Raw genomic sequence first — 144,179 nt, forward strand, 5'->3', positions numbered from 1 at the left:
ACTTCGGGCATTCTCGACCCGGATGAGATCATGCACCCTCGGTCGGCTGCTTGGGCGCCTGGGGACAAGGTGGCGCACTTTGTGGCGGGCCGCCTCCGCAAGCCCTTGGAGAAGGAGGCGCGCAGTTGCTTAAGGGGCGAATGCCCCCGCCCGACTTTGGATGGGAAGGTGGCTATGACGCCGGAACTAGATGGGAAGATGGCCACCTTCATGGCGAAGTTTGTGAAGGACCCCCGTAAAGGGATCGACCGTTCTTGGCGTTCCTGTCAGGACAAGCTATTGGACACCATTGGCCCCCTCACCAAGATCCTGGATATGGCCGAGGAAGCCAAGGTGTCGGGCAGCGCCTTATGCCCGGAGGTCTTGTCCAATTGGGCGCAGCGGGCCGTTATATTCCTGGGGAATGCTAACTGCGCCCTTTCGACCGAACGACGTCGGTCGCTGCTGATCAAACTGGACCCCAAGTTAGGTGATTTGGCTTCCTCGGAAGCTGGCGCTGTTGCTCAAGGTGGTCTCTTTGGGGAGCCGTTCATAAAGGAGCTGGGAAAGTTTGTTTCCACCTTCACTTCCCTGGACAAGGCCCAGTCAACCATCAAGCGGGTCTTCCACCAGCGTTTTTCCCGAGGGGCTGGTCGTGGTAGGGGCCTCACGACCGGCCGTGGTGGTCAGCAGCAGCCCGGTAAAGGGCATGGCTCCGGCAGAGGAGGCTATAACTCCTCGGCGAACTACAACAGCTTTTACCCAACCAGAGGTCAGCGTTTCCGAGGACGCGGAAACTTCCGGAACGACTCCGGCGGCAACAATTCACACGGTGAGTGTAATCCCTGCGGATCAGGTTGTTATTGGGGGGAGGTTGGCATGTTTCCCCCAGGCATGGGCGGCTATTACGACGGACGCATGGGTCCTTCAGACCGTGCAGGGGTACCGCATAGAGTTTTACGACCAGCCGTCCCAGTTACAGCCTCCTCGGCCCATAACTTTTTCTCAGCCGGACGTGCTGTTGATCTACGAAGAAGTCTCGGCGCTGCTGCGCAAAGGGGCTATTTGTCGAACAACGCGTCACCCCGGGGGTTTCCTGAGCAATATTTTTCTTGTGGAAAAGGTGGACGGAGGCAGACGGCCAGTCATCAACGTCAGGGAGTTCAATGGCTGGGTAGTGTACAACCACTTCAAGATGGAGGGCATCCATCTGTTGAGAGACGTTTTGCTCCCGAACGATTGGATGGTCCGTCTGGACCTCAAAGATGCGTATTTGGTGGTTCCCATTTACCCCCGCATCGCCATTTCCTCCAGTTTTGCTGGAAAGGCATGGTGTTCGAGTTCAAGGCCCTTCCGTTCGGTCTTTCCTCGGCCCCTTGGTGCTTTACAAAAATTCTGCACCCGGCCATAGAAGCCCTGCGGAGTAAGGGGATTCGGCTGATCGTCTACCTCGACTATTAACACGATACGTTCTGCCATATCAGCAGCTCATGTGCAGTTGGATGGAGTGGCGGTCGGGGAACATCCCCTCGTGTGTCGGCTCTTCAGAGGAGTGCGTCTGGCTTTACCGCCGGAGCCACGATATTCCGTCCTGTGGGATGTTAACGTGGTGTTGAACCTTTTTCTTTCATGGCAGCCTAACAAGTATCTCTCCTTAAAGGAACTGTCAGCTAAACTGGCGATGCTCCTCTGTTTAGTGTCTTGTCGCAGAGTGTCTGATGTGCGTGCCCTAGATGTCACGGCGAGAGCGTTCTCCCCGGATGGGGTTACCTTTACCGTGGGCCGCCGTACGAAATCGGCTACGAGGTCTATTTCTTATCCGGCATTTGCAAATGCCCCTAAGTTGTGTGTGGTACAGTGTTTGAAATCCTATGAGGAGGTCACGACGGAACTTCGCCCTCCGGGCGAACGGCAATTACTCATTGCGCTGCGCAAACCTCACAAGGCTGTCTCTTCCCCCACTATAGCCAGGTGGGTGCGTTGGGTAATGCAGGAAGCTGGTATTGATACGAGGCAGTTCGGAGCTCACTCAGCAAGAGGGGCCATGGCCTCCAAAGTGTTCGCCCTTGGGGCACGTTTGGAAGACCTCATGCGCGCTGCGGACTGGTCTTCGGATTCCACCTTCAAAAGGTTCTATTTTAAGCCGGTGGTGGATATTGCTAGTTTGGTGGTGGACAAGCTTTGAACAAGCATAATCCGAAGCCTCCGGTCCTGACATAGAATCGAAATTTGCCTAGCGTAGTAACGGTAAGTTTCAATTCTATTAAGGACACGGAGGTGAGGATTATCCCACCCATACCTCCTGCGGAGATCCCACCCGTACTGGTGTAAGTAATCTTTTTCCAAATTTCAATGTGGATTCTTGTTCTGGATTGCATGTCGTTGACTTGTGGCATTGTCTTGTTCTCTTGCCTTCGAACCCAGCGGGTATGGCTTAGCTCACGTTGTTCTTTTTTCCGCCAGGGAATGATGGTGCGAAACGAGATGCTTGAGACTTTGGCCTGACTCGCGACGAAGAAAGAGGAGGAGTTCACAGGATGGACGCCTTATATTGGGATTTATGGACACTAAGGAAGGACTGCCTAATGTTGATCTCATGGGACTTGTAGTTATTAAAAATGTTATTACGATGTTTTCTGGTATTCCTGTGTTTGGAATACGAAAATTTTTCAAAGTTTTGATGCTTTTCTGGCTGCTGTGTGGTGTAATGTGAATAAACAGCGAAGAGAGAAAAGCATAATCCTCGCCTCCGTGTCCTTAATAGAATTGAAACTTACCGTTACTACGCTAGGCAAATTTCGATTCTACCAATGAAGGTTCTTGTTTCATTGCTTCAGTGGTCAGTGACAGGAGCCTAGCAGTGACACCTCTCCACTAGGTCCTTCAAATGGGTTTTAGTCAGGGTCAGGCAAGCCCTGGCTGTGATGGGTGTGGAGTGTGCTTGTTGCACTCAAGTTGTAATCCATGGTGAGGCACATGAGCAGCAGATGACTTTCGAGCCTGAGCCCAACACACACATAGCTAACACATCATGGACAACAACAGTGAAAGCTTCCCTCTTGGCACATTCACCTGATACAGCACAATACTTGCAGTGCAAACCTCTCCTTCCACACACTAGAGGTAAAGTATGGAGAGCCTGATCACCTGGGGCAGAGAAATGAAGGTTAAAATATTTTGTCCAGCAGTCACCAGGGAAGCTATATATAGGACAAATGCTCAATCCGAGAGTAGGCATGAGAGGGTAGTGAACTCTACTAGAGGTACATGGCCATGAACATTGCAAAACAGAGGCACTCCTACAGTCCTGTGAGAGACAGGAAGCAGCCTTGCAAGTGGCTCAATACAGACAACCCCTTAAACGCGTTATAACACAGTTGAGAGGCAACAAAGCAGAGTACCCATTCAAAATTGTGTACAAAGGACACCAAGAGTCAATGAAATGAATACATCTTTTGATTATTTCTGTGAGTCTTTAATTAATTTCTTCTTCACTGAATACAGTGTAGCCGACGCCTTTCACCTAGTTACAAGCTTCCTCTAGGTAAAATCATGTGTCAGGTCAAATGCACAGTTCTAAACAGACATGGCAATTCAATTGGCATACAAATATTCCAAGAAGGCTCTTATGGCAGCAGTAAGCTCGTAAATTCTGTAGGCTGCGGGTAGACTTAGGAACAGGCTTCTTTTGAGTGGGTAATGACATCCATCCATGTAGGGCCATATTTAGCAAGGAGTGTTCCAACAGCAAGCATTTTGCATATGTAATACTCGACCATAAAACCATTAGGGCCAGGTGGGAGGAGAGGCAGTGTTGCGTAAAGAGTGGGCAATCCTACACATCACACTCTCCAACTTCGTTGCTGTCTGACGTGGGCAGCAGGAGCATTAAAGGAACTGCTGGTGTGAGGCCTCAGTTCACTTGAGGCATTGGGGCTAGAGGTTAGTGCAATGTAGCATGGAAAGGAGACAGCCTCGGAAGGTGATAAGCTTGTAAAGTGGGTGCATGCTGTGCTGCTCTCTTGTGAATGGCATCACAAAAGTGGCTGCTACAGGGCAAAGGAGTAGCACATTCAGACTTAGTGAAGCGCCAACGCAATAGCACCTATCTCCCATCTGCTTCAGGCACAGGTGCAGGTTCCTAGCCAGGACTGGCAATATCACCCAAGTGTTTTGAAGGCAATAATGTGCTCTCTCCAAAAGAACTCAGCTAAAAAACAGCTAGTAAGCATTTCTATGAAAGCACCATGCTTCAGTACACCACTCTTTGAAGTCCAACAGCCAAAAATGGTGGAAATAGGTGAGCAGAGGGGCCGACTGGACATGAGACATTGTTTTCTTCCTCATCTTGTTTTTCTATGTTTATTGAATGCACCAGCAACGGATCTAACTGTAATGTAACTGCAATTGATTTAACACTGTAACACACCTTAATCCTCATGTAAAGCGCTCTGATACCTCCGGGTCTAGCCTAGACTTCCTTGTCTCCTCGCTGTGTCTCCTACCCCCTCCCCCATCTCTCCCCACATTCATTCTTTGCCTGCCTCACCTATTCCTTCCCTCTCGCCCCTGAATCTCTTTCACCCTACCTGCTTTGTTTATCCCCGTGCCTATGCTCCGCTCAGTCTCCCTCCCTGTCACCCTTTTACATTATCCCATTTCCCTTCTACACACCTTGAACAAATGGATGTAATTCGTTGTTGACGTACCTTCTGTAATAATGTGTAATTTGTAACCTATGCAGCCCTACCAGCCTCACTCCCTATTATGGCCGCCTCTAGTATGCCCTCGTCCAAAGCATTCCTACTCCCCTTGTTGGGGATGGATCCAGCATTTTTACCCTGGAGTCTCAGAGACCCTTCTGAGAGAGTTCACAGTGACAAGGGAGTCTCACATAGTGGGTTTCTGGGATTGATCCACTTACCACTGGAAACGTCTCCTACCCTGCCGGAAGTCGGACACTGTGTTCATGCCGGGTTTACTACCCCATCCTCCTCCTCCCTCCTTCATTCTCTTAGTGTGCCCATGACTACAGCACTCCTCTCCCCTTGTTGGGGAGGTATCCAGCATTTATGCCCTGGAGTCTCAGTGACCCCGCTGAGAGAGTCCACTGTGACAAGGAAATCACACAAAATGGAAGACTAGAAATGATCCATTTACCGCAGGGAGCCGTGTCCCACCCAGCCTGACATCAGACACAGTTACTTCCTCGTCTCCTCGCTGTGTCTCCTACCCTTCCATCCCACCCCTTCCCTCCTTCCTTCTTTGCTTGCCTCCCCCATTCTTTTCCTCTCTCCCCTGAATCTCTCTCCCCCTACTTGCTCTGTTTTTCCTTGTGCCAATTCTCTGCTTAATCTCCCTCCCCGTCACCCTTTTACATGACCCCCTTACCCTCTACTCGTCTTGAACCAACTGATGTAACTTGTAATTGACGTACCTTCTGTAACAATGTGTAACTTGTAACCTATGTAACTCTCCTCGTGTAAAGTGCTCTGATACCTCTGGGTCTAGCCAGCGCTATATAAAACTCAAGTAAATAAATAAGCAAAGAGATCTCCCCCAGCCAATCTATTTGCAAGCACACAACAAAACAAGCAACGGTCCATACATTATCCCATGTCTTTTAGAAAATATTTTTCCCTGAGTATTAATGCCATGAAGATGAAAGTGTTAAAACAGAAATAGAAAAGACTCAATACGCATATTTATTAGTAACAAAAATAACATGTTAAGTTGATTGACTTGGAATAATAGCAGTATTTGGGTAGTTGTCCCTGAATATGTTGCAAGACAATTAGCTGACCAGACAAACTAGAAGTACAGGGAAGAATGATTCCAGCTTTATCTTGTGCAAATACCTCATAATAAACAATTGAAAGGAAGAAGAACAGGATATGTTTTATGAAACCATATGTCTTTCATGATCACTGTAGTAGGAACAGGCGTGTAGGATCTTCTGGCTTCATGATATGTAAAAGAAATCTGAAAGAGATTTTTCCTCTAGCCTAACTGAGGGTCTACTAGATGCTCTTTTGTCCTAGAATTTGGATTCAAATCAGATAAACTTCATGATTCATATCCTTTTAGATTCTACAGGTGACCACACACTTTGATCCACCACTCACACAAGTGATGCAGAGGTTCTCAGATGGAGTTGAGAAGAGGAATCTTGTTGCTGAATGTATTATGAGACACATGGACAGATTGAGGCCTAGGACTGATACATGGTAGTCTTCACAAAGGAAAGGACTTAACATAGCCTCTCATGGCAAAGGTCTATCAATTCAATAGTACAGTCTAGTGGTGTATCTCATTATTAATATCTCTCCAGCAACTAAGACTGATCCTAAAAACTCAGGGTTGACATTTCTAACTAGAGTAGACTTGAGTATCGAATAGCTTGTTTCAGTAGCCATGACTCCATGTCGGCCCATAGGATGAAAGTCTCTATATACACTTCAATGGTGTGCAGTATTTAAGGATGAATGTCACCCAAACACTAGGATTGAGTGCAGTATTTCATAAAGAAGGTCTCTCCACCCTTTAGGATTTGGTGTAGGATCTCAGGGTGAAGTTCTTTCCAAGCACTAGGATTAGGTGTAGGATTTCAGGATGAAGCACTCACTATGCACTATCATTAGATGTACGGTCTCAGAAAGAAGGTGTCACCTCTCTCCAGGATTTGGGTTTAGCATTTTAGAATGGAGGGCTTTCCAAACACTAGTATTAGGTGTTGGATCTGAGGATGAAGGGCTCTCCATGTACTCGGATCTCAGTACAAAGGCCCCTCCAAGCACTGGAAAAGCTGTGTGATTTGAGGAAGAAGGTCTCTCCATGTACTAGGGTTAAGTGTAGAATCTCAAGCAGAAGGTTTCTCCATCCACTTCGATGATGGCATGAACATATGATAAAGGCGTAAGTATATACTGGGACTGGGGGTAGAATTTCAGTAGTAACAATCTCTCCATACATTTTTGGGATCTTGGTGAAGGCCTCACCATACTTGAGAGTAAGTGTGGCTCTCAAGAAAAAATCTCTCCAGATACTGGAGTTAAGTGTAGGATCTCAGGATGATGGTCTCTCCAAGGAACATTATAAATGGTGGGAAGATTGTAAGGTTGAAGTTTACTCCAATGTAATTAAGAGCACTGTCAACCAACAGAGGTAGAGAACCAATGACAGGAACATGTAGGAACAAAGGTAAGATTTCCTTGATCACAATAAAAAACATATTTCTTGTGGGCTTCGTTCTGGATATCGCGGGCTCCTACAGAGCGGAATCTTCATCCTCTGCGAAGAAAAAAATGTGCTACTGGAAAAATGAGGGTACATGCCTCTAACGCTAAATAAATGGGAAGAGGTGTGTGTGAGTGGAAGGTAAGCGTGATCGACAGACTATAGGTGTGAGTAGGACAGGAGTCTGGTGTGGGAAGGAAGGCAATCAAAAGTAGGATACACCATATGCCTGAATGTAAAAGTGGGGATGTATGAGGAAGATAGCATGTGTGGTAGTAGTAATAGTAGTTTATTGTTGATTAATTACAATCTTACAATATTAAAAAAAGAATAAAAATATCATGAGGGAAATCAATTTAGCCATAAATATAAAATCACTGAATGTTATTAAAATAATTATTACATATTTACATTGATCAGAAACCGACCTTACTTATTTCTACATTATATTAATTAAGGAAACATTTGTTGCTATGGATGAAAGTGTGATCACGTAGAATATGCCATTTTCATTTCCAATGCCCTCGTGAATTTTACAAATATACATTTCAGTGCTGTATCAGATGATTTAAAGTATGTTATCACAGCTTGCCTGCATGAAAGAATGGCCCGCTGATTAATCAGTATCCTAAATAACCTCTGTCTTAGTTCCAATAAGGCTGGGCATATACAGATTAAATGAGTGATGTTCTCTTCACCAAGTTTGCACAGCCTACAAGAGGTTGGTTTTGTTTGTTGCAACCAGGGCATTGCGTGCGCAAGGGCTGGAAGTATTCTAAATCGTGCTCTTGTGAACCTTCTTTTTTGTAGCGGGGAGCTTCCAGACTCTAAATAGTACTGTGATTTAAGCATTTTAAATTCATTTATAACCATCCAGGTATGCTACCTAGGTGCAAATAAATCCTTTTCCTTTAGCATTGAAATGTATTTGATTAAACAATTGATGTTTTTTTTCAACATTTCTTGAGTCAGATGTTTTTCCTATAAAGAATGAATAGACAAATCTTCTAGTGCCTCAATTAAATACTTCCATATTGGTGAATTTGGACTTGCTTGAACGTCATGCCAAAGAGTTTGGTCAAACTGATTTGAAATATTTGATTTTATTCTTTTCCAGATTTTGACAAACTATGCTTTTTATGCAATAATTTGGTTAGCGGACCGAATGCTAATCTGCTTCGAGCCAGCAAGAATTTGCATTGAAGGTTTAAAAGAGATCTAAATATTTTACCAACAGTTGTATTTAATGTTGTGGCAATAATCTCTACCCTGCATTGTCTCACTTCAATAAAAAATAGTTGATAAATGTTTTGCAGATATTATTTTTTAGTAGTGGTTGCTGGCTAAGGCCTCCTAGTGACCTCTGTAATGAACAGAATGCCAAGAGTAAGGTGTTTCCTTTCCTCTGTAATTCCATCTTATGTTGCTTCAAAGAGCCCTCCTCATCAAATATTACTCATATTTTCAACTTGTTCTAGTTGCTGTGTTTGTAGGAACCACTTACGTTCTTTAACATGTGTGAAACTGAATACAGATAAGAGACGGGTTGGATGTGAACAGAAATGTGAGTGGTAGAAAACAATAATGTCTAGAGTACTTATTGGTAGTGGAAAATACGACTGTGTCTGTGAATTCCAAAACCGATGGGACGAATATTTTATAGCAATAGGCCAAAGTACCAAAAGGTAAGTTCATAGATAAAGGTAAGTATTTACTAATCTTAACTACACATCTATGTACCGTGAAGACATATAGCACCAAGGTACGTATATGTGGAATTAGGTTTCGAAAATGTATAGAAACTTAACTTTCTGACCTTCATAGCTGCAAACAAAAGAACAATTGCCCTAGCAGAAGTGGTTCTTTTTAAATGGGTTTCTAGGTATCGACTCTCATCATGCAAAATGAGAAAATGGAACAAAAAAACCTTGTGCTAGCCTTTCCCGACACCACCAAGAGATGGGACTGCTGACCCCAGTGGCTTCCAAGCAGCACATTCGGAGACAAGAACTAGCTCCCTTCCCTTGCCCAGCACATGAGCGGGAACAGTATCTGGGAGCACTGCACTGAAAATGTATCAGCAGAGTGAGATGAAATGTAAGCACATACATTAAAACAGAAAAAGCGTCTAACCTTGAACTGGAAGTCTTGGAAGGGAGGGGGGTATTTATACCCTATAGCAATGTAAATTAGAGAAAAGATCATGCTGTGCTTACTATGTTTTTTCAGACTTTGGGCAAACTGTCTGGGATGGGACTTCTACACTAGTAGGGAGGCCTGGGATCGGAGGACAGGCAAAGAGGTAATGGATTACTCAACTGTAAAAGGTAGGGCCGATTTCGACCGATAACCTTTAAGAATTGCCCGGCGTTAGCCGCCTCTCATACCACTCGAGATTATCAAACAAAGAGGCAGGCGCTGGAGACTGGAAGGCAGGAAACAGAAGTTTATTCCGACGGAGCAGAACACATCAAATCAGACAGCAGGGTATCTTCTTGAGGTGCTCTAACCGCATCTCTGAGGCCTGGCCTCTTATACACAGGTTTATGGCTTTATTACATGAAACACGTCTTTGTCAACACTTAGATGTACGGAAAGACATCCTTAGAATCCCCGCTTCAAGCCCGTTCCCACACACATTTACAGTAGAAGTCCCCACCCCGATCTCAGTAGGTGATGACTGTCGCGCAGATGGACATTCCGCCGGTTCCCGGAATGTGTGCGGCTGATCGGATCTCATGGGGTAGGGGCTTTGATCAGTTGTAGATCCTTTGAAGAGGGCAGCTTCCTACTGTTTGGGGGCAATAAACTGCATCCGCAGGGCCAGGTGGTGGCCTGGGATCGAGCCGGACAATCAGGCACAGAGGAAAGGGGGTTCATCAAAGGATGTGTGATCATGAAAGGGATGGAGGGAGGTGTTAGCTGGGTACGGGATGTGGCTCCGAGGCAGGGTCGCGCTGAAGGGGAGGTTTATGGCCCAAGCATGTGAGAGCGGGGGCTGTCAGCGTGCGGGGAATGCTTGCGAGGTCAGAGGGAGAGAGAGAGAGACGCGCTGGCTATCGGCAGTGGGCAGAGAGGCCATGGCATTCAAAATGGCTGCTACTTACATGCACATATGAGCCTGAAAAGGGACAAGATGGCGCCGATAATGTTGATGTCGCAAACTAGATTTTAACAGTCCTCCCTTTTCAACATATCTAGCCAGCTTGTCAATCTATATCTATCCCCATTATATTTTGAATTTCAACTTCATACAAAGCTTTCATGCATTCAGCTTCAAAGTCCAGAGTCTTGGGGGAGATACAGTTAGCACAAAGTGAGCACAGGGGTGGCAAGCATTGAACACCCAGGCAGAATCCACATATTACTACAATCGGTATCAATACGATCATAAACAACCTCCACCCCCAGTCCTTTACAGCACTCCAGAACCAACTCCCAAGGGACCATTCTTCTTGTTCCTGATGAACTTCTGAGGAAAGTCTGTGGAGGTGTTCAATGGCTTTGTAAACTGAGGGTGAATTGTCCGGTATGTAGGTGCAGCAGCTGGACCCAATGATACGGCATGCTCCTCCACGATCCGCTAGAACAACATCTAGAACAAGGCGGTTCTGAAGAGCCACCAGGCGGACCTCCTGAAGCTCGGCTGTATTGTTTGTGAGGATGCCAGCTGTAATGTTCATTGTCGTTTCAACTGCCTGGATTAAATTTCGGATGGCACGGCTGTTCGCCATCGGACCCCAGAGTGGAACAAGTCCCTTCAATGCGTCCAGGAACTGTGCTCCGGTGGAGTCGGCTTGCTCAATGTCTTTTGCTCGCTTTTGTCGGTGATGGTTTGCTGGAGCCACATAGGTCGGAGGAAGGATGAAGGCAATGTAACAGGTACCCCCCCAGCCTTTGGGGAGCCAGGTGTAGGCTTTTGTACCACAAAGTACATGTTCGGAGAGGTGACAAAGGAGGGTGGATCAGTTGAGTACAAAGTTCTGGTGATGCGACAAGCACTGTGGCCTACCAGCTGTGTCCCAAGGCCTTCAATGCATACAAGGCCCAAGACATTGACGACAGATAGGGCCACAGTCAGGGTGGCAGCTGTTTGCTTCCGGAGGTAGGAAAAAGTGGGTCTGGCTGGGTTGTTGAACACCTGCATTTCAATCCGTTCTTTGGCAGGGATGTCCATATGAATAAAGGCGTTGGATGTCAGAGGGCAAAAGGGAGCAGCAGTTCTTCCTGTTTTGTTCTGCCAGACCCCATAATAAAAGTGTGCCATAGTTCTGCTGGAAATGGCATTGTCCCTTTAACTCTCTTGCAGGGGGATCAGCCAAGCAAGGAAGGAACCATGAACGGAGAAAGGTGAAGGGATGAAGGGCATGGAATGTCCAGTGGCATTTGGTAACAGCCCACAGATCCAGCAATTTGTGGCATTGGCGGCAAGGTTGTGTTGGTGCAGCAACTGCACGAAGGAGTTGTTCCAGAACTCCTTACGTCTTTCTGGGAGTTGTGGTGAAAGAGAGACCAGGTAGTGTTCTTTCATGGTAGTAGACTGTGCAGTAGTTAGAAATGTCTTATGAGCTAGTGCGCTCTCTTCCACGATCTAGAGGGTGGTCATGAGGAGGAGGCAAAAGAGAAGGGCGATAAAGAGGGCAATAGTCTTTGAGCTGTGTATTTTGTCAGTCTTTGGGTTTCTTTAGTGGGTCTTCGGATGTCCGGTTGCTTCCATCATCTTCGTGTCGGGTGCTTCCATCATCTTCGTATCGGGCGCTTCCATCATCTTCAAGGGGCTCGGTAGCGGGCAGAACCACAAACTTCGTTTGGCTTCTCTCCTGGCAGCCTTAGTAGTGTTAGGCCACCGCTCTGAGAATTGTAACTCAGTCAGTGGTCTGCTTAGCCGAAGCTCCCTCCTTTCGTCGCAGGTTATACCCTTCTCTGGATGGCACAGTGGGATCGGGGAATTCTGCCAGTTCAAGTGTCTCTTTATCAGGGTAACAGCTCAGGGATGGTCGATCTTTGTTCAGGAGCTCTTCTTGGGTGGCCACATCCTCGGTCGTCGTCAGGGTTGGGGAGATCTTCTTGCAGTGGTGTGCATGCAGCCAATTCTTCTTCCCTTCCACTTGAACAGCTGTTCGGGTGGTGATCAAGACTTGGCAGGGGCCCGCCCACTGGGGTTCCAGACTCTTTGCACGCTGGAAGTTCCGGATCAGTATATAATCCCCGGGTTGGATGTCTTATCCGGGACCCCTGGAAGCATCAGGGATGGCCTGCAGCACCTGTTGATGGATAACAGACAGTGTCTTAGTCAGATTGTACAAATAGTCAGACATTAGGACGTCCAGGACGTCATGAATGGATGTCGGTTTTGGTGCGGACCAAATGCTCATAGGTCGGCCGAAAACGACCTCGTAAGGGGTCAAATGGTGTTTGGTGGGGGTGGACCGCATTGATGGCAATGCCAGTGGGAGAGCGTCTGGCCATTTCAGTCCTTTGGTAGCCACTATCTCAGCTAGTTTGAGCTTCAGTGTGACATTATGTCGCTCAACTAGTCCAGCAGATTGGGGGTGAAAGACTGCGTGGAATTTGTTTTACACCCAACCCCTTCAAGATGAGTTGGATAACCTCGGCTACGAAGTGGGGGCCATTGTCGCTCCACAAAATTCGACAAAGGCCGTAGCGAGGGAAGAATTCTTTCAGTAACACCTTTGCAGTGGCAAAGGCAGTGTTGTCGCGAGTTGGACAGGCTTCCACCCACTTGCTAAATGCGCACACGACAACAAGTACATATTTCAGACCTTGGCATCTTTCTAGTTGGATGTAGTCCATCTGTAGGACTTCAAATGGATGATTGAGGACCCCAAACCCTCCCCGGGGTACTACAGTTCCTTTCCCAGGGTTGTGTTGCAGGCATATCAGACATTGTTGGACCAGGCGTTTGGCTGAGTCTGTAATCTTGTCATTGTGCCAGACTTTGGAGACAAGTTCGGCCATAGGGGCAGATCCTATGTGTGCAGGGGAGTGTGCCATGGTCAGTATGGGGATCAGGTATGAATTGGCTAGCAACCATTTGTTCGTGTCTTTTATCCGCCAGCAGCCTTCATCGTCTTTCAATCCCACCCGTGCCCATTCAGTCAATTCGTGTGGTGAGCTGGCCATCTGGATGTCCCTGATAGTTTCCCTAGCGTCCGTCCATTTTTCTGCTTGTGACCTGGTCACATACATGCGTGTCGTTGTCCTATTCTCGGCTGTGGTTCGGGCAGTGATGTCTCCCAGTGCATTCCCCTGCCCAATGATGTCTGTCACCTTTTTGTGTAATTGGCATTTGATTACTGCAGGTTGCTTGGGAAGGAGGACCGCTTCAGTCAGGGCGAAGACTAGATCTCCGTGTAGGATGGGGGTGCCGTGTGAGGTCAGGAATCCCCTCTCCTTCCACAAGAGCCCGAAATGATGAACCACCCCGAAGGAGTACTGGCTGTCGGTGTAAATATTTGCTGTGGTTCCTGCTGCTAGGATACACGCTCGTGTAAGGGCAATCAGTTCTGCTGCCTGTGCAGATCGTTGTGTGATGCGGGCTGTCTCTACTATAGTTCGGGCTGTGGTAACTGCATAAGCAGCTGAGGTGGTGCCGTCGAGGAGTTTGATGCAAGAGCCGTCCACCCACAGCTCTCTGTCAGGGTCTGGGAAGGCAGTGTCTTGGAGGTCAACCCTACTCCTAGTCTGTTCGTCCGTGAGGGTCACACAGTCATGTATAGGGGAAGTATTTGGGTCGTTTTCAGGTAGAGGCAACAGAGTGGCTGGATTCAGTGTGGTTCATCTTTTCAGTGTGATATGAGGTGCAAGCAGAATCAGGTGGTACCCAGTCAGTTGTGCACTAGTCAGGTGTTGTGTCTTAGTCTGGTTCAGGAGAGTGTCAACCGCATGGGGTACTAACACTGTGAGAGCTTCGAGAGCACGATTCCCTCACTTTGTCGGATAGAGATAGCAGCGGCAGCTACAGCTCGAAGGCAGAACAGTCTAAAACAGCAGGTGGTGAGGTATTACCAGCGTATAGCCAATGCAGCATAAAGTATAAGAAGAATTATTTTAAAGTGGCATCAAGGGAACCAAAGACAGCTACCACCCACCGCTGTCAAAAGACAACAATTGCAAAGTAATTGTTACACAAAGGATTCCCTGAGCACAAAATACGCGTATCTGTGAGTATTACAGATAATATCTATTCAAAAAATAATTGTCCATATACGTGCATCCAAAGTATGAGAAGTCCTTATTTTTATTTTCTTAGTCCATAGATGTTCATGAAGTCTTGTGGATACAGCAGTACAGTCTTGAAGCAGTACACAACAGCCAAACGCCAACACGTGTTTCGTCAAGGGACATCACCCAATGACTTCCTCAGGGCTGTAACAATAAATTTGTACCCAATTATAATCCCCATACAGTGGGGAGCCAAGTCTTGACACAAAATACCTTCACCAAAAGGTCATAAAGTGTATCAAGCAAAAGAGAGATCACACCAAGAAGAAAATGAAAAATGAATGGTAAAAGGATACCCACAGTTGCCAAAAATATATGTGAGCCCAAAGCGTGCCAATATATAGGACACATCGTGACAAGGGAAAAAAGAGACCCAAGAAACAGGAGAGAAGAAACCATCCCAAGATCAGCAATTACAATCCGATCTTTAGATGTAACTAGTGAAATAACTAAAAATTAACTGTGTGTTAAAAAACCCAAGTGCAAAATACCTATACCTCTCTTAAATAACTTCAACTCACCCTAAACTGTTCTTACTCTTAGTGTCATGCAATCAGGCTCATATCAAGGACCTTTGTTATATAATTCTCTATAAAAAAGATGAAAACAATCCAGGTTATTCATACTTGTATATCATCTTATGAAAATAGTAATAAGACAACCTAAACATACAGTTTACTAGTCAAACTCTCTTACCCTTCGATTGGTTTTTCAACTATCCCAATAGTCACTGTCTTCCTTAATTTAATTTTCTTGGTAAGAAACACCAGGCAATATCAGCCTTCGCTCTATGGAACCATCATTATTATCTGAAACTAAAACCGAGCAAAGAAGTCTTTATCTATACCCGACATCAAATCACACCGTATATTTGTAAAGAAATATTTTCCTTTTACAATGAACACTATTCACATGCCATGTCCAACTGACGAAATTTACCATTAACGCATTATCGCCGCAACGACTAATGGGGACAGTACCCCCAAGTATACGGATATCAGTTAAGTCATTAGCACTTGACAAACCCTCTATTTGCACTCACCTCGGGTTCTCCAAGCAAAGCGTGTGTTCGATCCTATTTCCAATACGGCGTGTAACACCAGCGCCATCTTGGATAGGTTATTTATGTCAAAGTTTCGGCAACAGCGAAGACGGACCTCACAAGCAAATGTAGTCGATACACAAAAGCATCGTATAAAAACAACCGATTCCAATTGTTTAAAACTACGGTAATACCCGCAAATATATCATTATAAAGAAATATTGCAATTAACTGATGATGCACTTAAAAATAAAACCGAAGTCAAATTTGTATCAAAGCCTATTAACAACAATAACGGATTTAACAGGCCAACTGCTCGGTACCACGGGCACCATATTGTAATGGTCTGATTTCTATTATATAGCTATGTGGTAATGTTTGTCACTCTATTTTTAGAACAATTTTGTTAGATAACTGTTAACTGAATACAAAATTTGAAAGACTCAGTCCATGCACCACTGAGTACCCCTGGGCAAAAGGCCCCAACACCACCCCAAAAAATCGAACAACACTCAAAAATCACCACAATCCAATGTTATCCATGCCCTCAATCATGTTCAAATTCAAGACACCCCACAGAAAGACTAGGCCCATGCACCACCGACAGAGTACCCCTGGGCATAATGGATGAAAGCATGGCAGACTGGGTGCAGGCCTATGGCACAACAAAGCACACTGCCTGGCTTCAAAATGGCCCATAGACCCAAACCACATGGCCAGGCCCTGCCTGTACCAGTCCTCAAAATGGCCCCCACCCCCATGGACAAGCCCCATCAACAACCCAAAAAAACGAAAAACACACAAAAAATCACCACAATCCAATGCCTTCCATGCCCTCCATGATGTTTACATTAAAGAGACCCCACAGAAAGACTCAGTCCATGCACCACTGAGTACCCCTGGGCAAAAGGCCCCAATACCACACCAAAAAACCGAAAAACACACAAACATCACCACAATCCAATGTCATCCATGCCCTCAATCATGTTCAAATTCAAGACACCCCACAGAAAGACTAGGCCCATGCACCACTGAGTACCCCTGGGCATAATGGATGAAAGCATTGCAGACTGGGTGCAGGCCTATGGCACACCAAAGCACACTGCCTGGCTTCAAAATGGCCCCTAGACCCCCACCACATGGCCATGCCCTGCCAGTACCAGTCCTCAAAATGGCCCCCACCCACATGGACAGGCCCCATCAACACCCCACAAAATCGAAAAAACACACAAAAATCACCACAATCCAATGCCATCCATGCCCTCCATGATATTTACATTAAAGAGACCCCACAGAAAGACTCAGTCCATGCCTCACTGAGTACCCCTGGGCAAAAGGCCCCAACACCACCCCAAAAAATCGAAAAACACTCAAAAATCACCACAATCCAATGTCATCAATGCCCTCAATCATGTTCAAATTCAAGACACCCCACCGAAAAACTAGGCCCATGCACCACTGAGTACCCCTGGGCATAATGGATGAAAGCATGGTAGACTGGGTGCAGGCCTATGGCACAACAAAGCACACTGCCTGGCTTCAAAATGGCCCCTAGACCCCCACCACATGGCCAGGTCCTGCCTGTACCAGTCCTCAAAATGGCCCCCACCCACATGGACAGGCCCCATCAACACCCCAAAAAAGTAGAAAAACACACAAAAAATCACCACAATCAAATGCCATCCGTGCCCTTCATAATGTTTGCATTAAAGAGACCCACAGAAAGACTCAGTCCATGCACCACTGAGTACCCCTGGGCAAAAGGCCCCAATACCACCCCAAAAAATTGAAAAACACAAAAAAAAACACCACAATCCAATGTCATCCATGCCCTCAATCATGTTCAAATTCAAGACACCCCACAGAAAGACTAGGCCCATGCACCACTGAGTACCCCTGGGCATAATGGATGAAAGCATTACAGACTGGGTGCAGGCCTATGGCACAACAAAGCACACTGCCTGGCTTCAAAATGGCCCCTAGACCCCCACCACATGGCCATGCCCTGCCAGTACCAGTCCTCAAAATGGCCCCAACCCACATGGACAGGCCCCATCAACACCTCAAAAAATTGAAAAAACACACAAAAATCACCACAATCCAATGCCATCCATGCCCTCCATGATATTTACATTAAAGAGACCCCACAGAAAGACTCAGTCCATGCCTCACTGAGTACCCCTGGCCAAAAGGCCCCAACACCACCACAAAAAATCGAAAAACACTCAAAAATCACCACAATCCAATGTCATCAATGCCCTCAATCATGTTCAAATTCAAGACACCCCACCGAAAGACTAGGCCCATGCACCACTGAGTACCCCTGGGCATAATGGATGAAAGCATGGTAGACTGGGTGCAGGCCTATGGCACAACAAAGCACACTGCCTGGCTTCAAAATGGCCCCTAGACCCCCACCACATGGCCAGGTCCTGCCTGTACCAGTCCTCAAAATGGCCCCCACCCACATGGACAGGCCCCATCAACACCCCAAAAAAGTAGAAAAACACACAAAAAATCACCACAATCAAATGCCATCCGTGCCCTTCATAATGTTTACATTAAAGAGACCCACAGAAAGACTCAGTCCATGCACGACTGAGTACCCCTGGGCAAAAGGCCCCAACACCACCCCAGAAAATCGAAAAACACACAAAAATCACCACAATCCAATGCCATCCATGCCCTCAATCATGTTCAAATTCAAGACACCCCACAGAAAGACTAGTCCCATGCACCACTGAGAGAGTACCCCTGGGCATAATGGATGAAAGCATGGCAGACTGGGTGCAGGCCTATGGCACAACAAAGCACACTGACTGGTTTCAAAATGGCCCCTAGACCCCCACCACATGGCCAGGCCCTGCCTGTACCAGTCCTCAAAATAGTCCCCACCCACATGGAATGGCCCCTTCAACACACCAAAAAATCAAAAACACACACAAAAATCACCACAATCCTATGCTATCCATGCCCTCCATGATGTTTACATTAAAGAGACCCCACAGAAAGACTCGGTCCATGCACCACTGAGTACCCCTGGGCAAAAAGCCCTAACACCACCCCGAAAAATCGAAAAACACTCAAAAATCACCACAATGCAATGTCATCCATGCCCTCAATCATGTTCAAATTCAAGACACCCCACAGAAAGACTAGGCCCATGCACCACTGAGTACCCCTGGACATAATGGATGAAAGCATGGCAGACTGGGTGCAGGCCTATGGCACAACAAAGCACACTGCCTGGCTTCAAAATGGCCCCTAGACCCCCACCACATGGCCAGGCCCTGCCTGTACCAGTCCTCAAAATGGCCCCCACCCACATGGACAGGCCCCATCAACACCCCAAAAAAAAAAAAAACACACAAAAATCACCACAATCCAATGCCATCCGTGCCCTCCATGATGTTTACATTAAATAGACCCCTTAGAAAAACTCAGTCCATGCACCACTAAGTACCCCTGGGCAAAAGGCCCCAACACCACCCCAAAAAATCGAAAAACACACAAAAATCACCACAATCCAATGTCATCCATGCCCTCAATTATGTTCAAATTCAAGACACCCCACAGAAAAACTAGGCCCAAGCACCACCGACAGAGTACCCCTGGACATAATGGATGAAAGCATGGCAGACTGGGTGCAGGCCTATGGCACAACAAAGAACACTGCCTGGCTTCAAAATGGCCCCTAGACCCCCACCACATGGCCAGGCCCTGCCTGTACCAGTCCTCAAAATAGTCCCCACCCACATGGAATGGCCCCATCAACACACCAAAAAATCGAAAACACACACAAAAATCACCACAATCCAATGCTATCCATGCCTTCCATGATGTTTACATTAAAGAGACCCCACAGAAAGACTCAGTCCATGCACCACTGAGTACCCCTGGGCAAAAGGCCCTAACACCACCCCGAAAAATCGAAAAACACTCAAAAATCACCACAATGCAATGTCATCCATGCCCTCAATCATGTTCAAATTCAAGACACCCCACAGGAAGACTAGGCCCATGCACCACTGAGTACCCCAGGACGTAATGGATGAAAGCATGGCAGACTGGGTGCAGGCCTATGGCACAGCAAAGCAAACTGCCTGCCTTTAAAATGGCCCCTAGACCCCCACCACATGGCCAGGCCCTAACTGTACCAGTCCTCAAAATGCCCCCCCCCACATGGACAGGCCCCATCAACACCCCAAAAAATCGAAAAACACACAGAAATCACCACAATCCAATGCCATCCATGCCCTCCCTGATGTTTACATTAAAGAGATCCCACAGAAAGACTCAGTCCATGCACCACTGAGTACCCCTGGGCAAAAGGCCATAACACCACCACAAAAAATCGAAAAACACACAACAATCACCACAATCCAATGCCATCCATGCCCTCAATCATGTTCAAATTCAAGACACCCCACGTAAAGACTAGGCCCATGCACCACTGACAGAGTACCCCTGGGCATAATGGATGAAAGCATGGTAGACTGGGTTCAGGCCTATGGCACAACAAAGCACACTGCCTGGCTTCATAATGGCCCCTAGACCCCCACCACATGACCAGGCCCTGCCTGCACCAGTCCTCAAGATGGCCCCCACCCACATGGACAGGCCTCATCAACACCCCAAAAAATAAAAAAAAACACACAAAAATCACCACAATCCAATGCCTTCCGTGCCCTCCATGATGTTTACATTAAATAGACCCCATAGAAAAACTCAGTCCATGCACCACTAAGTACCCCTGGGCAAAAGGCCCCAACACCACCCCAAGAAATCGAAAAACACACAAAAATCACCACAATCCAATGTCATCCATGCCCTCAATCATGTTCAAATTCAAGACACCCCACAGAAAGACTAGGCCCAAGCACCACCGACAGAGTACCCCTGGGCATAATGGATGAAAACATGGCAGACTGGGTGCAGGCCTATGGCACAACAAAGCACACTGCCTGGCTTCAAAATGCCCCCTAGACTCCAACCACATGGCCAGGCCTTGCCTGTACCAGTCCTCAAAATGGCCCCCACCCCCATGGACAGGCCCCATCAACAACCCAAAAAAACGAAAAACACACAAAAAATCACCACAATCCAATGCCATCCATGCCCTCCATGATGTTTACATTAAAGAGACCCCACAGAAAGACTCAGTCCATACACCACTGTGTAGCCCTGGGCAAAAGGTCCCAACACCACCCCAAAAAATCGAAAAACACTCAAAAAATTACCACAATCCAATGTCATTCATGCCCTCAATCATGTTCAAATTCAAGACACTCCGCAGAAAGACTAGGCCCATGCACCACTGAGTACTGCTGGGCATAATGGATGAAAGCATGGCAGAATGGGTGCAGGCCTATGACACAACAAAGCACACTGCCTGGTTTCAAAATGGCTCCTAGACCTCGACCACATGGCCAGGCCCTGCCAGTACCAGTCCTCAAAATGACCCTCACCCCCATGATCAGGCCCCATCAACTACCCAAAAAACCGAAAAACACACAAAAAATCACCACAATCCAATGCCATCCATGCCCTCCATGATGTTTACATTAAAGAGACCCCACAGAAAGACTCAGTCCATGCAACACTGAGTACCACTGGGCAAAAGGCCCAAAAACCACCCCAAAAAATCGAAAAACACTCAAAAATCACCACAATCCAATGTCATCCATGCCCCCAATCATGTTCAAATTCAAGACACCCCACAGAAAGACTAGGCCCATGCACCACTAAGTACCCCTGGGCATAATGGATGAAAGCATGGCAGACTGGGTGCAGGCCTATGGCACAACAAAGCACACTGCCTGGCTTCATAATGGCCCCTAGACCCCCACCACATGACCAGGCCCTGCCTGCACCAGTCCTCAAGATGGCCCCCACCCACATGGACAGGCCTCATCAACACCCCAAAAAATAAAAAAAACACACAAAAATCACCACAATCCAATGCCTTCCGTGCCCTCCATGATGTTTACATTAAATAGACCCCATAGAAAAACTCAGTCCATGCACCACTAAGTACCCCTGGGCAAAAGGCCCCAACACCACCCCAAGAAATCGAAAAACACACAAAAATCACCACAATCCAATGTCATCCATGCCCTCAATCATGTTCAAATTCAAGACACCCCACAGAAAGACTAGGCCTAAGCACCACCGACAGAGTACCCCTGGGCATAATGGATGAAAACATGGCAGACTGGGTGCAGGCCTATGGCACAACAAAGCACACTGCCTGGCTTCAAAATGCCCCCTAGACTCCAACCACATGGCCAGGCCTTGCCTGTACCAGTCCTCAAAATGGCCCCCACCCCCATGGACAGGCCCCACCAACAACCCAAAAAAACGAAAAACACACAAAAAATCACCACAATCCAATGCCATCCATGCCCTCCATGATGTTTACATTAAAGAGACCCCACAGAAAGACTCAGTCCATACACCACTGTGTAGCCCTGGGCAAAAGGTCCCAACACCACCCCAAAAAATCGAAAAACACTCAAAAATCACCACAATCCAATGTCATCCATGCCCTCAATCATGTTCAAATTCAAGACACTCCGCAGAAAGACTAGGCCCATGCACCACTGAGTACTGCTGGGCATAATGGATGAAAGCATGGCAGAATGGGTGCAGGCCTATGACACAACAAAGCACACTGCCTGGTTTCAAAATGGCTCCTAGACCTCGACCACATGGCCAGGCCCTGCCAGTACCAGTCCTCAAAATGACCCCCACCCCCATGATCAGGCCCCATCAACTACCCAAAAAACCGAAAAACACACAAAAAATCACCACAATCCAATGCCATCCATGCCCTCCATGATGTTTACATTAAAGAGACCCCACAGAAAGACTCAGTCCATGCAACACTGAGTACCACTGGGCAAAAGGCCCAAAAACCAACCCAAAAAATCGAAAACACTCAAAAATCACCACAATCCAATGTCATCCATGCCCCCAATCATGTTCAAATTCAAGACACCCCACAGAAAGACTAGGCCCATGCACCATTAAGTACCCCTGGGCATAATGGATGAAAGCATGGCAGACTGGGTGCAGGCCTATGGCACAACAAAGCACACTGCCTGGCTTCAAAATGGCCCCTAGACCCCCACCACATGGCCAGGCCCTGCCTGTACCAGTCCTCAAAATGGCCCCCACCCACATGGACAGGCCCCATCAACACCCCAAAAAATCGAAAAACTCACAAAAATCACCACAATCCAATGCCATCCATGCCCTCCAAATGTTCAAATTCAAGACACCCCACAGAAAGACTAGGCCCATGCACCACCGACAGAGTACCCCTGGGCATAATGGATGAAAGCATGGCAGACTGGGTGCAGGCCTATGGCACAACAAAGCACACTGCCTGGCTTCAAAATGGCCCCTAGACCCCCAACACATGGCCAGGCCCTGCCTGTACCAGTCCTCAAAATGGCCCCCACCCCCATGATCAGGCCCCATCAACAACCCAAAAAACCCAAAAAACTCACAAAAATCACCACAATCCAATGCCATCCATGCCCTCCAAATGTTCAAATTCAAGACACCCCACAGAAAGACTAGGCCCATGCACCACCGACAGAGTACCCCTGGGCATAATGGATGAAAGCATGGCAGACTGGGTGCAGGCCTATGGCACAACAAAGCACACTGCCTGGCTTCAAAATGGCCCCTAGACCCCCAACACATGGCCAGGCCCTGCCTGTACCAGTCCTCAAAATGGCCCCCACCCCCATGATCAGGCCCCATCAACAACCCAAAAAACCCAAAAAACTCACAAAAATCACCACAATCCAATGCCATCCATGCCCTCCAAATGTTCAAATTCAAGACACCCCACAGAAAGACTAGGCCCATGCACCACCGACAGAGTACCCCTGGGCATAATGGATGAAAGCATGGCAGACTGGGTGCAGGCCTATGGCACAACAAAGCACACTGCCTGGCTTCAAAATGGCCCCTAGACCCCCAACACATGGCCAGGCCCTGCCTGTACCAGTCCTCAAAATGGCCGCCACCCACATGGACAGTCCCCATCAACACCCCAAAAAAATCGAAAAAAAACACACAAAAATCACCACAATCCAATGCCATCCATGCCCTCCATGATGTTTACATTAAAGAGAACGCACAGAAAGACTCAGTCCATGCACCACTGAGTACCCCTGGGCAAAAGGCCCCAATACCACTCCAAAAAATCGAAAAACACTCACAAATCACCACAATCCAATGTCATCCATGCCCTCACTCATGTTCAAATTCAAGACACCCCACAGAAAGACTAGGCCCATGCACGACTGAGTACCCCTGGGCATAATGGATGAAAGCATTGCAGACTGGGTGCAGGCCTATGGCACAACAAAGCACACCTCCTGCCTTTAAAATGGCCCCTAGACCCCCACCACATGGCCATGCCCTGCCAGAACCAGTCCTCAAAATGGCCCCCACCCACATGGACAGGCCCCATCAACACCCCAAAAAATCGAAAAAACACACAAAAATCACCACAATCCAATGCCATCCATGCCATCCATGATATTTACATTAAAGAGACCCCCAGAAAGACTCAGTCCATGCACCACTGAGTACCCCTGGGCAAAAGGCCCCAATACCACACCAAAAAACCGAAAAACACACAAACATCACCACAATCCAATGTCATCCATGCCCTCAATCAAATGGCCCCCACCCACATGGACAGGCCCCATCAACACCCCAAAAAAGTAGAAAAACACACAAAAAATCACCACAATCAAATGCCATCCGTGCCCTTCATAATGTTTACATTAAAGAGACCCACAGAAAGACTCAGTCCATGCATCGCTGAGTACCCCTGGGCAAAAGGCCCCAACACCACCCCAAAAAAATCGAAAAACACTCAAAAATCACCGCAATCCAATGTCATCCATGCCCTCAATCATGTTCAAATTCAAGACACCCCACCGAATAACTAGGCCCATGCACCACTGAGTACCCCTAGGCATAATGGATGAAAGCATGGTAGACTGGGTGCAGGCCTATGGCACAACAAAGCACACTGCCTGGCTTCAAAATGGCCTCTAGAACCCCACCACATGGCCAGGTCCTGCCTGTACCAGTCCCCAAAATGGCCCCCACCCACATGGACAGGCCCCATCAACACCCCAAAAAATAGAAAAACACACAAAAAATCACTACAATCAAATGCCAACCCTGCCCTTCATAATGTTTACATTAAAGAGACCCACAGAAAGACTCAGTCCATGCACCACTGAGTACCCCTGCGCAAAAGGCCCCAACACCACCCCAGAAAATCGAAAAACACACAAAAATCACCACAATCCAATGCCATCCATGCCCTCAATCATGTTCAAATTCAAGACACCCCACAGAAAGACTAGGCCCATGCACCACTGAGAGAGTACCCCTGGGCATAATGGATGAAAGCATGGCAGACTGGGTGCAGGCCTATGGCAAAACAAAGCACACTGACTGGCTTCAAAATGGCCCCTAGACCCCCACCACATGGCCAGGCCCTGCCTGTACCAGTCCTCAAAATAGTCCCCACCCACATGGAATGGCCCCATCAACACCCCAAAAAATCAAAAACACACACAAAAATCAACACAATCCAATGCTATCCATGCCCTCCATGATGTTTACATTAAAGAGACCCCACAGAAAGACTCAGTCCATGCACCACTGAGTACCCCTGGGCAAAAGGCCCTAACACCACCCCAAAAAATCGAAAAACACTCAAAAATCACCACAATGCAATGTCATCCATGCCCTCAATCATGTTCAAATTCAAGACACCCCACAGAAAGACTAGGCCCATGCACCACTGAGTACCCCTAGACATAATGGATGAAAGCATGGCAGACTGGGTGCAGGCCTATGGCACAGCAAAGCACACTGCCTGCCTTTAAAATGGCCCCTAGACCCCAACCACATGGCCAGGCCCTAACTGTACCAGTCCTCAAAATGGCCCCCACCCACATGGACAGGCCCCATCAACACCCCAAAAAATCGAAAAACACACAAAAATCACCACAATCCAATGCCATCCATGCCCTCCATGATGTTTACATTAAAGAGACCCCACAGAAAGACTCAGTCCATGCACCACCGAGTACCCCTGGGCAAAAGGCCCCAACACCTCCCCACAAAATTGAAAAACACTTAAAAATCACCACAATCCAATGTCATCCATGCCCTCAATCATGTTCAAATTCAAGACACCCCACAGAAAGACTAGGCCCATGCACCACTGACAGAGTACCCTGGGCATAATGGATGACAGCATGGCAGACTGGTTGCAGGCCTATGGCACAACAAAGCACACTGCCTGGCTACAAAATGGCGCCTAGACCCCCACCCTATGGCCAGGCCCTGCCTGTACCAGTCCTCAAAATAGTCCCACCCACATGGACAGGCCCCATCAACACCCCAAAAAATCGAAAAAACACACAAAAATCACCATAATCCAATGCCATTCATGCCCTCCATGATGTTTACATTAAAGAGACCCCACCGAAAGACTCAGTCCATGCACAACTGAGTACCCCTGGGCAAAAGGCCCCAACACCACCCCAATAAATTGAAAGAAAACTCAAAAATCACCACAATCCAATGTCATCCATGCCCTCAATCATGTTCAAATTCAAGACACCCCACAGAAAGACTAGGCCCATGCACCACTGAGTACCCCTGGGCATGATGGATGAAAGCATGGCAGACTGGGTGCAGGCCTATGGCACAACAAAGCATACTGCCTAGCTTCAAAATGGCCCCTAGACCCCCACCACATGGCCAGGCCCTGCCTGTACCAGTCCTCAAAATGGCCCCCACCCACATGGACAGGCCCTAACACCACCCCAAAAAATCGAAAAAGACACAAAAATCACCACAATCCAATGTCGTCCATGCCCTCAATCATGTTCAAATTCAAGACACCCCACAGAAAGACTAGGCCCATGCACCACTGAGTACCCCTAGACATAATGGATAAAAGCATGGCAGACTGGGTGCAGGCCTATGGCACAGCAAAGCACACTGCCTGCCTTTAAAATGGCCCCTAGACCCCCACCACATGGCCTGGCCCTAACTGTACCAGTCCTCAAAATGGTCCCCACCCACATGGACAGGCCCCATCAACACCCCAAAAAATCGAAAAACACACAAAAATCACCACAATCCAATGCCATCCATGCCCTCCATGATGTTTACATTAAAGAGACCCCACAGAAAGACTCAGTCCATGCACCACTGAGTACCCCTGGGCAAAAGGCCCCAACACCACCCCACAAAATCGAAAAACACTTAAAAATCACCACAATCCAATGTCATCCATGCCCTCAATCATATTCAAATTCAAGACACCCCACAGAAAGACTAGGCCCATGCACCACTGACAGAGTACCCTGGGCATAATGGATGAAAGCATGGTAGACTGGGTTCAGGCCTATGGCACAACAAAGCACACTGCCTGGCTTCATAATGGCCCCTAGACCCCCACCACATGACCAGGCCCTGCCTGCACCAGTCCTCAAGATGGCCCCCACCCACATGGACAGGCCTCATCAACACCCCAAAAAATAAAAAAAAACACACAAAAATCACCACAATCCAATGCCTTCCGTGCCCTCCATGATGTTTACATTAAATAGACCCCATAGAAAAACTCAGTCCATGCACCACTAAGTACCCCTGGGCAAAAGGCCCCAACACCACCCCAAGAAATCGAAAAACACACAAAAATCACCACAATCCAATGTCATCCATGCCCTCAATCATGTTCAAATTCAAGACACCCCACAGAAAGACTAGGCCCAAGCACCACCGACAGAGTACCCCTGGGCATAATGGATGAAAACATGGCAGACTGGGTGCAGGCCTATGGCACAACAAAGCACACTGCCTGGCTTCAAAATGCCCCCTAGACTCCAACCACATGGCCAGGCCTTGCCTGTACCAGTCCTCAAAATGGCCCCCACCCCCATGGACAGGCCCCATCAACAACCCAAAAAAACGAAAAACACACAAAAAATCACCACAATCCAATGCCATCCATGCCCTCCATGATGTTTACATTAAAGAGACCCCACAGAAAGACTCAGTCCATACACCACTGTGTAGCCCTGGGCAAAAGGTCCCAACACCACCCCAAAAAATCGAAAAACACTCAAAAAATTACCACAATCCAATGTCATTCATGCCCTCAATCATGTTCAAATTCAAGACACTCCGCAGAAAGACTAGGCCCATGCACCACTGAGTACTGCTGGGCATAATGGATGAAAGCATGGCAGAATGGGTGCAGGCCTATGACACAACAAAGCACACTGCCTGGTTTCAAAATGGCTCCTAGACCTCGACCACATGGCCAGGCCCTGCCAGTACCAGTCCTCAAAATGACCCTCACCCCCATGATCAGGCCCCATCAACTACCCAAAAAACCGAAAAACACACAAAAAATCACCACAATCCAATGCCATCCATGCCCTCCATGATGTTTACATTAAAGAGACCCCACAGAAAGACTCAGTCCATGCAACACTGAGTACCACTGGGCAAAAGGCCCAAAAACCACCCCAAAAAATCGAAAAACACTCAAAAATCACCACAATCCAATGTCATCCATGCCCCCAATCATGTTCAAATTCAAGACACCCCACAGAAAGACTAGGCCCATGCACCACTAAGTACCCCTGGGCATAATGGATGAAAGCATGGCAGACTGGGTGCAGGCCTATGGCACAACAAAGCACACTGCCTGGCTTCATAATGGCCCCTAGACCCCCACCACATGACCAGGCCCTGCCTGCACCAGTCCTCAAGATGGCCCCCACCCACATGGACAGGCCTCATCAACACCCCAAAAAATAAAAAAAACACACAAAAATCACCACAATCCAATGCCTTCCGTGCCCTCCATGATGTTTACATTAAATAGACCCCATAGAAAAACTCAGTCCATGCACCACTAAGTACCCCTGGGCAAAAGGCCCCAACACCACCCCAAGAAATCGAAAAACACACAAAAATCACCACAATCCAATGTCATCCATGCCCTCAATCATGTTCAAATTCAAGACACCCCACAGAAAGACTAGGCCTAAGCACCACCGACAGAGTACCCCTGGGCATAATGGATGAAAACATGGCAGACTGGGTGCAGGCCTATGGCACAACAAAGCACACTGCCTGGCTTCAAAATGCCCCCTAGACTCCAACCACATGGCCAGGCCTTGCCTGTACCAGTCCTCAAAATGGCCCCCACCCCCATGGACAGGCCCCACCAACAACCCAAAAAAACGAAAAACACACAAAAAATCACCACAATCCAATGCCATCCATGCCCTCCATGATGTTTACATTAAAGAGACCCCACAGAAAGACTCAGTCCATACACCACTGTGTAGCCCTGGGCAAAAGGTCCCAACACCACCCCAAAAAATCGAAAAACACTCAAAAATCACCACAATCCAATGTCATCCATGCCCTCAATCATGTTCAAATTCAAGACACTCCGCAGAAAGACTAGGCCCATGCACCACTGAGTACTGCTGGGCATAATGGATGAAAGCATGGCAGAATGGGTGCAGGCCTATGACACAACAAAGCACACTGCCTGGTTTCAAAATGGCTCCTAGACCTCGACCACATGGCCAGGCCCTGCCAGTACCAGTCCTCAAAATGACCCCCACCCCCATGATCAGGCCCCATCAACTACCCAAAAAACCGAAAAACACACAAAAAATCACCACAATCCAATGCCATCCATGCCCTCCATGATGTTTACATTAAAGAGACCCCACAGAAAGACTCAGTCCATGCAACACTGAGTACCACTGGGCAAAAGGCCCAAAAACCAACCCAAAAAATCGAAAACACTCAAAAATCACCACAATCCAATGTCATCCATGCCCCCAATCATGTTCAAATTCAAGACACCCCACAGAAAGACTAGGCCCATGCACCATTAAGTACCCCTGGGCATAATGGATGAAAGCATGGCAGACTGGGTGCAGGCCTATGGCACAACAAAGCACACTGCCTGGCTTCAAAATGGCCCCTAGACCCCCACCACATGGCCAGGCCCTGCCTGTACCAGTCCTCAAAATGGCCCCCACCCACATGGACAGGCCCCATCAACACCCCAAAAAATCGAAAAACTCACAAAAATCACCACAATCCAATGCCATCCATGCCCTCCAAATGTTCAAATTCAAGACACCCCACAGAAAGACTAGGCCCATGCACCACCGACAGAGTACCCCTGGGCATAATGGATGAAAGCATGGCAGACTGGGTGCAGGCCTATGGCACAACAAAGCACACTGCCTGGCTTCAAAATGGCCCCTAGACCCCCAACACATGGCCAGGCCCTGCCTGTACCAGTCCTCAAAATGGCCCCCACCCCCATGATCAGGCCCCATCAACAACCCAAAAAACCCAAAAAACTCACAAAAATCACCACAATCCAATGCCATCCATGCCCTCCAAATGTTCAAATTCAAGACACCCCACAGAAAGACTAGGCCCATGCACCACCGACAGAGTACCCCTGGGCATAATGGATGAAAGCATGGCAGACTGGGTGCAGGCCTATGGCACAACAAAGCACACTGCCTGGCTTCAAAATGGCCCCTAGACCCCCAACACATGGCCAGGCCCTGCCTGTACCAGTCCTCAAAATGGCCCCCACCCCCATGATCAGGCCCCATCAACAACCCAAAAAACCCAAAAAACTCACAAAAATCACCACAATCCAATGCCATCCATGCCCTCCAAATGTTCAAATTCAAGACACCCCACAGAAAGACTAGGCCCATGCACCACCGACAGAGTACCCCTGGGCATAATGGATGAAAGCATGGCAGACTGGGTGCAGGCCTATGGCACAACAAAGCACACTGCCTGGCTTCAAAATGGCCCCTAGACCCCCAACACATGGCCAGGCCCTGCCTGTACCAGTCCTCAAAATGGCCGCCACCCACATGGACAGTCCCCATCAACACCCCAAAAAAATCGAAAAAAAACACACAAAAATCACCACAATCCAATGCCATCCATGCCCTCCATGATGTTTACATTAAAGAGAACGCACAGAAAGACTCAGTCCATGCACCACTGAGTACCCCTGGGCAAAAGGCCCCAATACCACTCCAAAAAATCGAAAAACACTCACAAATCACCACAATCCAATGTCATCCATGCCCTCACTCATGTTCAAATTCAAGACACCCCACAGAAAGACTAGGCCCATGCACGACTGAGTACCCCTGGGCATAATGGATGAAAGCATTGCAGACTGGGTGCAGGCCTATGGCACAACAAAGCACACCTCCTGCCTTTAAAATGGCCCCTAGACCCCCACCACATGGCCATGCCCTGCCAGAACCAGTCCTCAAAATGGCCCCCACCCACATGGACAGGCCCCATCAACACCCCAAAAAATCGAAAAAACACACAAAAATCACCACAATCCAATGCCATCCATGCCATCCATGATATTTACATTAAAGAGACCCCCAGAAAGACTCAGTCCATGCACCACTGAGTACCCCTGGGCAAAAGGCCCCAATACCACACCAAAAAACCGAAAAACACACAAACATCACCACAATCCAATGTCATCCATGCCCTCAATCAAATGGCCCCCACCCACATGGACAGGCCCCATCAACACCCCAAAAAAGTAGAAAAACACACAAAAAATCACCACAATCAAATGCCATCCGTGCCCTTCATAATGTTTACATTAAAGAGACCCACAGAAAGACTCAGTCCATGCATCGCTGAGTACCCCTGGGCAAAAGGCCCCAACACCACCCCAAAAAAATCGAAAAACACTCAAAAATCACCGCAATCCAATGTCATCCATGCCCTCAATCATGTTCAAATTCAAGACACCCCACCGAATAACTAGGCCCATGCACCACTGAGTACCCCTAGGCATAATGGATGAAAGCATGGTAGACTGGGTGCAGGCCTATGGCACAACAAAGCACACTGCCTGGCTTCAAAATGGCCTCTAGAACCCCACCACATGGCCAGGTCCTGCCTGTACCAGTCCCCAAAATGGCCCCCACCCACATGGACAGGCCCCATCAACACCCCAAAAAATAGAAAAACACACAAAAAATCACTACAATCAAATGCCAACCCTGCCCTTCATAATGTTTACATTAAAGAGACCCACAGAAAGACTCAGTCCATGCACCACTGAGTACCCCTGCGCAAAAGGCCCCAACACCACCCCAGAAAATCGAAAAACACACAAAAATCACCACAATCCAATGCCATCCATGCCCTCAATCATGTTCAAATTCAAGACACCCCACAGAAAGACTAGGCCCATGCACCACTGAGAGAGTACCCCTGGGCATAATGGATGAAAGCATGGCAGACTGGGTGCAGGCCTATGGCAAAACAAAGCACACTGACTGGCTTCAAAATGGCCCCTAGACCCCCACCACATGGCCAGGCCCTGCCTGTACCAGTCCTCAAAATAGTCCCCACCCACATGGAATGGCCCCATCAACACCCCAAAAAATCAAAAACACACACAAAAATCAACACAATCCAATGCTATCCATGCCCTCCATGATGTTTACATTAAAGAGACCCCACAGAAAGACTCAGTCCATGCACCACTGAGTACCCCTGGGCAAAAGGCCCTAACACCACCCCAAAAAATCGAAAAACACTCAAAAATCACCACAATGCAATGTCATCCATGCCCTCAATCATGTTCAAATTCAAGACACCCCACAGAAAGACTAGGCCCATGCACCACTGAGTACCCCTAGACATAATGGATGAAAGCATGGCAGACTGGGTGCAGGCCTATGGCACAGCAAAGCACACTGCCTGCCTTTAAAATGGCCCCTAGACCCCAACCACATGGCCAGGCCCTAACTGTACCAGTCCTCAAAATGGCCCCCACCCACATGGACAGGCCCCATCAACACCCCAAAAAATCGAAAAACACACAAAAATCACCACAATCCAATGCCATCCATGCCCTCCATGATGTTTACATTAAAGAGACCCCACAGAAAGACTCAGTCCATGCACCACCGAGTACCCCTGGGCAAAAGGCCCCAACACCTCCCCACAAAATTGAAAAACACTTAAAAATCACCACAATCCAATGTCATCCATGCCCTCAATCATGTTCAAATTCAAGACACCCCACAGAAAGACTAGGCCCATGCACCACTGACAGAGTACCCTGGGCATAATGGATGACAGCATGGCAGACTGGTTGCAGGCCTATGGCACAACAAAGCACACTGCCTGGCTACAAAATGGCGCCTAGACCCCCACCCTATGGCCAGGCCCTGCCTGTACCAGTCCTCAAAATAGTCCCACCCACATGGACAGGCCCCATCAACACCCCAAAAAATCGAAAAAACACACAAAAATCACCATAATCCAATGCCATTCATGCCCTCCATGATGTTTACATTAAAGAGACCCCACCGAAAGACTCAGTCCATGCACAACTGAGTACCCCTGGGCAAAAGGCCCCAACACCACCCCAATAAATTGAAAGAAAACTCAAAAATCACCACAATCCAATGTCATCCATGCCCTCAATCATGTTCAAATTCAAGACACCCCACAGAAAGACTAGGCCCATGCACCACTGAGTACCCCTGGGCATGATGGATGAAAGCATGGCAGACTGGGTGCAGGCCTATGGCACAACAAAGCATACTGCCTAGCTTCAAAATGGCCCCTAGACCCCCACCACATGGCCAGGCCCTGCCTGTACCAGTCCTCAAAATGGCCCCCACCCACATGGACAGGCCCTAACACCACCCCAAAAAATCGAAAAAGACACAAAAATCACCACAATCCAATGTCGTCCATGCCCTCAATCATGTTCAAATTCAAGACACCCCACAGAAAGACTAGGCCCATGCACCACTGAGTACCCCTAGACATAATGGATAAAAGCATGGCAGACTGGGTGCAGGCCTATGGCACAGCAAAGCACACTGCCTGCCTTTAAAATGGCCCCTAGACCCCCACCACATGGCCTGGCCCTAACTGTACCAGTCCTCAAAATGGTCCCCACCCACATGGACAGGCCCCATCAACACCCCAAAAAATCGAAAAACACACAAAAATCACCACAATCCAATGCCATCCATGCCCTCCATGATGTTTACATTAAAGAGACCCCACAGAAAGACTCAGTCCATGCACCACTGAGTACCCCTGGGCAAAAGGCCCCAACACCACCCCACAAAATCGAAAAACACTTAAAAATCACCACAATCCAATGTCATCCATGCCCTCAATCATATTCAAATTCAAGACACCCCACAGAAAGACTAGGCCCATGCACCACTGACAGAGTACCCTGGGCATAATGGATGAAAGCATGGCAGCCTGGCTGCAGGCCTATGGCACAACAAAGCATACTGCCTGGCTACAAAATGGCCCCTAGACCCCCACCACATGGCCAGGCCCTGCCTGTACCAGTCCTCAAAATAGTCCCACCCACATGGACAGGCCCCATCAACACCCCAAAAAATCGAAAAAACACACAAAAATCACCATAATCCAATGCCATTCATGCCCTCCATGATGTTTACATTAAAGAGACCCCACCGAAAGACTCAGTCCATGCACAACTGAGTATCCCTGGGCAAAAGGCCCCAACACCACCCCAATAAATTGAAAGAAAACTCAAAAATCACTACAATCCAATGTCATCCATGCCCTCAATCATGTTCAAATTCAAGACACCCCACAGAAAGACTAGGCCCATGCACCACTAACAGAGTACCCCTGGGCATAATGGATGAAAGCATGGCAGACTGGGTGCAGGCCTATGGTAAAACAAAGCACTCTGCCTAGCTTCAAAATGGCCCCTAGACCCCCACCACATGGCCAGGCCCTGCCTGCACCAGTCCTCAAAATGGCCCCCACCCACATGGACAGGCCCCATCAACACCCCAAAAAATTAAAAAAAACACACAAAAATCACCACAATCCAATGCCATCCGTGCCCTCCAGGATGTTTACATCAAAGAGACCCCACAGAAAGACTCAGTCCATGCACCACTGAGTACCCCTGGGCAAAAGGCCCCAACACCACCCCAAAAAATCGAAAAACACTCAAAATTCACCACAATCCAATGTCATCTATGCCCTCAATCATGTTCAAATTCAAGACACCCCACAGAAAGACTAGGTCATGCACCACTGACAGAGTACCCCTGGGCATTATGGATGAAAGCATGGAAGACTGGGTGCAGGCCTATGGCACAACAAAGCACACTGCCTGGCTTCAAAATGCCCCCTAGATCCCCACCTCAGTCAGTTTGGGCCCCTTCAGCGCTTCCAGTGCACCTTCATCTTTCGGGGTCCCTCAGGGTTCTCTCCCCCCTCCTTTTTAATTTGTACCTTCAGCCTCTTATCTATTCCCTAGGCAGCTGGGACGTCACCGTATTCAATTACGCGGACGATTTACAAATTATTTTTCCCCTCTCCTCCCCTGACGCCGTCACCAACTTCAAGGCGGTCATGATACACATCCAACATTGGATGAACCAAAATCAACTAAAGCTCAACCCTGGGAAAACTGAGCTCCTCCTCCCTGGGAGAAGCGCTTCCCATTGGGGCCCACAATTTTGGCCATCTGAGCTTGGTCCATCTCCTCCCCCTGCTGGCTGCGTAAAGAGTCTCGGCGTCAATATTGACTCTGAGCTCACTCTTAAGGCCCAGGTGAGCGCCGTAACATCCTCCTGCATGTTCCAACTATACAGGATACGGAAAGCCGCCCACCTCCTGACCCCTGAAGTTCTGCTACAAGTCTTAATAGCACTGGTGATGTCCCGTCTGGACTTTTCTAACTCTTTGTATCTCGGCCTTTCTAAATCCCTGCTGTCTAGGCTACAGATCATTCAAAACCAGGCTGTCAGACTGGCATTTAAAATCCCCAGATGGCAGTCGGCCAAACCCTTACTACATCAGTTACATTGGCTACCAGTCAGCGATAGAATAGCCTTTAAGGTCGGCTGCCTGGTCTTCAAAGCCTTGACTGGTCCCTCTCCCATTTTCCTGAAGTCTCTGGTTACCCCCTACTGTCCCCCCCGAACTCTGAGGTCTACTCACCTCCAGCTTCTAGTCACTCCCCGGTTCAAACTTACCAAATTAGGTGGTCGTAGTTTCTCTCACCTGGCCCCCAAATTATGGAACTCTTTCCCACTCTCACTTAAATCCTCACACTCTTTGGTATCATTCAGGAAGTTCTTAAAAACTCTTCTTTTTTCACATCCCCACTAAAATCCCTCCTGTTTAGTCTCAGTGTCCTATCAGCGCCAGGAAACTCACGGTGACAATGCGCTCAACAAATGACCATTAACATAACATAACATAACATAACATAACACATGGCCAGGCCTTGCCTGTACCAGTCCTCAAAATGGCCCCCACCCACATGGACAGGCCCCAGCAACACCCCAAAAAACGAAAAACACACAAAAATTGCGACAATCCAATGCCATCCGTGCCCTCCATGATGTTTACATTAAAGAGACCCCACAGAAAGACTCAGTCCATATACCACTGAGTACCCCTGGGCAAAAGGCCCCAACACCACCCCAAAAAATCGAAAAACACACAAAAATCACCACAATCCAATGCCATCCATGCCCTCAATCATGTTTAAATTCAAGACACCCCACAGAAAGACTCAGTCCATGCACCACTGAGTACCCCTGGGCAAAAGGCCCCAACAACAGCCAAAAAATCAAAAAACACACAAAAATCACCCCAATCCAATGCCATCCATGCCCCCAAACAAACAACATCAACTTACTTGTGAAATTTCTAATCCAAAATGGATCCAAAGAAAGTCAAAAAGGCCTCAAATCCAAAGATTCAGCAGCATCCACAAAAAGTAATCCTTCCAGGTCAAGATCCAAATCAAAGCGACCAGGACATGAACAAATCACTGGGAGGAGCCTGCTGGACAGGAACAGGAAGTTGGAGACTGTGGGGCACTTCCTTCCATCCAACCCCCCCACCCCCAAAATGGACTCCTTGCAAAAAAAGTGCAGGCAAATGTCAACCTAAGGAGTTATTCTGATAAAAATCATCATTTTCAGAAGGTTTATGCTGCCTGCTGGTGGATTTCTTGTGCAGAATTGCAAATTTTGCAAACTCGCAAACGCAAGATTGTTGCTGCCCACCGCATCTACGTGTTCACAAATGATTACTCCTGTGATGCGTGATCATGGGCCTTTATGACGTACTCGCGTTGACAAACTCTCGCTGTGCAAGGTGGCAAGCCGCGATGACATAATCGCGGTCGACAAACTCACGCGGGATCCCGCAGCAAGATCCAAAATGGCGCAGCACACGCAAAACATGGAGAAAAACAACTCTGCAAATGCTGAATGACGGTAAGTGAACGCCGCGCGCCGCAATATTGTATCACCAAGCAAAAAAATCTGCTGCGTGTGAATTTGCAAATTTTCGGGAAATTTGCGAGAATTTGCGGATTGCGGATTTGCCGAAAATCTGCAAATTCCGCGAGCGGAACGGATTTTACGCCCATACTTATGAGTAACTACATATGTTTTAAACTAGTATATGTGACTGTTGGTGTATATAAGTGAGTATATGTGAGAGTGAGAAATTAGTAGAGTTCCTGTATATTATTAGTCTGTGTTTCTATAAAAGATTGCTTAAGAGAGTAAGTATGTGTAAGTTTCTGTACCAGTAGGTGTGGTGGTGTGTGTATAACTGTATATGCAATTTAATGGATGTTTGATACTTTGTTTACATGTGTGGCTATGTGTGTGATGAACTCCATAGATGAGTGTCATTGTGTAACAGGATGTATAGGTGTAGGAGTACATATGATGAGTGAGTACATGTATGAGTGTCTGTATAAGACTGTTGATGAATGAGTGGATGTGTGTGTAGATCTTGGAATTACTAAATAGGTGTGTGGTAAGTGGTAATGGTATGTCGATTGTTTTGAAAATCTTAGTTTCTATGTGTGTGTATCAAAGGTTATATTAGGGTGAGAGGAGGTCTGCCACTCTATCACAAGGATGATGTTATCAGTGATGTCATCAGTGATGCCATTTGAGATGTCATCAGTGATGTCATGAGTGATATCACGGACCATGTCATGAGTGATGTAATATGTGACGTCATCAGCAGTGCATTGCGGGCGTGCGAGTTATAGTTAGCTAAACTAACTATAACGGTGGAATTTCAATGGTTTTGTACGAGTGAAATGTCCAGCTAACTATAACACCCCTGAATTCTATGTTTTTTTCAGGGAATTTCCAAGGTGTTTAAAAAGATAATTCCTTAGTATAACCTATGTTTTTTTTTCAATGATTTTGAAAGATTTTTTCAATGATAATTTTTAAATGTATTGTTATATTTATTTTTTTATACTAATTTACTACATTTTTTAAATCTATTTATTTTTACATATCTTATTTTTATATTACATACACATTTTTTATATTTTTTTAAATGTAATATATATATATATTTTTAAATATGTTTTAAAATATTTTTATATTTTCTTTTTCCCCAATTTTTTTGAGGAGTCGCGCATGCAAAACGCACCTTTCTCAATTACTACGCGGAATGTGGCCGCCATTTTACAATTGCTCTGCATTATCCATGTAGGGTGTGCAATGGGAGCGTTTTTTCATGCGCAATCGCAATGCGACCCGTACGCGACTTCAAGTTCATACGCAACATATACGTATCGCACCACACCACGCGCATGCGTTTCCGTATGACATCATCTACGTGTTCAACGTGGTGGACGCGCGACTTCCGCGAAATTTTTCGATATACAAAAAGATATATATGTATGTTTTTAATAAAAATATTAAGGCAAAAAAAATTATATTCTTTTAGTTTTAATAAACTTATATCACTTTTAAATGCAATTTCACAAAGTCGCGCTAGGTGCGTGCTGCGTGTACGCACCCAATGCGAATTCCATGTGACCAAAAAAAAAGAGATTCGATTGGTTTATAACACTTACTGTTCTAACTATTGAAGAACCCTACCCATTTTAATTACTCTTCTTAGACCTTCCTTAGGAGAAGACCTGTTCTGAAAAAAACGTCACTTTTACTTCATTGTAAACCTGAATTTCTTTTTTGGAAACAAAAATAGCTACTGGTTGGAGACCCCTGGTATTCATAGTGAGCGGGGAATTGTAGTCTTGAAGCACAAATGTGAAGGTCATTACACCACTACATGCATAATGCACAGCACTTTGAAGCACTCCATTCCCTAAAGCCTGGCTCACTGCATGAGTACATGCTTACTGACTGAATGATTACAGTAATATAAAGAAAACCACTGGTTGAATTCTTAATTGATTGACTTTTACTCTAGTGAATTAATTACTACATTGTACTGAAAGAGTCACTATGGGATTGCAACAGCAGTCACACTGTGTTTGCTGGAGTATATGGATAGTGACTGGGGAATTGTGGGCCTGAAGCACAAATCTGAAAGTGGTTACACCACTTCATGCATAATGCATAGGAGTTTGAAGCACTGCATGCCCTAAAGCCTGGCTTACTGCAAGAGTACATGTACTTATGTAACTGCAAACACATCAACCAGCCAAATCATTCTCTCTCAATTTTCCCAAATAAACAGTGACTCACAGTGTGATTATAGATAAATAAGAGTATCCCTTCGACTTCACTGAAAGGATTACTACATGCTACTGAAAGAGTCACTATAGGATTGTAAAAGCAATCACAGAGTGTTTGCTAGAGTGTAAGGATACTAACTGGGGAATTGTACGCCTGAAACACAAGTGTGAAGGTCGTTAGACTACTACATGAATAGTCCATAGGAGTTTCAAGCACTACATGCCCTAAAGCCTAACTCACTGCAACAGTACATGTACTTATGGGTCTGCAAACACATCAACCAAATAATTCTCTCTCAACTTTTTTAAATGGACACTGATTCACAGTTATTACTTGGATATTAATTAGAATACTCGAAGTTTAATAGAGAGTATCTCTGGCACAGGATGCCGGGAAAATAGGGGTTTATGGTAATGAAGAATAATAAAAAAAAGTTTTTAAAAAAATGGAAATTACTAAAATAATACGTCGGGAAAAGAAAGGAAAATTAATGTTAATACTCGTATTAAAAAAAAAGTAACCTATAGAAATGCTTTAATAGGAAAAACGAGTTTAAATAAAGCATTTAAGAAATTATATGAAAGTTAAAAAGTATGGAAAGAGGCACGTTTACATAAACATGTGACGTACTAAAACAGTGGAAATGAGAACACCTGTCAACTGAAAAACGTGAGTTAAAAGTGGGAGGAGCATTATTTGATCCCTTAGGTGTTAAGTAACCGAAAACCGAAAAGTATATAAACCACACCCGTGGGATGATTAGTTTCGTTTCAGAGAATCCTGTGAATATCTTTCATTTCCTCAGAGGGAACATATTGTTAATGTATATTTAAAAATACATAAATATTATGTCCCCTACAGAGGAGTTGAATGTATTACGACGGAGGAAGGAAAGAATATCGAAGAGAGGTAAATTATGTGAATGGGTATATGTTTGATATTTTTTTAAAAGAAAGCAAAAATATTTAAATGATTATAAAATGTAGTATGTTTAAGTTGAAATGGAATATAATAACGAGTTGACGAAAGAACCATTACAAGAAATATAGGTTAATTAAGGAATTACTACGTGTAAGGTAATGATTAGGAACAATGGTATCATCTTCAGTTTATCTTTCATTTCCACAGAGGGATCATATTGTTAATGTATATTTTAATTTACATTCAACTTTATGATCCTTCAAGTGGAGTTGGATGACTTTCAACAGAGGATTTGAAAGAATAATAAATAATATTTTTTTTTATTTGCAAGTATTTCTTAATGATTGAAAAATGCACTATAAATACACTATCGATGCACAAAGGAAATACTTTTTAATAAACGAAAATACTCTTTAGCTTCTACAGTGAAAATGGGATAAAAGTATTTATTAGGTTTGGAGCATTCCAAACCAGGCCCCACAAATCTGCGGTGGTTCGTCCTTCAGGGCCAGGCTGCCGTGTTTAAAATCCAAACTTGTTTGCCCTGGAGCAAGGACGACATCAGCTGCAGACTGGTTCCAAGAAACCCTTTATTCAAAACCGGCGATTACACTCTGATATTCCTCTTAGTCCTGACGCGTTTCGGGGCTCTGCAAAGCCCCTTACTCCTAGGATGACAATACGAAGTGCACTGTGATACTTGTTCTGGCGCCATTAACTGCATGCTGCTAATTTGAATTTTCCCCAGTGGGCGTCTCCAGTGAGCAAACAATGTCAAGCATGCTGGTACAGTAGTTTCTTTCTCAAGCGCTGTTTCTCCACAGATATTTATATACACTTCACTTGGCTTACCATATGTAAAGATCATTTTATATCAATAGCCAGTTTAGACCAAGCCTTATCCAGCACAGGGACTGAACTCACAGGACTAGAAACAGTAATCTCAGTTTTTATCTCTACCAACACAGGACCTACATTGCATAACAAATTGTTCTACTTACCTATCCATTCCTGGCTACCAAAAGAGTTCTCTCTCTCTCCTTTTCATGGCTCGCAAGTCAATAAGTCCTTCATGAACAAGCTCTACAAACCTGAACGTTATAGCCACAACCAAAGCATCCAATCAACGAGGTAATCCTTTGACAATAGACAATTCCAGAACAATATGATGGAAACAGTCCAATTCAGCATTAGATATTTTACAAGTTGGCCATCCCTGATTCACATAATCCACAACCGTCCACTCTTGCTCTGAAATAGCATCATTAGTAATTGTCAAAATGGTGCTCACTCCTGATTTCTCATCATCCATAATGACACTCTCTTCACAGTCCTTCTAAGGCAATGTAGAAAGACAATCTGGCATTATATTCTTTATTCCAGGTGTGTATTCAATGCAGCTCCTGCAACCTAAATTGCCGCTTGGCAATTCTGGGCATGAACCTACTACTAAATCAACCAAAGGTTTGTTGTCCATGCTAACAACACACTCCAATCTCCACAAATACTGATAGAAATAGTCGACAACCCACCAGCAAGCTAGGCCTCCACGTTCTAATACAGAATATGAGGGATCTGGCCCTTTAACCCTACGAATAGCAAAAGCAACTACTTCCTCTGTAGATTCTCTTTGCTGTAACAGAACCACAGCTAATTCATGCTGACTGGCATCCATCATTATAATAATTGTAGCACACTTAGAAAGAGGAAAATGCCAAAAAGGATTGTTTATGTTCAGGAATGTATCCCTTCCCACACAAAAGCAATCTTGCCTTTAAAGCAGGCACCCTTGCTCTATGGAACAAGGGTGCCTGCGCTGGCGTTGGACTGCTAATTGCGCACCAGTGCAGGCAGATGCACACGAATGTGCCGTATCTTCTCAGATATGGCGCATTCCTGCCCTCCCTCTTTCACGCAGAGCATCAAGATGTCTTGCTGCGCTGTGCTGCGTGAAAGTTTGAGAAATCTGGCCCTCAGCATACAATGATTGATTTGTGCTACTGTCTCAGACAGAGATTGGGGTCGACCCTTTATCCCAGAGGAGCCAAGTGCATAGGTGTCAAGTGGTGTCGGAAACCTTTGTCATTTTCACTAAAGAGCTGCAAAGAAGTACTGCTGCCAGGACAGCAAAGAGTGTCCGGTGGAATCCAGCCTGGATCCAAGGTGAGAGGAACCTGAAAGCAGAGGGGACAGAGTCTGGATCACTTCTGGTGACCAGGGGCTCGGTAGTCGAATGCCCACCGATGTCATATGCTTCAGGTGCAAAGAAGGTTGCTTGACTCTGCAGCCACGGGGACCAGGAGACGTCTAGGATGACCAGAATCCGGAGGTGAGTTGTCCCATGAAGAATGATAGGACCCACTTTCCAATGGATCAGGGATCGCAAGGAGACCTCAAGCATGTATGCAAAGGACCAGCCCACAGGGCACTCAGAGAGTGGAAGCCGGAAATCTTTGGTGCAAATACTACCTGGGGTCGGGACTACACAGAGTCTAAAGCACAGACTCAGGAATCCTCAGGGGTTTGGGTTGCACGGTCCCCACGACGGATACTGGTCTCAGAATCGCTGAGAGGGTAGATTGACCTCAGTGACATTCGGGAACACACCTTCTGTGTTGCTGAAATCTTTGGAGTCCACAGGAGCTCCGGAGAAGCAAACCGGGTAGATGGGTTTAGGTGAGAAGTCTATGAGTCGGTTTTTGAGTGTTCAGAAAATTGGCGCACAACTTGTTACTGTAGGATTTATTTAAAAGGATATTCTAGTAGGTGCTTCTTGGCCAGAGGAAAACCTTAACCTCTGTAATGAAAAAGAAGGACAAAGACCTCCTTTTCGTTTAATTAGGCAAAAAAGGTCCAGAGCACACAATTCTGTATCTGTAGATTGGTTTATCTTAGAGTAGTGTTAGTAGGGATAGACCGTACAAAGTATATAGTTTTCAAAAGTTTAATTCACCGACAGTGTTCCCCACCTGGGAATCACTGCAAATATCAAACAAGCCGACACGTGTTTCGTCACAACATGTGGCTGTGACTCTTCAGGGCTGATCTAATGACCAAAAGGCGGGGTCGATGAACCGGTGATAATTCCAACCTGGTCCTAATCGGGTGGTTTTTTGATTTATGTAAAGGGTGGCAGCAATCGGGTTGATCGCGTCGAACTGTAAATAGAGAATTTGTTCAATCAACAAATTCTGTGGATCGGAGGCCGATCCCTCAGTAATTACCAGGAACACGGCGACCCGGGAGCTGCACATCAGCGTTGCTAACGCATAAACACTGCTCAAGACCCGGGAGCTGCACATCAGCGTTGCTAACGCATAAACACTGCTCAAGATATACTGAGGGGAGTCGGAGACACTTCTCTGCTTCCTTCCGCCTTAACTCACATACCAAGAATACGATGTCCATAGAGTCACTCGCTCCATTTCAAAGATAAGGTTTTAAGCTCCCGGGATATGTGCTGTGGCATACGGAGCTTCCAGAATACATCTTCTACTTTCATAATTGGAATTTAATTGGCCTAGGGCCCCACCGGGTCGGAAGTATCACCGGCAGAGCAACCTTCCGAATACACGCAGCCACTTTGAGCCCTGAAGATTCGCGTAAGCGATGAAACACGTGTCAGCTGGCTGTTGTAAATCATACGGATATTAAAGAACCAAGGAGCGGAACCGTTCATCTGCCACATTATTTGTCCACTTTTGCGTGTACTACTACCTACGAGTACATTATACTTTGTGTGTGCATAGGGTATCTTCGTGTGTATATTGTTGTGTTTTGCCAGTTTTCTGGTTTAACTTTTGAGTGCTTATTAGTTTTTCCACTTACCCAGTTGCACCACGGATATTGCTTCTTACTGCTCCTATAATAGGCTGTGCGCCCAGTACTTCATTGACACAAAAAACCTTTCTGCCTGAAACATTGTATAAGAAGCCGATACTACTTTCCTACAGGGGTTACTTGGTAATCCACTCGGAGGGCAATGGTACCTGTGGGCCCAGAAGAACTGTGGGAAACAACGGGGCAGAGGAGGGATACTGCCCAGGAACCAAGCGCTCCCCCGGACCCAGAGAAGATACCTCCGAGAAACAGATTTCCAATGTAAACTCATTGGAAGGGGGTGGAAACGGTATCGTTTTGAGTTTTCCTTCTTTGCTGCCTCAACTCGATGTATTAATTATTTGCATCATTTCTACAGCACGATCCTGAGAGTTCGGAACCTGCCACATAACGCTGAGGCTTCAATGAGTTACAAATGTGTCATGGGCACTAGTGCAAGCAGGGAAATGCCACTCAAGCCCAAAGTGGATAGTAACAGACAGTCATAGTGGGTTCAATGGGCCCCTCACACTGGGCTCCTGTGCCACTGCACCTGCTGCACTAATGATAACGCCGCTCCTGTGAGGTGAATATGCCGTGTGCTGGGCCCACCTCGTCAGCGCGGGTGTGTTCACGTCGGCTTCAGTAGTGTGTATTCACACACGTGTCGTGATCGTGTCACTAAGTCTGGTCAGTGTGTTCCTCTTTCTCTGGTCGTCGGTTTCAGGTGAAGGGGGAATGCGGGCGGGGGGCCTCATCATTATGCAAGACCCGGGAAAGGGGAAGGGCTGTGACCGCGGGGGTCTCTTGCCTGAGTCACGAGACACTGGGTCTATAAAAACGAGGAGAATCGCTGTCTCTGCACGGCGCCAGTCAGAGAGCACAGCAGCGGAGAGGCCACACACCGTATAGTCAACCTACCAGCAGGTAAGAGATTCGCCCTGTCTGTACCCTCCCTGTGTGAGCGTGAGCAACGGGGGTAGACTCCCCCTGTCCGTACCTTGTCCGAGGGAGGACATAGACACGAGAGATGTAGCGCTCGTCCACCTCCACTATTGTATATTATGGTATAGACATATTTCTGTACAGCGCTGTATGCAACTCCAGCACCAGTGCAAGGCTCATTGGCCCTGTGCCAGGGCTGCACCAGGCTGGCACAGCATCTCTGTGGTTGGGGTGACGAGGTGCCCGCACACGCCCTGTGACTGGCACTGAATCCCGTTTTCTTCTGTGACACTGGGTGCAGCATGCCAGCCCTTATGTGTGCCCCCGGGGGTCAGGCTTAACCCGCCCCCCCCCCCCCCCCCGCGGTTGGAACCAGGCCCTGTTTATCATCAGTAACGCCCATCACAGGCCACAAGTGTCGGCAGGTAGGCTGCGTCACGGGAGGTCACGACCCTTCTTGGAAAGCAGCCGTGCCCCCTGCAGCGCGAGCCTTGCCAGGCACTGAGGTCAGGTGGAGATGGTGGAGGCGGGGATGCTTGGGGTGCTGGGGACCGAGCGCCCCGCCCTCCCTGTGGATGTTGATGCTGGGGGCTGCCGGGGTAGGTGGGGGTCGGGCAGGCCGTCTCTAACTCTGTCCCTTGTTGTCTTTCAGCCATGGGTCCCGTGAGAGCTGCCCTCCGGTTGCTGCTGGCACTGGGCTTCTTGCAAACAGCAGCGTCTTCTTTCTACGGTAAGGCCTTGTCCTGCAGCCTCTGTCCCTCTTCCCTACTCGCCCCTGAGCGCTCATTCCTAAAACATGCTGGTAAAACTGTGCAGAATGAAAGGTGGAGTCGGCCCTGCCATGCTTTTAGCCTATAGTCTACAGGTTGTCCCCGAGTTAGTGCACTCGCTTTGGGGAGGGCCCTGTGCTTCGGGTGTCAGGGGGTGAGGCCGCTGCCGAGGACACTCTGGGCTCTCGACTGCTGTCAGGGGGTGAGACCGCTGCCGAGGACACTCTGGGCTCTAGACTGCTGTCAGGGGGTGAGGCCGCTGCCGAGGACACTCTGGGCTCTCGACTGCTGGACGCGGGTGAGATCTGTGCGGACTGAGAGCCCCTGAGCGGAAAGGTGACAGAGTGAGGGTAGAGACCAGAGGCAGCTGTGACTTCGGGCAGGAGGGGACTGACTGTCAGTTACGATGAATGTTACAATGAATGTTTGTTTATTTATGTATTTATTTATTCATGCGTTTTTAAATAGCGCGGACTTTACCCGAAGGTGTCAGTGCGCTAATGTCTCACCCCACGAGGCCGGCAGTGGCACGGTGAGACATGTCGGGTCTAGTAGTGGGTGACGCATGGGTACTAAAGGGATTGATAGTGCAGAGACAGACGTGTCAGGGTGAGATGTGGCTGCTATGAGTGGGTGGGATACGCCTGCTATGAGTGGGTGGGATACGCCTGCTATGAGTGGGTGAGCTGTGCCTGCTACGAGTGGGTGAGATGTGCCTGCTATGAGAGGGTGGGATACGCCTGCTAAGAGTGGCTGAGCTGTGCCTGCTATGAGTGGGTGGGATGTGTCTGCTATGAATGGGTGAGTTGTGCCTGCTATGAGTTTGTGGGATACGCCTGCTATGAGTGGGTGGGACACGCCTGCTATTAGTGGGTGAGCTGTGCCTGCTATGAGTGGGTGGGATGTGTCTGCTATGAGTGGGTGAGCTGCGCCTGCTATGAGTGGGTGGGATATGCCTGCTATGAGTAGGTGAGCTGTGTCTGCTATGAGTGGGTGAGCTGTGCCTGCTATCAGTGGGTGGGATACGCCTGCTATGAGTGGGTGAGCTCTGCCTGCTATGAGTGGATGAGATATGCTGGCTATGAGTGGGTGCGATACACCTGCTATGAGTGGGTGAGCTGTGCTTGCTATGAGTGGGTGAGCTGTGCCTTCTATGAGTGGGTGAGCTGTACCTGCTATGACTTGATGGCTTAAGCCTAGTATGAGTGAGTGAGCTGTGCCTGCTATGAGTGGGTGGGATACGCCTGCTATGAGTGGGTGAGGTGTGCCTGGTATGAGTGGGTGGGATATGCCTGCTATGAGTGGGTGAGATGTGTTTGCTATGCTGTGGGTGGGTAAAATGTGCCTGCCATAAGTGAGTGAGGTGTCTGATATGAATGGTGACGTATGGCTGCTATAAGTGGGTAAGATGTGTCTGCTATGAGTGGGTGAACTGTGCCTTCTATGAGTGGGTGAGATATGCCTTCTATGAGTGGGTGAGCTGTGCCTGCTATGAGTGGGTGGGATATGCCTGCTATGAGTGGGAGAGATGTGTCTGCTATTTATTTATTTATTGGTTTGTATAGCGCTGTCAACTCTCAGTGGAGTATCTCTGCGCTTTGACACCTGTAGAACACCAAGAAATTAATGGGGGTGGAAGCTAAATTTCATTTTTAAACAGTATTGTTTTCAATTGTTTCCGAAATATTAGATGGTCTGTGCATTGTTTGAGTGACAGAGGGAGTTTATTCCAGAGAGTAGGTCCTGCTATGGAAAGTGCCTTGCTCCCGTGTGTGGCTTTCTTAGCCCGTGGTACCTGCAAAAGATGTGGGTGGGTGAGATGTGGCTGGTATGAGTGAGGGAGATATGCCTTCTATGTGCCTGCCATGAGTGAGTGAGGTGTCTGTTATGAATGGTGACGTATGACTGCTATGAGTGGGTGAGATATGCCTTCTATGAGTGGGTGAGCTGTGCCTGCTATGAGTGGGAGAGATGTGCCTGCCATGCTGTGGGTGGGTGAGATGTGGCTGCTATGAGTGAGTGAGATATGCCTTCTATGTGCCTGCCATGAGTGAGGGAGGTGTCTGTTATGAATGGGTGATATATGGCTGCCCTGATGTACATTAAGGGCTGATTACAACGTCTTTAATGGGACTCGCTCGACTGAGATCAAGTGGAATGGACGCGCTGCTCTTTGCATGACATTAAGTCAGGCAGTTCCCAGATGCGCCCCTCTGAATATCGGCGCCCTGAGCTCAGCTCGCCCATGCCCAAGGCCGGCCCTGGCTGGGGCATCGACTCATGAGTGCCCCGAGTCACGCCGAAGCGTGTACAGTGACCACCGTTGACTGGTTCTCAGGTATTGCAGTCTACTCCAGAAAAGGGGGACTCTGTGAACCTCTAGTGGTGATCTGAGGTACTGCAAACTGCTACAGAAAACTATTTGTGATGGATTCCAGAACCTACAGTAATAACATGAAATACTCCACCTGCCCCTGAAATAATTTGTTTCTGAGTCCAGGACCTCGGTTACTAATCCATGCTCCTGAAGTCTGATATTTTGTAAACACCTACGGTACTGCAGCCTGCTAGAGAAGTCCTGTTTCTTACTACAAATGAGCAAAGGTACTCCAGTCTGAAACAGAAGCAGGATTTGTTTTTGAATCCATGAAGACTACTGCAGTAAGAATGTATCTCTGACTCAAGTGACCACTAGTAACTACCTAAGATACTGCAGGATTCTACAGAAAGGTCTTACCTCTGATTGGAGACATCGCTAGTAACAAGCATTAGCAAAGCTAATTTTCAGTTACAACCATATGTATTGGCTTTTACAATTTTTGTTTAAAAAAACTGAGACTGGTGGGCTTTGTCAACGCTTGTTACACATCTGCTGTCTGTGTCTCCTTTTCCCCTGGTTGTTTTCTTTACTCTTTCCCATCGACCCCATGTACCTTTGCCTACTTCTCACCTGACTTTTTTCCTTAAGCATTTTTTACCTTTCTCTGTCTCCACACCGCCTTTTTCCTTCCAATTTCTTTTTGCTTTTTCTTCTGGCTTTGCTCTTTGCTTTGTTTCTTTAATTCTCTCTTTCTTGACCTGTCCTTTTTGATTTCAAGGAACTATGGATACATGTATTAATACACTGGAAAGGTTTACTCCCTCGAACTCTTCCCACGCTTTTGTGTATAGAATTCCACGGCAACTGTGAGAAAGCCTGTTGAAAATTGTATTTTCTCCTGAAAATAGCATGATACACTGGCGAATTAAAAGGCTGTAGTTTGTTTTTTCATTACACAGGCTGAATTCGGGTAGGTACTGTTAGTTTCACAGCAGCACTTGCAGATAAGTGTCAGACTGTAGGCTCTTCTTATAAATGGCACCACTGGGTGTTTTAATCTGAATTTCCTCTTTGCAGATGGCCTGGAAGAGGTGGAGACTTCCTTCATTCTCAGGTGTGCTGAAGAAGCCAAGCACCTGGTGGATGCCGCCTACAAGCACACGCGCCAAACGTGAGTCACGAAGGTTTGGGTATTACCGGTCATATCTATAGGAACATTTCTCAAGTGTAGGAGTAACAGGGAGGTATCAAATCCCTGCCATCAGGCGCAGAATGCCTGGCGGATTCCGACGTCTGACATGTCTCTTTAGGATTCTTTATTCAACTTCTGAACCTCCATCTTTCACCATCAAAGCTGACATCACTTCCTGTCTTCTGGTCTCTGACCTTCTCGGACCTGCACATTCAGCGCTGCCACTACTGCCCAAGATGCTCTTTCAGAGCTGCCACCATAACATGTTTTAGAACCTGCCCCTTCAAAATAGGCAACTACCGCTGCCTGGCCTTTAATCTCTCAACTCGTCCCTCTACAGCTGCCATCACTGTTGGAGTGAAGAGAGAATTCACCATAGATCACCACCAGGCATCCTATCATTGTTAAATCTCTGAACTCTGACCTGCCCTTTCAGAGCAATCATAACTGCCCGAATTCTAACTCAGCCCTTTGGAGCTTCCATCACTGCTGAATCTGTCATTCCGCCATCGGAATTCCCATAAATCCACGAGATTCGCTCTATATGCACCCGATTGAGATCCGCCACCTCTTATCGAGCACCACTTCCTCCTAGGCTCTCTGGTGTCTGCTGGTGAAGCGTGCGCCACCGCTGTGTGTATGTGGGGTGGGTTTGTCTACCTTGTATGTGTGTCACACCTCCCTCTCTCTGATGGTGAAGCATTCATTGCTGCAGGTGGTACTATGTCTGTTCTGTGTATGCGGGGTGGCTTATACTACCCTGCCCTTGTGTGTCACACTCTCCTCTCTCTGATGAAGCATTCATTGCTGCTGGTGATACTATGTCTGTTCTGTGTCTGTGGGGTGTCTTATTCTCCTCTGTTTGTAACTGCACTACAAAGCTCACTTCTTTGATGAACATAAAAGTGAATCTGAACTTTAAGACATGTAGGTCCAGTCCTCGGCCGCGAGGTTTGCACTGCTGCGGTGCTGCTTATGATCTGTGTGTAGCTCCAGGTCTTCATTTGCAGCACTGGCAATTGACACATTTCACTAAAAATTGAAGACACCCCGAATTGACCAGACCCAAATTATATTTTCCCTTCCCAGTTTAAAGAACAAACTGAAGCAGGGGAGCCTCTCGCCCTCGGACATCATGGCTTTCTTCAAGCAGCCGGTGGCAGGCAGCAGGACCGCCATCCGGGCAGCGGATTATATGGAGACCACCTTCCAGTTGTTGAAGGAGAGAGTGGAGAACTCCTACCAGAGGCCCTTCAATATCACAGGTAAGAGACAGATGAATAACCATGGGAAGTGACTGTTCACTAACTAGCAACCAGCAAAGTGCTGCTCAGTCAAACCAACCAGAGAGGGCCCAGTGCAGCCACCGGCAGGCTGTTTAGTGTAAGCACTAAAAGACTGTTTAGTATTAATTATCAGATATTATATATTATAGCTGGCAAGAGGCTGCCCTTTGCAACCAGTGAGAGACTCATCGGCGGGTTATCCAACTGTAGGACATCAGATACAACTACTGATAATCAATCAATCAATGAATCAAGGGTTTGTTAAGCGCGATTACTCACCCGTAAGAGTCTCAAGGTGCTGGAGGTAGGGAGGGGGCAGGATCCATTGCATCAAGGAGAGGGTCGGTCGAAGAACCAGGTTTTGAGTTTTTTTGCGAAGATTGGAACAATGTTGTCTGTCTGAGGTGGAGTGGCAGGTGTTCCAGGTCTTGGCCACGAGGAAGGAGAAGAGTCTGTTCAATCTAACACAACACTGACAGACTGCTTAGTACAACCAGTAGTAGATTGTTATGTATTGTCACCTAGATAATGTTCAGCAAAGCTACCAAAAGACTGTGTATTGCAACCAAAGAGAGACAGTTCAGACATTAACCAACCAAAGGAGGCGCCACATATCCACTGAGAGAATGTTCAGAGTGTCTCCAACCAGAGGACACCGAGTACTACAACAATAGACTGTACTGCATATCAAAGAAGTACAACAATCAGCAGCCTGTTCAGTGGAACCAGTAAGAGATTAGAATACGTTGAGTATCAATAAGAATGTAGGGAAGCTGAAAGAAATTCCTATTACAAGCCATTCCTGACAGATCAGTGGCCATTTTGGAATGGGTTAGAAGACCTGACATTCACTGCAACCACTGTCTAGCAGTAATGGAGACTCTGACTCACTTGAACCTGTACCAGCAATCATTGTCCGAAACCAGCCCTAGCAAACAGCTCGACGGCACCCACCTCATTCCCCCAGGGGGCCGGACGAGCAGTTTGCCAGTGCCGGTTTCGGTTCCAAGTCTGGCCGTGATGGGCAGAGAGAGACTCAAGTCCTCTAAGTACGACCAACGCCTATGACCAACAGAGCATGTCTCCTGAAAGCCAAATTCCCTTAATTCTCCATTCCCAGAGTTTAGGAAGGGGTGGTAGAGGAGGCTTTGTTGGTGGGTGGAAGTCACTCTCTCTGAAAAAGACTTTGCTTTTGGGAAGGGATCTGGGTCGCAGCCTTTATAGTCTAGTTTGGTGCACTTGAGGCATAACAACACCAGTAAGGACCTATATTGTGTTGAGAAACCACTATTTCAATAGACAAAAGCTTTAAAATGAAGCATGTTCTGATGTTGTACTGTATTTTTAAAAATTCTTCGTCAGTTGAAATCCTCACAATCTCCTCAGTAATTGTTTCTTGAAATGCACTAAAAACACATTTCTTTGGGTAGACTTTTGCAGGCTTGTTATCGTCCCGTGACCTCTTTCTTGAAAAATCTATTCTACTGAAAATTCGTAATTTCCATTGTGGTTGTATTTGTAATTTTCAGCATTTTTAAATTTGTAATAGATTTAAAATGTTCCCAAAGTTATTTATCCTTTTGTTTATCAGACATATATCCTTCCAAACTTATTTGGATTTTTTTTGTACAGTGCCATATTTCTCTTACATTTTCCAGAATGCACTTTGTACTTTTTAAACTTAAAGAAAACAAGACTATGCGCAGATAAAGGAACAATTTGAGATGACCAGTAGAACAGCTCCCAATCTAAAAAATTAAGGATTCTTTGGGAAAAATAATTTTGATAAAAGTGCCTGAATTAGGCAAGCATGGTAAAAAAAAATTGAAACAAAACAGGATTGGAAGGGTTTGGCAAATGTAGGGGGAGTTAAAAAGTATATATTCAGTAAAATAGGGGTTGGGAGGATTAGTAACAATTCAATAATACTTTTGCTGTAACCGTTTGCAGATATACTCACTGCTGAACAGCTTCACTCCGTCTCCAAGGTCACTGGTTGTGCCTATCAGTCAATGCCCACAGCCTGTCCGAACAGTCGATTCAGAACCATCACTGGCGAATGCAACAACAGGTAACTGTGCTCACCTTGGCTTCCTTTGACATATAATGCCTGTGGGTCACTCTGAGCTATAAGGGGCACTGGAGTTATGTAACTGTGCAGCTATGGTGTTTTTCCGCATAATTATGGATCTGCCACAACTGTTACATAATCCATCATCTGTTGCATAGTCCCCAGATTTTAACAAAAAAAAATTGTTCTTAGCTCAGACAGTTCATACATTTGTGAAAATGCTGTGCCGTGTTTTTGCCGCGCAGTGTAAGGACCCTTTGCCAAAGTACACTGGTCAGCATTCTGTTGCTAATAGCTATGTTTAGATGTACTAATGAGATGCACCCCATGCCCAGACAGTGTTAAGAAGTGTAAATATTACAAAATAATGAAGTAATACTATCCCAAAATGTACCCCATTACGCCACATAATTTGGTGTTTCTTGCCGCATAATTTCCTAAACCCAGCCATATAATTACGCCATCTTCTGCCGCATAATTCGAGCGACTCTAGATATGAGCACCTGGTCCTCAGTTGGAGACTGTCATACATTCATTCAAGTTGTGTTTAACATGCTGTAAATGGTTTGCCGTACATCTAACTCTCCCCTCCAATGTAAATTAATATGACAAGAAATGAGGAGGTCACTACAGAGAATGGATTATCTGACTACTTAATTTTAAAAAGGTGCCTTTCTCAGAAATGGGAGGGTTCATGTAATGTTCAGCACGATAAATTCCTTAGGACACCGAGAGCCTCCCCAAACAGGGAAGTTGCTATCAGTCCTTTCATGCAGTATAGTATAGTTAATATGTGCTTCAGGCAGGATGCTCTTAGTGGAACATGCACAGAACCAAATGTAGGCTGGAGGAATTGAGTACAGCCTGCGATAAGGTGACACCTGTCTTTCTGAATGTCACTTGCCATTTCAGAGGAGGAGGTGTATCACCTGTTGAGCAGATTCTTATTGCTGTAAGGACATTGTTTAATATCACAAAGGCATCATCTGAATGAATAGAAGAACCACTACATGAATTAATGCATCATTTACTGCATTGTAATTTTAAACCATTGCAACTCAAGCGGGGCTAAATATGTTTTCATCAACAGGACACTTCATATTATAAAATACAGTTTAAAAAAATGTTTTTAGTAGAACATACACACAAAAGCTGGCGTCATGAAAATGATATTATATTATACATCTAAGCAGCTGCTACTTCTCACAAAATAGCCACCACAAGGACGGAAGCTCCACTACAAGCTCCTGTAGCCTGGGATACATTAGGTGCACATTCTTCTCAGGGCATCTCATCCAGGAATGCAGCTGCAAGTTATGAGACCTGAATGAGAATCCAAAGAGGTTTTCAGTCCCACCGGCTCTCTGGTCACTTGTAATTGCATGAAAAGCCAATGGCTCCTTCTTCCCCATGGCCAAGCTGGATGTGAGATGAAATGCTACTGCCTTAAAGAGCCTGTGGTTCATGGAGGAAGGCTGAGGTGAGTGCTGGCACAGCCTCATGCTAAAGGAGCCGGTAGCAGGGAACAGAGCCAGTAGAGACTGGGAGAGGAGGCCTCTACTGCTCCTGCACTCACCCTGCTCCACCTACATCACTGGTGCAGCCCATCAAGAGTCAATGTTTGCCCACCTACTGCGTCTGTAATGCCGAGTTCTTAAACCTGAGCTCAAGCTTGACTGTCTCTACGACTGTCCCAAGCCGGGCACCCTCTGCCTCCTTTTAAGGGCGTGAGGCTGGACTTGATACGATTGACCTGTCTCTATCAAACCCACCATCTTGTTTTAAGTACTTCCCTCTGCTCGTCTCCCTCTGCAAGTTTTCAAGCCATGAATCCTTGAATCGCCCTCTGATGCTGGAAAAGAGTACCTCCACCAACTATATGAATAATAATCTTTCCAGAAAAAAGACTACTTGTGACCTTTCCTCAAAAGAACCCAGTACTAACCCACACCAAATCTTGCAGTAAAACAGTATTTAATGAAACTGCCACACAGTGCCCTTCACTGCAATAGGGAACTATGAAATTAGCTAGAATATAGGCCATGCTTTTGGACCTAATTTATTTCTAGCAGCAATAGTAAGCCCAACTGTGTTCACCTTCAGCTTTATGGACATGAACAAATTCCAGCTCTTTTGCCTGGAAGCTGTGTTAGTATAAACCCTATAGTAAATTCCTCCCTCTCCCTACAACCTAACGGCCCCTCCAACGTTCTCTCTTCCCAAACCCCGTCTGATTATCTCCCAAATTCCTCCAATGCATCCTAACTTTCATGGTCCCCAAAATCATTCTCCTCTGCTTATTCCTTAGGTAACACTCAGCCTACATTCATTTCTAGTGCACCAGTTTAATCCTGTAACCCATCAGGCCAATCAAAGCCCCATCTCCCAGCCTGATAGGGCAATCCAAGTTTTATCTCCAAGAACTACACTTTTTCTCCCCCTCCAGATCTACAATCTCCTTTGAATTGAAGATTTATCTCAGGGCCCACCTCATCTACCAACCCAACCAAAGGCCCATATAAATAATCCGGAAAGATAGACTATCAAGATGTAATCGTGAACCTTGCCTCAGGAGAAAACAATCCTTTCTCAATGATAGCGACATTTGAAAAGTTGTTGAAGTTTATATAGACTCTGTGAACTAGTTGAAAGCCAAATAATCACATGCACCAATGCTAAACAGGTAAGTGACCAAACCCATTAAACTCCATCATCCCAGTTATCATAAACAATAGACCACCCCACACCTACCCGTAACCTGATTTCAATACTTAACAGTCAGCTGCACAACCCTGTGTTCATTACAAGATCAATCAATCAATCCATCAATCAAGAAAATTGTATAGCGCGCTACTCACCCGGAGGGTCTCAAGGCGCTTGGGGGTGGGGGGTTCCGCTACTGCTCGAACAGCCAGGTCTTGAGTTGCTTCCTGAAGGAGAGGTGGTCTTGGGTAAGACGGAGGTGGATGGGGAGGGAGTTCCAAGTCTTGGCTGCCAGGTAGGAGAAGGAACTTCCTCCCATGGTGGCTCTCCGAATACGTGGAATGGCGGCGAGGGCGTGGCTGGTCGATCGTAGCTGGCGGGTGGGAGTGTAGAAGGTCAGGCGGTTGTTGAGGTACCTGGGGCCCGAGTCGCGGAGGGCCTTGTGTGCGTGGGTAAGGAGACGGAACGTGATTCCTTGCTGACAGGGAGCCAGTGCCGGTCTCTCAGGTGTCCGGAGATGTGGCTGTGTCGGGGGATGTCCAGGACACTCTATTCTTTAATGCATGCTGCACATCTGTTCAGTAGTAAAGAACTGTATGTAGATTTCTAACACCATCTTGAATTTCAACCTTGAAAACCTAGTCATTACTGGAATAGGGCTCTCCAAGTCCTTCAACATCCTTTTCCCCTAGCAGTATTTCCCTAAACGGTGTAACTGAGAGCACAGGTATGGTGGTGGAGTAGTTATTATTCATAAGATCACATTAGGCTTCTGAAAACTTCCTGCTGTTTTGTATGACATCTTCCAATGCCCATCAAATGAGATCTCCTCTCATAAGGCATTTACTCTCAGACAAAACGTCATCTACCACCCCCTAGTAAAGATAACCCATTTATTGAAGAGTGCATGGACTTCATTATGTTTCAACTGTTGTTTCCTGAGGCCAGCATCTTCCTCTGTTATTTCATCTGTATTAGAGTGACATCCAAGACCAATCTGTCAATCTATTGCCTTCTTTCCTTGTTGACAGTATTTTCATACAAAGCTTTTAAAACTCCTCATAGTTTAAGGCCTACCTTCTTGATCTGCTCGTCTCAAAGGATATACCTTTGTCCGCCAAAGACCTCATACTAGTGGACTGGTCTGACCATTTTCAGATTTAATTCACTCTGGCCTTTGGCCACCAGAAAAGCTAATGACAACAGAAACAAGAGACAATGTGGTTTCCTGACACCAAAACCATAAACATTACAGCTCTTGTCAAAAGCGCTAGATGGAATATTTCCTCATGTGGTTCTCAGAAAGACATTAACAACATTACAGAGGAATACTGTAGCAACAATTGATGGACAGAATGCTGGCATGGTGAGCAAAAGAACAATGAATTTACTCCAGATCTGTGATTGGGGGTGAGTGTCTGAAAAGTTTCAGCACCCCATCCATCATCTCCTTGTGTTTGTTTTGTTCACCCTCACCGTGCTGGGTATGCCCAGACATGGTTCCCGGGCTCACTGTGCCACTGGATTCAAGCTAGCATGGTTGATTAAGAGTGATTTCCCTGTTAGAATTGGGGGTATATAGTTGGCAGAGGAAGATACCTTGGTCCAAGTAGGCACCTTGCTTCCTAGTCAGGGTAAGGGGGATACACTTCTGACATAAACCCTGCTCACCCCCTTGGTAGCTTGGCCAGAGCAGACCGGCTTATCTCAGAGGCAGTGGATGAAGCATTTTTTAATACATTGAGGAATACAGTGAAAACACTACAAATGGACAATACCAGTTTATAAAAATAAGTAATCTTTATCTCAATCAAAATAAGATCAAACAACAAAAATCCACCATACAATACTCTTAAAATTAGTTACTGTGTAAAATAACCTTCAAAAGGCAGGAAAAACATGAAAAAACAGCTCCTCCGACTTAGTAGCTCTGTGCGGGCTACCACGATACTAAATACAGCAAAGTCTAACAATTCCTGCCAACCACATCGACACAGGTTAGCAAAAGCGTCAACAGACTCGGAGATAGTACCTTTTGTTGTTGTGGCAGACACAAGGGTACGAGCCATTCCGGGGCAACCATCGCAGTTGCGATGTGAGATGGAAGCGTTGCATTTTGTGATGTCCTCACGACTCGGTGCAGGCAATGGCTCATTGATGAAGTTGGTGAGACCAATGCTTATTTTGCAGGGTGAGGTGGTGTTGATGCAGTGTTGGCAGGTCATGATGCGGCGACGGAGCCGGTCAACGTTCGAGTCGGGCAGCGACTGAGTCAAATTTGTCAGTGCAGCGTGTAGCGAAGTGTTGCAGAGTGTGCTGCCCACAAGGCGCGGTGCAAGCAGCGGCTCATTGACAGAGTCGGTGAGACCAGAGTTACATTGCGAAACGAGGCAGTGTTCTCTGCGGTGTCTTCAGGACACGGCTCCTGCGACAAACTTGGTGACATAGTCGGTTACCCTTTTCTTTTCCAGGGAACTAAAACCAGCGGTTCCTGAAATGGTCCCCTGAAGTTTGGTGAGGTCTTTGATGTTCCTGAGACCTCGTGAAAAAAGGGCAAGCTCAATCCAAGCCCTTGGAGATCTTTCTCAAGCATGGGACACAGCAAAAAGCAAAGTCCTTTCTCATTTCCTTAGTAGCAAGCAGCCACTGCAGGCCAACCCCAGACACCAAACAGCACAGGGGCAATATTCCTCCTCAGCTTCTCCGGCTCTTCTCCTTTGCAAAGGTTCCTCTTGATTTCCAGAAGTAATCTCAAGTTCTGGGGTCTGGACCCCAATATTTATACTACAAAATACTTTGTTCTCAGTTGCAGAAAAGCCCTGTGCTTGGTCAAAACCGGTTCTGTCCTCTTTGGTGCAACTTCCTGGCAGGAGGTGTATACAGCATTGTCCTTGGCAGACCAGGCCTATTCAGATGAAAGGAAATCTCCTCCCCTTACTCTAAATGCAGCCTAGCCCTGACTCATCAGGCTCTCTGGAGCCGCTACTCCCCTTCAGCCCCTGTCATCCAAAAGCCAGACATGCAATACACAAACCTAGCAGAGACACAATGGATGGCTAAGCAAGAAAATGCCTACTTTCCAAAAGTGGTATTTTCAAACACAGAATGTAAAAATCACCCTAACTAAAAGTTGCATTTTAATATTTCGAGTCAGGCGTATCAAACTTTATATTCCCTCCTTGTTCCCAGGGGTAGTTATGTTTATAAGATGTTATAAACAAACTCCCCATTCTATCCTATGGACACAGGTAGCCTTGCAACAGAGAAAAACAAAACTGGCAGTAATTCACTAACAGGACAGGCCAAACACACCAGGGCATGTCCTAAATTTTCCATACAGTGCACCCTAACAACAGGGGTACCTTGGGCCTACCTTGTGATTGACTAACATGTAGGAAAATGGAAGGTTAGGGGCTTGCAAGTGGGAACACTTTCCAAGTAGGCAGGGCAGTACTAGACTATACACAGGCTCCACAATGGCTGACCAGAGTTACATTTACAGGCTGCTTATGTGGGAGGCACAATCAGTGCTGCAGACCACTACCAGCATTTGATTTACAGGCCCCGGGTACACACAGTGCACTGTACTAGGGACTGACTAGTAAATCAAATCAGCCAATCATGGAAACACCAATCAATAACAACAATTTACAAAGGGAGCACTGGCACTTTGGCACTGAACAGCAGTGGCAAAGTGCCCTAAGCATCTAGACAAGCAAAAACAAATCCAACATACTGCAAAAACACAGAAGGCAAAGGGAACAATTCAGGGGGTCCCACCCAATGGTGCCAGGTCTAACACTTCCAAAAAGGTCTTAGGGTGCTTGTCTCTGGTCCAGTGAGGACCTGACTTGACAGTTTGAGCTGGACTGTTCCCATGAAAAGCAGGGTCAAGACTGAATTGCACATGGCTGGGTCTAAACTGGGGTGGCATGGTGAGCAAAAGAACAGAGAATTTATGCCAAATTTCTTGACTGGGGGTGAATGTTTAATTTGTTCTACATTCCATCATTTGTGTGTCTTTTAGGACTGGCACAAGAAGATGTGCATCTCTCATTTTCAGTTATAAGTCCCCTCTCATTAATTTTGTTTCTTAATGCTGTTATGTTCTTTAAGCAGAGATGAACAGAGGACATGGACCCAAGTATTTGGACTGATCTATACTTTATAGGGGATACCCTCTTTACTCCTGGGCGAGCTCGTGTGCTCTTGTTCTCACCAAGCAAAGTCCCAGTATGAAATGCCCTGTTTTCCACACTTTCAGCCCTTCTCCAATCCTCATGAAGGAAGTGGTGCCCATTGCCCATTTGGCAACCCCATGTGTCCTTCCAATATAACCGATGACTCCAAGAATCACTCAATGCTTCCCTTCCAAGTGATATAACAGTCAAAAACCCACCCTCCATCCCCACTGCCCATGCTTCGAAAGACAAGTGTGAAGACTGTTTTCTTCTTTGCAAAGAAAATAAATTCTATTGAGGTCTCTCTTTCACCCGGTCTGTTGACCGTGATGACCAAGACCAAAAGCTCACCTGTAAGGCACATCCTTGCTTGTCTGATGTTGATGCAATATTGATCTCAGAGCTACTCAAAACTAAACTGCCAAGTCACTTCAATGCTCTGTGCAAGGATCCATTAGTAATGATTTTGTCAAAGAGCTGCTACCCTTCTGGACGACTTTAGTGAATTTTTCAGCTATGCGAGATACCTTCCCAGATTGTCTGAAAGTGGGATATACTCCTGCCTTCTGAAAAAGGCCTGTGCAGACTCCAGGAACTTGAACAACTACTGGCCTGCCATAAATGTTTCCTTAGTAGGCCATATGAGACAAGGCTGGGTAGTCTCACAACTTTCTTTTGATATCCAGACAAACAACCTCCTGGACTACTTCCAATCAGGCAGCACTGCATCCCATAGACATTAATACAACAAGTACTTGACGACGCACTCTGTTTCCTCAAATAGAGCAGCCCCTGCCATTATCTTCTTCTATACCTTTCAGATGCCTTTGATACAGGTAATATCCTGAAAGAATAAATGGGCACTGAGGCAACAATTCTAAATTGGATTACCTTTTATTTCTCCAACCCCTTCCAAGCAATTAAAACAGTGAGTTCCATATCATGTGAAGTTAACCTCAGGAATTAATATTGTCTCATACTTTGTTTATCTAGAGACTCTTCGAGAAATCCTCAGTAATGTTCGTATACTTTATCACCAATATGCTGATGATAATTAGAGCCTTATCAAAATTTCCTCCTCAACCAACACCTAGTTGCTTACCAACACCCTGCCCAGCATTCAAAAGCAGCTGTCCATCCACAACCTAAAACTCACCCAACTAAAACAGAATTTTTAAAAATCTTACCGCAAAAATTCCTGTGTACCTGTCCAAGATCGGATTAAATCTTGTTCTTCCTAGGTTGCATATTAGTGATTGTGGACAGTGTGAAATGAATAGGATTCATATTTGACAATCGGCTTAATCTACAATCTCATATCTGGACGATGGCTACAAACTCACGCTACCACCTTAGATTACTTTGGGATATCAGACAGGGCATCCCTAACTAAGACTTTAAGTCCCTAGTCAGGACACTAGTTCTCTCCAGATTGGACTTTGGGAACATCCTTCTAACTGATTTTCACCAAAGTTCACCTGGTCTCCCTCAGACCTATTCTTAACAGTGCCTCTTCGATTAGTTTAGGTTACAAAAACGGTGATCACATCTCTTATCCTTCTCACTTGTGAATGGTTCCACATTGGAGAAAGGGCACAATTTAAGACTGTCTGCCTTACTCAGAGAGTCCTTCACAACTCCAAAGCCTCCTATCAGGCTAAGAAACTAAAAATCTCTAGTGTACAACTGTGGTCAAGGAATGTTGAATCCCTCCTACTCAAACTCCTGACAAAGAAGAGTATTGCATGAGGCAGTCCTTCTTCAGTATTTCTACTAGCACTGCAACTCTCTCATCCAACTCAACACATAGCCCCCATGCAGGGTTACATTGAAAGAGGAACTTAAAACCCTTCTCCTCTTCCAAAGACACTTTGGTAACTGACTGCTCTTAACACCACCACCCAATGTCCATTGCCTCTTCTTGACTGTATTGTTCTCCGGTGTACAGTTTCTATTGTTTGTCCACATTAGTTAGAATTCTCTTGTACAGCGCTCTAATTTCCTTGGGCCACATTTGCGCTATAGGATATTGCAAAATAAATAAAAAATGAATGTATAATCCATATATTTAACAAAAGAACTTAACAGCGGTGCATCACTCTCTTTCAAACAATTATCCAAGGCCTCCTTAGAGCAATGGGTCTCGATCCCTAATAATAGTGGTTATAAATATTTTCTTCTGGAGTTCTAATGAAGACTTACTTTTTTAGTGTTTGTCTGTCCAGTTCCTTTTTTTCTTCTTTCTTTCTAATTTAGGATCCTGTGGTTACTAAGCGCTCAGTAATGGAATTGCAGTTGGTGTTCCCTGACATTCTTTTGCATTCTGTTTAATTAATTTCAACATAACACCATTTTATTGCTATGTCTCAAAACTTTCAGTTCAAAAACTGTTCTTCACAGCAGCATTTGATTGGTGGGTAACTCAATATGGTTGACCATGCAATGTTTAACACCAAGATTATTAGCAGCGCCTAATCCCAGCATTTGTTGCATTTGTCTTACATTTTCGTTGTAGGAGGAATCCGCTTCTTGGTGCTTCAAACAGGGGGTTTGCTCGTTGGCTTCCTGCGGAATATGAAGATGGACGTTCCCTCCCCAAAGGATGGACAGAGAACAGAAGAATAAATGGATTCACACTCCCTCTGGTAGGGTATGCGAGGCTGAGCCTATGGTGAAGTAGGATGGGCTTCTTCTCTGTGATATGACTGAAAGTAGAGCCTGTGGTTAAGAGGGGAGTTGCCTATCTACCATACGATAGAAGGGCAATACAAACCACGTTGTGTAGTAGGGTTCACCAATTCAGACAGATTACTTCTTGAATTTATCAGGTGCCACATATGCTCCAAGGGAAAGTAGTCAGTAAAATGTAGATAGGGCACCCAACTTTGAGCAAAGATTGTTTGTTCAATCTCCCGATCCTACTGACTCTCACAGCATACATTCCACGCACAACACTCACATCATTCCACGTATGCATCATCACTTAAGCAGTGTACCTCCATGACAACGCACATACAAATATATCAAGTGTCATTACTTTGCTGGTGATTATTGCTACATTTATGTCCTGATTCATTACATGATTCATTACATTGGGTACATCTTTACTCCCCATATCAGTACAGGTAAGTATGTATAAATAATGAAAACATAGTAAAAAGGTAAAGGAGATAAATAGTATTAATATTAAATGATTTAAACTTGATTGAATGGCAATTTAAGTGAATACATAAAATATTAAGTTGAAATAAAATGTTTTAAGACTCCAGCACACTTCCTGAAAACAAGGGAATGTTTTTAAAGGAGAGGATGGGTGTCCACACACCCAGCAGAGAAGGCAGTGTTCTCACTTTGAGAGCGTAACAGGTCTAGCCATGCTAGAAATGGGAAGGTGGTCTCACTTCCAGAGAATGTGAAAGTGGTCTTTTTCTCAGAAATAGAATGTTAAGTCTTATTGGTTGTGGAAGAATATAAGTCTCACTTCAAAAACATGTGTGTGGAGGCATCTCATTAGAGAAGGTGGCTCACTCTTCCAGAAGAAGAGATGATAATCAATTTTTCAGGAGAGGAGTTTGTGGTCTCACTTTCACAGAAAGTGTGGGGTCTCCAGTCTAAAGGAAGAAAGGAAAACGTCATTGGGAGAGGAAATGACAATGATCTCTTTTCTGGATTAGGAAGGAGTGGCCTTCTAACTGTAGACAGAGGGCTGATCTCATTTTTAGAGGAAGATGGAATAGTCTGAAGAATTAAGAATGTGTTTAAGCAAGTTGTGTTTATATAAGGAAGACCATCATCTTTCTCTGTTCTTTATTGCAGGCACGTGCAGTTTCAAACCAGATTGTCCAGTTTCCAAACAATGAAATCACACTGGATAATGAGCGGTCACTCACCTTCATGCAGTTTGGTCAGTGGACAGACCATGACCTGAGCCTTTCTCCAGAGACTCCAGCCAGAACCACCTTTGTTGAGGGCCTGGACTGTGACCACACCTGTGTCAAGGCACCACCTTGCTTCCCGCTGATGGTATTATGCAGACCCTTGTTTACTGTACCATATCTGTTCACATGATAGGAATAGGCTTCCTCTAGTGCATGGGTACTCACAAACTTTCTGTCGGGGACAAAATTACAGTGTGGTTTGTGGCCGAGGGACGCACCCATAGGGGTTGGGTCAGTGGGGGCATGGTCAGTTGGGGTGAAGGGGCGGCTAGAGTAAAAAAATCAAACCTGTTTCAAAACATTAAACAATGAGACAATGCTGTATTTCAAAAGCAGATGTAACTACAAAGAGCACATTTTGATAATACATTTTTATTAGCAGACAATAGCAATCTTAAGAGCCATTGCATAGCTTCATATACACTTTGACCCCAATTCCATCACAGCCTCACTCTCTGTCAGTCAGTCTCCCTCTCTCTGTCAGTCAGTCTCTCTGTCTCTGTCAGTCAGTCTCTCTTTCAGTCAGTCTCTCTCTCTGTCAGTCTGTCTCTCTCTGTCAGTCAGTCTATCTCAGTCAGTTAGTCTCTCTCAGTCAGTCAGTCTCTCTCTCTCTCTCTCTCAGTCAGTCAGTCTCTCTCTGTCAGTCTCTTTCAGTCAGTCAGTCTCTCTCTCAGTCAGTCAGTCTCTCTCTCTCTCTCTCTCCCTATAAGTCTCTCTTTCTCCCAGTCAGTCTCTCTCTCTCTCTTCCTGTCAGTCTCTCTCTCTCTCTCTCTCTCTCTCTCTCTCTCTCTCTCTCTCTCTCTGTCAGTCTCCCTCTCGCTATTAGTCAACCACTCTTTCTCTCTCTTAGTCAGTCTCTCTCTCTCGTAGTCAGTCAGTCTTTCTCAGTCAGTCTCTCTGTCAGTCTCTCTGTGTCTCTCTCTCTTTCAGTCAGTCTTTCTCTCCCTCGGTCAGTCTGTCTATCCCTAAGTCAGTCAGTCTCTCTCCCTCAGTCAGTCTCTCTCGCTCTCTTTCAGTCAGTCAGTCTCTCTGTCAGTCAGTCTCTCTCTCTCTCTCTCTCTGTCAGTCAGTCTCTCAGTCAGCCAGTCAGTATGTCAGTATCTCTCCCAGTCAGCCTCTCTCCCAGTCAGTCTCTCTCCCAGTCAGTCTCTCTCTCAGTCAGTCTCTCTCTTGGGCAGTCTCTCTGTCAGTCAGTCAGTCTCTCTATCTCTCTGTCAGCCAGTTTCTCTCTGTCAGTCAGTCTCTCTCTCAGTCAGTCTCTCTGTCAGTCAGTCAGTCTCTCTATCTCTCTGTCAGCCAGTTTCTCTCTGTCAGTCAGGATCTCTCTCAGTAAGTCTCTCTGTCAGTCAGTCAGTCTCTCTATCTCTCTGTCAGCCAGTTTCTCTCTGTCAGTCAGGATCTCTCTCAGTAAGTCTCCCTCTCAGCCAGTCTGTCTCTAAGTCTCCCTCTCAGCCAGTCTCTCTCACTGTTAGTCTCTCTCTCTCAACCAGCCAGTCTCTTGGTTAGTCAGTCAGTCAGTCTCAGTCAGTCAGTCTCTCTCTCTACTCTCTCCAATCTCTCTCCACTCTCTCTCTCCAATCCCACACTCTCTCCCCACTTTCTCTCTCTCCACTCTCTCTCGCCCTCGCTCTCTCTCCACTTTCTCTCTCTCTCTAGGGGGCCATGGGTACATTACTTGCAAGGTCCGCGGGCCGCCAAGGAATGCCTGCTGGGCCGCTGCCGGCCCGCGGGCCGTACAGTGAGTACCAGGTCTCTAGCTGCTCTCCTTCCATGCTTGATGCAATCAATTAACAATTGAATTAGTAAAGTAAATTATTCTATAAGCTAGCCAATAGTGCAGTGGTTGAATGAAACATGAAGGCCGTCATCTACAAGACAGCTGTAATAGAACAACCCCCAAACAAATTAGTTTTCAATCTGAAGAGGGTCAGGGTGTTGCACTTCATTCTCTCTCCAAATGGCTAAAATGAGGTCAAACAATTTCTCAGGATTTCTCAGAACCAGGTCCATAATTCTGTAGCGCTACTTGAAAAGTTCTGGATCTCCTTCACTCTGAATCTGTTGAGAGAATATGCAAACATTCTTCTTCTTAAAACATCTTTAAGCTTATGACATACTAGGGTTCTAATGAATTGGTAATACATAATCTGGCTGCATAATCTTCACTGTTTTAATATGAACCCAATTGTTACATTGTTCTTTAAAGCACTCCGATATCATCGCAGGAGATTGCTTACATTTACAAAGTGTTTGTAGAAAATACAAAATATTTATTAAGAGAGTCTAGATTTCATTTTGAAGTAAGAAAATGAAGATTCCCAGCCTTCAAATCGCAACCTGGCATGATAAATCATGAGTGCCCAACCTATAATCTGAGGGTGTGATTGTTGGTAGGTATTCACAAATATACATATAGTGACTGTAAACAGAACTAATTTACTTACTTTATAGATATCCTGAAAATGTGCACTGATCCAGCCATTCTGGATTTATTTCTGACAGTCCAGCTATAGTTTATCTGTCAGATACTTCCCTCTTGTAATTATAAGGGCCATCTGACCGTTTTTTCCAATGAGCAACAACAGTAACCACCACTATGTCCTCACCACCAGTAACATTCCAATGGTGCTCCATCAAAGGAACCTTGAGATGTGACTTTCCAATTGTCTAGCAAAGACCTTCCAAACATTCAATGCCAATAACCGATCAATACAAGCATCAGTATATTGCCACCTGGGACAACCTATCAGTAGACCCTGAAATGTCTCATACCATAATCAAAATCAAAGAGTCTCTGAATCGCCCATTTAACAAAACAACATTTAAATGTAGCCTACGAGGCTAATAAAGATTTTTTAAAAAGATTTACTAAATAAATAAATTAATAAATAAATAAATGCTATCTAGGATGTCAAGGTCTTCTTCTTTATTACTCAAACCATAGAACTACCTCAGAGCTTTCAGAGCTCTGCTTTTAATGTTTCTTACAAAAATTCCCATACAAGTTGTACATCAACTTTCTCTCACTGATGCCCCTATATCTCCTGTAGCCTAATCAAAAAACACCAGCCTACTATATCTCTGCCTTTTAAAATCCATCCATGGAGGTTTATGATCACTACATTCAAAGCTGTATCTATAGAACCCATACAAGATCTCTACCTCTTCTTTCCCACAGAGAGATGTTTAAATAGTCCCCTGGAATAATATATACAAAGAACCATCACCCACACCTACGTATAAAAAGTATCCTCTGAGGTTCAGAGTCTTCTTATTCAATCCACGCAACCCAAAAAATACCTCTACCTTGTAAGACGTTTCTATATCTCCACTGCCAATAACCACACTCCTATACCACTGCCCTATCTCTACCTCCAACAACTCATCAGGTAAGCTCTATCCTAGATAAACCATTCAAGTACCTACCAAATATCGGGTTCCTTCAAAGTGGCATTTATACTCAGATCGCAACTGACTTTGTGCATTTACCTTAAAATGTCATCTAGTCCTATAACAAATTGCCATCATATCATATATCAGAATAACAGACTATCTTCTCCTGTGATGTTTTTAATGCAGATTCCACCCAATGATCCAAGGATTGCAAACAGAAGTGACTGCATTCCTTTATTCCGCTCGGCTCCAGCTTGCAACGAAGGATCACCTGTCCGTGAACAGATTAACATTTTGACATCATTTATTGATGGAAGCCAAGTGTATGGAAGTGACATGGCATTGGCAACCAGACTTAGGGATCAGACAAACCAGTTTGGTCTGTTGGCTATTAACCAGAGATTTACTGATAACGGACGAGAGCATCTTCCCTTTAACACCATGGGAGAAGACTTCTGCGTCCAAACCAACAGATCTTCGGGCATTCCATGTTTCTTGAGTGGTGAGTAGCATCGTTTCTGCCTATAGTGGAATTGTATACTCAATTTTACGTCCAAGATTTCTGAAAACTTTAAAGTTTATGTTTATGTACTTGAAAATATTCTACTGAATTTCAGAGAGCAACAAAGCACGATTGCCTGTTCTGACAATTGAACGTGTGTCGTTTTAATGTTATTGAGCACCAGAAATGCAAGGTCTCCTTACCAACTCTTATTCCCATTACTCAGAGGCATAAACTGTTCTGCCAGCTGCCATAGGCTTACCATATCTTGGGGCCTCCATGGGGTGATCAATGTACAATCAGTCCTGGATCTTCTTACTTATTTCATTCTTCGAGACTATTTGTCTTTATTTATTTCTTTGCTATTTTTAGATTGTCCAAAATTTCAACTGATGTTAGAGTGAGAGAAAAATAGAGAAGGTATAAATGTGAAATGAAGAAAATAAACAGGAGTGATGTGTGAGAATGCAAAAACAAAATGAGCTTTGGGAAACAGCCAACATTTAGGAAAACCTTTGACTGTGGTAACAAGAGCTAACAGTTTCATGGCTGGCAATTCAAGAAGGACTCACTTTCTTTGCAATGTATTATCTACTGATATGAGAACAAACGGATGAATGAATACACTTACATATCATAAAGTACAAAAGTAAAAATAAACTTTTTGAGTGTGGAGCCAACCATGTTGTTGCCAATAGTCAAATTTATTGTTGGCCAATTTGGTTTCCTGTTGTACTGTGGTTTCTTTATGAACTGCCCATGATAGACCTGTGGGCCCTGGAGAGGACTTTAACCTGCACTCTTCGGTGACTGTCGGCGACTGCGGAAATTTTATAATCTGTCTCTGTCTCTGAATCTGAAGAGTGGGAAAAGTTCAGGTTTTGCATTTAAATAGCTCTTGAAGTCGATCGAATACTGGTGGCAGCTTGGTTTAGTGACTCTTTTTGCCTGTGAACATACAAACATTTCTAGAGTTGGGATTTCCTCAGTGGGAAAAAGCTGCAGGCTGTAGTTGCAGTGGATTGGACATCGGCCAATGCTGGCTCGACGGCGGTACCACTGAATCGCTGCTGCGGAGGAGAACACATCAGTACTACAGCAAACTCACCCCAGCGGCGATGCACCCACTGTGGACCAGCTTGGCAGGTTGTTTCCAGTCCCACGCTGGTTCTCAGGGCAAAAAGATAGCAAAATGTTTCTTAATCCAAGGTTTCAGCAAACCTTAGAAGGAGTACTCTTTGACACCAGCCAAGTGTCCAGGACCACAAGGATAGCACTTGCTGATCAATACTCACTGTAGCAGAAGGGTCCAGGGTAAGGTAATTTGGAACTGGTGAGCTGGATATGCAGGAAAAGGCATCTAGAAGCTTGTGTATCCCTATAGCCCAAACAGGAGGTCAGCGTTGTGAACCTTGGAATCCGCTTCCTTGTTCTGGGTACATAAAATAGAGCAAGTTCAGCCTACAATGCTGCTCTATGGTCCCAGACGCAAGACCCAGTCCTCTTCTGTTCTTCCACAGGCTCAGAAGTGATCTGGGGAGGGTGCTGTGGATGAAATATTTATGACTGGCACCAACCTGTGGTTGGGGCAACTCATAGGCACTTTCTAAACAAAGGAGTAGTAGTTCCCAGAGGTGACCCTATCCAGTTTTGTCATAAGAACAAAGGTCCCTAAACAGAAATAGAAAAATGTACCACATAGGGAATATATATATAATGCCTAGGAGCTGTCCAATCAACTTTTAAAATGTAATTTTATTAATTCATGAAATAAAAAATAATCTGTACGGTTAGTTACCCCCAAAGGGCGCACTTCTACAGTTATAAAAAAACACACACACAGGCAAAAAAAGTGACTGACAAAAAATACACAACTCTGTAAAACAGATCACTTCTTCTCTGTGTAGTGAGCAGATACAGCGAAGCCAAGGCGGGCCTTGAATTCACGGTATATCCAGGGATGAATTTATTTATTGGGTATCGATCACACTGGTGTTTTCACATTCACAACAAATTACTTTCATGTAGATTTCCTGATATCAACCGTGTGGGAACTTCATTGGTGAAGGGGAGTACACTCTACTGGATATCCCTGCAAGTCTGTATTGGCCGATGTGACGCCTTAGCATGCTGCCAATGTATGATACATAAGATCTTTCCTACGGTTCTCATATTGATTTATTTTCTTGTCATATTGGTTTATATATCCAGGCAAACAATGTATTGTCCTGGGGCAGATCCCTAGATTTGAGTGGTATGAAACGTTGTCGACCTAATCACTCTAACCAGCCTGATTATGAAGAATGAATTAATGGGTGCAGCAGCATTGTGTTTTATGGAGTTCTGTCTTTAATTCTTTTGTCTGCATGTGTGTTTTTGATACCTTTGAAAGTTCACCCCATAAGGGTAACTACCGCTTCAGATTATTTTTTATTTTATGTATTATTAAGATGATGTTTTAAAAGTTGTTTGGATGGTTCCTGGGCTTTATTTATAACTTCCTTGCATTATATTTTTGTATTTCAGTTTATGATCCTTTGTTCACTATAGCATAATACTACTCTTGGTCCTTACACTTGGTCCTTACACGTACTTCGGTTTTCATTTGTCTGCAAAACAACCTACCTACGACCTACCTATTTTTGTAGCACTTCCTTTCTGGTCTACTACAAACAATCCCACAGTGCCCTTTCTCCCTAAATCAAACATGGCAGAACATTTCTTCCCCTGCTCAGAGCTACCTGTGCCCACCTAGAGGTGTGGCTATGGAAATGGGCAACCCTTCCCCTGTGGTTCTGAGGCAGCTCCCTCTCCTGTAGGGATTGGGACCAGCCTTACTAGAGGACCAATCCAGAGGGTCTGGCCTAGATGTGATCTACATCTATCTTAGATAGGGTAGGTCGACCTTTAAGTCCACCAAGTGCCTGGGCACATTTTCCAAGCTATCCTGTCAAGGAGAGGAGAACGCCTACCCTCACCCAAACCACCGGTCTTTGTATTGGGATCAATTCGCGGCTCACTGCCAGGGAGCCATCAGCAGCCAGGTGACAGTGGAATACTTACAGAGAGGTCTTAGATGCTTTAGTATAACTATTTTAAAAGAGTCTTTGGAATTGTTTTTTGCCGTTAGGAAACCAAAATCAGCATTAAAATGTGTAATAATGTATCCCAGTGCTTCTCTACGGAAGGAGCTAGCATTGCCACCATGAAAATAGCTTTTAGGCTGTTTCACCATAAGGACATGTGGGACAGTAAACCTTTATATGTCCTAATTTTAAATACCATGCATTATGTCTTTATGGGCACTAAGCCCTACCTCAGGGCTGACTTATTAGTATTTCAAATGAAGGTTTAGGTCCGTCCAAAGGGTATACGTTTATAGGTCGAATTGGCAGTTTTAAAACTGCTTTGCCAGAGCTAGGCCTGGGGTCGGGACTGCTGTAACACGGCCATGGGCAGCACAATAAGTGCTGCAGTACACCAGGGATATTTAACTTACAGGCTCTGGATACATTTTGGAGGGACCAAAAGGTAAGTCAAATATGCAAATTAGGGGTATGCCACTATCATCATGTTGAAAGAGGTAACACAGGCACTTTATTCCACTGGTTAGCCAGGGCAAAGTGCACAGAGTTCTGTAGCCAGCAAAAACAGCCAATGCAACAATCTGAGGGAATACCCAAAGGATGGGTATCCACATGCAGCCTTAGATGTGAAAATAATACTTTGCTCTGAATTATAGTTGTTAAATGACAGGACTGCTAATCTTGTGTGTAATGCTTTTCTTTACATCAAGGTGATCCCAGGACGAGTGAGCAGCCAGGCCTCACAGCCTTCCACACAATTTTCATGCGAGAACACAACCGTGTGGCCAGGGAGCTGCGGCGGATGAACCCTCGATGGACAGGAGAAACTCTCTATCAGGAAGCCAGAAAAGTTGTAGGAGGCATTCTCCAGGTATTCCAGAAAGTACATTTATATGACTAAATTTGAAACCGTTAAATGTGTGTTGTTAAGACCAAAAACAATCACCTATGCAGAAGTAGCACATATAATGTGCCTGAAAGTAGCATGAAAACCATGGCCTGACTATGCCTAATAGTAGTGTCTAGCAGTTTTATGCACCCACATTGCCAGTCCCCACCAGAGAAGGATTTTATGATACTTTGTAGAGTCCATTGTACTGACCACAATGTTAGCTGCACCAGCTTTAGTGTCAACCTCAGCAGATATATTTCACAGTACGATGTGACAAAATGTACTTCTGCAAAAGGTGTAAGGGAGAAGAATGGAAGCGTTTTATGTATTAACTGGTGCATTTGTAGTGTAGTATCCTGGATGAGTTATTCGTAATTGTGCAAAAGCAGGACTGACCAACACGGAAAGCTAAACCGTACTACATGGTACATCCACCTTTAAAGCCTGTTGAAGTGTAGTTTTCTTGTTGGACAGTCCTATTTGTGAGTGAGTCAAAGAACGAATTAAATCCTTTCCAAGCGGGCTGGAAGCCTCCTCGTACAAACACAAGTGCAACATTGGGAATGATCTAGTATTGAGTACATTGACCTGGGTAACAATGTTAGTGAAACAGTGCAGGGTAAACTCTACACACTGAAGCAGTCAGAGTACATTGTAACACAGAGTGATCTATTCCTGGTGAAACTATACTATAGTTTACAAGAGTGAGAGAGATCTACTACTGGTGATACAGTATTGACTGTCTAATTTTCAGAGTTATCTGTCTAACAGTGAGAGTGGGTCTGGCTTTAGATACCATCCTGGATTGAGTTGCAGTGAAAGTGATCTTGTGCTCGTGATACTGTATTAAGTAACACTGAGAGGCATTATATGGTGTTGATATTGTACTGTGGAACAGCTGCCGATGCTGCACCCTATATTAGTGAGAGGTCCTGTGCTAGTTACACTATACTATGTAAAAATGAGAGTGAACCTGTGCTGGTGATACTACACTGTGTAACAATGTTACTGAACCTATACTGGTGATACTACACTGTGTAACAATGAGAGTGAAACTGTGGTAGTGAGAATATAGTGTATAACAATGAGAGTGAAACTGTGATAGTGAGAATATAGTGTATATCAATGAGAGTGAACCTGTGCTGGTGATACTATTCCGTGTAACAATGTTACTGAACCTATGCTGGTGATACTACACTGTGTAACAATGAGAGTGAAACTGTGATAGTGAGAATATAGTGTATATCAATGCGTGTGAACCTGTGCTGGTGATGCAATACTGTGTAACAATGAGAGTGAACCTGTGCTGGTGATGCAATACTGTGTAACAATGAGAGTGACCCTGTGCTGGTGATACAATACTGTGTACCAATGAGAGTAAGCCTGTGCTGGTGATACTATTCTGTGCAATAGGGAGAGTGATTCTGTGCTGGTGACACTATGCTGTGTAACATTGTGAGTGCACAAAGCATGCCAGACCACGAGAACACAAAAGTTGATTCTCAATTAGCTTGTCCTCATTGGACAGCAGCGGCTGTCAATAACCTAGGCACTCTGACTCTGTACCAAAGGCCTAAAGGGTTCAGTTATAGCTACCCTAATGCATAAACTACCACAGCATCTTTCTATTTTTATGCAGAAAAAGATCACCAGACCCATCTAGTCTTTCCATGTGTATATTTCTGCAACACTGTAGGCACAATACAGTCTCAGATTAGGTAAAAGCCTTGCATCCCCTATTGGCTGTTTGTTTTTATAAATTTAAAATATCCTTGTAATGTTTTTTTTCTTCCAGAAAATAACCTATAAAGATTACATCCCCCTTTTGATGGGCAATGAAGCAGCTGCACGAATTATTGGTACCTACCGGGGATACAACGAGTCCGTGGACCCACGAGTAGCAAATGTGTTCACCCTCGCCTACCGCTTTGCTCATGCCTCCATCCAGCCCACGATTTACCGCCTGGAGGATGGGTACCGCCCGCTGACTGGGGCAGCTTCTGAAGTTCCACTCCACATGACTTTCTTCAACAGCTGGAGGATCGTGAGAGAAGGTAAGACAGTACCCCATCTTTCTTGCCAAAACAGCACGTGCAACTCCTCCATATGCACAGCATACTGCAAGGAGGTAAAGGACAGAGGGTTGCACAGAAAATCTACTTGAAGGCTACCCACCATATGTCCAAGGTAGAGAGATGAACAGACAGTGATGTGTTATTTTGCTGGGGCTACACCTATCAATTATAAGTCATTACCAACTTAGTAATGTTGACAAAAACGGTAGCGGAGGCACAGCACTGAAACTGAGGTTTCTAAACAAATACAGCCACAGGAATAAAATGTGTGATAAAGCATCTAGTAGGGTGGGAAGGAAACTCTTAGACTCATCTTACATGGACACTCCCTGTTACAATAGTCTTCAATGAGGGGTGGCCATCTCTGGATATGACCTTACAAACACAATGAGCCAAATGTACAGGACAGTGACAATGAAGGCTCTGTCCAATTGCCGTCAGGAGCTTAGCTGCTCACTTTAGAGCTCAGTTTACGGCACATCCACTTCCATCCCCACCACTGAGCCAGTCAAGCTAACTCCATCAAAAATGGTCATAGTTCATCACCCTTGACAGATCAGATGCACCACTAAGTGTTGCAGAGCCAGCATCATGAAGGATTGCTCTTTAAAAGGCTAGGGAACTATCATGAAAAGATAATTAAACTGTTGAAAACATTCATGGAAATTTACCTGAATGTTAGGGAGACAACGTGTCTGGGCACTGACTCCTTGCCTTACTTTTGTTGGGTACATTTCCAGAATCCATATCAAAATACCATCATCCTAGAAAGGTATTGATGCAAAGTCCACCAGTCATTTACTCCCAAATATGCCTCACCCTGATAGAATGTCAAAATATTGGGTATTATGGTATGAATATCAATTACTAACATATTGTAACATATCGTAAAGGTGAGCATATATATGGAAGAATAGATTTACTATTTGTTTTTAACTGAGTTTTTCATAGTTAAGGAAGACGTAAAAATCTAGTCACAGCTCAACAGGTGATCTGCAAAATAGAATGTTTAACAGACATTTTTTGCGTGCAACCAAGGGTTCAGTCAATACATCAGAGATGTTACGTAACTGTGTAACTCATGAGCGCACCCTATTATTTAGGATTCTCAATGTGTTGACTAACAACATTATCATTGCTAAGCGGGCCTAAGTCTTCATGCAAATTTTTCCATGTTTCTAGGTTTTCCCGCTCCAGGGGGTCTGTGCTTACTGCAATCATGCATATTTTTCTCACTAATGACTACTCACTAACATGCTTCTGCCACTCTTTAAATCTCAGTCCCCCAGCCTGTTTCTGAAGGATCACCATTCACATTTTAGTAAGAATGAATCCTAGAGTCATCAAGCAGAACTGCATGTGCATAATTCTTGGTTGTGGGTGTGGGTGTAGGCCCAGAATGCAGTGTTTAAGTTCTAATTTAACTAGTTAACCATTAGTCCTCTAAAGAGCTGGACTACCCCATTCCAAAGTATCTATATCAGTTTTCATTTCCAAATCATGTGGAGTAGGTCTTTGGATTGAAATAGGTTCTATGCAGGTACCTAATGTGGGTGAGCCTGAACCATGGGTTTCTGGATACTATATGAAAATAACCAAACACCCTAAACCACTGGTGGTCAGTGTGTAGTCCCTGTCCCATTTAACCCTTATCTGTAGATCCTGATTTGGTCAGTTAGGATATACCACCCTGTAATGTGTGAAAAGGGGACAACCATCCAGTCTCAGTGTCAGTAAGGGCTTTAGGGTGCTAGATTCTGGTGATTATCTGGAAATCACCTCCAATTTGGTGGGTGTGGTTTTTGACAATCGTGAGTATAAGTGGAAATGACCCAACTTCATCCCCTACAGTAGTCAAGCTCCTTCAAAAATGAATACCACTACACCGTTATACAAGTCCCCCTTCATGTCACACTCACCTTTGGTCCTTTACACTGCCCTTACCGCTGAGAATGGGCGGAAAATTTGTTCCGCTCGTGGAATTTGCGAATTTTGGGCAATTTCACGATCCGCGAATAGCGAGAAATTGCCCCAAAACTCCGCAATTCACGGATTTGGCGGATTTTATTTTCTTGTTCGCGCTTCAAAAATACAATCTTGCACGCGAGGCATTGACTTACCATGATTCTGCGTTCGCTGATGAGTTTTCCTCCCTGTTCGCGTGTGCGGCGAGGTTTTGGTAGCTGGCCGAGCGACGTCGCGATCGCAAACACGTCATTGTGACCCAAAACAGGAAATTGCAAAGGCGAACACGTCAATGCGACCTGAAACAGGAAATTGCAAACACGAACACGTCATTGGGACCCGAAACAGGATAAAGGCATCGCGAGCAGGCTAGTTAAATGAAAACAACATGTTCGCGACCGTTGCGACCGCATGTGCATGTTCTCACTCCCTAACTGGTAAAAAAATCTTGTGAACTCGCAAAAAATATTTTGCAAGCTCGCGGAATTTGTGAATCGCGATTACGAATTCGCAAATTCCGCCAATGCTTACTTACCACCGTGTAGAGCTTGCAGAACTTTAGAGACCTCCATAATGGGACTAGGTGAGAACGCAGTGTGTTCTAAATTGCTAATCAGGACAACCCATCCCAAATGTTTGAAAAGAGTCTGATCACTGAATCTCTTGCCAACAGGGGAGAAAAACTGATATTTAAGGGGTCTGTCTCTGAGATGTTTGTCTAATAACCTGCTTTGTCTTTCCTGTATTTCTGTTAGCGAATCGGGAAGTTGTTGTAAATGGGAAGCTAATCAATAACTGTCAATCACGTTTGTTTAGGCTCTGACTCTCATAAGGCAGGTTTAGGGTAGCCAGTTTGATTATCGGGCACTTTCACAGCCAGAGCATAGATGGAATAATACTATTCAGCTCTTGGAATATTTTCCTAGAGAACAGAGTAAAACTTCTTGAAATACACACGAGCAGGTGGATAGTACCACCATCTCCACCAAGGCCACCCTACTCAACAAAGACTGGGAATTTTGACCAGAATGCCACTAAGTTTCGAGTCTCTGGATTTACTCAGCCCTTGTTTGCTTCAATGCAGCATTCCTGGTCTTGCGAAAATGATGCCTAAGTATTTAAAAGAAGGGTTCTGCCACATGAGACCCAGTTAATGGTAAACTAAACTTCTTCTGTGTGCCATGTGGCCAGAGTACATAATTTAGTCTTGTGCCAACTGGTGTGCAAAACAGTTGTGTTGCTGAATATATAAAGTATATGGAGCATTCAGAGGACCTTCACTGCTTGATCTTTCAAGAAAATCAATATATTGCCAAAATATTGTGGATTATGTGTAGGGGGGTCTCTTACACAATCCTCCACTGCACCACCTTACTTCCCCAATATACGCTAACAGTTCCATTACAGGTTCCAAAAGAAAAGTAATAATATCTTTATTTGGATATAAAACAACATCCTTAAAAGAACATCAATGTTATTCCTCTTTGCATAATTTGGAACTCTCTTTAATGATCAGGATTAGGACTGGTCACTTTTTGATTTCTCTTTGAACAACCAGCTAAACACCCTCCCAGACCTTCCACCCCATGCACATTGTCATTTGGAATGTTAATCATTGCAGTTTAGATTGTCATCTTTCAGGTGTTCATGTATTTATAGCCTTTGCACTACTTCTTTCTCGAGGGTGGTCATCTTCCTCTTGGTCTCTTTTATATCTACCTACAGATATTCGCTGACCCCATACATGTTCCTATACATGGTGTCCGCAGTAGTGCTTTCATTGCATTCTACTCTATTACCCTGTTAGAGGCTGTTCCCTAATTGTAAAATATTCATCAAGTGTCTGTGGTGTGTCTTCATGAAAATGCACATCTTATATGGCCTCCACTCTTAACTTTCAGTTTGGCACTCTTGTGTTAACATTATACCAGGTGTACATGAGGCAATGTGGAAAATGGTCAAACAACAGTCTTTACAGGTAATAGGAGCCAGAACAGTGATCTGCAATCAAAGACGTCACAAAGATATAAATAATTCTACTGTATCAACTGTACGCATGAGAGAAAAGCATATCTTTTCTTGGGGGAAATGTTCCAACCACACATCTGCTAAGTCCTGTCTGCCTATCGCAGGGGTCTCCAACCTTTTCTGTAGTGAGAGCTACTTCTGATCATGGAAAATCATTGTGAGCTTCTGAAGGCTAAACAGCTCCTGCATTGATACCAGACACCACCAAGCCTAGCTTCATAGACTTTAAGCCTAATGTCTATAGAGTCAGATACTATGGTTTGAACAAGCTACTCTGACTAGGGATACTACGACAGGGTTGCCATGTGTGTCAGTGGGAGTGTGGTCTTTGGGGATGTATGAACATGTGCGTATGAGTGGAATATATTTATGTGTAGGGGTGACTGACAGTCTGTGTCGTATGTACTCACAGCACAGGGCATACCTCTTTGACATATTTGGCACTGTTACTAGTATCACACAAACATATTTTTTTTAAATGGGAGACATTTAAAGTGCCGAAATATATTCTTCAAAACATTTCATAATATGGAATAAAATCTGCATTTTAAATCTGTCTCATTAAAAACATGGCCGTACTTTTCAGTTACACTTATGGCACGGTATCTACTTGCCACTGGGAGCAAATGGCCCGCTTTTTGTAAGTGCAACAGTTTGAAATGGGGGAAAATTAAAATGAAGGGTTAACTTAATCATTAGGGGAGGGTTTCATTTGAATTTTATGCAATTTAAAAGCATTCAGAAACATCATTTTGTTCACAGCTGCTGAGATCACAAGGAATTTTAACAGTTAAATACCTCAGTGCTTAAGTTGTTCGCCTCGGTACCCCCGTACCAGCCATAAATCTGATGCCCACTGCTATCTAAAGCTGGAAGATAATAATGTCAAATAAACACAGCCTTCCCTTAACATTGTGCTTATCTAAAAATTAACTCAAGGTTGTGAGCTACTCTAAAGGTGTCTGGGAGCTAAGTTTAGCTCGCAATTGACTGGCTGGAGACACCTGGCCTATCATCTCTCTCAACTGACTAGACTTCCTAGTGGCAGCAGAATATGCTGCACTAATATTGTATCCGCCCATACCAAGGAAAGGAATCCTTGTCTGGGACGCAAGGGACATCATCATTGGCTAGGCCAAAAGGCAAAGGTTAAGTGGCACTCCGGGTTCTGTACTACTTGCGTTTCTCTGAACCAGTTCCATACAAAAAAGTAAGGTTCTCCCTTCTATTTCTTCACCAGTTTGCCATGCTCTACAGCACTGAGGTGTGTATCCTCCGCGAGTGCAATAAGGACACAGTCTCATTTTCTCTAATTGTTTAAGCCCATCCCGTTCCATATCATGCCTCTCACCCTCCCTGCCATCTAATGGGCGTGTTAAGATAATACAACCAATGCCTATTCATAGTGCCTCATAGTAATGCGTTGCTGTCGTATCTGTTCAACTCCCTCATGTTTTTACAGACTAGTACACCTCTGTGGGTAAAGCGAATATCATGTATAGTACCTCCCACCCACGGAACATTAATCTTTCAAATTACTTGAGACTCAGTCATTATCGTTTGCGAACAGATCCAGCTCTTTAAACCAACCCTATATACTTGCATCTTATTCCAATTCCAATTTAAAATCAACCCAAAACTAAAAAACTTCCTTAAGAGGAAAGGGGGGGAGGGGGCCTCAGAGTGCACTGGCGTGGTGCTCAGCACTGTCTTAAAAAACAGCCGAGGGGTACCTTCAGCTCTCTTTTCCCTCTGGCCACTGAAAACAGGAAATCAGTACCTTCCATGTGGCATGTTTATTTTTCAACTTGCAGTGTTCCATCAGCATTCACCACCACTCTACCAGTCGCAATATGAACATCTCCTATGGGTGAGTTGTCAGTCAAGACCATTCCCTTCGTCAGCAGCTTCACGAAGATGGTGAGGGATATCTTAGCTAACTATTAAATCCCAACTTGGGGTTGTGAAGAATTCAACTCCATCATCTTTAAGTACTTTCAGCTTGGTGGAAAAGAACATGGATGGAAACATCTTTTACATGCTTTGCGCAGACATCTTTTTACCTGCTTCAAAGAAGCTGTGATGTGGCAGTGGTTGGATGTAGTCAAGAAGAAACTGTTTTTTCATCTCTTTCCATTGTGCATGTTCGATGTGAAGAGCCACTGAATAGTGGCATCCCATACCAAAATTCCAGACGCGATCTTGTGGCCAGGTTTTTGGCATGCTGCCAGTGCCCTCTGAGCCCGTCGAATTCAAAACAGTTTAGATAATCCTCTCAGTTTCAAAGTTTCCAGCAACCATTTCCCATGAAAAAGTTTAGCAGTGGATCCGTCTACAAGTTCCATGAATCTGAGGAAGTGGAGGCTTTTGCCTCCGTGTCTACCTGCAGCATCTTCTACCCTTGCCTCCAGAAAGAGGTGGTCCCCTCTAATTTACTGTTGTAGCTCACATTTCTAGTAGTTTTCTGGGATGATTTTGTAAACTGATGGATTTTCTAAAACGTCCTTGCTCTTTCAATATAGCCACATAGTCACAGTCACGGTACAGATGTAATAATCCTTATTGATAATTTTGTTTTGCAGGTGGCATTGACCCTCTCCTCCGTGGCCTCATGGCAAATCGTGCAAAACTCAACAGGCAGAATCAGATGGTGGTGGATGAACTGCGAGACCGTCTCTTCAAACTATTCAAGAGGATTGGACTTGATCTAGCGGCTATCAACATGCAACGAGGCCGAGATCACGCCATCCCAGGTATGACCCTTTTAGGTTGGGATAAATGAGCATAGTGGGTAAACCCTGGTATCCCAGGTAAGGAACCAGATGGAAGAGAATAAAGCTTCACAGACAAGTGACTAGGAGAAAAAGAGAACATGAATTCTAGGTAAAAAAGACAAAGGGGAGAGAGAACAAGGCTTCACAGGTAAGAAACCTGGGAAGGAGGGAAAGAGAGATGCCTTAACTCAAGCCATCAGCTATTAAACCATAACAAAGAGAGCTGAGCCTTCCAGGTAAGTAGCCTAGGGGGCAACAACAAAGTTTTCAGATAAGAAACTCTGGTACAGCTCTGTTTTCCAGAGTAAGAAAACATAATTGTAGATGTGCATTAAATAGACTTGTTCAGTTGAAAGCAAAGGCTTTTACCTAAAAATGTTCTTGTGGCGACTGGTGACATTTCGGGTAGGTTGTGCTGCAAAACTGCTACTTATAGTGGCCTCTCACTGTGTCAAGCAAGCAAAGTAGACCATTGTCAGTGCAGTTTTTTTCTTAGTAGGTTTAAATAACAATCTGCGTGAACAGTACATTTTTGCAGCACCATTTTTGAAAATAAAACTGTGCCTGGTAGAACATTGCTATATGCCCAGCAGTAATACTGGCTACCCAGCTCACCATTATTTATGCCAGAAGTAAAACCGTGCTTTTCAGAAAGTGTGTTGCTGCTCATCACAATGTGAGCATCAAAACATAAAATATAACAGAATCTACCAGGATATTTATATTGATACATACTTGAGTATTGCCCTAATGTCGGAGGTTTAAGCCAATAACTTTAGGGTTCTACTCTAATATTCTCAGGCACTTTTTTCAAATGATGCTTGTTATGTCAGCCTACCCGAGGTACTGGTAAAAAATCCCAGTGTGATGCACAAATATACCAGAAGGTTGGGCAAGTACTGCAAGTGACTACTCAAGCTTGTCAGTTTTCTGCTAAATGTGCCAGCCTGCCATGGGTGAGGCATGGAGGCTCAGTTCTGCAATAGTGTTTCTTAAACATGTCCTGGCTGTTCAATGTGCCATATAGTGTTTATGGTACATATGTTTTCTTTCTTCCCTTTACATTTAACTCTCACTGCAGTAGGCACAACCCACCACTTAACCGTACAATCAAAGCATAAACGTCCTGTGCAATTACACATATGTTTGAAATAAAACCCACAAACAGTTATTAACAAATTGGAACTGCCCAGGTACCAGATTTCAACCTCCTCTCATGCTAGTTCTATATGGCTTGTAAATTTTGGAAAGGAACTACTACCTTTACTGATTTCAAAAAAGGAAACGAGTGGGAACATTTACAGATGTCATAAGTCAAACTGTTTTTCCACCATAAAGTCTTTTCATATCAGAAAAAAACAGCCCAAAAAGGGGTTAAAGTCATTAAGTTTAAAAAGCAGGCTGAGGTCCCTGGCCTTTAGTGATCTCATGGAAGATGGTTTTAAGAAGTTTAGTGTAATATCTAGTGTTGCTGGTAAACCGCAGGAGACAGGGGTGGGTGAAGAAAGAGGCTTTATTAAATGAACATCATAGCAAACACCTCAGCCACAGCTGTCAATATCAATGTTCTCCAAAGACTAATGCAGGAGCCTCAAATAGATTCCTGGCTACAACAACATTCTAACCGCAAGGTTGTGGGAAAATAACATTCTGTTGTGGGGAGGAATGGAAAGATGCAAACCAGCGTGAGTCTCCTCCCCTTATTCGGAGGATACCATAAATCCCCCTTCTACACAAACATTAAGTTCACACGAAAAGAAAAAGACCCAGGAACTCTGGGGTGAGAACGAGGACAAAGAGAACCAAGTATGGTAGGAGAGAGACCAATAGAACATGAAAACATGTGAAACTATAATGAGCATATGGTACAACAATTAATCTTTGAGGAAACTTGGACGGCATGTCTTTCTTGCACTTGACCTGGGGTGAACTTTGGTTTTCTCAGTGTCAGCTGCAGTGGGTGCACTTGCTACAACAGGGATCTCACTCTCGCCTTCTCCCAGTACGGCAAGGTTTGTGAGGGGATAGTGTACTTCACTACCCTCCCTAGGTTCCAAATTCTCCCGTCTTGAGTCTTAACTGCATTCCTGAATAACTTTATAATTCTCATAGGTCCTGTAAATTTGGACCACTTTGCTCTACCCATGTGAGCTTTGACGAAATCACCCAACTTGAGACCTATGCCTTTGACTGCATGTGTTCTGTCATACCTTGCTTTTTTATCAGTCATGGCTCTGTTACCTGTCACTCAAAGAAATATTCTTAGAGAGATCTTACCGCCCTTTGTGTCACTTCATCCACCCTAGTACCAACCTAGAGTTGGGCTTCCTAGCTTTCATTAGTTCAAAAGGTGTCAGGTTTGTAGTTTGATGTGGCGTTAGCCTATATGCCTCCTAACGCTTCATCACCTCTTCCCTTGAGCACATCCCATTGACTCTTGCTAACTGGATGCTCCTCTTGATGGGTTTGTTCAGTCTTTCCACGATCCCACTAGTCTCTGGGGGATACAGAGCACAGAACTTGTGTTTCATTCGTTTGCACTCTAAAAACTCCTTCCTTTTATGGGAACAGAATTGAACCCTGTTGTCCATCTGTATGGTACTGGGTAACCCCTCCCTAAGGAACACTTCCAGCAGGAACTCAATGACTGATTTTGTGGTGAACTCTGAGACAAACTTCAACTCAGGCCACTGGGTACAAGTCTACCTGCACAAATATATACAGTGACCTGTTCTCTCCTGTTAATGGGCCAATTATGTCTAGGGCTACAACCACCCACGGGCCCTCTGGTGGTGATCTATAGTGCAAGGGCGGCGTATGCAACTTTAGTATCTTATCACTAGAGGATCACGGTACACACTCCCGCATCTTCCTCTCTATGTCCAAATCCATGTTTGGACACAAAAAGTCTAAACATAGCCTCTGTTTAGTCTTGGTGATACCAAGATGTCCCTCGTGGGCCAAGTTAATCAGAAGGTCCCTTAAGGTTTCGGGCAAAAATAGCTTCATGCCACGGAAAAGGCACTGATCCACTATGGACAGTTAATCTCTAACCATCCAGAATGGTTTGAGTGACTCTATTGTTTGTCCTGGACTGAGCATTCACACTGTGTCCTTTCACATACCCTCTGCAAGAGTGGGTCAGTCTTCAAACCTTCCTTTCACTTTGCTTATTCTACCACACTTTCTCATTTTGTAGGCCCAAAATGTCATCCTCTTGCTTGCTAGCATCATTTTTCTCCTCCCATTGGTACCCTACAATGTGTGAGAGACAATCTGCAGCATGGTACGTCTCCACCTCGAATATATATTCGTGTAGATTCACCACCTACCTCCTGATCCTACTCAAGATAGAGTCTAGTCCTTTTTTTATCAAAACTTCAACGAGATGTTTATGGTTGGTCTTCAAGTTGAACTTGGTTCCCTATACAAAATTTCTAAATGTGTAAATGACCAAATGTGCAGTTAAAGCGTCCTTCTCAATCACAGAATAGTTTATCTCTGCCTGATGCAGCGATCAAGACGCAAATACTTTTGTCTCCTCCCCCTTTTCACCCTCTTGAGTCATGACAGCTCCTTGGCCTTTGAAGCTAGCATATGCTGTTATAACCGTTCTCCTGCCTGTTAAGAATGTCTTCAGGTTGGGAGCATCTACCAACGCTGCTTTGGAATCCTCAAACTCTTTCTGACACTCCTAACTCCAATCAAACATTACCCCTTTCTTCAAAAGATTGCGAATCTGGTATGTACGCCCAGCAAAATTCTGAACAAACGTATTATAAAACTCAACTATACCCACAAAGGATTTGACTTCCTCTTTGTTTTTAGATGGTGTAAGGTTTAGTTTGGTGTCTTGCAGCTCTGTTTTAGGTAGTATGCCCTCTGCTGTCACTTTGTCCCAGAAACTCTATTTCAAAGCAACCTATTCTGCCCTTTTCCTTTTTTACCATATGTTCCTGCTCCTGGAACCTCATCAGAACTTGTTTGAGCTTTTGGTCATGTTGTACTCCATTCTCCCCAAATATCAGTACATCATCCTGGTAGCATAGCACCCCAGGGATCCCTTGGAGTAGATTGGACCTAATTCAATAGAAAACTGCAGCCGCTGACACAAGTCCAAACGGCATACGTTTGAACTTAAAGCCCCCATGGGCATGATAAACGCCCACAGTTCTCGTTACTTAGGGTGAAGTTTGACTTGGTAGTATGCAGGAGTCAAGTCAAGAGTTTAGTATACCTTGGCTCCAGCTACCCTACTCATCATTTGAGTGATGTTCGGCAGCGGATATTTATCTACTATAACCTCTCTGTTCAGTGCTCTGAGGTCTATGCACAATCATACTGTCCGTCACTTTTCTTGGCCACTACTATATGTACCAGCCATTCTGTGGCCTCCACAGGCTCAATCACTTTCAAACTGCCGTTTCTCCAACTCCTCGCTTATCGCCTGCTACATGGATATGGGCAAGTTCCTCACCTTGGCTGAGACCGGCAGAGAGTTTTCTTTAAGTTTTATTCAATGAACATAATGTTTATGACACCTCAACTGTTCTGAAAAAACTTCAGGGAATTCTTCTTCAATCTTCACTTTGAATTTGCCCTCTGAACCAGAATTTGAGGGTCTTTATTGGGGTTGAGATTGATCCCAAGATCCTTTTGTGCTTGCTACCCTAGAATTATTATCCCCTGTAGGATACATATATCTTAGTAACAGCATATCTGTCTTTGTATGCCACAGTTCCCCAAATGAAACCGCTCATGTTTATAGGTTGTCCCCCATAGCCTCCCGGATTTACATCTATTCTTTGCAGTTTTGTCTTACTCTTAAACATTTTGTCATACACATCTGCTGAGATTATTGTTAACTTGGAGCATGAAACAAACATTGCTTCAATCTTTTTTCATCAATACTTTTGAAGTCCCTGGGGTTACCCACACCTCTTCCTTCTATTTGCAAATCAATCTCATCACACACTTGTGTATTTTCCTGTCTAGCATCCTTCTGTAATTCATGTAACTCTTGGAACTGATCTTAAAATGAACTTTCCTCCCACACTTGTTGCAAGTCACTTTTAATGCTGGGCACTCTTTGCTGTTAGTCAAATGTCCCACCTTCCCACACCTATAACAGTTTCCTCTACAACTCCAATTATTCTGACTCTCCTTTGGCTCTTTTTTGGCTCCTTTAACAACCAGACATTGCTCAGATCATCTACAATCTCATTCACTTTTGTTTTCCCTACACAGTCATGTTTTATCTTGCTCACACACGGCATCATGTGTTCCACCTGTTTGTCTACAATTACCGCAGTTAGCATCAAGATATCTAACAAACAGCCTGACATATGCAAAGGAAAGAGCCACAATATCAATGAAGAAACTTTGATATTCTGATACATGGGCAAGAAGAATCAACAATTGAAGTGAAAGTATTAGGAAAATGTACCCGGATGGGTAATTGGTCAGTAAGCCATTTTGTGCTATGGGCTTCAAAATGGGCATATTACAACACAGGAGATCTTAGATTCCACATCTGAGCTCCTTTATTATGGAATCCTGTCCCATAAGCCACTTTAGGCTTGTAACCATATGCACCTTTCATCCTGGGATGTGTGGTGTTGCTTTTAAAACTGTAAAGTATGAAATTAAAAATAGCAGAATTTGTGTTTGCTAAGAAGCCAAATCAGACTAAAGGTGTCATACATGACATGAGTACAATACACTGCTGTGCCCTTAGATATCTTTAAGTGACGCCAATGCCATGGTACATTGACCCTCACTTATGATTTTGGAAGTTGCTTTCAACCTTACACCTTCTCACCACCAAATGCAAATTTAACTGATTGCTCATTCTGGGTATAAATTTGAAAATTACTTTAATCTCATCACTGTTCTGTCTAACTCTCTCAATAGATTATGGTGCATGGCGGCGTTTTTGTGGACTCTCTGAGCCACAAAATCTGGCAGAACTCCGAAGAGTCCTGAATAATGGTGACCTGGCCAGAAATTTGATGGCTCTCTATGGGACTCCCAGAAATATTGATATCTGGCTTGGAGGAGTGGCAGAACCTTTTGTTCCTGGTGGAAAAATTGGACCTCTTCTAGCCTGCATTATTGGAAACCAGTTCCGAGTGGCCCGGGATGGTGATAGGTAAGTGCATCATTTTTTTGAATATTTTTTATATTTGTGTAAGGAGATATGATATTGAACTGTAAACAAACAACCCCTATGTCTTTCTCAGAAAGTAGTAGCTCTTGATTTGTGGTGAGAGACCCCTGAGGACAGTTCAGAAATGGCTAGGTGTCTTTATGGAGAGATTGTGTACCTATATATGAAGAAGACACTATGTCTGTGGGAATATAGCCTAGATCTGTGTCTGTTGGAATACACCCCTTAAGTTTGCATCTGTATAGAGAATTCCCTATCAGTCGTATGTCTGTTGGGATAGACCTCTTTAGATATATATAAATAAAAGAACTACTTTCACTCAAACCAACTTGGATTATTGTGTTGTGTCTTAAAAAAGAAATTATCCTTCTGTTCAAAAAAAGACCGCCTTGGAAGAGAGGAACACATGCTTACACCTTCCCGTCTACTTGTTCAATACAAGGTTGGAAAGGTTCAGAGCCTGAAGCAAAAGTTTGTCTAGCATTTTAGGAATCAATATCCAGTACCAGGACCTCTGGACGATTTGTTTCCCTTAGAAATTCAATGTGTACAAAGAGTCCCCTTCTGGCCTATGTCTGTTGGGTTAGATCTCTTTATGTAAATATGTATAAAGAGAATTCCCTTCAAGTTTATAACTGTTAGTACAGACCTCCTTAAATTTGTCTGTGTACCTTACAGACCTGTGGGTGACCAATGATTGGTAATGACAAAGGAGAAGTAACAATGTTTACAAAATTACATAGCAGTTAAACATTGTTCATATCAGATTCTGAATGACAATTATTGTATTCCTAATCTCTGTTAATGTAATATGTAAAAGTTCGGAAGCCTAATCAGTGGGGGCATATTTTGAGTGCAGCAAACACTCTGGACAAGTATTGAAGGCACATGGTGAGGCAGCACAGGTGTGGTATCCTCTATGGCCTAATCGAAAAAATCAGTCACTTCTTGTTGAGATTACCAGATGCCTCCATCAGAGAGACAATTTTCCAACCCTAGACTTTCCTTTATCAATCTATTGCATTCTAAAAGGGGCACTAACCCAATTGGACTATATATCTAAAAATAGTGATTTGGAAAAGAAAACCCACATCTCAAACATGGGCTCCATGATGCAGGAGACTCATCTTTTATGCTTCTCTGCAGTCCACAATTGAAATGGGTTCATGAAGCAAGACTCTGCTGAGAACCTTACCCTTTTTATCTGACATTTCCCAGCTGTACAATAATGCTAGGTGGTGATAGCAGGCGCAGACCACTCACTCTGCAAAAGGGATTTACTCAAGTGCAATATTACACACTTATGGGTAATACTGTGCATGAGTCAGGGCGTTAATGTTGCAAGGTCATTTTGTGAATTGCTTGCAGCAATAAATCTGGCTATGTGCATGTGCAAGTCACACTTACATGTGCAAGTTGTTTTTTGGATCGAGCGTTGTCTATCTGGATGTGCATTTCATCATGCAGTGCAAATTTTAGGTTTGGGGTTTAATTCGTGTATACCTCAGGGGCTAGAAGGAATGTGATATTGGCAGTTGTAGCCAATAATGCTGGGGTGAAATGTCTCTGAAATTTGCGTTGTATGGCTAGCAGCCCTTCACCATGTGTGCTTCTTTCTTTCCAACACAGGTTTTATTATGAGAATCCTGGTGTTTTCAGCAGTGCCCAACGACGCTCTCTGGAAAGGGCCACACTGGCGCGAGTCATTTGTGACAACACAGCAATCACTGAAGTGCCGAGAAACGTCTTCATGGCAAACAGTTACCCGCAAGATTTTGTGCGTTGCAACCAGATTCCTCCCCTCGATTTAAGTCCCTGGAGGAGCCGAGGCTCTGAGCCTGGTAAGTTCAGGACGATACATAATCTTTGGGTTTTCCTTTCCAGGGGTGTGCAAGTACTGTCCCTGAAATAGTGGATTCTTGCAGATTCTCTGACTGGTGCTGCCTGCTACTGGCAACAGAATCCTAGATTGTCCCATTTTGGTGGTGATAGTTTTCTAACTAAGTGAAAGATATGCCTAGTATTACTAGAGTGTCCCTGGGTGCACAAGAGTTAGGGCCACACACCCCTTCCAATGCTGTTGAGAAGGTTCACTGTAATTCCTCAAAGTCAGACAAATGCTTGAAAACTCCATTACCCCTTTGCCTGTCCTCCTTGTCCCAGTTCAAACTACTAGTGGAGGGGCCCCATACCAGAGTTTCCACACACTCTGTAAAAACATACTATGCATAACAGTCCTTCATCTAATTTACATTGCTATGATGTATAAATACCCTCCTCTTTCCAAGATTTCCAGTTCCATTTTAGACGCTTTTTCTGTTTTAATTTATATGCTTCCATTTCGTCTCGCTCTGCTGACAAATATTCAGTGCAGTGGTCCTAGGTACCATTCCCGCTCACAGGCTGGGCTTGGGCATGGACCTAGTTCTGGTCTCAGAATGTGTTGCATGGAAGCCACTGGGGTCAGCATTCGCATCGCTTAGTGGTGTAGGGAAAGAGTAGCACAAGGTGCCTTTGTTCCATTTCCTCATTTCGCGATATGAGAGTTGGTAACTAGCAACCCATATATACAGAACTATTCTGCTAGTCCGATTGTTCTTCTGTTTGCAGCTACGTAGGTCAGAAAGGTAAGTTTCTATACATTGTCTGCACCTAATTCCACATATACGTACCTTGGTGATATATATCTTCACAGTACGTAGATGTGGAGTTTAGATTAGTAAATACTTACATCTCTTTATGAACTAACCTTTTGCTTTTTTGTCCCTGGATATTGTTTTAAAAATATTATGTCCCATCCATTTCGGCATTCAATATTCACATCCCCAGTCGTATTTTCCAGTACCAATAAGTAATCTAGACATTATTGTTTTCTACCACTCACATTTCTGTTCACACCCAATCCCTACCCCTCATCTGGATTCAGTTTCACACACGCTATCTTCCTCGTACATACCCACTTTTTAAAATTCATGCATATAGAGCGTCCTACTTGTGCTTGCCTTCTTTCCCACACCAGACTTCTATCCTACTCATATACAGAGTATGTAAATCATGCTTACCTTACACTCACTCACACCCACCTCATTTCCTAACCCTACCTACCTCCCTCTATTCATTTAGCACTGGTTGAATTTTCCCTCATTTTATTTTGCTCCAGTAACACATGTTTCTCTTCCACAGAGGATGAAGATACCACTCTGTAGGAGCCAGCGATATCCAGACCGAAGCTCACAAGACATTGAGCTTTCATTCCGAGCAAGGCAATCTTACCTTTGATCCTACATGGTCCTTTAATTGGGGCTGCTCTATCACCGTTGGTTGACATTTTTTTAATTACTTCTGGGGAAACTTCAATCTTGTAATCTTCCTACCAGTGATCCTCCACTTAACGCCAGTGTCTGGGAAGATATTTTTCTTGAGCAGCACAGTCACTTTAATGTATCGTGAGGCCTTCGACAAGATCCCACAAATGTATGGAATGATTTTTAATACTGCAGTTCCACCCTCAGTCCTAGCATATAGGGCGTTATCATATGATCTTGCACTCCATTGTAGTGGATAGAGAAACCTTTTACCTGAGATTCTACACCTAACCTAGTACATGGAGAGACATTCTTCCCCAAATCCAACACCTTGTTCTAGTGCTTGGAGGGACTTTCATCCTGAGATCCTACACCTAATACTAGTGTTTGTAAAGCCCTCCATTCTGAGATCCTAAACCCAATCCTGGAGGGTGGCAAGCCCTTTTTTCTGAGACTGTACACTTAATGGTACTGCATGGTGAATCCTTCATCCTCAAATCCTACACCTTATCCTAGTTTTGAATAAATCTTCACCCTGAGATCCTACACCAAATCCTAGACAGTGGAGAGACCTTCATCGTGAAATCCTGCACACAATCGTAGTGTTTGAGTGATATTCATCATTAAAACCTGCACCCCATCAAAGTGTCTGTATGGACTTTCATCCTGTGGGCCTGTATGGAGTCATGGATACTAGAACCTGCCATTCTACACTCACCATACTCTAGTTAGAAATGTCAAGCCTAAGATTTTATGCTCAGCCCTAGTCACTGGAAAGACCTTAATAATGAGATACACCACTAGACTGCAGTATTCAATTGAAATACCTTTGCAATGAGAGCCTATGCTAAGTCCTTTTCTATGTCAAGACTGCCGTGTATCAATCCTAGGCATCAATCTGTTAATGAGTGTCATAATCCATTTAGCAGCAAGATTCCTCTTCTCAGCTCCACCTGAGAACCTCTGCATCACTTGTGTGAGTGGTGGATCACAGTGTTTAGTTAATTGTAGAATCTAAAAGGATATGAATAATGAAGTTTATCTGATTTGGTTTCTAATTCTAGGACAAAAGGGCACATAGAAGACCCTCAGGTATGCTATAGAAAAAAAAGTCTCTTTAGATGGATTTTCACATATCATGAAGTCAGAAGATCCTGCAAGCCTGTCTCTACTACTGTGTTCATGAAAGTCATATGTTTTCCTGAAGTATATATTGTTCCCCTTCCTTTCAATTGTCTATTATGAATTATTTGCACAAGATAAAGCTGGAAGCATACTTTCCTGTAATTCTAGTTTGTATGCTCATCCAATTGTTTTGCAACGTATTCAGGGTCAGCTATCGAAATGCTGTCATTATTCCAAGACTCTCAATTTAACATGTTATTTTTGTTATTAATAAATATGTTTATTGAGTCCTATTCTTTTCTATGTCTGTTTTTAACACCTTCTTCTCCGCGTCATTGAGGAAACATTTTCTATGGGACTTGGGAACATGTAAGGATCAGTGCTTGTTTGATGGCGTGCTTGTCAATAGATTGGCAGGGGAAGATTTCTTTGCTTATTGGCTGTTGGCCTTCAAAGAGTGTACTGAAGCATGGGAGTTTCAGGGGAATGCTTACTAGTTGCTCTTTAGCTGTGTTCCTTTGGAAAGAGCACATTATTGCCTGTCGAACGCTTGGGTTAATTTGCCAGGCCAGGCAATGAACCTGCACCTGTGCCTGAAGCAGCCAGAATATAGGTTCTCTTGAGTAGGCTCTTCACTAAGGCTGAATGTGCTACTCCTTTGCCCTGCAGACACCACTTCTGTGATGCCATTCACAAGAGAGCAACACAGCATGCACCCATGTTACAAGTATATCACCTTCTGACGCCCTCTCCTTTCCATGCTACAGTGCACGACCCTCTAAGCTCCAGTGCAACAAGTGTACTCAGGTCTCACACCAGCAGTTTCTTTAATACTCCTGCTGCCCACTCCAGACAGCAACAAAGTTGAAGAGTGTGAGGAGTGGGACTGCTCACTCTTCATGCAACACTGCCCCTCCTCCCACCTGGGTCTAATGACTTTACAGTGCTGTCTATACTGAGCCACTTGCAAGGCTGCTTCCTGTCTCTCACAGGACAGTAGGGGTGCCTCTTTTGTGCAGCGTTGTTAGCCATGTAGCTCTAGTAGGGTTCACCACCCTCTCATGCCTACTCTCCGGTTTAGCATTGTGTTTGATGATGAAATGTAAGAGATAGACATACATTTTTATGGTTTTCAGTATTCAGTTAGCTTTGAATAGCTCTAAAGGTCCCTTTATGTTATTTCTTAAGATGTAGTCTGCTTATCTCGATACTAAACTGGGCTATAAAATCTGAAATTCTCTGTAAAGTTGTGGTCCTGAGCTGGTATGGTTAGAAGGAGAACAAAGTGAAGAGATCTGAAAACTAAGGCCATTTGTATCCTCCCATAATTGAGTGTAGATGTAAAGAAGCGGTCAGATTGTTTATCTATTTTGACCTGCATTGAATGGACTGTAATAAACTTCTCCAAAACTGTCCAGTGAAGTGTGACAGATCTCTTCATTTATTCCATGCCTGTTCATTTGGTGATGTTTCTTTTGTCTGTACAGTGCTGGATGCCCTTATAGCAGGTATGTATTAGGCTAATTTGATAGGTAAAAGATGCAAGTTGTTGACAACTGTGTATTATGAGTCATCAATGATTTTCCATTCCTGTGAATCCGGTTTTCGACCAAAACATTCAACTGAGACTGCGTAACTTGAGATATCAGATACCATTAAATTTATAACGGATAATGGCAAGAAGACAGTCCTGGTCCGTTTGGACTTGTCTGCCACTTTTGATTCCATTTCACACAACATCTTGTTAGTCAGACTAAGATCTTGTGGCATATCCAATTCCACGCTGGCATGGATTACATCTTTCCTGTCAAATAGGAAGCAGGTGATCTTGTTGGGATCTTTTCTTTCACCTGCACAGGCCGTGTCCACTGGTGTGCCACAGGGGGCGTCACTCTGTCCACTTTTGTTCCATATATATATGGCCCCTCTCATCTCGTTGATTTCGTCCTATGGGAATGAAACCACGTCATACGCAGACGACACTCAGTTAATTTTGTCCCTGGATAAGAATTCCACCGATGCGGAAGAAAACTTCAAATCTTGCTTTGCAGCAGTTATAAAGTGGATGAAAGATAATCATCTTTGCTTTAACACCGATAAAACTGAGATCTTACCTATTGGTAAAAATAATTGTTTTCAACCAAAGGACTGGTGGCCTGACGACATTACAGCCCCTCCCCATCGACGGTGGAGGTAGCAAAAAAATCTGGGTGTTTTGTTCGACTCTTCTCTTTCCTTTAAGCCCCATGTCCTGAAGACAACTCGGACCTGCTTTGGGCTTATAAAAACGTTAAGAAAGTTCTTCAACCTGATCCCGTTAGCCGCCAAGAAAACAGTAGCAGTGGCTCTCATACTATCGCGCCTGGACTACTGTAATAGCCTCCTTGTAGGAATTAATAACACTATCCTGAGGAGACTACAGGTAGACCAGCACGCAGCAGCCAGATTGGTCCTAGGGCTCCCGCTCAGGGCATCGGCCTCGGCCGCCCTGAAGACCCTCCACTGGCTTCCAGTTCATAAAAGGATTTTGTACAAACTACTACTGACGACTTTTAGAGCACATCGTCAAGTGGACCCAACTTATCTCTCAGCACGATTTAAGTCTTATATCACAGCAAGAACACTAAGATCTAGTGCTGCAAGCTTGCTTAAAGTGCAGAGCTTTAAATTAGTAACCAGAGGTGGAAAATCAGCCACTGTACTGGGAACAAAAGCCTGGAACTGCATGCCAAAGGAACTTAGAGTAATCGAACGGGAGGGGCAGTTCAGATCTTTGGGATATCTGATGCCTGCTGCTTAGACCTAATTTAGGTTCCATTCTATGTAATCTGAACTTTGTCATTTTCAGCGCCAGGAGACTGCTATATAAGCAGCACTTTTCATTTAATTTAATTTCATTTAATTTATTTTCATTATGGTTTTAGTATTATTGTGGGACATGGCAGTTATATATATGGAAGTACATAACTACAAAATGTCATGGCGAACCATAGTTCAGCCTTTTTTTGCTTACCTGCATAATGAAAGCAATGCAGTTTGCTGGTGAGTTGTTTGGAATTTGTCGGTTGGAAGCTGAGGACTGACAGTGAAGGTGTGACTGTTTTCTGGGCTGTGCTGTCTGTCTGCAAGTGGTGCAATTATCTAAAAATTAGACACCTTTTAAACTGTCTTTGGGAGGGTATATGGTTGAGGGTGCTACTAGTGCTGGCTGGTAGTGAGTTCTATACCTTGGCAGCTTGTTCTGAGAAAGCAGTGCCTCCTACGGATTTCTTATGGTAAAGTAATACGATTAGAAGTGGTGGAAGCATAGAGGGCACTGCTTTTTGTGGTTTGTATTACTTGATTACCATTTAACTTGTAGGTATAGCAGTACTTTTCCTTGGGAGGGTCTGTAGATACTGCAGAGTGCCTTGAACATTGCCTTTATAGCTATAGAAGCCTGTGCAGAAATTGCAGGACTGGGGGCATGCGTTCTCTTGGGTGAAGGCAGAGAAGAACCATTAAGACTGCATTTTGGATGAGTTGTATTGTGCATATAATGAATGTGGGTGCACCAAGGTATAGGCTGTTGGCAGGGGTGGACTGGGAACCAAAACTGGCCCAGTCAAAGTGCGTGGCTGTCCACCTGAGAGTGTTGGGGGTGCGGCAAGCTGTTTGCCAGGGCCAGTTTTGGCAGACTTTTTTTACAGGGGTCGATATTGCAGCCATGCTGCAAAAACGGCCCTGTAACAAAAACGGCCCCCCAGGTACCCAGAACCGGATTTCTCGCCACAACTTATGGAACTAATTGCCCCACATATTATCTCCACAAAAAAACACTTATTACTTTTAGGAGACGTCAATATTCGGTCCGGAAGAAAAGCACGCTATCAAGTAAAGACTTGACTACACTACTCCATTCCTATGAACCACTGGTTTCCCCCCTTAATACTGCACACTCTGATAACTTGCATAAACCTTCCGTAATCTCCTCCTTTCCCCTAATACACATAGAGTCACAAGACACATCTCTAGAGGTATAATGGAAAACAACCTCATGGGAGTTCTCATCATAGATAAACCCACCACAACATCCATCAAAACGCAGCTAAAATGTATTCTTCTAAAATGTAGGTCGGCATGGAGACAAGCAGCCAACATAGCGGACCTTATTCTCACTAATGAACCGGACCTACTAATTTTGACAAAAATATCATGGCTTAATGAAACTTCCACGCCCATCCTAGACATGCTAGTCCCCCCAAATCACAACATCACAAAACTTGATAGATCGGATAGACCAGGTGAAGGTATTGCCTGCGTACATCGTAACATTATCTCAGGGAACCGCTCCCAATCACCAGTACTATCCTCCAGTGAATACTTCTGTTTAGACATCACTAGCAGTAATAAACCAATATGTTCACTACAGGCCTTCTAGCACCAGGGGATAACCTCACCTTCATCGAACATCTCATGGATATAATAATTACAAATGACGGTCAACCTAATACGCAAATATTCCTTGGTGACCTCAATCTCCACTGGGATGACCTAGATGATCCAGGAGTCAACAGCCTAAAAGCTTTCTTTGCTGACCTTTAACTTACCCGAATCTGTGACAGCCCCTCCCATGATGAAGGCTCAACCCTCGATCTAATAATTTCCAAAGTGGACTCCACTCAGCTTGAATGGATTCTCCCCTGCGACTGGTCCGACCACTACATCATTACATTCCACATCAATACAACAATTAAATTACCTTCTATCCAACCCACGAGAACAAAAATTTAGAAGAGGAACCTAAAAAATGTTGATTCCGACTTACTCACAACCTCCACTCAAACATCCTGCTTCCACCCATAGGCTTATTGGCAGCCGCCGTGCGTCCATTGGGGTGTAGGGGCGTAGCCCCACTAAGCCCTGGACGCACCGTGGATGCTTAAGTTAAAGCTAATAATAAATATAATTACACTTCAGTAATTCTTCAGCAGCGCGGGAGTGACACGGATCATGTGACATGTTAATGGTAATGGAATGGTGCGGTCGGAGTGCGCAGGGGGTGGGGGGGGTCTGCTGGTCTGCTGCAGCTGCTTGAGTCTGCAGCAGGCCAGCACTGTGCGCATTATTCTACAGGGCTGAGACTTGCCCGCGCATGCGCTGATGCCAGCAAGCCAGCCAAGCATAGAGAAGGGGCCAGGGGTGCGGCTTCAGCCGGGCCGGGTTTTCTAAGGCTGCCCAGGGCGAGCACACAGTGTGCCCCCCTAGCCAATCCTGGTGCTGCATGCAGCGCCAGGATTGGCTGGTCCACCACGCTACATCCATTATTGGATGCCGCGCGTGGGTGGGCGGGGGCAGAGTGGCGCGACCCCGGGCAGGAGGAGCTGGAAGCAAGCAGACCCCGGCGAGAGCCAGATACCCCTGTTGTGCACCTCCAGTAAGTGCTGGTAAGTGACCGTGTTTACAGTTTGACGGTCTTTTGCGCTCTTATTTCATCATATGTACATGGGTGAGCGCAGGGGGGAACTGGGGTGAAGGGAGTCGGGGGAGCTTTACTGCCACAGCAGCTTCTCCCAAAATTGAATTTGTGGCCCATTTAAGCTCTGGTAATTATTTCATCGCACCCGGTCCTCGTTCATATTGATTAGTAGAATTGTATTTTTCTGTCCATGGGTGATTATTCAGTAGGTTGAAATCGGCCTGCGCCGTCGGACAGAGACACTTTTGCAGAGAGGTAATTAAGTCTGAGATAAAAACTAAACTAGAGTCTAGTTTCGTTTTAGACAGCGCAGGCCGATTTCAACCTACGGAATAATCACCCAGGGAGTGGGACAGAAAAATACAATTCTACTAATCAATATGAACGAGGACCGGGTGCGATGAAATAATTACCGGAGCTTAAATAGAGAGTTTTCTTATCTGAGAGAGGAGAAGCGCTGGGCAGTGCTGGGTCGTGTGTTTAATGTAACTATGGCACGGTGGCAGGGGCGGTGGGTGACATTTGAAAGTGGTAGGGCGCAAAGTGATTTGCATACAGCACCGTAGCGAGGGAGTGCAGCGAGCGAGCCCGAACCCCAAAAGGGAGTTTTGGGGGGCTTACCCCCCCCAAGAAAATTTTGAGAAAAAAGAAGAAAAACCGTGCATTTTCAAGCAAATTTGAGAAAGCAGGAAGGTTAATAAAGCAATTGTGAAAGTGCAGTTATTACATTAATAGATGGCATAACATAGGTAGCTGCATATTCAGTATAACCACACAGCTTCATACATTCCGTCCTATTATGCTCCGGTGCTGAATTCAGACTATAAGACTTTAAATAAATACCAGCTTGAAATACCATGTTTTAACAGTGTGGCTCACGCTCGCACCATGCACAGCTTGAGGCAATTAAATAAAGGCATGTCAGTCGCAATGATTTAGATTATCAACTTTCACAAAGTGCTAAAACAAATGCCGTCCTGAACAGTGCCGTCCTGCCATCCTTAGCAGTGCCCACCACATATAGTGCCCAGTAACCACCTAATGTCCCAGGTCCAAAAGAAAAGGTCTCACTATCTACTACCACCATGTTCGAGTTGTATTGAAATATGTAGGCAGCTTCAAAAAGACTCAATATAGGTAGCATGCGCTATTAAAAAAATAAAACACTTTCACAAAATACCTAAGAAGGTGTACAATTCACAGGGACTGGGCAGACACAATCACTATGCGTGGCAATTTGGGTATATTTTAGTCTTGCAACTAGCCCGAGGGAGGGGCAGACATCTAAACAAGTCTGGTTGCCTAAAACAAATTAAATGTGCTCAACTGGTCAAATTGCGTTTACGCCTGTTTTGGCTGTAATTGATGGCATCACTTCAAACTTTCTGACAATGCAACCTATCTCAAACTGTCAGTGATGGAACTTTCAAATATTTACGTACATATTCACGTTGTTTTCTGGCACAGACCTGGACCTCCTAGCACTAAACATACATAAATCATGGGGAATTAAAAAACAGGATTAGATTTCCTTAAAAAGGCATATGTTAACATATTTTTGTAGTATAACACTGATATGTACTTATGAGTGTAGTGTTTAGTTATACATGGCTGCTTAATTTGCTAAATTGTGACAGGCATCCATGTATGCATGTTCAAGAGTTAAATAAACACTGAAATATACAATGTTACGGCTCCATTGATTCTCAAAGTGCAAAATAAACATTGAAATATATACCAGTTATATAGGCAAAAATAAATAAGGATAAATACAGACAGAAATGTTAATAAAATAAATACCATAAAACCAGGAGCCCTAATCATGATGGATGATCAGGGGGATACGTCCACACCACGCAAACATGTTTCTCTCAACACAGATACAAGACACAGATTCTTGTCCTTAGGTGAATCAGCCACAAAAAAGACCTGCTTCAAGATATCATATTATGTATACCACTGTATACACTTTGTATACCATTGCCACTTTCCTCATAGCAAGAGTAGGTCATATACACTCATCCACAGTGCAAGCTCCCTGTAGCACACACAGAAGGCGAGAAGCTGGCACTTCGAGCTTCTCACACACACTCACACACACACAGAGCAGCAACAGCTAAGAGACCAGTAGCGCAAGCTGCCCTAACACAAAAAGCAGGTGCATTCGTAGGTTTTCTTCACACACACGTACGCACGCATGCACACACACACACACACTAAATATTTGTTTCCACGATACAGATCTGCACTGCAAGCTTCCCACACACAGAGCCAGGCCCGGATGCCTGGCATGATTCCAGTTATCAGACTGTATATAATACTGAAAATAACAGTAAAAGGTGCCATAACGCTCACAGCAGATACAATTCAGCCGTCTGCTGAGAAAGCGTCTCTCACACACAGGTGCAGGTATTCATAGAACCAGATTCCCTCAAAAGCAGGTGCAGTACAAAGAAGAGCTACAGTCCAAACTTCCCTAACATAAAGAGCAGGTACAATACAAGAATCTGCAGGGTAGGTTTTTCAAACACACAGAGAAGTTACCCTAATGAGCGTTCATCACACACTGTCAAAACAGGACAAGGATGCTTGGCCTTATGGCAAGCATCACAGAGGCTGAGGGCGCTCATTGTCTTTCTTCGGCATCTTGGAAACTTTCCACAATTTCTGCCAGCGGCTCCTGCTGCTCCTCCCGCAGCCCCTCCAGGGACGACTGGCACCGGGAGGCTGTGGGGGGGTCACAAACCGGGCCTGGTGAACACATGAATGCTGTAGCTATTTTTCCAGTACAGGGTGCCAGCACAGACTACAAAAGCCCTTTTCTGAAGATCCGAACAACCTTCATGACAAACACCCCAGTTACGATACCAAGTCAAGTCAAGTCAAGTCAAGTCAATAAATTATATAGCGCGCTACATACCCAGAGGGTCTCAAGGCGCTTGAGGAGGGGTGGGGAATTACTTCTCGAATATCCAGGTTTTAAGCTGCTTTCTGAATGCTAGGTGGTTTTGAGTGAGGCGAAGGTGCATGGGAAGTGAGTTCCAGGTTTTGGCCGCTAGGTAGGAGAATGATCTTCCTCCCATGGTGGTTTTGTTGACGCGGGGAACAGTAGCGAGGGCTTGGTTGGAAGAGCGCAGCTGGCGGGAGGGGGTGTAGAAGGAAAGACGTGAATTGAGGCATTCAGGTCCAAGTTCGTAGAGAGCTTTGTGTGCGTGGGTGAGGAGGCGGAAAGTTATTCTCTTATTGACGGGGAGCCAGTGGAGGTTTTTCAGGTGGCCAAAAATGTGTTCTTTACGCGGGATGTCTAATATGAGTCTGGCTGATGCGTTCTGGATGCGTTGGAGTTTTTTCTGAAGTTTTGCGGTGGTACCGGCGTAAAGGGTGTTTCCGTAGTCAAGGCGGCTTGTAACCAGTGCGTGGGTGACCATTTTTCTAGTTTCGGTGGGGATCCAGCGAAATGTTTTTTTGAGCATGCAAAGAATGTTGAAGCAAGATGAGGAGACGGCGTTGACTTGTCTGGTCATCGAGAGTGAGGAATCCAGGATGACGCCTAGGTTCCGTGCATGATCCGTTGGGATGGGTGCTTTTCCAAGGGCTTCTGGCCACCAAGAGTCGTCCCAGGCGGAGGGGGAGGTACCTAAGATAAGGACTTCTGTTTTGTCTGAATTCAGTTTCAGACGGCTATGCTTCATCCATTCGGCTACCTCTTTCATTCCTTCATGTAGGTTGGTTTTGGCGATGTTTGGGTCTTTGGTGAGTGAGAGGATCAGTTGAGTGTCATCAGCGTAAGAGATGATGTTGAGGTTGTGTTAGCGTGCGATGGTCGCGAGGGGGCTCATGTATACGTTGAAGAGGGAGGGGCTGAGTGAAGATCCTTGTGGCACGCCGCAGATGACTTCAGTGGCCTCTGACTTGAATGGAATACCAATAACAGAGGGCCTGGCAAAGACTTAGGAGACAAAGAATTCATAACAAAGGCCAATAAGCTAAATAAATGTCTTTTGTTGCCGCAAAAAGAGGCAGATGTTCCACACTTGGCCCATGACCCAGAAGCAACATCCAACCAGAGAGAGCTCATCGCTTATTTATTTAAAACGATCATCCAAACGCTGACGACTTGTGTATGACAGCAGTAAAAAAACAAACAAAGGACTAATATAACGAATGGCAAAATGTACAATTCAACAACAACGGTGTTTATGGTGGTAGGTGAGGCAATAGTGAAGATCATCGCTTTCAGAGTGCAATAGTAGTGACATCCAGAGTCAGTAAGCATCACACACAACCAACCACACCATGCGTTCAAATCAGCACACGAAGCAGTTACATGTTCGAATCTGAAAATCCTGAACTGAGGACCATTTAGTGGGGATTGAAACGCACAAGATGGATACTTAACAGTCTTCTGGATAGAGAAGGGTACCTGGGTTGCATCATCCCCAACTCTAACCCCCTCTCTCATAATACAAGTATAACCATAGGTCAGACATTCGCTACTACTGTTAGACTCAACAAACATGACTCAGTTTGACAACCTACTTGCAGGAGGCGGTGCAAAGTTTGCTCCTACGGGTAGCAGGAGTCCCTTTTGTTACCAGTTTTAACGACAGACCTTCACCCCTTATAAATAAAGCAATATGCCATGGAGCTCTAGCTACCGTGAGATGAATTGAGCCAAAAGTATGCCATGCCACCTTGAGAAACCCACTAAGGCTTAGAGAAGATGGGCATAGGTCAAATCTGGTCACAAATTAAGTCGATTCAAGTGTACGGGTGGTGGGGCTCGTGTGGTGTGTGGCTTGTAGGAAAATGGAATACTCCCAATGAGAGATTGTTGCAGTCTTTCCGCCCAAGCCACTGTCTCACCTCCCATGCACCCAAGGTCTGAAATTGCGCAAATGATAAGATGCCCTGGCACAGCTACCTAAAAATCTAAGCTCCTAAATTATTCAACTTCAACAAACTGAAGTTCTGTGGTCTAGAAAGTAACAACCTGGAAAGATTAAATCACACCTGCGGTTTAAAGCACAGCTGTGCCAGATTACATAGAAAAAGAAAAGGCTAGTCAGCATAGTGACTCTAGGAGAGCTCAGGGACCTGTCAGATGAGTGAGGGAAGTTAATCATGGGAGGAAAAGAGCAGTAATTGTATACCTGGCTTTGAAGTGTGTATGGTCGGTACACCACGCATGTGCGTCCTCCCACGTGACCCTCCCCTCACCCTCACCTCTCATGCATCCCTCTGCAACTTACATTCTCTTCTAATAACTTATATTTCAAGGAGGCCCTTTCACCCCCCTCCTCCAACACAGACCCTCTGTTCACGGTCTCTGATGTGGGCTTGGCAATCATTTAACACGAAACAAGCTGCTAATTACGAATTAGTAAAGAACCGGTGCTAAAAATACACAGTAGTAAAACTAGTACTGTGAGAGGGCAGCTGGAACAAAAAGGAAAGAGAGCTTCAAATCCTAGCAGCAAGAAGAGAGAACGAGGAGGTCGGAGGATGTGCACAGAGAGGGTGAGGTACAGGAAGAAGAAACTTAGATTTTGAACAAGATTCAGAGTAGGCAGAGGGACATGTATTAATAAAGAAAGGTAGTAGGTTGACAATGACCAAGGATGCTCTTGTAGAGAATATGGAGGAAATGGAAGCAGGATAAGGTGGAATATGGGGGCGGGACAGATTGACCAGACGTGCAAGATTTCCCAGGACAGTTGCACTTTTTTAACTTCTGTCGCCGTGCCCTAATACATAGGAATTTACAAGGATTGGCAAACCTGACCCTACTGCTAAACAAATGGACCCTTACATTACATTGAAGAGCCACCAAAAGCTCAAGCTGTATCACAAAAGCACAAGGTGCTCATCCATTGGGGGAAAGTCGATAGTGGTGCCTTACATTATGAGGAAGCCCGTCATCTCCTTAAATGACATATAGCAGCGGCAATTGCGAGGAATTTGCTATCTTCTTCACTATGAAGACAGAAAACATAAAGACGAATCTGCTCAACGACTTAAAATCTGATACTCACATGGACACTTTACGACTCCTGCTAGGAGCCCCATCCACATGCTCCACAAAGTTCGACCTCAAAAACCAAGCATCCTGGTCCTCCTTCCCCACCTACAGTGAAGAATCAATATTAAAAGCGCTCACAGGCCTGAACCCTTCCAGCCACGTCACTGACCGTCTGCCGGCAAACTACTTAAAAGACTTCACCCCACTTCTATTGCCTCTATGGACCAAGATTACCAACTTCTCTCTCCATCAAGGAACCATCACAGAAATCTTGAAAGCAGGGCAGGTAACCCCTATCTCAAAGAAGCCATTAGCGGACACCTCTGACTTAAGTAACCCCAATATCCAATAAGCATGGGCGAAAAATCCGTTCCGCTCGCAGATTTTGCGGATTTTCGGTAAATTCGCAATCCGCGAACGCTCGCGAATTTACCGAAAATCCGCAAATTCGCACGCAGCAGATTTTTTTTTCTTGGTGATACAATTTTGCGGCGTGCTGTGTAAGTTCGCAATTGCGAACATGTAGGTGAGGCGGGCAGCAACAATCTCGCACTCGCGAAATTACAAAAATTGCAATTCTGCACAAGAAATCCACTAGCAAGCAGCATAGACCTTCTGAAAATGATGATTTTTATCAGAATAACTCCACAGGTTGACATTTGCCTGCACTTTTTTGGATTTGAGGCCTTTTGACTTTCTTTGGATCACTTTTGGATTAGAAATCAACTTTCACAAGTAAGCTTGTTTGGGGCATTACAGTTGCTGTAATGCTGTTCTGCAGAAAAACGAGTTTTGCAAAAGTGAAAGCATTCAGCAGGTGCAAAAATTCAAACTCATCAATATTAACCATTCCCTGTAGTGCTTCCTGACTGGGGCCCCTCCAGAGTTCAGTTGCTAGTTGCAACAATTGTATGACCCTGCTCTGACCCTCACAGCAGGCTCATAGAATAGCTACAAGTAGGCCACAAAAGTCCTGGAAAAAAAAATTGCACTGCAACAGAAAGCAAATTACAGATAAGGTGCCAGACTGGAATTTTAAAACAGTGACACATTAATAAATCAACCCCAAATTAATTCATGTCAGTTGAAGCAGGGCAGGTCTGCTTGCTTTTTCCCCCCATAATCTACAGTGATGATGAACCAGAGGGTGGCATTGATGTACCAGGGGGTGGCATGGGTGAAACAGAGGGTGGCAGGGGTGAAACAGAGGGTGCTGGGAACCTGTGATGATGAACCAGACGTAGAAACAACATAATCGCGACCGTTGCGAGCCGACATGTAAGTTCGCAATTGCGAACTGGTACAAAACCCTCGCGAACTGGCAGAAATCATTGCGAACACAAAAAAACCCCGCAAATTTGCGAGAATTCGCAGATTTTGCGGATTGCGAGTTCGCAAATTCGCAAAATTTGCGAACCCAGATTCGCAAAATTCGCCCATGCTTTATATCCAACATCCCCACTCTGGCCAAACTTTTAGAAAAATGTGTCCATACACAGCTTAGCAAACACATAGGCCTATTCAACCTACTCGACCAATACCAATCTGGCTTCCATGTAGGGCACAGCACTGAATCAGCCATGACCCACATAATAGATGATGCATTAAAAATCCTTGACAAAAACAAAGCCTGTCTACTAATCTTGCTCGGCCTTTGACAACGTTAAACACAACAACTAGATTGATCTCTTAAAATACAGGAAGGGATTATCTGGATCCATGCTAAATTGGTTCACCTCCTTCCTACAGAATAGATCACAGAGGTTCAAGGTTAATCAATCCTTATCCAAGCCCATCCCAGTCTATCAGTTTTTATCCCTGTTCAACCCTGCCGTCCAATGCCCTCCGCCGCCCTGCTGACCTCCTACGCCCGCCTGCAATCACATGGTGCTAACTGGGATCCCGCATCACTGCTCAGACCATCCCCTGTGGACTTCTTATCTCGGCTCGGACAGCGGCCATTGTCCCGGTCGTTGGCTCTGCCCGCCTGACTCCTGCCATCCAGTGCCCGGATCCGCCGCCTGACATTCAGTGCCCTCCAACGCCCTTGCTCCTGCTTGCAATCACTTGGTGCTATCTGGGATCCAGCACCACGGCTCAGGCAATCTCCTACGGACCTCGCTTGCACGGCTGGATGTCGGCCATTGTCCCACCTGATTCCTGCCGCCGCATTTGGACGGAGCCCCCCAGTCGAGTGCTCTCCGGACCCAGCTGGCAGTGACAGAGGACGGTGCTGCGGAAGACCCATCGCCCGACCGGATCCGCCGACTTCGGTGGGTCTGGCCTGCCCCTTCCCTCCCCCGTGGGCCTTGCCGAGACCTGTTAAGACTGTGCCGGACCTCAGGCGGGTGTCTCCGGATCACAGTGTGGCTGCCTGCGAGCGGTGTCACTCACCCTCAGCCCCTCCGAACTGGTGAGCCGCAGCGGCCCGGCGCAGCACATCCGGCCAGTCCCTCGCTCACTCCGGCTGCAACCGCTGGGCTTGCATGACTCCAGCCGAAGCTCCGGGGAGCTGTCTGGCTGTCTCGATCCTGGACTCCTGTTGCTCTCCTCGGCGATTGCGCTTCAGGCAGCCTGGTGATTAAGTGGCTGCGAGGCGAAGTGCCGGAGAGCTGGAGCACTAAGGCAGTTTTTCCTCTGCCTCACCCCCATTTTGGCCGCACTGATTGAGACTGCAGACACACCCAGTGTTAAGAACTCTCAAAGTCAGTGAGAAGAAAATGAGTTCTTTATTTCATGAACACCAGCACAGGGACACAAGTAATGAACACAACACCCGGCTCTTCCCAGCCGATCCCCCGGTGAGCTGCTGACTGCCTCGACCCTCTGATTTTGCATTTGTAGAGCTGTGGCAAAATTGCTCTATTGCCTCCAGCCATTTTGGGCCTTCTCCCCCTAAAATGGCAGCTCCTGATAGTGTCCACAGAAAGAGGACTGCTACCTGAAAAAAACAAGTACCCTTAACTGGACCCCAACCAGGCTTGTTCCTCAATCAGTTGCAACAGAAAGAGGACTGCACCACCACTACAAACTAGGGCCTTTCTCTCTCGCTCAGGTGTTGGCCATCTTGCAGTGGGCCAAACTCATACACCCTGGTTTACCCCCCAAACTCCCAAAAAACACTACAAAAGCCCTCAAACACCTCACATTGAAAAACCATCCAGAGTCACTGATCTCGGACCTAAGATTCTGTGCGGACAAAGGCACTATCATTAACGACCTCGTTTTCTATTCCAGAAGAATCCACTCTTGGCGCAATACCCTCTTGCTACTCCTCAATGTATGCTCAATTAGGAACATTCCCTACGGCACTAAGCTCTCAATAGTGCCCTCAGCAACCCTGCGAGCCGAACTCACCATTACCCGCTACAAAAGCGGCATTGTATTGATCCAAGCCTCAACCAAAAATCTTAAGAAATTTGCAGAGCTCTTCACCACCCTCCGTAAACATGTACACGACACTGGGAAGACGACCAATACCCGGCCTGACGTTAATCTGACCCCCCTGCCCAACAGGACTAACTTCCCCCAAGTCACTTCTCTAAGAGTCTCCAATGCTGTTCCTCCCAACCGTCCCAACTCATCTACAGGCCTGGTCATAGGGAAGACGACCAACTCCTGTCCTGGCGGTCCTCTGACCCTCTTGCCCAACATGACTAACTTCCCACAAGGCACCTCTTTAAGAGCCTCCAACTCTGTTCCTCCTAACCCCCCACAGCACACCTACCAGCCTTGCTAACACGTCCACCATGAGACCTCGGGTCTCCTCCCCGCTATCTTCGCCCTTGGTCCCCAATGTTTCCAACACAGCACACCCTAATTCCCCCAGTCCTACTACCAGCCTCCCCAATGCAATTGACCCGAGACCCTTGATCCCCTCCCCTCACGCTCCCGACTCGGACTCCACGGTCTCTAACACACCACACCGTAACCCCCTCAGCCCTCCTACCACCCTCCCAAACGAAATCGACCTGGGACCCTTGGTCTCGTCCATTCACTCTTACTCTAAGACCAGTACGCCTCCAACGACTCTTGCGGATGCAGGTCTAGCTCGCCCCGCTAACACTCAATCCACCCCTTCTAAGACCCCTAACACAGTCCACCCTAATCCTCCCACCAACCTCCACAGATATCCACACTCTGCACTTCAGAGCCACTAAAATAATTCAGAGCATCCACTTCTCCATCCTGGATCTAACAAACCTCCTTCACCTCGCCAAACTCTCCCTCATCAGCCTCAAGCCTCAGCTGAATTCCTCTTCCCCTCCTACCCCAAACACCCACTACCGACATCCTTGAGGCACTTTCACCCTCGTAAGCACCCTAGCTGCCTATCGGAGGATGAAACCCTTCACCTCGCCCTCTCCTACAACCTTTCCCTCATCATTACAAAGCCGCTAGACCTCACTGAAAAAGAAATCCATGACATTCTCCAGGACCATGATGCAGCTTCATTCATTCCTTGTCTATCAGATGTGATTGCTGCACACCCTATCTGCACGGTCGCTATTAACCCCTGCAGATCAGCTCCCCTCTGCAACAGAAGGGTGATCAGAAGCAATCTAGCACCTGTCTGCCCGATTCCCGACACCACCTCCCTCCCCTCCCTGACTGGTCTCCTAATTAACTGCCGATCCGCAGTAAAGCATGCCACCGATGTCGTTGCCCTCATTCTGAACAACAACTCTGACTTAGCTATTCTAACAGAATCATGGCTCAATGATTCCTCATCCCCATGCCTTGACCTCTTAGTCCCCCCAACTTTAACATTACTAGGCTAGCCTGACCACATAACAAGAAAGGTGGCGACATCGCCTGCATCTATCGCTCTAACCACCTTGTCACCGAGCTTCTGGCGGATACTAATGATGCCTGCGAATATCTAGCCCTCTCAATCTGCAGTAGCACCACCCATCTATGCAACCTGCACATCTTTTACCACTCCCCAGGCATGAATGACCCCTTCCTTTATCACCTCATGGAAATTATCACAGCTAAGAGCTCCCTCAACACCAAAGGCATTTTCCTCAGAGATTTCAACCTGCACTCGAACGATCTCAAGGATCCTCATGTCAACGCCATTAAAGACCTCCTGGCCGATCAAGCCCTGACCTAAGCTTGCTCACTCCCAACACACTTGAAAGGGGCCACTCTTGACTGAATCATCTCTAAGGAAGCAACCAACAAGCTTATCTCTATAGACCCCTGTGACTGGTCTGACCACCACGCCATCACCTTCCTTCTACCTGGCACCCACTAGATAAAAACACCACACCTGGTGCATCCTAAACGCTGGGTTAGAGACACCAAGAACCTGGAACTTGAGATCCGCTGCAAATCCGACCCTCCCAGCCCCCCCACATATCACATTGGTCAGTGACCTCAATGATCACTACTCTACAACGATGTCAAACATTCTGGATGAGCTAGCCCCTCTTAAACTAAAAAGAACTCTGGTCAAAGATAGAAACCCTTGGTTCACTGGTTCCCTCAATAACGAGAGGAGATCCCCCCGACAAGCCGAAAGAATCTGGAGACAGCACCCCTCGGCCGCTCACCTGAAACTTCTCCACCAGGCCAGAAATAGATACAACAAGAACATCCTCAACTCAAAAAAAGAGTTTGTCAGAGTGGAACTAGGAAATGCCCAGAACAGACCACGCAAACTCTTTGAGCTGGTCAAACATTAATCGAACAAACTGACCAAAACAGTGAAAGAAAACCCCAAGTCTCTCATCTCATCCAAGTAATTCTCCTCGTTTTTCGTAAACTAAATCAAAACCCTAGGTAACGAACTTAGTTCTGACTCATTATCTCTACCGACCCCTGACCTTCCCCTTCCTCCCCCCCTCCCTCCACAGTCCTCACCTAAGAATCTAGCACATTGCCCCAAATTCTCACTCTACGACGAAGACTCTGTTGCCAAAATCCTTTCCACCTTAAACTCGAACAACCATTTCAACAACCCGCTCCCTTCTAACTGTCTTGAACCGCTGCCCAATCCATTATTCCTAGCTGGACTGTGATAATCAACGCCTCTCTCATTCAGGGATCAATCCCGGACTCTCTGAAAGTGGGCCAAGTCCTCCCCATTCTGAAAAAGCTGGGGGAAACAGCAGCAGAGCTGAGAGTTGTGCGGATTACCTTTTTAAAACTGCGGGGGCCTCGACACAGAGGAGGACTACACTCCCTGACTCTAAAGGGGCAACAGCGGCTTCTTTTTCATTACTTCTCGCGTTTCCCGCTTTGCGGGAAACGCTCGCTGTTGGGGGCATTGAGCGGCCGTGAGGGAGGCTGAACTGCATAGCCCACAAGTCACCTGGGCAAGAAGACACCTTCCTGCCACGCCCTCCACAGGTGCTTTAAACCCAGCATCATCACCGCGCATCGCAGGATGTGCACGGGACGAGCCGGGCGAAGCCCGGGCCATGGGCGGGCCTGTTTAAGCCTGTTCAAGACCGGCCAAGGACGGGACGGGCCACCCCCCTAATATCCACATTTTCAGCCTTTGAAAAGAGGTTAGTCACTCTTTGCATTCACCCTTTTTGTTCCTGTGATTTAGTGTGGGCCGGAACGAGAGTCATCTTGGCGCAGACACCTTTGCAAGTTAGCTCTACTATGGTTATATCCCCACCCATAGAAGTAAATGGCAGAAGAAGCACAGGGGGGACATTGATGGGCACCCTGGACAACTTCCTGATCAGAGTGTCTAGCGCCTTGGCCAAAGACATTGAATTGACCGAAAAGAGGTTATCCCCTGAAAATTTATCGGATAAACGGTCATCACTGGGAACTCTGGAAAGGGTAAAATCGCCTGTTACCCGCGCGACTGACCCCCAGGACACACTGCTCCTCAGTGAGGGGGATGAGGGAAGCCGCATTTTTTATCTAGAAGAGTCCCGTGCAATCCCGGATTCAGTTGAAAACACCATAGTAGCTGGGCCACAGAGAAGTAATGTTTCAAAAACACACCAAATATAAAGACTTAGGGCCAGATGTAGGAACCGAAATACCGGTCGGTAACGGCCGATTTCGGCCGTTACCCACCGGTATTTAGTAATTGGCATGTAGGGGCCCTATTTTACCGATTCGGTAAATTTACAGAATCGGTAAATTTACCGAATCGGTAAAATACCGATCGATATTTTTACCGATTCGGTAAGTTCCTGATGTAGGTGGGACTCTTCTGGGTCCCAATGGCCTTACAGATTCGGTATTTTACCACCCAATCCAATTGGGTGGTAAAATACCGAATCCAGGTGTGCATGCACATGTGTGCATGCACGCCTATGCCATGTGACAGACAGACATGCCCTCAGGGCATGTCTGTGTGCCACATGGCACACATGCCAGTATTTGGGGTGCTAGAGGGTGTCAAAGTGACACCCCCTGCACCCTTGCTGGAATCGGTATTTACCGAATCGGTAAATACCGATTCGGTAAAGCCCATAGGAATCAATGGGCATTACCGAATCTGTATTTACCGATTCGGTAAATACCGATTTTTACAGAATCGGTAATTCAATTACAGATTTTCCCTACATCTCCCCCCTTCTATTTTACCGATTCATAAATACCGAATCGGTAAAATTCGGTATTTATGAATCGGTAAAATATACTTACCTACATCTGGCCCCAGATCTGCTAGAAGTGCCAAAACTGGGTTGGTACAGTCACCGCAGGGGCCGCTAACGCTAAAATGGAAACGCACAGGTGCACAAATGAAAGCCGCAGATAGAAAGGCAAAAAAAGCTAAAGAGGCGATGCCCATAGAGAGCCTGACAGCTAGCACTTCACTAAGCCCACACGACTTGGTACAGGCAAATGAAGGAGACAATGGATTGAGAAACAAGGAGGGTCCAGTAGTGGATGAGCCCTCCTTCTGGAAAATACTGGAAAATATCGTGAAAAAGGCTATTCATCCGATTCACAACAGACTTGACCAGATTGAATCGAGATTGGTGTGCGTGGAACTTTTGCTCACATCAGCACAAACAAGGGGCAACCAGGGCAGCGAGCGAAATTGTGCAGAGACAAAAGTGGCAGGACCAAGCATTGAGCGTACTAGTACTAACATTACTGCTAATGCTCCCTTAAACTCTGATGTTCTTACAATTGGCAGTCCCGAGTCTGCAGTAAATAGTCAGGTGACAGCCAGTGCTATGGGGCCCCGGACCTATTTGGCAGGGGCTGCCCAATCAGAACAATTAGGTAGGGAAGGTGTTGGGGGGGCTAGTAACCCTGTATTACAACAACCACTTGCAGTCCAACCCCTGCTAGTGTCAAAACCGCCTATAACCTGTCCTGTATCCAACCTGCAAATAATAGATCTACCCCCAGACTCAGCCCCCTATGTGGTAATTTTAACAGGGGTGCCATCGCTTGAGCAAGGAAAGAGGGAAACATATATGGAGTTAAAAATCAAGTGTATTTTCTGGCTCAATGAAAATCGTCCTTTACCACTCCATATGTGTGCAGAGATATTGTTCGCTAGAAGAGTCAATTGGGTGGGTAGGCGGGCCAAGTCACTAGATGGGGGACTGTATTATCATCAATTTCAGGGACACAAGATGTGTGGAATACATTTGTAATAGGGCACAGAAAAATCTAATGTCCCAAATCCAACCACTCCCTCTCAGGCACTTTTATGCGCCAATACAGACCCGACAATGGGGATACTCAGTAGGGAATGAGGCACAGAATCATTACATCCCACAAAATATAAGACTACATAATAGGTTTGAGGCTCCGTCTGGGTTGTCGGATTGTGATTGACAGCAAACTTAGAATGGTGGTAATAGGGCGGGCATCGCTCCATCAGTAGCAACACCTATACCAGAATCAGTTAGTGGATCCCAGTTAGTTAAATAACCACTAACACTAAGTGAGTGGAACACATTAGAACTTCTGACCTGGAATGTGGCGGGTCTTTCAGCCAAATTCCAAAATAAAGAATGGTTGGATTATGTAAATAAATACAATGTAATTTGTGCCCAGAAAACCAGGGAAGTGACTCCAACTAATTTCAATCTGGATGGTTATAAGTTGCTCGGCATCCCAGCAGTTAGCTCAAGAGCAGGGAGATCGAGAGAAGGTCTATTACTGTGGGTCCGCTTGACGTTTATTTATTTATTTATTTATTTATTGGTTTGTATAGCGCTGGAATCAACTCTCAGTGGAGTATCTCTGCGCTTTGACACCAGTAGAACACCAAGAAATAAATGTGGGTGGAAGCTAAATTTCATTTTTAAACAGTATTGTTTTCAATTGTTTCCGAAATTTTAGATGGTCTGTGCATTGAGTGACAGAGGGAGTTTATTCCAGAGAGTAGGTCCTGCTATGGAAAGTGCCTTGCTCCCGTGTCTGGCTTTCTTATCCCGTGGTACCTGCAAAAGAAGATCATTACTGGACCTAAGAGATCGAGTGGGGGTGTAAGAGACAAATTTCTTTTTCAAAAAAGCAGGTCCTTGGCCATTTAGGCACTTGTGAATCAGGCAACATGTTTTAAATTTCGTTCTCTGCCGGACAGAAAGCCAGTGTAATTGGTCAAGAAGGGGTTTGGAGGCAGTTCTAGGAGGGGCATTAAGAACCAAGCGGGCCGCAGTATTCTGGATGACTTGTAGTCTATCCAATACCCCTTCATTGGCAGCAAGCAGTAGACCATTACAGTAATCAATCCTGCTTAGAACACGTTAGAAGTAGTATGGAAGGACTTGAAATGGAAGTCAGATTGTATGTTGGCGGTACAGTTGAAAACGAGGGACCTTAATCTAAATATTGTAAATATTTATAATGTAGGGGGGAGTAGACTGGAGGAATTGGAAGAACGGTTAGGCACACAGTTAAAAAAGTTGACGGATGTCCCAGCCTCCAAAATTTTAATTGCAGGGGATTTTAATTGCCATTTATGTCCACAATTGATACCCTTTACGGATGATTGGTCCTCCTGTAATGTGGAGGAGGGAGCTCACTTTGAGAATTCAATAGAGGGTACCAAACTGAACACAATGGTGACAAATCTTGAGCTGGTACACTCAATGGACCTCATACTATTAGATTCAGTAAGGGGAGTCAATCCCACCTTTAAAGGAAGAGGGTGTTGCTCTTACATCGATTTTGTAATTGTGTCCCGCTCTATAAAACAAAGAATAGTAGAATTCAATATTGAGTGTAGCAGTTTCAGTGACCATAATCCCCTTACCATGACAATGTTACTCTCTCAAGGGAACAAGGAATTGAGGAGAAGAGCAACGGACGTCAGGGAGATGATCACTGATCAGGGTAGACGTTTAGAATGAGCAAAAATGGATGGGGAAAGTTTTTATAATTCACTAGTGATTAAGGGCACGGTGTATCTGGAAGTGTTTTTTAACTTGGATGTAAGTGGGCCTCCACTGGTTGAGGCATTTGAGAATTTAGGACGGTTAGTGGATAGTCTATTGTTTACGAAGGGGAAGGGCAAGGTATTAACCGAGCCCAAATGGTTCGATAGAGGTTGTTCCCGTGCTCAGCGCAATCTTAGAGCAGCACTTAAGCAAAAACCAAGGGATGGGCTAAGGATTATACGTTGCAGATTAAATTATAAACAAGAAGTTAAGCGCCGTAAAAAATCCCTCCAAACTGAGATATGGGAAGATTTGCGCGAGGCAGCAGAAAAAGGGGACCTCCCTGGGTTTTGGTCAATAATCAACAGACCCTGTTTCCAAGAAGAGAACAGCCCGTGTATAGGGTCAACCGTACTCCCCCAACAATTTGTGGAGCATTTTGGTGGCCTATATAATCGAGGTACCCAGATGGAAGGAGAGACGGTTGCCTGTAGGGAGACAAGTGAAGAGCCGACCACCTTTACTTTAAAGGAGATTGAGGGTGGCATAAAGGGCTTGACTCGTAACAAAGCACCTGGGCTGGATGGGATCCCGCCAGACCTCTTTTTAAGTAAGATCGAATTATGGGGCCCGATATTGACAAGAGTTATAAATGCTGCTATAGCCTCGAGTCTCGCACGTTCTTGGTCGACGGCCATAATTGTCCCGATTTATAAGAAAGGCAGTAGGGACAACCCCCAATGTTATAGGCCCATCTCCCTGATAGATGTTACTACGAAGGTGATGGGTAGGGCCATGCTGAACCGCCTCATGTGTTGGGAGGAAGAAAATTGTATATTATCAGAAGTACAGTATGGGTTCAGGGCAGGCAGATCCACGACTGATCAGTGTCTAAACTTATATTTACTGGTCACAAAATATACTGAAGCAAGTAAGGAAAAAGTCTATTTAGCTTTTATGGATCTGGCTGCGGCGTTCGATTGCGTAAATCGCTCGAAGCTGTGGGCTATACTCTCGGGTCTGGGTGTTGACAGTGGTCTTATTCACATCTTGACAGTCCTCCACCACAAAACAACTGCAAAAGTGAGGTATAACTTAGAGGGAGGCCTGACCGATTCTTTTAATTGCTCAAACGGGGTGAGGCAAGGATGTATCCTCGCACCCTTCCTGTTTTCCATTTACATAAACAGACTTGAAAGTTTTTTTAATTAACTTACAAGTAGATTCCTCAAGGATAGGAAATAGACCAGTGCCTGTCCTCCTTTACGCGGACGACGAGTTCCTGCTGGCATGTACACCACTAGGTCTGCAACGTCTGATTGATGGGTTCATCGAGTTCATGAAGGGATTAGATTTATCGGCAAATCTAACAAAATCGTATGTCATGGAGGTGGGACCAAAGCGTAAGGGGAAAGATATTAATCATAGTATAGGCTCTACAAGCCTGGAAAAAGTACAGATTTTTTTTATATTTGGGCATTCTATTTGACAGAAATTTTACTTTTAAACCTCTGGTTGAGGGACATGGAAATAAGTTAGTAGCTAGCTCTGGTGCAATCATGAACATTGGTCGCCGTTGGGGACGCTGGTCCCCAGAGCAAATGATGACTTTGTATAAATCAGTCACTGTTGCTAAAGTTGTATATGGGGCAGAACTGTGGGGGATGGCGAAAGTAGACACACTGCAAAAACAGGAAAATAAATACTTGAAGAGGCTTCTTAAAGTTCCTCAGGGCACATCAGCATATATAGTACATGAGGAACTAGGCTGCAAGTACCTAGAAGATAGAGTAAAACTGAGGCCTGCTTTAGCATGGTTAAAACTATGGGTTAGCCAGGAAGCCACCTTGACCCAACGAATAATCTTAGATTGTTTGGGCAGGGAGAAAGGTAGTTCCATTCCCTCGCTAAAATATGTGAAAGGGGTCTTTGAGGGAATTGGCTGTGGAAATCTGTTTACAAACCCACAGAGTATCATGAAACAGATACAAGCAATAGTAATTGGAAAGCTCCTTAAATTTAAAGCGACAACACAGGAAGCACTAGTAAATAATATGCAGACTGTCCAGGCATACATGCAGTTGAAATCTTGCAGTGGACTCGAGCCATATCTCGCCCTCATATATAACCCACATGATAGGTTTTTACTAACGCGTTTTAGGCTCAATTTATTTCCCCATCTATTAGCTGACCCCATAGGGTTCACTGATTTACCTGAGTCAAAGGGTCCCTGCGACTGCGATCAACGATCTCCGCAGGATACCCTTCATTTTGTACTGTTGTGCCCATTTTATTTAATGCCTAGGCGCCGTTTTTTAAGAGATCTTTTAAAGAAGGCTAATTTTAGATCTGCGAGAGATGCCCTTGTCTTTTTAAAAGAATCAAGAGATCCCCTGATTTTATTCTGTGTGATACATTTTTTAAGAACATCAGTCAGGTTAAGGTCCACTATTGAACTATGATAATTGTTAATGTACTGAAAGGACAACAAAACTGTCTTCTAGCTAAGCATGTGCGCAAAATCCGTTCCGCTCGCGGATTTTGCGGATTTTTGGTAAATCCGCGATCCGCGAACTCCCGCGAATTTACTGAAGCGGCGGATTTGGGGGGCAAAAGTTCAAGCCTGTTGAACTTGTAACTATTTTAGGATGGCGCCGGCAAGCTGCCAGCGCCATCCTAAAATAGTTACTAAGTTAGCTTCAACAGGGAGCCCTAATAGATAAAATAAAGCAGGTGCTCGAGCACCTGCTTTATTTTATCTATTAGTGCTTCCTGATGAAGCTAATTTAGTAAGTATTTTAGGATGGCGCCGGCAGCTTGCCGGCGCCATCCTAAAATAGTTACAGGACAAAAATGTGAGTTTTGTCGAGGTTGGGCAGGTGTGCGTTCTCCCCATATCTATGGTCGAAAATTAGCTATGATGCTTGATGGAGGCCTTTGCATTATTGACTTTCACGAGCAGTTCCTGTGACCACGAGCTTCTCTGATCCGTGCCTGTCCTTTTATACACACAAGAGGCATGTGAACTCGCATATAAGCCTCGCCCGTTTGGACCTGCCCCTCACACTAGCGATGTGCACCGTTTTCCCACCCGGCCTTTACCCACACAATCCACAAAATCCGCGAATCCGCAAATTCGCGGATTTTGCAAATTGCGAATTCGCAAAATTCGCCCATGCTTACTTCTAGCTTCTTTCTGGTAGTTTGAACTGATGGATTTAGTGTGTGGCTGATTTGTATACTTATCTTTTATCTTTGTCTGTTTAATGAAATGTCGGAATATTTTTAAAAATTGTACTTTTATGGTGTTATTTAAATGCCGAATAAAGTTTGTTGAAACTGAAACTGAAACTGAAAAAGCTGTCGCTGGATCCAGCCTCCCCAGACAAATTCAGACCAATTTCCAACATTCCTCTCTTGGCTAAAGTGTTGGAGAAGTGTGTGCAACTGCAGCTAAGTCACCACATCAACAACTTCCATCTACTCGATGACTGCCAATCTGGTTTCCGACCTAGACACAGCACTGAAACCACCATGCTCCACATCGTCGATGATGCCCTACAAGCCCTTGACCAAGACAAAACCTGTCTCTTATTCCTCCTAGATCTAGCCTCGGCCTTCGACACGGTCAACCATGAGATGCTACTCGAACGCCTCAAACTTAGGATGGGATTAGATAGCTCTGTCCTCGAATGGTTTAGTTCCTACCTCCAAAACCAATCTCAAAGATTCTTTATCAACGGCAACCTCAAGTCCCTCAAGGATCAACGTTGTCCACCACTATTTTCAACCTCTATTTAAAACCCCTTGCCGAGGTCCTTCGCACTGCAAATATCTCCTACCATATGTACGCAGAAGACACTCAGATCTACATAAAATTCTCATCTCTTGAGGAGATCCTCACCTTGAATGAGGCCCTGAAGTTGACCGTCCAATGGCGCTCCTCCAACCAGTTCAAACTCAATGCAAAGAAAACTGAGTTCCTCCTAATTTCCCCACCTAAAAGCAACTCAGAGATTCAGACATGGATTAAAGCTAATATAGCCTTAAACTGCACCCCGACTCGGCCAAATCTCTGGGTATCACCTTGGACTATAATCTAAACATGCGAGACCACATCAACTCAATGGCCAAATCTGCCAGATTACACCTGAGCTACCTATGGAAATTGAAACCATTTCTTGATGCTCCCGGCCTAAAACTTGCAGTCCAATCACTAGTTATTTCCAGTCTGGAATATGGCTGTTCCACCCTTTCTGGTTTACCCTAGCACTCTTAAAAGCCTGCCTCAATACAGCTGCCAGACTACTTACCGGCACAAGGAAATTTGATCACATCACCTCTCATCTGAAATATTGAAACTGGCTTCCTCTCGAGGCTAGGATTCATCTCAAGCTGGCATGCATCACACACAAGGCCCTACACCCAAACTCCCCTGCGTATCTTGTACAGAAAATTGTAGACTACTGCCTCCATCCTGCGACCTCCTCCACCAAGAAACCGGAGTCCGTCCTCAACAATTGTAATATTGACTATCCTTGTATACTCCCATCCCTCTTGTATCCAGCACCCCCTCCCCCCTAATTTACAGTACTCTTGTGTTATCCTCCCTATTGTTTGACTCTGTAACTCCTAGTTATCTAGCTCATAAACTGGTGCTCTCATGTGGTAACAGATACAATAGGATCTCCAATAATCTCCTATTGAAACCACAATGATTCGTAAAGAAGAAAACATACAACCCCACCATCTCAGGAATAGCGCCCAGGATTTGGAACGCATTGCCCCCAGAAACGAGACAGAACCCATCTGCTGCATTCTTCAAAAAAGAAGTGAAAGCTATTCTCATGGCTAAATTTACTTTAACTTTCCATATACACCTGTAATATATCTATTTATATAGTATTTGTGAACTTTCTGTATTAGACTCACTTTTATCTCTCTATCTTTGTTTTCAATTACTTATATACTTATATTTGCACTGTAAAGCGCTCTGATAACCGTAAGGGTCTTGTTCGTGCTATACAAAACCTTCAAGATAAATAAAATAAAATAAATAAATGTACATAGCGAGATTACCACCAATGTGGATAACCCGATGTTTTTGGCGGACCTAGCTGCCTTAGGACTGGAGAAGATCAATGTAGGGCCCACACAACTTGCGGGTCATATTTTTCTGACCAACTCTCTCAACATCGACTGTGAGGCACCCTGCCCACTTAAATGGCCTGATCATTCTCTACTTAGATTTCAAATAAAAGGCCACTCCCGCCTCCACCAAAGGCTCATGTAACCTCCGAAGACAATGGCGTGAAATCACACCAGATTGCTATGCAGGCGCATTCCCCTTTAAACCAGACTTATGCATGCAGCAGGGTTCTCGCCAGATCTAAGGAAGGAAAAAAGCCTTTGTAAAAAGCTGGACTCTGGCGTCTCTTCCATGATGCAAACAATAAAACTAGGTATAAGATCTATCTAGCCCAATATCATAAGAACGTAAAGAATGTGCGTAGAGTCTTATTTATTTATTTATTTAAAGAGTTTTATAATATAGCGCTGGCTAGACCCGGAGGTGTCAGAGCGCTTTACATGGGATTCAACAATATAACAGAAAATCAACGATGTAACAGAAAAAGTTCAACAATTACACATACATCCCCAAAAAATTGTCAATACAATTAGGAGAGGAGAGAAAGGAGAGAGAAAAGTAGAGGAGGGGGCAGGGGAGGTGAGAAAGGGAGGATAAGGGAAGAGACAATACGGAGAGACGAAAACAAGTCTGTCTAAAGACCGACTTGGTAGGTGATGACCAAGGAGGGAATCCACGGCCCATCTCCCCTATAGCTAAACCAGGTAGCTCCATCAGGCATCAGACAAAAAAGTTCAGTCTCAATACATTGAGAGAGGGGAGAAGGAGAGACATAAATATAGGGAGGATGCGGGAGGAGAAGACAGGAGGGACGAAAAGAAGTGCAACAATGTGGTTTAACAGTATAACAGAAAAAGATCAACAATTACACATTACATCAAACAATCAGAAATACATTAGGAGAGGAGAGAAAGGAGAGAGAAAAGAAGTGGGGGGTAAGGGATGTGAGAAAGTGAGGATAAGGGAAGAGACAACCGTAGAGACGAGAGGAAGTCTGTCTAAAGACCGACTGGGTAGGTGACGACCAAGGAGGGAATCCATGGTCCATCTCCCCCATAGCTAAACCAGGTAGCTCCATCGGGCATCAGACAAAGTAGTTCGGTCTCAAGTGTCGAGGGAAGAGGTTCACAGAAAAACAGGATGGGAGGGATATACGGCAGAAAGACGAAGGAAAGTCTACCCAAAAAATCTGCCGCATTTACCACAAAGCACTAAATGGCAATGGCCTTAGCTACTTAGCAGATAGACTCACCCGCTACCAGCCTTCCAGAACACTCCGTTCAGGCTCTAAGACGCTACTGTGAGACCCCCGTGTTAAGAAATCCCGCACAGGTGTGAAAGCGTTTTATTACATAGCCCCCTCCTATTGGAACCAACTTCCCAGCCACATTCGGAAAGCTCCTAAAAACTGAGCTTTTCTGAACATCTCTTCCCCTTAATAACTGTTGCACCTCCCAAGCACAGAGATACCCCTCCAGGGGTGATTCGGGGGCTTTATAAGTTACAAATAATAATAGAGTGTGAGGATGGCTGCAGTTCATATCAGTATGCAGGTATGGAAAGATACAACATAGTCTTTTCATTGCGTAGAAGGCACTCTTTGTGACGCTGTTGGCATGCATTATCAAGGATAAATCAGAATCCATAGTTACTCTGCAAGTTCTTTAGACCATATGTGGCGATAGGGTGGTAGTTTTGCCGTTATCCGCATGTCATAATCTCTGTCTTTGCAGTGGTGAGCTTTAGATGGTAATTCATCATCCATGTGGTTATAGTGTGAAGGCAGTCATTGAGTTTTGCATTGTAGATGTCTACGGGCTATCCATTTTAAAAATGATTGGGGTGTCATCTGCATTGTTGTTATAGGTGAGATTGTAAGATTTAATTAGATTTGGTGATGGGGTTAGGTAGATGCTGAATAATAGAGGGAAGATCATGGACCCCTCAGAAACAGCACAGTGATGTGTGTGAGGTGGTAATGTGAAATGGGGTAGGCGCACTACAATTGGTCTATAAGATAAGCATTTTCACGGATTCCGATATTGTGAAGTCTTTGCAGTAGGGTGTGGTGGTGGACATTGTCAAATGCAGCAGATAAATCCAGAAATAATAAGCCACCTACTCTGTTTTCCCCACTGTGAGTTTTAGATCATTCTAGATAGCTATAATGACTGACACTGTGCATCTGTCTTGTCTGAAACTGAACTGTTGGTCTGACAGTACGCAATAATGTTAGTTAGAATTAGAGAGTTGAGTAATCACTGCTCTCTCAAAAATGTTTCCTAAGAATGGTCTATTTGATATGGGCCTGATGTTGATGATTTTGAGCTCAGGTGGCAAAGAACTGTGTTCCTAGGGACTTTTTGAATAGGCATCTGGCTATCTCTCCTGCACAGTTTGAGTGAAGAATATATTTAAAGATTCTTGGTGGTGCTGGGTCGGTTGGGGATCCTAGTGGTCTGACTGCAGTGATGATATTGAGGAAATCTTTTTGAACCAACTGGTATTGATGGTATTCGTAGATGGATGTTTATTGCTGTCTCTTTTTGTGGTTGTTACGTCAGGCATTGTTGTGGTGTTATCTGTGTTTTCCTTTAGGTAATTTTACAGACTTTGTAATTTTTTAGATGAATTTGTTGCAGCGGCCTTTATAATTTATTTGGGACACTCTCACTGACACTTCTGTCAATTACAGTAGTGTCGGTGTCCACGAATAAATGATAAATGCCGCCGCAACGGGCCACCAGTGCCATGCCCGCGGCCCGGTTTGAAGTGCAAGGGACATTTAAACCCGGAGCACCAAAGACCTAATCACTCATCAGCCCGCAAACAGAAAGAAGAAAGCGCTAAAAGAAGGAAGCACGTGCACCTACGATCACAGCCCTGCCAAGTATCACGCATAAGTATCCAAGATTTGTTTTGCCGCTCATTGTCTTTGTATTTTTTATCAAGGCACGCTTCCTGATTACTCACTGCGTGCAGGGTAATTGGCCTCCTAGGCTGCAAGGCAGGACATTCAGGAGGTGGGCGGCAGGTTTTATTTTTCTAGCGTGCCCGTCTCTGGCAGACTTGCGTTGGACAGCACTATGAGGTAGGAGGCAGGTTGTAGTTTTCAAATCGGAGTCGGCTCGTGTATATGGGCCCACCCACACTCGCATTCACCTGCCCAGACATTCGCATGTTGGCCCAGCGGGGCACACTCAACCGCCCGCGTTTGTTTATGCACTATATGATTCATCTGCTCATTTTGTTGGAGGCTCGCGGATCACACTAGTCGAGTCACGCCAGGCGATCATTCTGGGGTCTCGTTCCTGAAATTCGTGCCTTTGAGATCTAAGAAAAGGTTTTGAGAAGAAATTTAGTGCTTTCGGACCATCATTCATTCTCATTCTGTCCCGCCTGGTTATGTTGCACCCTGAGCATTTGAAATAGCACTTGCATATTACGAAAAATCAGAAGCCTCCTGGAAAAATCGAGTTGTATTCCGTGCTTAAAGCAGGAGTCATCTTTATACAACACCAAATGGTGAATAATTATGCATGGGGCATTGTTTCATTTTTTTTCCTTTTTAGGGCTCGGCCTTTGTCAACCCTGCGTCAGCAGGGGAGGCGGAGCTTCGAGCTCCTAATGTTAAAGAAAAAAATAGATCTCTAGGGCTCTGGCCAGACACATTCCTTACATTCCTTAGTGTTTTATGGCATCTGCCTAGTGATTCGTCTTCGCTGTGCTGTCTATTTAGTAGCCTTGACGTGAAAGGCTATATTGACTTTTCGTCCGTCATTGATGTTAGTTTCATGGCATATTCTGTCCGCGAACGAGCACGCAGAGTGATTAATCTTAATTAGGAGCTGTCAGAGTGCCCGTGTAATGCAATCCAGATGATGCGAGCGCGTTCACAGCGGTGAGCGCGTTCAATGTAAAATGACGAGAGGCAGCAGGCGAGGCTCACAGAAGATGACTCATACATGCTCGTCCACACTGTAGTTCTTGTGTTTCCTGAATACTCTCATTTCCAGAGGGCGTCATTTCCTTCTTTTCCTCGCACGCTGCGCTGCACTATTTTTGTCTGTGGTTTAAAAAACGGGGTTTAAAGGGGTTTTATTATAAAACATTTGGATTCTGGTTCTGTAAGCTTTGTTTTCCGAATTTTAATAAGTGCTGACATGCAGACTACTGGTTGAATAAATGATGAGGGTTAAAAGTGACCTTCGTGACACGTGCTGTCGAGCCTGACTCGCAGAGTTAACATGCAGTCATCATTATTGTAAAGTTTGTGGAAAAAACGTGAATATGCAATAATCATGGAAAACAGAGCCTTCCCGCGGTTACAATGGGAATTCACAAATGTCTTGTGTGTCTCACATAATGGCAATGGCTATTTCATTAGGAAAAATTAGACTCATTGATACATGCACCACCACCAGCAGTACTACCAGTACCACCACCACCAGTACCACCACCACCAGTACCACCACTACCAGTACTACCACCAGCAGTACTACCACCAACAGCACTACCACTACCAGTACCACCACCTCCAGTACTACCACTACTACCACTACCAGTACCACCACCACCACCAGTACTTCCAGTACTACCACCATCAGTACTACCATTACTACCACTACTACAGCCACCAGTACTACCACTACTACAGCCACCAGTACTACCACTACCACCACCACCAGTACTACCACTACCACGACCACCAGTACTACCACTACCAGTACTACCAATACCAGTACCACTACCACCACCAGTACTACCATCACCAGTACCACCACCACCACTACTACCACTACCAGTACTACGGGCAGCAGTACCACCACCAGTAGCAGTACCACTACCGGTACCACCACCACCAGTACTACCACTACTACAGCCACCAGTACTACCACCACCACCAGTACTACCAGTACCACCACCACCAGTACTACCACCTCCAGTACTACCACTACTACCACTACCAGTACCACCACCACCACCAGTACTTCCAGTACTACCACCATCAGTACTACCATTACTACCACTACTACAGCCACCAGTACTACCACTACTACAGCCACCAGTACTACCACTACCACCACCACCAGTACTACCACTACCACGACCACCAGTACTACCACTACCAGTACTACCAATACCAGTACCACTACCACCACCAGTACTACCATCACCAGTACCACCACCACCACTACTACCACTACCAGTACTACCACCAGCAGTACTACCACCAACAGTACTACCACTACCAGTACCACCACCACCAGTACTACCACTACTACAGCCATCAGTACTACCACCACCACCAGTACTACCAGTACCACCACCACCAGTACTACCACTACCAGTACTACCACTACCAGTACTACCACTACTAGCAGTACCACAACCACCACCACTACTACCAGGCTAGCGATGACAGCGCATATCTACAGGATAGCAATGACAGCGCATATCTACAGGCTAGTGAAGCCAATGCATATCTACAGGCTAGCGATGACCGTGCATATCTACAGGCTAGTGAAGCCAATGCATATCTACAGGCTTGCGATGACAGTGCATATCTACAGGCTAGCGATGACAGTGCATATCTACAGGCTAGGGATGACAGAGCATATCTACAGGCTAGCGATGACAGTGCATATCTACAGTCTAGCGATGACAGTGCATATCTACAGGCTAGCGATGATAATGCATATCTACAGGCTAGCGACCACAGCGCATATCTACAGGATAGCAATGACAGCGCATATCTACAGGCTAGCGATGACAGAGCATATCTACAGGCTAGCGATGACAGTGCATATCTACAGGCTAGTGAAGCCAATGCATATCTACAGGCTAGCGATGACAGTGCATATCTACAGGCTAGCGATGACAGCATATCTACAGGCTAGCGATGACAGTGCATATCTACAGGATAGCAATGACAGCGCATATCTACAGGCTAGTGAAGCCAATGCATATCTACAGGCTAGCGATGACAGTGCATATCTACAGGCTAGTGACGCCAATGCATATCTACAGGCTAGCGATGACAGTGCATATCTACATGCTAGCGATGACAGAGCATATCTACAGGCTAGCAATGACAGTGCATATCTACAGGCTAGTGAAGCCAATGCATATCTACAGGCTAGTGAAGCCATAGCAATGACAGTGCATATCTACAGGCTAGCGATGACAGTGCATATCTACAGGCTAGTGATGACGGTGCATATCTACAGGCTAGTGAAGCCAATGCATATCTACAGGCTAGTGAAGCCAATGCATATCTACAGGCTAGCGATGACAGTGCATATCTACAAGCTAGCGATGACAGTGCATATCTACAGGCTAGCGATGATAATGCATATCTACAGGCTAGCGACGACAGCGCATATCTACAGGATAGCAATGACAGCGCATATCTACAGGCTAGCGATGACAGTGCATATCTACAGGCTAGTGAAGCCAATGCATATCTACAGGCTAGCGATGACAGTGCATATCTACAGGCTAGTGATGACAGAGCATATCTACAGGCTAGCGATGACAGTGCATATCTACAGGCTTGCGATGACAATGCATATCTACAGGCTAGCGATGACAGTGCATATCTACAGGCTAGTGAAGCCAATGCATATCTACAGGCTAGCGATGACAGTGCATATCTACAGGCTAGCGATGACAGAGCATATCTACAGGCTAGCGATGACAGTGCATATCTACAGGCTAGCGATGACAGTGCATATCTACAGGCTAGCAATGATAATGCATATCTACAGGCTAGAGACGACAGCGCATATCTACAGGCTAGCGATGACAGTGCATATCTACAGGCTAGGGATGACAGAGCATATCTACAGGCCAGCGATGACAGTGCATATCTACAGGATAGCAATGACAATGCATATCTACAGGCTAGCAACGACAGCGCATATCTACAGGATAGCAATGACAGTGTATATCTACAGTCTAGCGATGACAGAGCATATCTACAGGCTAGCGATGACAGTGCATATCTACAGGCTAGTGAAGCCAATGCATATCTACAGGCCAGCGATGACAGTGCATATCTACAGGCTAGCAATGACAGAGCATATCTACAGGCTAGCGATGACAGTGCATATCTACAGGATAGCAATGACAGCACATATCTACAGGCTAGTGAAGCCAATGCATATCTACAGGCTAGTGAAGCCATAGCAATGACAGTGCATATCTACAGGCTAGCGATGACAGTGCATATCTACAGGCTAGTGATGACGGTGCATATCTACAGGCTAGTGAAGCCAATGCATATCTACAGGCTAGTGAAGCCAATGCATATCTACAGGCTAGCGATGACAGTGCATATCTACAAGCTAGCGATGACAGTGCATATCTACAGGCTAGCGATAATAATGCATATCTACAGGCTAGCGACGACAGCGCATATCTACAGGATAGCAATGACAGCGCATATCTACAGGCTAACGATGACAGTGCATATCTTCAGGCTAGTGAAGCCAATGCATATCTACAGGCTAGCGATGACAGTGCATATCTACAGGCTAGTGATGACAGAGCATATCTAAAGGCTAGCGATGACAGTGCATATCTACAGGCTAGCGATGACAGTGCATATCTACAGGCTTGCGATGACAATGCATATCTACAGGCTAGCGATGACAGTGCATATCTACAGGCTAGTAAAGCCAATGCATATCTACAGGCTAGCGATGACAGTGCATATCTACAGGCTAGCGATGACAGAGCATATCTACAGGCTAGCGATGACAGTGCATATCTACAGGCTAGCGATGACAGTGCATATCTACAGGCTAGCGATGATAATGCATATCTACAGGCTAGAGACGACAGCGCATATCTACAGGCTAGCGATGACAGTGCATATCTACAGGCTAGGGATGACAGAGCATATCTACAGGCTAGCGATGACAGTGCATATCTACAGGATAGCAATGACAATGCATATCTACAGGCTAGCGACGACAGCGCATATCTACAGGATAGCAATGACAGTGCATATCTACAGTCTAGCGATGACAGAGCATATCTACAGGCTAGCAATGACAGTGCATATCTACAGGCTAGTGAAGCCAATGCATATCTACAGGCCAGCGATGACAGTGCATATCTACAGGCTAGCAATGACAGAGCATATCTACAGGCTAGCGATGACAGTGCATATCTACAGGATAGCAATGACAGCGCATATCTACAGGCTAGTGAAGCCAATGCATATCTACAGGCTAGCGATGACAGTGCATATCTACAGGCTAGTGAAGCCAATGCATATCTACAGGCTAGCGATGACAGTGCATATCTACAGGCTAGCGATGACAGAGCATATCTACAGGCTAGCGATGACAGAGCATATCTACAGGCTAGCGATGACAGTGCATATCTACAGGCTAGTGAAGCCAATGCATATCTACAGGCTAGCGATGACAGCGCATATCTACAGGCTAGCAATGACAGAGCATATCTACAGGCTAGCGATGACAGTGCATATCTACAGGCTAGTGAAGCCAATGCATATCTACAGGCTAGCGATGACAGTGCATATCTACAGGCTAGCGATGACAGAGCATATCTACAGGCTAGCAATGACAGTGCATATCTACAGGATAGCAATGACAGCGCATATCTGCAGGCTAGTGAAGCCAATGCATATCTACAGGCTAGCGATGACAGTGCATATCTACAGGCTAGTGAAGCCAATGCATATCTACAGGCTAGCGATGACAGTGCATATCTACAGGCTAGCGATGACAGAGCATATCTACAGGCTAGCGATGACAGAGCATATCTACAGGCTAGCAATGACAGTGCATATCTACAGGCTAGCGATGATAATGCATATCTACAGGCTAGCGACGACAGCGCATATCTACAGGATAGCAATGACAGCGCATATCTACAGGCTAGCGATGACAGAGCATATCTACAGGCTAGCGATGACAGTGCATATCTACAGGCTAGTGAAGCCAATGCATATCTACAGGCTAGCGAAGACAGTGCATATCTACAGGCTAGCGATGACAGAGCATATCTACAGGCTAGCGATGACAGAGCATATCTACAGGCTAGCAATGACAGTGCATATCTACAGGCTAGCGATGACAGAGCATATCTACAGGCTAGCGGTGACAGTGCATATCTACAGGCTAGTGAAGCCAATGCATATCTACAGGCTAGCGATGACAGTGCATATCTACAGGCTAGCGATGACAGAGCATATCTACAGGCTAGCGATGATAATGCATATCTACAGGCTAGCGATGACAGTGCATATCTACAGGATAGCAATGACAGCGCATATCTACAGGCTAGTGAAGCCAATGCATATCTACAGGCTAGCGATGACAGTGCATATCTACAGGCTAGTGAAGCCAATGCATATCTACAGGCTTGCGATGACAGAGCATATCTACAGGCTAGCGATGACAGTGCATATCTACAGGCTTGTGAAGCCAATGCATATCTACAGGCTACCGATGACAGAGCATATCTACAGGCTAGCGATGACAGCGCATATCTACAGGCTAGCGATGACAGTGCATATCTACAGGCTAGCGATGACAGTGCATATCTACAGGCTAGCGATGATAATGCATATCTACAGGCTAGCGATGACAGCACATATCTACAGGATAGCAATGACAGCGCATATCTACAGGTTAGTGAAGCCAATGCATATCTACAGGCTAGCGATGACAGTGCATATCTACAGGCTAGGGAAGCCAATGCATATCTACAGGCTTGCGATGACAGTGCCTATCTACAGGCTAGCGATGACAGTGGAAATCTACAGGCTAGCGATGATAATGCATATCTACAGGCTAGCAACGACAGCGCATATCTACAGGATAGCAATGACAGCGCATATCTACAGGCTAGCGATGACAGAGCATATCTACAGGCTAGCGATGACAGTGCATATCTACAGGCTAGTGAAGCCAATGCATATCTACAGGCTAGCGATGACAGTGCATATCTACAGGCTAGGGATGACAGAGCATATCTACAGGCTAGCGATGACAGTGCATATCTACAGGATAGCAATGACAGCGCATATCCACAGGCTAGTGAAGCCAATGCATATCTACAGGCTAGCGATGACAGTGCATATCTACAGGCTAGTGAAGCCAATGCATATCTACAGGCTAGCGATGACAGTCTATATCTACAGGCTAGCGATGACAGAGCATATCTACAGGCTAGCGATGACAGTGCATATCTACAGGCTAGTGAAGCCAATGCATATCTACAGGCTAGTGAAGCCATAGCAATGACAGTGCATATCTACAGGCTAGCGATGACAGTGCATATCTACAGGCTAGCGATGACGGTGCATATCTACAGGCTAGTGAAGCCAATGCATATCTACAGGCTAGTGAAGCCAATGCATATCTACAGGCTAGCGACGACAGCGCATATCTACAGGATAGCAATGACAGCGCATATCTACAGGCTAGCGATGACAGAGCATATCTACAGGCTAGCGATGACAGTGCATATCTACAGGCTAGTGAAGCCAATGCATATCAACAGGCTAGCGATGACAGTGCATATCTACAGGCTAGTGATGACAGAGCATATCTACAGGCTAGCGATGACAGTGCATATCTACAGGCTAGCGATGACAGTGCATATCTACAGGCTAGCGATGACAGTGCATATCTACAGTCTAGCGATGACAGTGCATATCTACAGTCTAGTGAAGCCAATGCATATCTACAGGCTAGCGATGACAGTGCATATCTACAGGCTAGCGATGACAGAGAATATCTACAGGCTAGCGATGACAGTGCATATCTACAGGCTAGCGATGACAGTGCATATCTACAGGCTAGCGATGATAATGCATATCTACAGGCTAGCGACGACAGCGCATATCTACAGGATAGCAATGACAGCGCATATCTACAGGCTAGCGATGACAGTGCATATCTACAGGCTAGTGAAGCCAATGCATATCTACAGGCTAGCGATGACAGTGCATATCTACAGGCTAGCGATGACAGAGCATATCTACAGGCTAGCGATGACAGTGCATATCTACAGGATAGCAATGACAGCGCATATCTACAGGCTAGTGAAGCCAATGCATATCTACTGGCTAGCGATGACAGTGCATATCTACAGGCTAGTGAAGCCAATGCATATCTACAGGCTAGTGATGACAGTGCATATCTACAGGCTAGCGATGACAGTGCATATCTACAGGCTAGCGATGATAATGCATATCTACAGGCTAGCGACGACAGCGCATATCTACAGGATAGCAATGACAGCGCATATCTACAGGCTAGCGATGACAGTGCATATCTACAGGCTAGCGATGACGGTGCATATCTACAGGCTAGTGAAGCCAATGCTTATCTACAGGCTAGCGATGACAGTGCATATCTACAGGCTAGCGATGACAGAGCATATCTACAGGCTAGCGATGACAGTGCATATCTACAGGCTAGTGAAGCCAATGCATATCTACAGGCTAGTGAAGCTATAGCAATGACAGTGCATATCTACAGGCTAGCGATGACAGTGCATATCTACAGGCTAGCAATGACGGTGCATATCTACAGGCTAGCGAAGCCAATGCATATCTACAGGCTAGTGAAGCCAATGCATATCTACAGGCTAGCGACGACAGCGCATATCTACAGGATAGCAATGACAGCGCATATCTACAGGCTAGCGATGACAGAGCATATCTACAGGCTAGCGATGACAGTGCATATCTACAGGCTAGTGAAGCCAATGCATATCTACAGGCTAGCGATGACAGTGCATATCTACAGGCTAGCGATGACAGTGCATATCTACAGGCTAGCGATGATAATGCATATCTACAGGCTAGCGACGACAGCGCATATCTACAGGATAGCAATGACAGCGCATATCTACAGGCTAGCGATGACAGTGCATATCTACAGGCTAGTGAAGCCAATGCATATCTACAGGCTAGCGATGATAGTGCATATCTACAGGCTAGCGATGACAGAGCATATCTACAGGCTAGCGATGACAGAGCATATCTACAGGCTAGCGATGACAGTGCATATCTACAGGATAGCAATGACAGCGCATATCTACAGGCTAGTGAAGCCAATGTATATCTACAGGCTAGCGATGACAGTGCATATCTACAGGCTAGTGAAGCCAATGCATATCTACAGGCTAGTGATGACAGTGCATATCTACAGGCTAGCGATGACAGTGCATATCTACAGGCTAGCGATGATAATGCATATCTACAGGCTAGCGACGACAGCGCATATCCACAGGATAGCAATGACAGCGCATATCTACAGGCTAGCGATGAGAGTGCATATCTACAGGCTAGCGATGACGGTGCATATCTACAGGCTAGTGAAGCCAATGCTTATCTACAGGCTAGCGATGACAGTGCATATCTACAGGCTAGCGATGACAGAGCATATCTACAGGCTAGCGATGACAGTGCATATCTACAGGCTAGTGAAGCCAATGCATATCTACAGGCTAGTGAAGCCATAGCAATGACAGTGCATATCTACAGGCTAGCGATGACAGTGCATATCTACAGGCTAGCAATGACGGTGCATATCTACAGGCTAGTGAAGCCAATGCATATCTACAGGCTAGTGAAGCCAATGCATATCTACAGGCTAGCGACGACAGCGCATATCTACAGGATAGCAATGACAGCGCATATCTACAGGCTAGCGATGACAGAGCATATCTACAGGCTAGCGATGACAGTGCATATCTACAGGCTAGTGAAGCCAATGCATATCTACAGGCTAGCGATGACAGTGCATATCTACAGGCTAGCGATGATAATGCATATCTACAGGCTAGCGACGACAGCGCATATCTACAGGATAGCAATGACAGTGCATATCTACAGGCTAGCAATGACGGTGCATATCTACAGGCTAGTGAAGCCAATGCATATCTACAGGCTAGCGATGACAGTGCATACACTCGGAGACCACAGCCAGCTGAGGTGCAATCTTCTCCCACTCACAAGAACGACATCACAGGCAGCAGCAGTGCAAGCTTCTTACACTCACAAGGAGACCACAGGCAGCAGAGGTGCAAGCTTCTCACACTCACAAGAAGGACATCACAGGCAAGTGGTGCAATATTCGCACACTCACAAGGAGATCACTGGCAGTACACACCACATGAACACACTCCATAACACATAGCAACAATACATTGGCATTTACAATGCTATTAGCTCAAACTCAAATAAATCCGAGCCCGATTGCATTTCTAATGCTTGTTCGTTTTGCTGTCAACGAAAGCGTGCATGTACTACCAAAGTATATTCATCATTTATATTTTGAATTGAGATTGTGAGGGTTCTGCATCATCAGGTTTAAGGTAATAATTTATTGTTTATTTAGGCAGCATTCACTGCGTTTTGGACTGTTTACATTTGTGATTATCGCTTTCTCTTTGCATTGTGCATGGTGTCATTTTCACGTGGTAAACATGCTGAATGAGCACAGTATCACTGCAGAGAGTCACATATTTCTTTTATCTCTTGGCTCCGCTTGCAGTCACATGTTTGTAGATTAACTCCACCGCATGTTTAAAAGGATTGTTTCCACCTATGTTGTTTATGACGAGTTTCCTGACTATCACTTGCTTGGAGGATAACTTTATTTGTATTAGAGATGGTGTAATGAGCGGCTAGGTCGCCGACATTGTCCTGAATATTCTGCTGGATCTTCTCTCTACACATATTGTAAGTCAAGCAGTTGCTTATGTTTGGCTTATTTTTAGTTTACATGGATGCTTTTACTTAGGCCACCCCTCAGCATGAATGCACTGATTGACAGTGGAGCTCACCGTCTCTTTTTGCACACCCCCGTTGTTGCACTTTAAAAAGTAATTGAAGCAGTGTTTCTTGTTGCTCAAATGGGTGTAATTTCTGATATTTATATGTTTCTGTATATGTTTAATAGCTTGATTTTTGCTTTTGAGAAAGTGTCCCTCATAGTCGTTGAAATGTCACTCATAATTACACTGAAATTATTAAAATATCACACATAGCAATGTGAAACCTTGGCAGCTATGCGATCAGTTTTGCTAGATTGGGCTATTTCCTGCACAATTGGGTGTCATTTTTTCCATTTTTGTGGGAAAAACCCATGCCTGGCAGGGGGCTACTTTTTGGGTGGGTATAAGGCCGTTGTGCGCAAAAATACTGCTGGGGCACCGCCGACCACGAGGAGTCCCTGGCATGTGCTTGCTGATGAACCCGCAGCAAGCTGGATTGGTGAGGTATGTTTGGAGGAGGGAGGAGAGGTATGATTGGAGGAGGGAGGCGTTCATTGGTGAGGTATGATTGGAGGAGAAGTAGGATTGAAGGAGGGAGGAGGTCAGGACGGAGACGACCAGCGCAGCCTGTGCGCACAGTGCGATGTGACTAACTCTTCTCCCTCTAAAGATGTCATTAAATGCTGCCTGCAGCCCTGTCTCTTGCCTTAGCCTATGTATGGCGCACAGCACGCCCACCCCAACCACCCCCACACGTGACTCTCGCGCGCCATGCGCTCTCCTCACTCACGATCTTCTCTCAGCAGTTTTGGCACGCGTTATGTAACTGACTCTACCCAGGAGGAGCATATCTCTCCCGATCCCTGGCCGACGACGACGTGCGTGGTAAGGCTGTGTGATCGCCCGCCCGCAGACCGCATCAGGCAGACTTGCTCCTTGTAATGTGGGGTAATGTAAAATGCACCCTTCTCTGTGTGGTCTGGTGTCCTGCTGTCACTCACCTCTCCAGTACACTGTACTGAGTCTGCACCATCTCTCTCAGACAGTCATAGGCTTGGCCCCTGCTGCAGGCTGGCACTGCAGTATTAGGCTTGTATTCTAATATTCCATACGCATTTCTAACTATCCTAATCCTTCCGCATTGATCCCATGGCCAGCCTGGAGGAGGCCAAGGGCCAGGGCAAGGTAGGAACAGATGAGGTACAAGAGCTTGGTGACTCAGTCTCACTCACACGGTGGGTCATGACTGTAGGAGAGATACTCAGACTAGTAGTGTCTGTGGTACTGTGACTGCAGTCCCAGACAGTAGCAGGCACTGGTGGTTAATCTTTTCGTCGTCTCTCTCGGGCATGCCCGCGTGCTCTGGGCTGCCTGGCCTGGCTGCCTGTGTCTGCACTGTCTGCTGCCAACAAGTCGCGGCCCGGCCCCAGCCTTCAATCCCTGTCCTTGAGTAGCTGCCTTCAACTTCGGGAGGATGCCAGGAGTGGACCAGGATGGTTTGGTTGACTGACTGTATCCTGCCATAATCTAAGTAAGTGACATGACATTTAATTTTTACCTCTCCATCTAGGCTACCAATATAGTAGGAACTTGTCTAGTTTGAGAGTCACGCCACAGAGGTAGGGTGACTTTCACCAGCTGTCCGGCAGATTTCTGCAATTTTGGCTCATGTCCCGCTTTTTAGAATGTGTAGACGGAAACCATTTAGAGGAGCTTATTGGATGTTGTAAAGTTGTACTAGTTGGCAGCTATTATAAGTAATCAATTTAATTAACAGATATGTTGCTGGTTTTAAAAATTACTATTTTATTTATTTTCCTACTGCTTCTCTGTTTCTATGTTGATAAGAGTTGTCATTCTGCAGAGCACCATTGATGTAAAATTGTAGTCCTTCTAATTTTGCAAAATGTCCTGGTTTTTAGTTGTCAAGATCTGGTCACCCTACACAGAGTGTGTGTGCACTGATCAATGCGATGTTCCAGCCAACCTCATTTGTTAAAATAATTAAAGGTTGGCTGCTTTTTTAAGGTATCTCTCTGGTCAGGTCCCGTTTTTGTTATGGATATTGGGTGACAGTTGGAAGTACACCACATGTGAAGTTACCCGAAGGTGAGGGGCAGACCTGTGTAATGCATGTGTGGATGTGAAAGCATGGAAATACCCTTCCTGTGTTAGTGCCTTTTTCCATGGGACGCGCGTGTTAATTTGCAAAATCATTAATGGGAAAATGTGTACATTTTAATTTTTTTAAATTTGGACTTAATGGTTGGTAGTTTTTTGAAAAAAGTTGTCAAAGCAGGTTTTGTGTTTGGGCAAAATTATTCCTTATCAACACCAATAGACCTGCCCCTATATAATGTGAAGTTAATAAACTCCCATGTACTTTAACTATCTACTCAACAGTTGGCATATATCTAAACCTAACTGTGTTAATGTGCTCATTGAGGTCACAGATTTAAAGTAAAAACGTGTGTGCGATAATACTGTGACAACCAACTACCCTCACTCTACCTTTCCAAGACAGTGTTAGCCTATAAAAAAAGGGGGGAGGGGAGTTGGCAGAGCCTCACATGAGCAACACCCGGGGAGGAATACACAGACTGGTGCTCGCCTGTGTCCTCACGTTCTCATCATCAGCACCTGCCAACTTACAACATAATGGGGATAAAAACCGTGCAGACAAAAACCATACAAGTGCTCTGTGAAAGAAACACAATGTGCATGGCCAAACTCTGGCAACGAGATCTGGTCCCACCACCGTTTAAAAAGAGCCAAGCTACACTAGCTAAACTAATTTTATTCCATGCTGTGCGCCAACTCTACTAAAAACCAACATGTTTCATTGCCTAGTCATAATTACCGGCAATTTCATCAGGGTTTTGGGTCTGCGCTATCTCTGCTCGTCTTGATTCTCCATTTATTGTACCTGTGGTTGTACACATATAAAATCTCACACATTCGTTAACTCAATGTATCTTGGTTAGAGCCCCCCCATATCAGTTAAAAAGGCTGCTCGGTATGTCATTCAGATTTTACCAGGTGGCTGCTGTACTTTCGCCTACCAATGTCCCCGTAGAAGAATCTGGGTTGTCAGGGACCTGTTGCTTCGTTACAGTCTCTCAAGACTGCCCTCGGTCAGTTCTATGATGGAAGAAAAAACATATACTCACTATTAACAGAGATCTTGGCATGCTAAGCCCCTCATATCGTTTCCGGTCTTTCAACTTAATGTGGTCATGCTTTCTCACATTCTCACTTGCCACTATCTCAAGCACCTCTGCACCCGTGTTTCTTTCATTCGAGATGTCTTGCTTCCGAATGACTATGGCTGGTATAGATATGCAGCCTACTCTCATAATTAACTTTGCTGTTTAAAAAGGGGGAAAGGGGCTGACTTCTTACAACCTCTCGTACATCTCTGTCTCGGGTGTTATTGCACTCATGCTTCTTTCGTGCCGGGTACGCTGCTGCCAAGCATTAAAGGTACGAGTCTATGTTGCCGCCTCGCATAGTGAAAAACGAAAAGCTCATCTCATGTCTTTACCCGCGGTTTTCTAAACACTCATCCGTTCAGCCTTACCAGTGTCCGTGCAAGGTGGATGGCGTCCGCTCAACCCCCGTTGCGGTTTCAGAATAGGCTCCTTTCTTAAAGAACGCCAACCCGCGTCCTCGTGGATCTGACGTTCGCGGGTCCGCCCCATTCTTGTGGGTGTAGTATGCAAAGATAGGGCTTGAAAGAGCCGGATTACCATCGGCCATCTTCGAAGGGAGCACTCATTCATGAATATCGCTAGTGTCTCCACCACAGTCGTTATTGAAACGCTCGCACATGGAGCATATCATACTTTTTTTTACAATTTTTAAAGATTTCCGGGCATTACGGAATGAAGCCTAGTTTCACAATCATTTAAGCTACTTACCCATTATCTTGTTTACAACCCATTTCATTTTATACTCATCTTCATTATGCCTCACAAGTGTCAATATTCTCCACTATTCTCTCAATGTTTATATGTTTATATCTCTAGTGGATGTATACTAGGTCCAATCCAGAGCCCTCGCACAGCTGCCATCACACTTTACTATGTTGGTCAATCTCTTTAGCTAGTAATTAATTGGTAGACATGCATACCGGTTATTACTGCCAGATAGTAGGCGGCCTTCTTGGACCGAAATTGTCCTCCATGTATCGAGATAGAGAACGAATTGTGAATATGTATCCTACGCTGGAGTGTCTGATAATACAGATATGGTCTAAAGCACAGATATCCTGTTCCACTCAGTAACGTCATTCAGACCCTTTTGATCCGTACCTTCTAAAAAAATCCAGCGTGCCTCTTTCTTAAATAATCTACTCTCCATATTAAATTGGTCTCACATCACTCTCTCCATCACCACCCACCGCAGATCCCTGGGTTGTTTTTTTTGCATGATGAAGTGCTGCACCAATTTAGTAGTCAGTTTACCTGCTTTTAACGTGCTTAGATGTTCCTGTACTCTAGTTTTGATTTTGCTCGTGGTGAGGCCTATATAGTGCATCTCACACGGACACGTTAGTCTATATATGACATTATTAGTGTTGCAATTGCTAAACCTGTTTAGATGCCATATTTTGCCATTTGACCGTGTGACCGTCTTTGTTTTACTCGTTAACGTACATACTGTTCACCCTCCGCATGGATAGTGTCCGGGCGAGATGCCAGATTCCATCCTTTCGACCGATGGTTGCGTGTGGACCAGTCGATCTCTAAGATTTGTAGATCGTTTGAAAGCAAATCTGGGCTGCGGCATTTGCATAGAGGTAGTACTCAGCAAGTGCCAGTGCTTCCTAAATATCTGGCGGATTTTCGTTGAGCAGGGGTCAAAAGTGGTCACCACCGGGATACATTCCTTCTGTTCTTTGCTACGTCTTTCCAGTAGAGCCTCCCTGGGGGTGTTAAGCGTCCGCTTGCGAGCTTGTTTTACTACTTTTTGAGGGTAGGCTCTGGAAGTCAGTTTGGTCACAAGCGTCTCAATTTGGTCAAGTCAAGTCAAGTCATAAGATTTGTATAGCGCACTACATACCCAGCGGGTTTCAAGGCGCTTAGGAGGGGAGGAGGATTATTTGTCAAATATCCACGTTTTAAGCTGCTTTCTGAACGCTAGGTGGTTCTGGGTGAGGCGAAGGTAAGCGGGGAGTGAGTTCCATGTCTTAGCAGCCAGGTATGAAAAGGATCTGCCTCCCATGGTGGTCTTGTTAATGCGAGGTATCGTGGCGAGGGCTTGGCTGGAAGAACGTAGTTGGCGGGAGGGGGTGTAGAAGGACAGTCGAGAGTTGAGGCAATCTGGTCCGATGTCGTAGAGTGATTTGTGTGCGTGGGTAAGCAGACGGAAAGTGATCCTCTTATTGACGGGTAGCCAGTGGAGGTCTTTAAGGTGACCAGAGATGTGTTCGTTGCGTGGGATGTCTAATATGAGCCTGGCTGAGGCGTTTTGGATTCGTTGGAGTTTCTTCTGGAGTTTAGCGGTGGTGCCTGCATAGAGGGTGTTTCCATAGTCCAGCCGGCTCGTGACCAGAGCGTGGGTGACTGTTTTCCTTGTTTCGGAGGGGATCCAGCGAAATGTTTTTCTGAGCATGCGAAGAATGTTGAAGCAGGAAGAGGATACGGCGCTGACTTGTCTGTTCATTGAGAGTGAAGAATCCAGGATGACGCCAAGGTTCCGTGCGTGGTCTGTCGGGATGGGTGCTTTTCCAAGGGCTTCCGGCCACCAAGAGTCGTCCCATGCAGTGGGGGATGTACCTAAGATGAGGACTTCTGTTTTGTCTGAGTTCAGTTTCAGACGACTTTGTTTCATCCATTCGGCAACTTCTTTCATTCCTTCGTGTAGGTTAGTTTTGGCGGTGCTGGGGTCATTGGTGAGAGAAAGGATCAGTTGAGTGTCGTCCGCGTAAGAGATGATGTTGAGGTTGGGTTGGCGTGCGATGGCCGCGAGGGGGCTCATGTATACGTTGAAGAGGGTGGGGCTGAGTGAGGATCCTTGTGGTACACCGCAAATGACTTCAGAGGCCTCGGACTTGAATGGAGGAAGGCGGACTCTCTGGGTTCTTCCGGTGAGGAACGAGGTGATCCATTCAAGTGCTTTTCCTTGAATTCCGATGTTATTGAGGCGTTGTAAGAGGGTGCTGTGGCAGACTGTGTCGAATGCTGCAGAGAGGTCGAGGAGGATGAGGGCGACTGTGTCTCCATTGTCCAGTAGAGTTCGAATGTCGTCTGTTGCTGCGATGAGGGCGGTCTCAGTGCTGTGTTTTGCTCGGAAGCCAGATTGTGAGGGGTCGAGTGATTTGTTGGCTTCGAGGAAGGCGGCGAGCTGGTTGTTGACGGCTTTCTCGATGACTTTGGCCGGGAATGGAAGAAGCGAGATGGGGCGGTAATTTTTGAGTTCGGTGGGGTCTGCTGTTGGTTTTTTCAGAAGGGCGGTGAGTTCAGCGTGTTTCCAGTCTTCAGGGAAGGTAGCGGAGTTGAAGGAGCAGTTGATGACGTCTCGGAGGTGCGGTGCTATGACGGAGTCTGCTTTGTTGAAGATATGGTGAGGGCAAGGGTCTGTGGGGGATCCTGAGTGGATGGAGTTCATCATGCGGATGGTGTCCTCAGTGGAGATTGGGTTCCAAGCGTTAAGGGTGTTCACTGGGGGAGGAGGTTCAGTAGATGGTAGGGTGGGTTGGTTTCCGGGTTGGTTGTCAAAGCTGTTGTGGATGTCTGCAATCTTGTTGTGGAAAAAAGAGGCTAGGGAGTCGCAGAGGGTTTGAGAGGGGGTGATGTCGTTGGAGTTGGCCGAGGGATTGGAAAATTCCTTGACGATGTTGAAAAGTTCCTTGCTGTTGTGGGCGTTGTTGTCTAGTCGATCCTTGAATGCTGTTTTCTTGGCTTTTCGGATCAGTTGGTGGTGAGTGCGGGTGGCGCTTTTGAAGGCGTCCTTGGTGCTGGTGGTTGGGTCTTTTTTCCAGGCCTTTTCGAGGGAGCGGCAGAGCTTCTTGGACTTCTTGAGATCGTCGTTGAACCATGAGGCCTTCTTGCTGCCAGGTTTGCTTTGACGTTTTTTCAGTGGAGCTAAGGTGTCGGCGGTGTTGGACAACCATAGGGTGAGGTTGGCGGCGGCTTCGTTGGCGTTAGAAGAGAGGGCTGGGGAGTTTCGAAGGAGCGATGCGGAGATTTGGTCCGTGGTGATTTTGTTCCAGTTTCTTTGCAGGGTAGGTTGAGAGTGGTTGATGGGTTTCGGCTTGTTGTAGGTGAAGTGAACGCAGCTGTGGTCGGTCCATAGGAGATCTGTAGTGTGGCTGAAGGAGACATGATTGCTGGATGTGAAGATGGGGTCGAGTGTGTGACCTGCGATGTGGGTGGGGGAAGTGACTAGTTGTTTAAGTTCAAGGTTGGCGAGGTTGTCCAAGAGGGTGGTGGTGTTGCGGTCGTTTATCTTTTCAAGGTGAAAGTTGAGGTCTCCCAGAAGGATGTATTCTTTGGAGGGGAGCGCGTGAGGAGTGACGAAGTCCGCGATGTCTTCACTGAATTTTGCGCGGGGTCCTGGTGGTCTGTAGAGGAGGGTGCCTCTGAGTGTGGTCTTGGGGTCGATGTGGATTTGGAAGTGAAGATGTTCGGAGTTGGCGAGGTTGACGTCAGAGCTGGTAGAGATGCGGATTGATTTCTTATGGACGATAGCGATTCCTCCACCTGTGTGGCTGGTACGGTCCTTGCGTGTGATCTTATAGTCTTCAGGGATGGCAATGGTGATGTCTGGGGCGGAGGAGGCGTTCATCCATGTTTCTGTTAGGAAGGCGACGTCTGGAGAGATGGTGTCTAGTAGATTCCATAGGTCGATGGCGTGTCTGTGGACCGATCGAGTGTTGAGAAGGATGCATTGTAGGTGGTTGGGATCGGGACTCTGTGGTGTGGTCGTAGCGGAGATGTTGTCGGTGCCGCTGAATTTGCAGGAGTAGCAGGAGAAAGGTCCATGGGTGTGTCCAGGAGCGGCTTGGACGCAGTTGGGGGAGCGGCCGGGGTTGAGGGCTAGGAGGGTGGAGGCATCGTAGGTAATGCGGGAGGGCTGGGCAGCGCGAGGGGCAGGGGGTCTGGCGCTGGGCGCGGTCCAGGCGCGTACGGGCGTAGACGGGCTTACCTTTGGCGCACCTTCGGCGCGGGTTGGGCGCGAACGCTGCGCGTAAACGCTGCGCGCGGGGACTCCTGTCATATATGGATAGTGGAGGGGGAGGGGCGAGGGCGGCTCAGCTGGGAGGCGTGGCGGGCTCAAGGGACGGAGCACAACAACAACAATCACAAAATGGAGGGGAGGGCAGAGCAGGGCGCCGGGGGATCTTACAAACAATGCGCATGTCGGGTAAATGAGCACTAAATGAAAAACGGAATGCACACGCTCTTTAAATGGCAAACTAGACACAGTGCAGCGTCCCAGCGCTGATACACACAGCTAGCTTCCAAGATCCTCAGACAGCGGACTCATATTCCTTGTGGAAAAAGGAATGTCTTTAAAGATTTCCGAAACCTCTGGAAACAGGGTTCCAAGCGGAGAGCAGCAGGAAGATCATTCCAGGTCTTGGCTACGTTCACAGAGAACCTCCTGCCTCCTGAGCGAGCTCTCTTTACTCTGGGGGTAGTCAATAAATTGCTCCCGTCGGAGCGGAGGGGACGAGAGGACTTGTAGGGGCATATAAGGTCCCTGAGGATTGGGGGGCTCATTCCCTGGAGAGACTTAAAGGCAATGGAAAGGGCCTTAAATTTAACTCTCTCCCGGATCGGGAGCCAATGGAGAGCTCTAAGAGCAGGCTTGGCCGAAGTTCTTTTTTCAGTGCCTGTCAGAACCCTGGCCGCCGCATTTTGTACTCGCTGGAGGGTGTTGATGGCTGATTCAGGGGCACCGAGCAGCAAGGCGTTACTGTAGTCCAGCCTTGACAGTATTAGCCCCTGAATCAGGAGTTTCCTTGAACTAAAGGGGAGAAGAGGCAACACCTTTCGGACTGAGCGTAACAAGCCGTAGCAGATCCCTGCCACTTTCTTCGTATGTACTCTGAACGTCAGGTCGGGCTCTAACCATACTCCCAAGCTCTTAATCTCATTCTTGGGTTGGGGCGCCTCACCCAGACAAGGGGGCCACATGGTTTTGGGAAGGGAGGTGGAGAGGTTGCCCATCATCATAAGTTCCGTTTTGGAACCATTAAGTTTTAGTCGAGATTCTGTCATCCAAGCCATGATATCTGTCAGACAGCACCCGAATCTTTCAGCCGCATTTTCATGATGGGATAGTGAAACGACAAGCTGGGTGTCATCCGCATAGGTCACTATTTTCACCCCGAAGGGTGAAACCACATCCTCCAGTGGGGCCATATAGATATTAAAGAGCGTAGGGCTCAACGAGGAGCCCTGCGGGACTCCACACTGGAGGGGGATCGACTCCGACAGATTGGTGCCATCGCAGACCTGGTAGGACCGATCGTTCAGAAAGGAAGTAATCCAACTTAGAGCCAGGCCAGATATTCCCATCCTAGTAAGGCGCTGAATAAGGATACCGTGATTGACGGTATCAAAAGCCGCGCTGAGGTCAAGGAGGACCACAGCTGCGGAACCTCCTGCGTCAAGAATGCGTCTGGCTTCCTCCACTACTGCAATCAGGGCAGAGTCAGTACCCTGCCCAGGGCGAAAGCCTGTTTGCGAGTGCTTGAGCAGGTTGTGACCTTCTAGGAATGTGGACAGCTGGCTGTTGACCACCTTTTCTGCAATTTTGCCCAGGCCCGGCAACAAGGAAATTGGGCGGAAGTTCGCCAGGTCGTCAGGGTCAAGTCCCGGCTTTTTAGGGAGAGCCTTAACCATCGCCTTCTTCCAGCTAGGGGGAACTTCCCCACCGCCGAAGGAGGCATTCAGGAGATCCGTGGCCCGCAAGGAGATGGTCTGTGCAATCCTCTTAAGAATATGGATGGGCATAGGGTCAGAGGGGGAACCACTTTTAAGATTAGCTAATTCTTTGCGGAAGTCTTCCTCAGTTATGGGAGTGATAACTTCCCACAAAGGGCTCACACCACTCACGCCCTGCGTGGAGGACTCAGAGAGAGGAGTACTAAGAGGAATACTTTGTAGAATTTTCCTGACCTTGTTATCAAAGAAATGTGCAAGCTCGTTGCATCGAGCACTGCTCGTAGTTTGTGGCAGTGAAGGAGAGGGGGTGTTCAGGAGTTCCTTAACTATAATAAATGTTTCTCTTGAGGAGCTGGAAGCAGTCCTGATTAGGCATGGGCGGAAAATCCGTTCCGCTCGCGGATTTTGCGGATTTTCGGGAAATCCGCAATCCGCGAGATTTGTGAATCTCCCGCAAAATCCGCAAATCCGCGAGCAGCGGATTTTGCTCGCACTGCTCGCACTGTTCGCGTGAGTTCGCGTGAGTTCGCGCCCCGCGAATAAGTGCAAAATTACAGAAATACGATTTTAGCAAAACTGAAAGTAACTACTTACCAGGTTCAAAAGTTCAGGCTCATCATTAGTAGCCATTTCTTGTAGTGCTTCCTGAGGGGCCCCTCCAGAGTTCAGTTGCCAGTTGAAACTATTATGTGACCCTGCTCTGAACCTCAGAATAGTTACACATATGCCACAAAGGTCCTGAATTACAGCTAAGGGAGACAAGCAGGAGCCAGGCTGGAAGTTAAAATCCATTAATCAGCCCCTAATTCATTATTGTCAGTTGGGGCAGGGCAGGTGTTGTAACTAATTTTGCAACAATGAAAGCACTTAGCAAGTGCAAAAGATCACTAATCAGGGCGCACTAAGGAAGCAGGTGCCAGCTAAAAAAATATTCTGTGACACATTAATCAGCCCCAAATTAATTCAGGTCACTTGAGGCAGGGAAGGTGTGCTTTGCTTTGCCGAAAATAATGTACACTGGACAACCAGAGGGTGTGGTGATGAAACAGAGGGTGGCATGGGTGGGCCAGAGGGTGGCATGAGTAGTCAGAGAGTGGCAGTGGTGACAGAGAGTGGCAGTGATGAAGAAGAGTGTCCCAAACAGGCTGGACACGTAGAAACAACAAGTTCGCGAAACTTGCGACCCGACAGGTAAGTTCGCAATTTGCGAAAGTGTACAAAACCCTCGCGAACTGGCAGAAACACGGGCGAACACAAAAAAAAAAATCCGCAAATTCGCGGATTTTGCGGATTGCGAATCCGCAAGTCCGCAAAATTCGCGAACGCGAGATCCGCAAAATTCGCTCATGCTTAGTCCTGATTCTCTCTTCATAAAAGGTCGCTTTCGTGAGATTGCAGGCTAACTTATATGCCCTCATGGCTTCCTGATAGGGAACCTTACTATTAGTGGACCAGTCTTTCCGCCAAGCGCGTTCCAGACGTTTGCAGACTTTTCTAAGGTCGCGCAGTTCAGTTGTGTACCAAGGGTTTTTAAACCCATTACTTTTCTTGGTACTACACTTCTTAGGAAGCACCAACGAACAGTTTCTACGGTAACGTAAAAACTGCCCCACTGGGAGATTGTCCCAGAGCGCCCTGGGATGGAAAGACCTGTAGTGCAGTAACAAGTTTTCATCTGTTGGTTTCTGATGAACAGTCATGGTTAACTTGTTGTCCTCCGCCTGTATGTCCAGATCTAGATACAGGCGGAGGACAATCTCCCAGTGGGACAGTTTTTACGTTACTGTAGAAACTGTTCGTCGACTGAGAGTTACCTTGAACAAACTGAGACACTTGTGACCAAACTGACGTCCAGAGCCTACCCTCAAAAAGTAGTTAAACAAGCTTGCAAGCGGGCGCTTAACACCCCCAGGGAGGCTCTACTGGAAAGACGTAGCAAAGAACAGAAGGAATGTATCCGGGTGCTGACCTCTTTTGACCCCTGCTCAATGAAAATCCGCCAGATAATTAGGAAACACAGGCACTTGCTGAGCACTACCACTATGCAAATGCCGCAGCCCAGATTTGCTTTCAAACAATCTAATAATCTTAGAGATCGACTGGTCCACACGCGACCACCAGTTGAGAGGATGGAATCTGGCATTCCGCCCGAACACTATCCATGCGGAGGGTGCACAGTATGTACGTTAACGAGTAAAACAAAGACGGTCACACGGTCAAATGGCAAAATATGGCATCTAAACAGGTTTAGCAATTGCAAAACCAATAATGTCATATATAGACTAACATGTCCGTGTGAGATGCACTATATAGGCCTCACCACGAGAAAAATCAAAACTGGAGTACAGGAACATCTAAGCACGTTAAAAGCAGGTAAACTGACTACCATCACTTCATCACCCAAAAACACCATACAGGGATCTACGGTGGGTGATGATGGAGAGAGTGATGGGAGACCAATTTAATATGGAGAGTAGACTATTTAAGAAAGAGGCACGCTGGATTTTTTTAGAAGGTATGGATCAAAAGGATCTGAATGACGTTATTGAGTGGAAGAGGATATCTGTGTTTTAGAGCATATCTGTACTATGAGACACTCCAGCGTAGGATACATATTCACGATTCAATCTCTATCTAGATACATGGAGGACAATTTCGATCCAAGAAGGCCGCCTACTATCCAGCAGTAATAACCGGTATGCATGTCAACCAATTTATTACTAGCTGAAGAGATGGACCAACATAGTAAAGTGTGATGGCAGCTGTGGGAGGGCTCTTGATTGGACCTAGTATACATCCACCAGAGATATAAACATTTAAACATTGAGAGAATAGTAGAGAATATTGACACTTGTGAGGCATAATGAAGATGAGTATAAAATGAAATGGGTTGTAAACAAAATAATG

The 144,179-nt window shown here is 45.6% G+C and overlaps 1 protein-coding gene across 1 annotated transcript; it reads left to right on the forward strand.

The window, feature by feature from the left end:
* The first annotated feature begins 45,525 nt into the window (after positions 1-45,525).
* On the forward strand, positions 45,526-90,892 carry LOC147729746 (eosinophil peroxidase-like). Its single transcript, XM_086954632.1, has 13 exons — positions 45,526-45,601; positions 49,039-49,132; positions 50,243-50,418; positions 52,390-52,510; positions 61,910-62,039; positions 63,211-63,417; positions 66,912-67,227; positions 71,024-71,184; positions 73,001-73,259; positions 79,856-80,026; positions 85,961-86,198; positions 87,846-88,057; positions 89,400-90,892. Exons 1-13 carry the CDS (start codon positions 45,526-45,528, stop codon positions 89,420-89,422), a joined length of 2,184 nt encoding a protein of 727 aa, XP_086810758.1. The 3' UTR covers positions 89,423-90,892.
* Positions 90,893-144,179: the final 53,287 nt, after the last annotated feature.

Source organism: Lissotriton vulgaris, chromosome 2_1 (assembly GCF_964263255.1).
Source record: "Lissotriton vulgaris chromosome 2_1, aLisVul1.2, whole genome shotgun sequence".
NCBI lineage: Eukaryota > Metazoa > Chordata > Amphibia > Caudata > Salamandridae > Lissotriton > Lissotriton vulgaris.

Coding starts and splice junctions, on each gene's coding strand:
- LOC147729746 (XM_086954632.1), top strand. CDS start 45,526: ATGGGTCCCGTGAGAGCTGCCCTCCGGTTGCTGCTGGCACTGGGCTTC. Junction 49,133..50,242: donor TACAAGCACACGCGCCAAAC/GTGAGTCACGAA, acceptor TTCCCTTCCCAG/TTTAAAGAACAAACTGAAGC. Junction 63,418..66,911: donor CACCTTGCTTCCCGCTGATG/GTATTATGCAGA, acceptor TTTTTAATGCAG/ATTCCACCCAATGATCCAAG.